At 40.0% G+C, this 144,179-nt stretch overlaps 1 protein-coding gene, 1 non-coding gene and 1 pseudogene across 7 annotated transcripts; all 3 read right to left on the reverse strand.

Moving 5' to 3' along the window:
* Positions 1-4,764: 4,764 nt before the first annotated feature.
* On the reverse strand, positions 4,765-115,274 carry DCAF5 (DDB1 and CUL4 associated factor 5). Of its 6 annotated transcripts, none has more exons than XM_069488245.1 (9): positions 114,840-115,274; positions 78,793-78,936; positions 76,636-76,672; positions 75,658-75,794; positions 73,088-73,217; positions 44,058-44,271; positions 27,565-27,631; positions 16,043-16,170; positions 4,765-9,408 (listed from the first exon to the last, which is right to left on the reverse strand). In XM_069488245.1, the coding sequence occupies exons 1-9, from the start codon at positions 115,051-115,053 to the stop codon at positions 7,651-7,653; spliced, it is 2,829 nt and encodes a 942-aa protein (XP_069344346.1). In that variant the 5' UTR covers positions 115,054-115,274; the 3' UTR covers positions 4,765-7,650. The 6 variants fall into 6 exon arrangements, with proteins under 6 accessions (XP_069344346.1, XP_069344339.1, XP_069344357.1 ...); XM_069488238.1 differs by having other exon boundaries at positions 75,658-75,797; positions 114,840-115,217; XM_069488256.1 differs by lacking the exon at positions 114,840-115,274 and adding an exon at positions 114,489-114,674 and having other exon boundaries at positions 75,658-75,797.
* Positions 115,275-119,881: 4,607 nt separating this feature from the next.
* LOC138381099 (U6 spliceosomal RNA) lies at positions 119,882-119,986 on the reverse strand. Its single transcript, XR_011233040.1, has one exon. It is a non-coding gene; the product is annotated as a U6 spliceosomal RNA (small nuclear RNA).
* An 8,632-nt stretch (positions 119,987-128,618) lies between these two features.
* Positions 128,619-136,959, reverse strand: LOC138398537 (large ribosomal subunit protein uL18m pseudogene; annotated as a pseudogene).
* Between the last annotated feature and the right edge of the window lie 7,220 nt (positions 136,960-144,179).

Below are 144,179 nucleotides of genomic sequence, written 5' to 3' on the forward strand. Positions count from 1 at the left end.
ACTCTGGAACCCTGGAGCTTGAGGAAAGGGGAGACCTGGCACTGGGAATTCCAGAAATCGAAGAGGCTGTTGTCTGTCGTGAGGTCAGGTGGTAAGAGCCTGGCCAGAGATCTTCCTGCCTGTCAAGGCTTTGTCCTTGGCCCCGTAGGCACCCAGGGCTGAAGTGGCAGAGTTCTTGATCCGCCACTGGATTGGCACTCACAAGAGCCAACTGCAATCACAACTGCAATCACAACAGAAAGTCTAAGAGACCTGGTTTGACACAAACGAGCTGATCCTCTTGAATGAAGACATGGCTCTGCCTCTCAGGCCTACTGCTCCGACAATTTCAGTTTACCCCATAATTTGACTTCTTTTCCGAGGAGACCCTAGGAGCACCACTTGCCTTTGGCCCTCTGCCTTTTCAGGACTCCCAGGCCTCCTTCTGGCTCCTCCTCTCCCCACTGCACCATCAGAATCAGTCCTGCCAACCCTTTCCTTCCTGCCCAGTGAAATCCAAGAACTCGCCTTTTCCTGAATTCTTCAACTCACGTGTGTTAAGCTGAGGGATGACAAGGTATAACGAGAGCAGGGTATAGCAGGCAGGGGGTCCAGACCGCCACCCCTCAGGATACTTAAGTATACCTGCTGGTCTTAGGGGAGACGTGAGGTTGCCTACTGGACCCAAATCAGGTGAGGAGAGAAAGGCAGTCAGTGGATCCCACGTGGCTGCTGACTCTAGACCCGACTGGCCTCGTGAGTATGTGGAGCACCTGATTCGGCAGGCCCCAGCCTGGGACAACTCCACGGGTCTCTCGATAGGACAAGCCGGGGGAGTTGCAGGATTTGGACACCGCCCGGAGCAGAAGGACAAATTCATCTTTGTGCCAACTCTCACCCCCCCAGTCAGCCAGACCCGGAATGAGGCCATCTGGGCCAGCTGTGCCACCTGTTGGCACTGACCAGCCTTCCCCACTAAGGCGAAACTTGGCAGCTCCTGCCCATAGAATTCCAACCCAGCAGCTGCTTAAGGAACAACGTGCTGGAGTTTGCTTTGAGCAGGATGTTTAAAACTGGGATAAAGATATTGGGATATGAGCTGCAGGCTGCTAGTTTAGGAAAAGGATCTTACCAGGCAAGAAAAGAACAGCAATTTGAGCCAGGCTTCTTAGGTCTGCAACTGGGCAGATTCCACTTAAAACTTGTTTCTTTCTCTTCTGGCTCTTGGGTGCTTACAACTTGAAAGGTCTTCTCCCATTCTTAAGCCCATGCATACCTAAAACCTAATGAATTCAGCTACCCGCCCCATCCCTTTTATCTTTTCTTCCAGTCTCCCAACATGTTTATTGCTTTTCCCTGAAAGTCATCCAAAGGATTTATTTACATCTTCCAGGTGCGGCAACATCAGGACAGCCCTCAGCAACTGGGAGTGGTCAGCGCTGCTAAGGGAGGTGCAGGGAGGAGTCACATGTTAGTCTGAGTGTGGGGCCCTGATTTTCTAGGGGTGAGGGTGGTCCAGGCTCAGCTGACTCTGTTTTTCCTTCTCCAAAGACTCTCCTCTCCTCACCCCACCTCTTTCCAGGCCATTTTCACTCCCTGGGCCTTGAGTTTTCTCTGCCTTTCCTTTCTCCCGTAGCTCTGGCTTCTCTTCTGGCAGATGTGTTTTATTTGAAAAGCTTTTTCCCCAAGTATAATTCCATTGCCTCTTTTCCACCAGCAATTCAAAACCCTCCTCTCACGTTACTCTGCCTGCCCTCTCCAAGTGCCACACTTCTGCTCTGGGATCCCTGTGCCATCCAGATCTGTCCTGAGGGCTTTAGCGGGCGGGAATGAACTCTGACCCTCTTTCCCCTTGGCCTAGTCTTACTTCTCTGTTGATTTTTTTATGGGTTGGCTTCTTCTTGAATCAGATGTTATAGGATATTTCACACATACACTCCAATCCTGCATGGAAAACTCTGGTCAAAACTTTTCTTTGGCACAGACACAGAACATTTCCATGGCTTGCCATTTTCCCGATGCTCTGAGGGCTGCTGGCCCAATGCCAGATGGGAGAATTTTAGCTCTGAAGGCCAGAGAGAAGTTTGCTGTCCCAGCTCCTGAGGTCTGGGTCATCTCCAACATATATATATACCTATACACACATACATATATATATTTAAGACTATAGTTAGATAAAATCTGCCACTACTCACCCCAAGCCTTGCAGACTTGCTGTCACAAGCAAGGGTCTATGAGCCTCTGTCAGCCAGGCTTTTTCTTTTTTTTTAAGCTCCCAGCTCTCAGGAGGAGACTCTAGACAGCTGGCTCCCCAGGTCACAGAGGTATAGTGTAAAGGCCCCAAACTTCACCTTAATCAGCTCCGTTATAATGGGAATAATTTGCTTTTTTCCTATATTTTCAGATTAAGATTTGCTAATATACAGTAAATTCTTTCTCTGAAGAACTTAGACTCCATCCAGAAAAGCTTTCTACGTGGTGTGCACATTGGCATCAACAAGCGATGAGAGCAGAAGAGAATGTGCTAATGATAGCAAACACTTCAGTGCTTTCTATATATTAGTCATTTTTCTAAGCTATATAGTTTATTGTATAATTATGATTAATATTTTTATATATTACATATAGCTTGTGGGATAAGAATGTTAGAAAAAATTGACTTTGAGACATGAAGAGAAAATAAGTAAAAATAAAAAAAATTAAAAAAAAAAAGTGGTATGGGTAGGCCCCAAATATTGTCACTAACCAGTGTAGGAATGAGTCAAGTTGGGAGACCTGTGTGAGCCTCTGAAAGTCTATGTCAATCACCAACAACCACACACTCACCTGTTTGAGGTACATGTTTAAGTACATACGCAGGTGTTCGGGTCATTATACAATTCTTTTTTTCCCATGGTATTTACATATTCTAGCTAAGAGGTCTGAACTCCCAAACCAATCCTGCATGTTTATTGATTTCTATTATAAATTAAGGATTACAACTGATGGTTCCTGACACGATGGTTCCACTTGGGAGTTTTTGACTTTATGATGGTGTTAAATTGATATGCATTCGGTACGAACAGTAATTTGACTTTTGGTCCTTCCCCAGGCTAGCAGCATGCACGAAGATACTCTCTGTCCCAGTCAGCCATGAGATCAACCCACCAATACTCTATAGTGTACCGTGTTGCCAGACGATTTGGGCCAACTGTAGGCTAATATAAGTGTTCTGAGCACATTTACAGTAGGCTGGGCTAGCCATGCTCAGTAGGTGTATTAAATGCTTTTCTGACATATTTTTTAATTTACCATGGGTTTACTGGGATGTAACCTGATACAAGTTGAGGAACATGTGTGCTTGGGGACTTTGGCTAGAGAATCTTGGAGGCCAGTCCCATGCCTTGCTGAATGCTAGTTCTATGGATCCAGGAAGCTACTGAACCCACCTAGCACTTCATTTCTTCCATTGCAGACAGAGTCTTCCTAACTTCCTTCCCCGCAAATGTTTCCCCTCCCAGCTTCCCGAGACCACAAGGACTTCTCTTAGGTCTAAGTCTGGCTCAGCATCTGGGTATCTTAGAGTTTCGTTGTCTTCCCCTAGCTTTAGTAGGGTACTAACAAAGGCAGATAGACGGAGACTCATAAGCTAGCATTCTGTACTTCAGCTGGAATATTCCATGAGCTCATGGCCTCGGGCCCATGAAAGGACTCTTCCCAGCTTTAGTATTTTGAAATACTAGATAGCTCATTTCCTTACAACATGACTGTCTTACAGGACAGTAGATAAGCACGGCAGGACCCACTGCACATTCAAGTAAACCCCATGTGGACTGAATCGAGTCACTCCTGCTGCCCCTGGCCATGTTAGTGCAAGCCCCAGTGAAGTTTGCCTTTGCCTCCAAGCCTCCATTCTGAGAAGCACCTTACCACCTTTGTACTAACAACGAAATGCAATTAGGATGCATTAGATCAAGCTTTCTTTTCACGTATATTCTCTTTTATTCCATGTGACAAGCACCATTCTTTAAAGAAATTCAAAGTTACTTTCAAGTTATTCAAATTCACGTAACTTCATCCCAGTCTGAGTGGTCAAGGACAGATGAGCACACAGACTGGAATACCCCACCTGAGAGAACCACACAGCTTGCCCAGAGTCATTATCCTGCTGCGGTGGTTGAGTGTAGGACACGCTGAGCCTTACTTTACCTTAGTGTTTCAACCCTGGCATGTTGCCTTGCTTAGGTCATTGGGCAAAGACAGACTTCCTTTGGAAGTGTCTGTTTTCCTGACAAGAGTCTTGGTTGGCAAAAAGTTTTCAGTTAACTGTGAGAGGCAGCTTTATGGGCAGGATTTGGAGTTTTGCCTTTTTTTTTTTTTTAACAAAAAAAAGTTTGTAATGCATGCCTGGAATAGGGCAGGAAAAGCAATTTGACATTTGGAACCATTAGAAAATATCCTATCTTTTAGGGCTGTTTGTAATGTCAATTCACTGCATAGTTCCCTCAGTTCCAACTAATAGGTGTTAGTTCTAGGATCTCACTATGCTGGGCCCCTGCAAGCCTGGTAAAGGAGACCAAATAGATACCTCCTCCCACCCTACATTTTGTTGTCCAGATGTGCCCTTTGTCCCAATACATAGAAATGATAATGACCAATGTCATGGATGTGGAGTACAGCTTTTCTTCTAGTTCTCAGCATGGTTCTGAATCAAGTTTCCCACTAGGCAAGAATTAAAACAGAAAAGAAATAAAGGAGGAGTGTCTAAGCAATCAAGTCTTCCCTGGAAGAGAAGAGGAAGGCATAAGAAGTGAATAATAGGTTTATTTGCATATACACAAGAGAAGAGTTAACCGTTGCTGGGTGAGAAGAGGAGGTAAGGCTTCAGCAGAGGAAGGCACCTTGACAGACAAACAAGAGACTCTTGGCTTATTAAATCAAGCACAGTTGCAAACTTCATTTGCTCCAAGCCAACAACTCATTTAACTCATTTACCTGCTGTCCTAGAGAATCATTTACAAAACCAGGTGGAAAACAAAGTAGAGAGAAATGGTTTTAAATATCTGGTCCTGCCACTTAAAACTTTATGTACAGGATGCAGAAAAAAACATAAGAGGCACTCCCAAATAGCTCTTAACCTAATCAGTGCCATCTGTCCAGCTAGTAAAAATATCTATCGTGGAAGAAATTAGGGATTAAATGCGCCTCCAAAGTTGGAGTCTCAGTTCTACAAGAGTTTAGGCAAAGGTACCCTAGGAATCGTTCCCACCAGGTTTCCAGCCCCACGACCACAGACACAAGATCTCTGGAAATGAGGGTGGAGCAAGCACAGAAACAAGCATTTCTCAGCCTGCTCCTGCAGGTCTGATGGGGCCTCTCTCCTGGTGAGCTGAGCCTCACATGCTGGGAAGTCTCTCCCCAAAATGGAAGGCATCCTTACTAAAAATGATCTTTCTTGGCTTCTAAAGTTAACCAGAATGAGCTTTGACTTCTCTTTTGAGTACCCAAATGAGAGTAAGGCTTTTAACATGCAAAGACCAAGTTCTGCATTTGGGAACTGGAACTGCCAAGTAGCTAGTTCCCAAGGGAACTTTACTTCTTTTTCTCCAGGAAGATCCGTGGATTGTCCTTAGAGAAGTCGGAAGAGGCTACCTGCTAATTAGATTAAAGTAAAATATAAAGATTGGGTATGCTGAGAAGGGGAAGAGAAACACACGCTGAGTGATTACATCTTTTTTGTATATAAAGGATTAAAAAATTCCAATTTAATACATTTTGGAAAAGCAAATGTAAAATGACTTGGGCTTATAAAACCAGAATTTACAATTATCTGTGAATAGTCAAAGACAAATCATAGAACCATTTTGATTACAAATCCAAAGCAATTCTAACGTTGGTTACAGGATCACTTTCCCGCTTCCCCACTAAGAGTCCAGTTGTTAAATTGTACACATCCCCACTGCTACTCACACTCCTTCACCTAAACAGTGTTTTCACACCCCAGCCACATCACACACATGTAAAGCTTAGTGAGATGGTATCTCCTTTTGGCTTACCTCAACGATCTTCCTTTTATAAATAACACCCCACCCCCCGCCCCCAGTGCCTGAATTTATCCAAGTCTTCTGCCTCCACAGATGGCCTCCCCTCTGTCCCAGTTCTAGCAGGACAGGCCTCCTCTAAAAGGAACGCTGGGGCAGGGAGGCCACACTAATCTCACATTCCGTCCTCCTGATGCCAATCCCAGCCAGGTCTCAGTTGTCTAGCACCTTTGTGCTCAAGAAAGCTAAATCATTCTTTTCTCTCTTCCTCATTTCTTGCCAGTATTCTGCTTTCTATGACATCTATGCCAACAAGACATCTGGTCATTCCTAGGTCCTCCGGTCTTGCACAATCCTTCATTGATAACCAAGTGACTGTAACCACCACCAACCACAACGCTAAAATGTCTTGAGTCTTTTTCTCCCCCTCAGTCCTTATCTACCTCAATGAAACTGAATCTCTTCTGGGAATCTGGAATCTTAAGCCAGACTCCTCCCCCCACACGCTCTGCCTCCTAACAGACCTACTCAATAAGAATCTGTTAACTTGAGATGCCTACTGCTCTGCAAAGTCTAGTCGGAACACCACAGCCTCTGCCAACTGCAAGTCTGAGAGAAGATGCCAGTCCTACCAGTTCTAGCCAATGGTTTTAGGTTGAGTTAAATGAATATAGTCCCACTTTCTGCTCTTCACTACACTTCTTCGTTAACACACCTGTAACATCCACTTTAGTAGTCTGAGCACAAAGCTCTTGGGAGCTGCCTTTCCCTTTCTCTCGGTATGCCCACACTCCATCACGTGGAGCCAAGGGAGCACCTGCTGGCCATTTGAGTGCCTCTCAGGAACTCGCACCTAACTGGTTAAAGTGTGTTACCCACAACTAGTTATCTTTTATGGCCTCCAATATAGTACATGTTGCAGGACTGCTCAATTTGCTAACAGTGAAATTTATCAGGGATCTATATTCTCTTGAATCTGACCTTAAAGTGCTAACCTTTTATTAGCATCAAAAATGCTCCACTTTTAGTATGTCCACATGAAATTGTTCAATGAAGTGTTACTTAAAGAAAACATGGAACATTTCTTTAAGAAAGGAACCATGTTTTCCTCTCCACCACAGCCAATGGGCTGAAGACTTGTTTCCATTCTCCATTCTTCCAGCATAAATCTACAACTCACTGGCAGCACAATCTGATTTAACAGGCACCCATCTTCAGACCAGAATACCTATGTCATGTAAACAGGGTGAGATGGCAAAAAATACATATTCATAGGTCCTTTCTGATGGAGAAGTGAACAAAGGTCTCAGGAGACAATGAACTCACACGTGCCAGTGCGTGCACACACAAGAACAAGTCAAACATCTCAACAAGGATTCACTTTCACAGAACCTCGCACAGGCACACTCTGCTCAAGTCTCACTTGGGTTTTTTTCCCTTACTTAACACAGCACAAGCCAACGGCCAGCTAGACATTCAGACCCACCGATGAATGTTGGATAGAAGGGAGCAGCATGAGACACAACATTTCAGGCCCTGGTTTTATGTGCCTTTAATACTTGTTTTTCCTTTCCTCTGTGTTCACTAAACAGGATTTTTTTTTTTTTTTGTAAGGCTACTTTTTGTAGCTTTTTGTTTTCCCTTTTATTTATCATGTTTTTAATTTCTTCTCTGAGGAGGAATTCTCTGAATCCGTATCTTCCAATTCAACTCGGTGCCTTTTGAGGCCACTGTGGCCATGAACAGCCCTGCTGCTGTCTGTGGCTGGGGGGTCAGTGGGGTCCTCTCTTGTTCCAGCATTGGGGGTCTCACAGGCCATTCCAGACCCACAACAATCTTTGTGTAGGAGCGTCCCTGTCAGGGACAAGTTATCAGGGTCAGTGTCCGAATTTCCCGGGGAAGAGTAGGCCACCGCCTCCAGCTCTCCAAAGTTCTGCCCATTGTTGTGAGGGTGAGAGGGGCGGGGGTGTAAGCGTCCATTGTTGTGGTTGGCACAGATGGTTTCGAGGTTCCTCTCCTCACTGTCATCAGACTGGGTCCTGGGACAGTTGCCAGACCCACTGCTCAGAGTGGAGCCAGATGCCTTGGGGACAGGAGGAGAAGGTGGCTCCTCAGCCCGACTGCTCAGGGCCTTTCCATTGAGCTTCTTGGTTTCAAAAGGGTGTTCTACAGAGCCACCATTGTTAGTGTCCTGAGAGGTGCCTTCTGGCACCTCTGCCCAAGGGTGGCTACTGTGCTCATGGCCTGGGCCACTGTTGGGATTTCTAGTAGAAGTCCCTTCTTTAAAAGCATCCTTGCTGCAGCCTTCAGGGGGAAAGTCCTGGTTCCTCTGGGCCATTGCTGTATTTAGACAGGCTTCCTTACTGGAAGAAGGGGCTGGGTTGTCTTTGAGGCTGGTTCCCGCTCTCCCTTCCTCTGCCTCCCCTGTCACTAGGGAGGTCTCTCCATCTTTATTATTTGAGTAAGAGATGTAGGAGTAGCGGAGCCACTTGTAAGCTTTATAAATCTTTCGCTCAACTGATTCTATGTCAGAAGTTGGTGATGCCCGGCTTGGCTGAATCTCCAGCGTGGAAGTGCTCCGCTCAGGGGAGGAGGTAGGGGAGGAGGAGAGGTCATCCACTTTGATTTGGGGGTAATCATAGTTGTCTTCTCCAATGTAGGTGTTGGTGGGCTTGACTGGGGCACTGGGCCTTTCTTCTCGGGGTGTCTTCTGTCGGCGCCGCATGGCATTCCGCTGCCGGGTAGAAGCTCGGCGTTCGTTCAGTTCCTCCTCGTCCTCTGAGCTGCTGGAGCTGCTGGAGCTGCTGGATTCGTCTTCAGGACTGGGTGACCGTGGCCGGGGAAAGAGATCTGTGTCCAGTTCGACCTCACAGGCATTCTCTTCAGAGTCGGATTCATTGGAAAGGGCCAGGAGGCGCTTGTCCTGGTAGCGCCGCAGAGCAGACAAACGCTGCTGGCGGGAGGCTGCATCCTCACACGTGGGTGTTGGTGGAGTGGACGCCACTGCGTTTGTGGTGGTGACCCGCAGGGGCCCCAGGTGGAAGGCGTTGTCGGCAGACTCATCGACTGTGGGAGGTGGGGAGCGAGGCAGTGAGGCCGAGGACTCTGAGTCAGTGTAGCCTGAGCGCTCACTGACCCCTGCGTGCAGTTGGAGGATAGTACTCTCACTGAGGTCACTGTCGGAGTCAGAGCTCCAGCCCTCGATCTCTCGGCGTACCAGGGAGTCAAAGAAGGCCATCATCCGGGGGTCTTCCTGGACTGACTGGTTGGCGTAGTCATGTGACAGGCCACTCCCACTGTTCAGCACAAGACTGATGTACTCTTCATGGGTATAGAGGCAGCGGGAATCATCCTCAATCCGACCATCAAGGTCTCCAGTACATCCTGGCTGCTTATATGGGCTCCAGATCTGCACAGAAGTTGAAAAACAAAAGCGGCAAGGGCTAAATGGAAAGTGTTCTATAGCAGAGCTTCCCCAAACCATCCCTGTCATATAGCCTGCACTCGCTAACCAACTTTAAAAACACGTTCTTTATCAAACTGGATCTTGTGTGCTGCACATGAAAACAGACTTTTAGAGTCAGATGTGGGGGAAAGCATGGTCTAGGACACTGTATTAGCCTAGTGTCAAGAGACCTAAGTCCTGTCTCTAGGCCCAGGCTAATCACACATGCTGCCTCCTCCACAATCTCCCTCCTTTTCGATTTTGTCTATGAGTACCCTGGAAATTATAATCATAATCTCGGAGGGTAGAGGATGACTTGAAGATTGGCCAGTGTGTTGAAAACTCTCAGAAGACTGAAGCTGTGCACAGAGAGGTACCATTTTTCCAAAGTGAAAACAAACCCAGCAGTCAGTCCTCTGCGACAGTTAATATTTCAGCCTATAGCTCCACCTCTTCCTAACTGCAACATTTCTATTTTTAACTAATGGGAATTGCTTACTGGAGCTTGATAAGAATAGCCAACTGCCTACACTGCGGTTCCCTCTTGGACATGAGGCATCAGTTACCGAGGAAACTGGGTTCTCTAACCAGAGAGCTGCTGGCTTGCTCTCCAACTCTTCTGTTAACTGCAGGAATAGGTAGGACACACTCCTCAAGGAGAGGTGAATGTAGCCCCATCCATTAACATCCCTCTGCTCCACAGTCAGGGACATGGGCTCATAGCTAAAGGGCAGCAGAACTAGAATTCAAACTCAGGTCTGTCTGATTCAAAGGCTCACTTTTACAGATTGGATAAGTTATGCAAAAATCAAGTTCAAGGTAATTAAGCTGTCACTGCAAATGAGGATGATTAGCTCCACCTGACTGCCAGACTGGTCCACAGTGCAGCAGAGAAGCTCACTTACATCAGCCTGTAGCCATGGCAACTCAGATGAAATTCCAGGCGATTTTCTTGTCTGACAGACTGGTGTCTATCTTTAGATGGCATCCAACCCATAAAACATTGGCCCCTCATTCCCCATCCTCCATCAAGACAAAGGTTTTGTTTCCCCAAAGCTATCTAAGGACAAATTCACCTCCCTGTGGGAATTTTCTTGAGGCTCATTCCTGCCATGCTTTACTTGGAAATTCTTGGGAGGTGGTATCTCTTTGGAAGACCCCCAGTTCAAAAGAGGCTGAAGAAACCTAGATTAGCTTCTCTCTACCAATTCCCAACTCAGATTCAATCGTCCTTCAACTTTGTTCCCACAACTCTTCAGATGTTCTCCCCTGTCCAGCTTTATACTCTCACCCAGGAGAGTTTTAGGGTAGTGGCTCTCAAACTTTGGAGTGCAGAAGAATCACCTGAAGAATAACTACAGTGTTGATTATTGATTCCTGAGTCCTATTCTTAGAGATTCTAATTCAGTAAGTCATGGGTTGGTACCAGGGCTATGCATTTTTTTTTTTTTTTGAGACCCTGGGCTAGAGTGCTGTGGCGTCAGACTAGCTCACAGCAACCTCAAACTCCTAGGCTCAATCAATCCTCCTGCCTCAGCCTCCCAAGTAGCTGGGACTACAGGCATGCGCCACTATGCCCGGCTAATTTTTTCTATGTATTTTTAGTTGTCCAGGTAATTTCTTTCTATTTTTAGTAGAGATGGGGTCTCGCTCTTGCTCGGGCTGGTCTCGAACTCCTGACCTCAAGCAATCCTCCCGCCTTGGCCTCCCAGAGTGCTAGGATTACAGGCGTGAGCCACTGGACCCAGCCAGGACTATGCATTTTTAACAACCACTCAAGGGGTAAGTAGGTGGGTGGACCAACTTTTAAGAAACACTGGACTATAGTTAGCATAAAAGAGGTAGCAGAAAATAAAAGGATTTGTCTGAAGGGATCTTCAAATTCTTTGTGAGACTCAGTGTTTGGGCAACATTTAGACACAGTCTCTAGCACAAGGATCAAGCTATAAATGACTGTCTCAGCAAACAGATGTCTGAGGGCATAAAAGAGTTTGGTGGCTTAGAAAGGAAACTGAGGGGTCCAAAAGGGAAAGCCTTGGGATGTTTTTTGGGTCTTACTCTTAATTCTGAGCCAACTCTCTCACCTCCCAGTTTAAAAATGGCAAAATATTAACCATGTTCCCTAATATGAAAATAAATCTAACAGAATTTATCAAAAGAAGTGCAAAATAATAATGGTAAGATGGTGGCCTAGCTACTCAGCAAGCCAGTTTTTAGGTTCCAACCTATTACTACCCAGCCCCTATGTTTTCACCTCAGGAATGAAAATCATAACATTGAACGTCAGCTTTTGTTTGTGCTCTGGAATGTATTAAGCTGAGGTAGACTGTTCATTCCTGAAGGTTGGAGTAATGGAAGAAAACACAGGATCAGAGGCAGGAGACTTGAGTGTGGGTTCTCACTCAGCTCCTAGCTAGCTGGTGACCTTGGGTGAAGCTCAGCTCCCTCATCTAAACAGCGAATTAGATGGGTCTCATTCCAATCATAAGATTCAGAATGAAACAACCTCCTCCTCCACCAGACTGCCAGTCTTCAGTCTTCAAGGGACTCTTGGCCTAGAGCTGCAGGAGCAGAAAAAACAAGTAGGGGCCCCAACCCCACCACCTCCTGTGGCCCTCAGCAAATGACTTTACCCCCTGCCCTTTTTTTTGGAGACAGAGTCTTGCTCTGTTGCCCCGGCTAGAGTGCAGTGGTGCATTCATAGCTCACTGCAACCAAAAACTCCTGAGCGCAAGTGATCCTCCTGCCTTGGCCTTTGGAGTAGCTGGGACTACAGGCATGTGCCACTACACCCAGCTAATTTTTCTATTTTTTGTAGAGACAGGGTCTCACTCTTGTTCAGGCTAGTCTCGAACTCCTGGCCTCAGGCGATCCTCCTGACTCGGCCTCTCAGAGTACTAGGATTACAGGCATGAGCCACCCACCGTGCCCAGCCAATTTTACCCTTGAACACCTCTGTTTCTCATCAGTGGAAATGAGGATGATGAAATAACATAGCTTATACACAAGCACTAATAAATGTGATGCTATCTCTTTCATTTGGCAATTGAATACCTCCACCAGAATGTTTTAAACATACCCTCAGAGAGACTTTTGAATATCAAAAGTACTGACTGTCCCTATTATCTTTGTCCTTAAAATATCAATTTCAACGATTTTTGAAATTATTCATTTCTTTACACCAAAGGTCAACAGTTTAAAAGTGAAGCAATTAAAAAACAACTTCCTGCTATTGATACATACTAGATGTGGCTAGCCATGCCTCCTCATGGGGCAAAGTTCACAAGAAAAGGAGAAGGGATGAGCAGCTTTCTAAGCTCAGTGAAAAGTTTAGCTCAAGGGGCTGCTGATAAAAAGGATGCAGTTCAATTCTTATTCAAGCACCATCAAAATGGGAAGCAATTAAGTGACAAGTGTTTGAGCTACCCAAGTGACCATGACATGCTTGATGTAGTAGCTCTAAGTCCTATTCTCTCTTTGTACTGTTATACTGAATTTAGAAATTTGTCCATTTACCAAGAAACAGCTACACCAATGAGATCCCAAATTGTTACTGCAGGGCTTGCCACATTCTCTAATCTGGCTTCCAAGACTCTGGGCCTGCCTCCAGCCTACCTTCCCAGCTCTATGTCCCAGTCCTCCCTTGTCTGAACAGGTCCTATACTTTTTCTGCTTCTGAGCAATTCATTCATAAGCACAATGCCTGGCACACAATGGGTGGTGAATAAATATTTGTTGATCCAATGAAATAAATATCTGTTCCCTCTACTTGGAATATTCTTATGTTACTCCTCTCCTTCCTTTTGAAGTCTTTGGTCTTCAAAATCTAGCTCAAATATTAACCTACACTGAGATTATCCCATATAAGAAAAATCTCTTCCTTCTCCCATAGCATCTTGCTTGTTTGTATCTCTTGTGCTCCTATTGCATTTCTCATTATCTTTTTTTCTTGTCTCTCCTACTGGGTCATCAGTTTCTAAGGAGAACTGTGATAACTTTCTTCATCTTTGTGTTCTCCATAGGGCATGGCATATAGTAGATATATCCACATATAGGATGAATAAACAAATACTGGTCCCTGAGAAAAAAATGTCAGGATCTTCCCTATCTTCACCCCTTCAATATTTTAACTACAAAACAAAACCCTTTCTTTTGCTAAGTATGAGCATTCAGGGGGATAGAACACCTGTTATGGCTGAGAAGAGGCTGGTCCTGACAACAGGGACGCTTTCTCCTTCCCAGCTAGAGAGGTGGCAGTAAAGGACAAGGACAGCGAGAAGGGGAAGCAGAAAGAGAGATGGAGAGAGAAAAGCGGGCCTCAGGCTGGATCAGAACATGATGCTCTTTGAGCCATTATAAACGGCAAGGAGGAAAGTGACATTTATTAAAACAGGAATTGTCAGGCACAGGTAATTCACAAGGCACCTGGGTGGCAATCACTGTTAGTGTCCTCACTTTACAGACAGGAGACAGACCAAGAGTCTCGACTCAATGGCCTTTCAGGATGATGTAAGCACAGGCAAGGGCAGTAATTCCAATAGAGAGGTGAGGCCAGCATGACACTCGGTCTCACCTTCCTCCTTCCCACCTCCCCTCCTGCAATGTTTTAACACCATGGCCTTCCCTACCAGACTGTGAATGGGGCAGAATCTGTGAGAAAGCAAAGCTGAGAACTCCAGAGCTATTTGCTTTCTCTCTCACTATGGTCATCTGTGTAGACTTAAGGTTTGAAATGGTTAAATGTGCCCCCTGGTGGGGCAAGGTTCAGGTCTCATGGGAACCTGGGAGCAGTGAGCTCTACAGTTCAGTGTGGATAACCTCACAGAGAAAAAATTTTCTTCTCTTTCTCTTTTGAGAACTTGGCTGGCTTCCAACCTATGACCTTTAGGGTAAGGACTTCAGTTGACTAAACAATAAATGGGGAGACTCAGCACAGAAGCATCCCAGAGTACACGGCCAAACAGGAATTTCTCTTCTAAAGGAGATGCCCAAGCAGAGAGCTCTCTGAGAAAGAGAATGACGTCAACGGGCCTAGAGAAGACACACTGCAGTGCCAACCCATTAGTCACAGGCCAAAGGAGAGGGAAAGCAATGCATGGGACAGGGCCATTGCACTGACTGCCCAGGTGAAGCACTACTGAGATGATCAGATACAGGAGAGTCACTGCCTGCTGCCTTCCCACTAGCATGGCAGATGTGGTGGTACACCTGGAGGAACATAGAACAGGGTTCTATCCTAGCTTTCCACTAATTAGCTGTGTGACCTCTGATAGTTAATTTATAATTTAAATCTCATCATCTGTAAAAAGAAAAAGTGGATAAAAGGGATCCGGAAGTCCTCTCCTAGCCCTATGGGGAAATGTGCACAGCCATAAACGTCAGCCCTGCTACACAGCGCCGGCAAAGCCTACCTAGGACAAATGAAAATATCAACCCACATGCCAATATGCTATTTCTGATAGCTGTCCCCTATCACCAAATACAACTCGATTTAGCTCTGGATAGTTTTTTTTTTTTTTAAATGAAGAAAATGAAAATTACTAAATTATCACAAACCAGTTTTTATTTTTTCTTTGCAAACTCTCTCAGGTTTTCAAAGTCATTTTAAGAAAAAAACTAAAGGCCAAGCACAGTGGCTCATGCTTGTAATCTCAGCACTTTGGGAAGCCAAAGCAGGAGGATCATTTGAAGCCAGGAGTTCAAGACCAGCCTGGGAAACATAGCAAGATCCTGTCTCTACAAAAAATAAAAACATTAGCTGGGTGTGGTGGTGTACACCTGCAGTCTGCTAGGAGGCTGAGGCTGGAAGATCGCTTGAGCCCAAGAGTTGGAGGCTGCAGTGAGCTATGATTGTGCCACTGCACTCCAGCCTGGACAACAGAATGAGACCCCATCTCTAAAAAAAGAAAATTAAACTAAAAAAAAAAAAAAGAAAAAAATTGAGGAATTTTAACTTTTAGTAAGAACATCATCTATCTTTATCCTCAAGAATTCTTCATTTACCCTGAATTCTCATTTCCTCAGATGTGGGAAAAGGGTTACTAGCAACTAAAATATGAGTGATGGGCAGTAGGTCATCCTGTGGAGACAGGCCAGGCTGGGTCCCTTTGTTGCAGCTATAAAAATATTTCCCAAGTACATGCAGTAGTTTTTTGATAAATTCTGAGACAATTTAGCTATGATTCTGGCAATCACTTAGACATATCTGTGTCACATTCGGATAGCAATTAATGCCAAGTGCACACTTGGTAACTGAGGGAGCAGCGGTTCTCCTAACCTCCAGGTGAGGTTTGGAAAGCAGAACTTGTCACAATCAAGATCAAAGGCCACTGGAAATGTAGTAGCATACAGGGTAGTGTCTAGAAGAGGCCCTCTGTTTCAAAGCCCAGTGAGTAGTTGAAAAAATGGTTCTGAAAGGAAAGTTTTAAAACCACTTTTTAATATCAACTTTCTAATATTTTATAATATGTCAAAATCTGAGAATTTCGATAGACCTTTCATATGTTTAGATATGAGTTCCTACATACATTGTTTTAGTTTCTTCTAATTACAAATTGTTATAATTTCTCTAAAAGGACAGAAGAAGAAGGTGCCTCACCTTGATAATCTTTTCTACACCAGAAGAGCAGATCATGTAGGTGTGGGGATTAAATCGGACCTGGTTAACAATAGATCGATGCCCTTTCAGCACCATGAAGGCTCCGTTGACCACCCTACCAATGCCACCTGGGAAGACAGAAAGAAACAAAAATCAAATGATGAAGTGGATGAAAGTAAACAGATTCCAGTAATGGCAGATAAACAGCTCTGAACAGGAGCAGAGATTTTTTTTATTAACCATACCACCAGCAGAATGCTTAATCTTACAGATAAAGTTGCTATGGAAAGAGGGATGATGAAACACCTCTCAGCATATGTGCTCTTACCAAGAGCCTTTATTTAGGCTTTAAGCATTGCCCACACCCACCCACTGCAATTCCATTGTCAATGAAACCAAAGCCACTTAAAACATTTCTCAAGTTTTTGATAACCAAGACAGAATCCAAGTGTTGCCCTGGAAAAGGCCAATCATGCGCTAAATGAGACTGAACTGCTTGGGAATAGCTGGGCAGCTGAGCCAGGAACATGCAAAACCAGAAGCACATAATGACTTAAATATACAAAAAACATCTCTGATCCATTTGCCCTCAATTTCTGTGATAAAAATAGCAAATAAACTAAACAAAACAGAAACCCCCCAAAACAAAAAACAAAACCACTGGGAAAATAATGCAGAGAATCCTTTTTTCCTTTCTGATAGCAGGGAGAACCAAGGATAAAGAAAGGAGATTTCAATCACTTTCATAATAAGCAGAGCCCAAGTATTGAGAATTTGAACTAGAGAGTGTGCCTTAAAGACACCATGTATAGATTAAAGTCAAGTGGTCACTGATAGAAAGCTGTATTTTAAGGACCATTCTGTAGGCTTTCTTCTTCAGTCAATGAGAAAAGTACTAGAGACTGGGAATTTGTAACATAGATAAAGATGTCATCATTTATGAACCTGGGATAAACTCAAAGGTTCAACTTCACTGGTAATAGTATCACATCCATACAAAACACATGCATTCAAGCTCTGAATGAGGTCCCTTCTGAGCAATCATCGACAGCTCAACATACACATGGAAACTTGTGCCCCTGTGCAACTGGCAAAATCCAGACACAAACAAATAAGCATTCATTTATTTAATCAAGGAATGTCTTTTTAGTCCCTACCAGGAGCATAGCACCACTGGGACACAGAGTATCATTAGGCATGGTTTTTGCTCCACATGCCTCCATCTCACTCCCAACTCTACCTTGTTCAAACATTCATTCCAAACATTTCTCAATGTCTCAGTGTCTGGAAGGAAAATGACTAGAACAATGTCCCGCTCCCAGAAATAATCTGGTTCTAGAGGTATCCTCTGATTTTGGCCTCCTGACACAACTCCTCTTTCATCTCATGGAGGAGATCCCTCTTTATTGCCACGTACATGTCTTTTTCAAGACAGCAACAGGTTTCAGAGTGTACTGATCTGCTCCTTGGTGGTGCCAACTTAGCCAGCTCTAGGTGCTTACTCTATTCGGTGGGTGATAGAAATGTCCTTTGCCTAAATTTTCCCCATATTTGACATTAGTAATATTGTCCAGGATGGATAATACATTTAAAACTATTCCTATCTCAGCCCAACATCATCAAGATTGCTAATAAACCACAAAGCAAAAGAGAGGGACTAGGACATAGGACTGACGGGGTTTTAATGTAGAAAAAAGATCAGAAAGGTTAAGCACTGAGGTAGACAGCCATGGTGGGAACCCCTAGGCTGTCTGAGTCCTAGGGTGGGTTGGGAGGAAGGGAAGGTGACCTGGGCCTAGTCAAAATAAAAATAAACTTGAAAGAATTGGGGAAGAGGGATCCATGGGAATCTAAGGAACCTAAAACAGTTCCTTTCATAGAGGACTCTTACCATGCCCAAGCAGTTCCTTTGGGTCTATTTCTTTTCTAGATAAGGCTGATTATGACAAAGTAGCATTCCTACTCATGGGTCTCCTCTGAATTCTACCCCTACCACGACTGGGGTGGGTCACTATCAAAGAAACTTTGTGTTAAATCTAGTACCAGTCTCTTGTTTAATTCCACTACCTACAAAAACAAAAACAAACAAACAAAAAAAACCCCAAAACAATTTAAATGACTTATCCCAAGTCTGGCAAGCCAGGATTTGAACCAGAGTCTGTTTGGCTACAATGCCTAAAACGCTTTTCACCGTATCAGTTGCCTTTTAAGGGATAGAAGGGTTTGAATAGGAATGGAGTCAGAAGCTTATAATTGATTTCTAAATCTTTCTGACAGTTAAAATAGGTTGTTTTTCTTTTGAAGTCCTAAATTAAAAGTGGGAAGGGGGGACACTCTCTCCAATGGTATCCTGAGCATAAGATCTTAGTACCACCATAAGACATTTCATCACACTGCCAACACTGAGTACTCTATGAGAGTAGAGCTGGATCTGTAGTGCTTACTCTAGCAAACCTAGAACCTGGGGTGCAATCTGAAGTACAGCAGGTATGTGATAAATACTTGTTCAATGGCAAGTGTTTGAGAACAGTGCAATTTTAGAATAAGAAACATCTAAGAGGACAGATAAAGGGTTTCATATCTTAGAGAATCAGCTACCACAGAACTAAAATTTATCAACCGAATCAATCTTTCTGACTTGGAATACAATTACAATAGCTTTCAGATCTAAAGAATAATTGAAGGGTATCAACGCCTGAAAGTTCAGACCATGGAAAAACTGTTTCTACTGCTCTTTCATGCAATGTGAGCTCATCTGGTTTTTCTTCTTGGCAGCAATTTGAATACAAGGTTTTTTCCTCCTTTTTTTCCACCCACATTGGTACATAGGAAATATGAAGAAGAGGAGGAAAGTCAATAAACCCAAGAGACTGTTGGTGAAAACAGGTATAGGGAGAATTATTGCTGCCATTTGTTTAAGGTGACCAAAGCTATGTACACAGAAGCATAGCAACGACCAGGACTGGGAGAGGTTCTTTACAGTTTCTTTCCTGGTTTCTAGGTTTCAAATGATTGAATACAGCTGCTACTGTACAGTTTTACATACAATGATTTTTTTTTTAGAATAAATTTTTATTAGTCCTAAAAATTTGTATAAACCAGATAGTTTCTCCTTTATTCTGAAATAGCTAACATCAAGATGCCAATATCAATAAGAACCTGGGGTCTCCTTTTCCTCCATTACCGAGGCAGACCCTGCTGGTCAATAGCAGGATCGAATTGGAAGGAGTTATGCAGGGAATATTTTCTTCCAAGAACTGTATAACCTACATAATCTCTGTTCAGTGTCATTTCTCAGCCTCTGGGAGAGAGCTCAGGTAAGGGTCAACTTCACCCTATGGTTGTTGAGCTGAGTTATGACCTAATCACAAATATTAAGTACCAATGAATAAAATAGCACATACCAGGATAAAGGATCTGACTCGCCCTTGAACTACCATTTGTTTATATAGCTCTATATAAACCAACAGTTATTTCTCTGGGCCATCTGCTCTGGCTAGCTTAGCCAAACGTGTTGGCACTCCTTTGTAGGTTTTGTTCACAAGTTGAGGTCAAAGTTCCCATACATCCATTTTTCTTTGGTTTAGAACAGATGCTAGGGAGACGGAGAAGGCTATAAATCACCTTATCTATGCTAGTGCAAAACCTCAGAAAAGAAAATGAGAACAGGGCATCTCACAGAATTCCAGTATCAGTGACTTACTATGGAGGGACTCCAGGATCCTAGAAAACACCTTGCGCCGAACCCAGATAAAGATCGTTCTAAAATGCCAAGGCCAAATATCCCCTGAGAGAAGATAAGGCGAAGTGTGTAGGTCCTAATTTCCCTCCCCTTCTCTACTCAAGCTCCTCTTTTCACAGGCCAGGATTTAGACCCTTAGGCCTCTAAAGAATCAGAATACTACTCCCATTTTTAGCCAACCTCAGTCACTTCAGTTTTTTCCAATTTCATTCGCTTCACAACATCTTCCAAGAATGGCTATGTTTTTGACTCAAAAGCTAAAAGCAACATAGTCAAGATTTCTTGATGTCTTGGTCTAATAGCAACTTATCAATCATGCTGGGAAGTGGTCCTCAATGGCACTTGAGGCTATCAAACAGGACACTTAAGTATTTGGTACTGAAATCAATCCCAAATACAATCTGGACAAAACACCAGTATTAATTTTCTTGTTAGAGGCCTTAGATTTTTCTTCCTTTCCTAGTAACCCATTATAATCATGTGCCACATGACATTTAAGTCAACAACAAATCACATATACCATGGTGGTCCCATAAGATTATGATACCATATTTTTATCATACCTTTTCTATATTTAGGTATGTTTAGATAAACAAATACTTACCATGTCTTCCAATCACCTACAGTATTTAGGACAGTAACATGCTGTACAGGTTTATATCCTAGGAGCAAGAGACTATACCATATAGCCTAGGCGTGTAGTAGGCTACACCATCTAGGTTTGTGTAAGTACACTCTATGATGTTCACACAATGATGAAATAGCCTAACAATTCATTTCTCAGAACGTATTCCTGTTGTTAAGTGAAGCATGACTATAATTAATGGGTGGAACAAACACCTTGGTAAGAATGGGATGGAGAAATTAAATGTGAAAGCAGTAGTGAGGAACCTGGAATGGGGACCAGAAGACTGGAAGGGGCTGATGGAAGACAAAAAATTAAGACGGCAAGAGATAAAAAATTTGCATTTCTAAGCAATAGAGCACTAGTCTTCATAAAAAGGGAAATAACCTCAATCTTCCAAGATTTAGATGTTGACATATCCAAGATAGTTAGAATTAGGCATATAAAGAACTTGACTAATAATTGCTAAACAGAAATTAGTGAAGAACACTGTTAAGAATTAACAGTATTTAAAAAAACCTCTATACTCAAACAAAAAAGACAGATTATGTTATAGAAAATGCTTTTAGCATTTCATGGAAGAATCTTATTTGGTAGCTCTAAATTGGGATATCAAACAAAATCCTGCCGAACATACTGATAAGGCAAGACTGTGAACAAATACATAAAGAGGTGGTATTACTTTGTAGGTGGAAAAGTTGAAAAATCAGGTAACAATGGTTATTCAAATGATACTAAGGATATCAAATCTCTATAATTACCTAAGCCTTCCCTAAGCAGTAAGACTTGGGCTTGGGAAAATTCAGCATGTGATATTCACCAAAGAATCCAATGGTTAATTCAGTCTTCATCCCAACTCATCTTATTTGACCTATCACCAAGAGTCAACAATTGGTCATTCCTTCCTTCTTGATCTCCTTCCCCTCGCCCTTTTTTTTTTTTTAGAGATGGGGTCTTGCTATGTTGCCTAGGCTGGAGTGCAGTAGTTGTTCATAGCTGCAATTATAGCACACCACAGCCTCAAACTCTTGGGCTCAAGCAACCCTCCTGCCTCAGCCTCCCAAGTAACTGGGATTACAGGCATGCACCACCACACCCACCTCCCTCTCCTTGACTTCTTCTGAATGTTGGAATGCTTAGGGCTCAGTCCTTGATCCCTTTCTACACTCCTCGCTTGATGACTTCATCTGTCTTATGGTTTTAAATATTAATAATACTATCTATATGCTATCAAAACTTAAATTTTATTTCTACTCTAGACCTTTCTCTTGAACTCCAGACCTCCAAACTATTTATTCAACATCTCTACCTAGATGTTTAAGAGATATTTCAAACTACCTGCAAACTGCACCCCCCACCATCTTTCAGGAAATCGTGATGGTTTTACCTTCAAAATGTATCTGGAATCTGACCACTACTACCTGTTCAAGCCAGCATCACCTGTATTATGTGAGACTTCTACTAGTTCTCCCCATTTCTATCCTTGGCAGCCCCACTCCTACCATCTATCCTCAAATCAGCAGCCAGAGTGAGCATCTTAAAGTAAGTCAGGTCAAGTCACTACTCCACTCAAAATTCTTTAATGGCTCCCCATTGACTCAATAAAAGCTTACCTCTGACTTCATCCCCTATTATTCGCCCCCTCCCTCCCTCTGCCCTAACACATTGGCTTCCCTGCTGTTTATCAAACACACCAGGTCTTACTTCAGGACCTTTGTGCTGGCTGTCCCTGAAATGCTCTTCCCCCAGATTTCCGCATGGCTATCTCCCTCATCACTTTGCAATTTTTGCTCTAATGTGACCTTCTCAACGAGGCCTATACTGAATATCTATCTAAAATTGCATTCTTCTGACCGCCCCCTCCATACCACTTCCTATCTTCCTTACTGTGCTCTACTTTTCCATAGCACTTCTAACCTTTTAAACATAATATATAGTATGTCTACTGTTCATTGCTTCCTCTGCTAGAATGTCAGCTCCACGATGGCAGGGCTCCTTTGTCTCTACTGTGTATCCCAAGTCTCTAGAACTATGCCGAGCACATAGTAGGTTTTAATAAATATTTGATGAACTAATGAAAAGAAGTGAGAGTATTAGACTGTGGAAAACAAACATGAATAAATTTAAAAATCCCCATTTGTGGGCTGCATTACCCAAGTATTTCTTTTTCTCCATCTTTCTGCAGCCAATTTCAGATTTTCTTTTACAGCATTTTTACTGTAGTAGGAGCAGAGAAATAAAGGGGCTGAAATCCTACCTATCCAAGGGTCCTTTGCAATGTTAATTGCATGAAAACTTTACCAATCTCCCCAAATCTCTCCAAGCACCCTTTTCTTCTTTTTTTTAGAGACAGAGTCTCTAAAGAGGGCTGTTTTGCCCTGGCTAGAGTGCTGTGGCGTCAGCCTAGCTCACAGCAACCTCAAACTCCTGGGCTCAAGCGATCCTCCTGCCTCAGCCTCCCGAGTAGCTGGGACTACAGGCACGTGCCACCGTGCCCGGCTAATTTTTTTTTTTATATATATTTTTAGTTGTCCAGATAATTTCTTTCTATTTTTTAGTAGAGATGAGGTCTCGCTCTTGCTCAGGCTGGCCAAGCACCTTTTAATTATCTTTTTAATGGGCCTTGAAACCCACTTTTAAATCGAGCGTGTGTGTATTGCATGCTCATCCCTTTTCTCATTGCTGTTATATTAGAAGCTGTCTGAAGGCAAAAAAGTTGTTTGTCTTTTAATGGCCCATAAAGCTTTGTATCATATAAATATCTTATCTAAGGATACTCAGTAAGTGAGTAAATTGAAGTAAAACCCCTCATCATTTTCCCTGGAACAGACTTGAAGGAGAAGACTAAAGCTATTATCTACTAAAATGAGGTTTGGAAAGTAGCTGTTGAGACAATTAATCTATTTCATTTCTGACTCCACTGGTAGAATTAAGAGTTTGCTGCTTTGCAAGGGACCACTCTACTTCTTTAGCTGGTACATCTAAGCTGTGAAACCTCTTTAGATGTACCAGGAAAAAAGGCCTGGGTGAACAGTTACAGGGTCTTTAAGTTTCAAACCATAAACAGAAGTACTATCAAGGATACTGGCAATACAGAGAGAGCAGTGATTGCCTGCTGGGGACCATGTAACCACTTAAGAGATGAGAAAAGCCAGATGGGGACAGCCAGTGCTGTCAGTAAAGCTCAAACAGCTCCACAGGCATCTATGCTTAGTTGCACAAAAAAGTCAATTATACTGAGTTCTTCTTTCATCATATGTACTTCACATGTGTTTGTAACCAACTACTGTAATCAATTAAAAACAGCTGTTTTTCCAATTACATGGGAATTATAACTCACTGAGACTGAATACATGTCTAGAAAAGGAAGAGAGACAGAGCATACACACATATGCAGGCCCATAAAAATGCATTTACAGCTGTTTCCAGCCTACCTCATCAGCCTACTGCCAGTGGGGGTGGCTGCAGTGACTTGGCAGTGAAAATGCATGTCTTTCCGTTCCATTCAAGGAAAAACCTGTCATATAAGAGAACCCTCCTAAACTACTGAAGAGTCAAGAGCAGTCTTCATGCAAGAACTCAGCCATTTAGGAGGGTACCAAAGGAGGACAATGTCTTGATTTCTGAGTTTTTAAAAGGAGAGTTTAAAAAGAGAGAAAGCTTTCTGAGTGAGAAATAAAAATAATTGAATAGATACTAAGTACTCTCACAATAACCCTAAGAAGTTAGATATTATCGTTGTTGACGTTATTATCCTTATTTTACAGATGAAGAAACAGAAGTTTGGTAGGATTATGAAATTTTTCCAAAGCCCCAATTTTAAGATGAATGGATCAGGAATTTAAAATCAGGCCTACCAACTCTATTACATTGTGCTTCTTTCCATAAACAGTAAGGTCTTACAGGGACCTCAGGGAAAGCATACCTCAGGGAAAGCAACTCTATCTGTGAGAACCCTAAGGCCTTTTCTAACAAGAACTAGGGGAAAGGGAAGGGCAGGGCAATATAAATATTTTCAAGAGGCACCTATCTCCCTGACACCTTGCCAAATCCATTACTTCCATATCTAAATTGCTAGGGAGAAAATGCTTTGGAAATTATGAATCTACACTGATCTTACTATATATAGCAATTACAATGTCTTACATTTGAATGCACATAGTTTTCAGAAAGCTTCCAAGATTATTAAATCACCACACAATATAAGTCAGGCGTAGGGGCATTTTACAGAGGAAACTGAGGCTCAGACAACTACTGTTATATGACCTAGTTAGAATCACTCATATAGTTAGTGGCAGTTAAATTCAAGTTAGAGGACTTGAATCTAGGTATGATTTTAAGCCTAATATTCCTTTCAATGTACCACACTAGCTGTATATGTAACTGCTGGTTTATTTATCTTCAGAATTACCACATAACAACAGATGCCCTTCCTACCTATTTTAGAGGTGTAAACAATTCTGATGGGCTTTTTCTTTGCCACCACAAAATTCCCAATTATATTTTTTCCTCTTATTTTTAAAGGGATTTTTAGAAATGAGTTATTATTTGAAATCAACTAAAAAATTGGACCTGATCTTGCCTGGTAGCATGTTTTATGGTGGGTACAGGTCTTACATCTTGAAATGATATCCTCAGCCCACTAGGAAGTCCCACGCGAATTACTTAGCCTATTCATTAAGTTAGTTGTTTATATAGTAAATAAATTTCATATCTCTGTAGTTTGTACAGAAAAAAAAAAGACTTATTGACAGTCTTTCTGAACAAGAAAGCAGGGAAGAATAAGATGCCCTTGTCTTTGGCGCACACTCAGGACTGTTGGCTATTTCTCTCAGCATTTGGCATGCACTGTGAAACACACAGCAGACATTCGATAAATGCTGATTACTTCTCATCTAGAGTCAAGTTCTGATTATGCCATTAAGATACACAACAGAAAGCCAGCTTCCCCTTATTAGCCTGCCTTAGTATCATATTCAACAGCTATGGGGAGGGGGAGGGGGAAGGGAAGAAGAGAGGGAGAAGAGGAGGAGGAGGAGGACAGAGAGAGAGAGAGGAGAGAGAGGGAGAGTGAGAGGGGGAGACGGAGGGAGAGAGAGAGAAAGGGGGGGAGAGAGGGAGAGAGAGAGACCCATAATTGTTTAAGTCAAAGAGGCAGTAGGTTGGATTAAGACTCTCCCTGGCAGAATTTTCCTCACCTAAGCATTAAAAGTTAGAATCCAAAGGATGCATCTAGCCCTCAGATGTTTTGTTTGGCTTGCTGAATATTTTTACAACTATGAATTAATTGCCAACATTTAAAAATAGAGATATTACATATAAAAATAAGAGGTACCAAGTATCCCTGAAGCCAAGTTGAAGAGTAGGACTGTGATATCAGGCTGTGATATTTTGTTATTGCAGCTTTAGCATACTAGGTGGCCTACACCTAAGTCACTACCGAAAGCAGCAGGGAGAGAAAAAAACCTACAGTACTATTGCAAATTCTTTTGCAGTCTCTCTATTCAAATGTGAAAAAGATTCCAGAGAATAGTCCCAGGAAGGAGAGGGGTATTAACCACTTTCTATTTTAAACAATGACTTAATAATTAAAAGCTTTTCAAGATCAGGTAAAAGATACAATTAAACCCAAAGATTATTTCTCAGCTAATCAATCTAGGATTTATTGGGACCGGTGACCTCATCCAGACCTACTTTTAGTGCTAGAATATTACTTTTTTTTGTTGTTCAGGTAGACTGCTGCTGTCTCATCTGGTTGTGCTTCAAAGGTAAGCTGCTTCACTCATCTTTCCAAATTCTAGAAAGGGAAAAGCTCTTTTGTAACTTGTCTAGTAGAACCAGACCACAGCAAGTGGATAGTTACATCAAAAGTGGGCCTCAACAGGTTTTGAAAGGCAGATGTTTGGTAACAGTATTGTTAATTCAGCAATATGCAAAGGCAAAAACTTCCCTAAACTCTGAGCACTACTGTAGACATGTTTTGTGTAATGCAGTTGGCATAGTTCTCTATTATTTTCTTAATGGCCATTTTCCAGCTTGATGCCATGTATCACCTAGAACAGATGGCTGTATTAAGTTGTTTTTGAACATTAAAAATAAACATTTTTCTACCAGCAGGTACACTGAGTATGTGAGGACACCACTATCAAGAATGAAGGAAGAATAGCAGTCCATAGTGTGTATTAAAAAAAAAAAGAATGAAGAAGAATGACCCAGGCTGTTTGAAAGCTCAGATGGCTTAGATACAATTTATGGAAAGATGCAGGCTTTTCTCAGAATACATTTAAAGCAAATGGAGAAATATTTCTTCCTAATTTTTTTAATGTCTGGGGTCAGCAAAACCCCAGGGAATATACCTATCCATCAACAGAGAAAGCCTCCGTTTAGTTAACATGACCAGGGAGGCCCAAGGAAAGGAAGAGCCCTTCCAACTCTTTGTAGGGTAATAAGCAGGAATATGGAGACGGATAATAAAGGAAAAGCATGTAAAAGTAAGACAAAAATATTTCAGGTGTGAGACACAGGGAGGAAATAAAGGACATACAGAAGATCTATGAAGTCTGTAAAAAGGTTCTTAGGAGGAAAAAAAAAAAAATCTAAGCATCATTTATGTCAGGTGAAGCTATGTCTGAGGGATATAGTTAAATCTGTCTTCTAATTTTTCTTCTAAAATTTCTCCGCACACAGTGGCTCAAGCTTGTAAGTATAGCTATTTGGGAGGCTGAGGTGGGAGGATCACTTAAGGCCAGGAGTTTAAGACCAGACTAAACAACACAGCAAGACTCTTGTTTCTAAAAAAATGTTAAAAACATTAGCTGGGTGTGGTGGCACATGCCTGTAGTCTCAGCTACTCGGGAGGCTGAGGCCAGGAGCTTGAGGCTACAGTTAGCCATGATTGGCCCACTGTACTCCAGCCTGGATGACAGAGCAAGCCTCTGTCTCTTAAAACAAAACAAAACAAAAAAACCCACACTCAAAAAAGGATAAAAAATTAAAAAAATAAAATAAAATTTCCTTTGGCCACTTTCATGATAAACTGATTATGTTGAAAGAGAAATATCCTCTATTGCTACAGATCTGTTGTCTCAGTGCACAGCGTGCCAAAGGTCAAGAGAGCCAACAACAGCAGTGGGTTCGTACTAGGGACACACTCACCTGCTTCTGGGTCTGCAGGAATTCTCCACATGTACAGGTTGAAGTCATCAGAGCCCGAAAGGATATACTGTTAGAACAAAAAATACATATCACATATTACATAATGTAATATAGAATAATAAACATACACTGATTTATAATAGATCTATATCTATTTATATACATTTTTTAAAAAAATTAACAAGATAAATGGGCATATATTTATAAGGCACCATACAGCAAACATCCCCTTAAAATACTTGCAAATCAAAAGACTTGCTAGCTTAAACTCAGCAACAAAAAAACAAATGACCCAATTCAAAAAGGGGCAAAGGCCTTGAACAGACATTTCTCCAAAGATACACAAATGGCCAATAAATACAGGAAAAGATGCTCAATATCACTAATAATTAGGGAAATACAAATCAAAACCACAATGAAATACTATTTCACACCCATTAGGATGGCAATTACCAAAAAAAAAAAGAGACAAGAATTGGCAAGGATGTGGAGAAAGTGGAACCTTTGTACACTGCTGGAAGGAATATATGATGCCGCAGCTACTGTGGAAGATAGTATAGCAATTCCTCAAAACATTAAAAATAGAACTACCTTATGATCCAGCCATTCCAATCCTAGATAAATATCCAAGAACTGAAAGCAGGGACTCTAACAGAAACCTGTACACCCATATTCATTAGCAGCATTATACACAATAACCAAAAGGTGAAAACAACCCAGGTGTCCATCAACAGATGAATGGATAAACAAAATGTGGTAAACATACAACGGAATATTATTCAGCCTTTAAAAGGAAGAAAATTCTGACACATGCTACAACATGGATAAACCCTGACAACATTATAGTAAGTGAAATAAGGTAGACACAAAAAGACAAACATTATATGACTACTTATATGAGATACTTAGAGTACTGAAAATCACAGAAAGTAGAATGGTGGTTTCCAGGGGTTAGGGTAAGGAGGAGTAGAGTTAGTGTTTAGTGGGTACACAGTTTTAGTTTGGGATGATGAAAAAGTTCTGGAGATAGATGGTAGTGATAGTTGCACAACAATGTGAATGTGCTTAATGCCCCTAACTGTATTTTTTAAAAAATGGTTGTAATAATAAATTTCATGTTATATATATTTCACCACCACTAAAAAAAATGTTAATGCAGCAAATAAAAACTAAAACCTTCCCAGAGATCTTTTATGCAAGGCCAAGCATCCTGAACTTCCCTGCTATCAGCTGGTATCTTTGAGCAGGAAGCGATTGCCAACACATCCACAAGTTAATTCCAGGGGCATAAGAAATCCCCTTTTATGAGGCAGCTTTAAACTGCTTAATCTCAAAAAGATAGAACCCTATGCCAGATCTATCTTAATTTAGACTTATAAAAGCATTGTCTAACACTGTCTAACAGCAACAAGTGAGCAATCTGAGAGCTCATTTATTTCCAAAGATTAACATAAGTGTCTTACTTTAAGTTGAGGTCAGCATTACTTCCTGTCCTTTGGCCTCATCTGCTTGTTTCCCTTTAAAACAAAAATAGCCTACAGCTTTCTAAAGAAAACTTTGCCCCTAAAATTGACACTGAATGATTCCAAATAAGTATAAGTCATACAACCTCATATCTAATGTAAATACTTGACTAAATACTTTGCAAGCATTTAAGCATCAATTTACTAACCTATAAAAAAACTTGTAGGAACATGAGAAAACAGACAATGGTAGGTTTTTTGTTTTTAGCTTTTTTATTTTTTTACAGACAGGATCTTGCTTTGTCACCCAGAGGCTGGAGTGCAGTGGTATGATCACAGCTCACTGCAACCTCTAACTCCTGGGCTCAAGTGATCCTCCTGCCTTGGCTTCCCTAAGTGCTGGAATGAGCCACCACACCTAGTGGCAGGTAGGTTTAAATATAAGGAAAATGCTATCCATAGTGGATAAAGCAGTGAGTTCAGTTTCCTCATCTGCAAAATGAGAGAACTGGACTGGTTGTTCTCTGAGGTTCATTTAATTCTAAGATTCTACGATTATTCTGTGAAGAAATAGTGGAATTATGATCAGACCTGAAAGTCCCTATGGTGCCAGCCCAAGTGACTTAACAAGTCACTACACAAATATGCTCAAGAATCACAGAGCATGGTGGCTCTTGCCTATAATCCCAGCTACTTGGGAGGATCAGGTGGGAGGATTGCTTGAGCCCAGGAGCTCTGAGACCAGCCTGGGCAACATAGTGAGATCCTGTCTCATTAAAAAAACAAAAACAAGTATGTTCTCAATGCTGTGTGGAAACTATTCTAACAACAAAAAGCCCTACAAAAAGCCAAATACACTCAAGAAAAGGAAACTCAAAAGAGTAATCTTGGTAAACGTCAATCAATAAGTTTCCTTAACAACAACCGAAAGCATGATTTTAAAAATGGGCAAAGGACTCGAATAGACATTTCTTCAAAGAATATACTATAGCCATATACTAATGACTTATAATAAGCACATAAAAAGATGTTTAACATCGCTAATAATTAGTGAAATGCAAATCAAAACAACAGTGAGATACTACCTTACTTACACCCATTAGGATGGCTACTATCTGCCTCCCCACCCACCCCCAAAACCAAAAAATTGTTCCTCAAAAAATTAAAAATAGAATTATCATATAATCCAGCAATTCTACTTCTGGGTATATATCCAAAAGGACTAAAAACAGGATTAGAGATATTTGTAACCTATGTTCATAGCAGCACTCACTATTCACAATGGCCAAGAGGTAGAAGCAACTCAAATGTTCACAGACAATCTTACCAAGGAAAGAAATTCTAACATATACCATCTATAACATGGAAGAACCTTTAGGACATCATGCTAAGTGAAATAAGCCAGTCACAAAAAGGCAAGCACTATATGATTTTACTTGTATGAGGTTTGCAGAGTAGTCAAATTCACAGAAACAGAAAGTAGAATGGTGCTTGCCAGGACCTAGGGGGTGGGGAAAATGGGGGGTTATTTTTTTAATGGGTACAGAGTTTCAATTTTGCCAGATGAAAAAGTTCTAGAGATTAGTTGCACAATAATGAGAATATACTTAACATTACTGAGCTATATACTTAGAAATGGTTAAGATGGTAAAATTTTTTTTTAAGAGAGAGGGTCTCACTATGTTACCCAGGCTGGTTTCAAACTCCTGGGCTCAAGTCAACCTGCTGCCTCAGCCTCCTGAATAGCTGGGACTACAGGTGCACACCACTCACCCAGCTAAGAGGGTAAATTTTATGTTATGTGGGGTTTTTTTTTTTTTATTACAATAAAGAAAAATTTAAAAAAATAAAAAATAGCAAATGTTGGTGAGGATATGGAGAAATTAAGAACCCTTTTCAACTATTGGTAGGAATGCAAAATGGTACAGCCACTAAGGAAAACATTATGGCAGTTCCTCAAAAATAAAAAATGGATTTACCATATGATCTAGCAATTCTACTTTTAGATATAGGTATATATCCAAAAGAACTGAAAGTAGGGCCTCGAAGAGGTAGTTGTACACCCATATTCACAGCAGCATTATTCACTATAGCCAAGAGGTGGAAACAACCAAAATGTTCATTGACAGATGAATGGATAAAGAAAATGTGGTATATACATATAATGGAATATTATTCAGCCTTAAAAAGGAAGAAAATTCTGACACATGCTGCAACATGGATGAACCCTGAGGACATTAGGCTAAGTAAAATAAGCTAGTCACGAAAAGACAAATACTGTATGATTCCACTTATATGAGGTACCTAGACCTGCAGCCTCAAGGCCACATGTGGCTTCCAGATCCCCAAGTATGGCCCCCTCAACTGTATCCAAACATCACAGAACAAATCCTTTTAATAAAGGGATTTGTTCTGTAAAATTTGGATTGAGTTAAAAGGCCACATTCAAGGATCCAGAAGGCCATATGTGCCCCAAGGCCACAGGTTCCCCACCCCTGGATGAAAAAGTTCTGGAGGTAGATGGTGGCAATGGTTATACAACAATGTGAATGTTTGTACTTAACATTACTAAACGGTATACTTTTTTAAAAAGTTTCCTTAAAAAAGGAAGGAAAAAAAAGATGAATCCTCACTGCCCTGACTTGAGGATCCATCCAATAACTCCTTGCAGTTTATGGCACTATCTGGTTGAAGTTATGAGTTGGAATTCAGGATCTCAAGAGTTTTCCTTTCATGGCCTGTTTCTCAAAACAACCTACTAGTTAGGAGAAAAGACTTATTCATTAAAAACTAACTGAGAACTTATATGCCAAGTAGTCTGGTGTTTACGAAGATATGTAAGGTTAATACCTGAGTTCCTAAGGTGCCTAAATCAAGTAGAAAATATAAAAGATGTAGATATGCAACTACCATTCTATGAAGTAGAAATTGCGAGGTGCTATTATGAGAAATAAGATACCTGGAAATTCACAGACAGGAGTCAAGATAAGAAAGATTTGAGCACTGAGCCAGTCTCAGGGAAAAATGTGGTTTAAAAGGAGAAACGATAGAAAGAGCAAAGAAAGCAATGGCACCCATGTAGTCTACTGCTTTAACAGAAGCAGGAAGCATGGTGTAACTCACTCCTTGACATCCTGCTCACATCCCTCAGGCCTTACTGTCTTGTATACTTTGCCTGCTCTCCAACTGCCAGGATCCATATTTCTCTGCCTGAGAGCTTTCTACAAAGCCTAGGAGTCTGCAGGGCTATGGGGAATGAACCCCTACAGGAGCAGTCCTCAACCAATGACTGAAGGGGTTTGTGTATCAATATCCCAGTTTCGTTGTTCCTAAAGTAACTCTGACATGTGTGTTCTATACTCTTTCCCCCTCAGGATCAAACTCCAATTGCCCACAGTTGTAGTTGATTCACTTAATCACCCTTCCTTTCCCCGTCTCACTTCTCTACTCCTCTGCTATTGCTTACTGTATTTCCAAATAAACTACTTTCACCTGAAACCTGAACCCAAATTAAGACAAAAGGGGGGTTATAGACAGAACACAAAAGAACCCCCCATTAATTATATATATGATATGTAATTTATTTATGGCTTACCAACTCATCATTTCATGCTTTATATTTAAAAGAGCCTATAAACTTCATATAGAATTCCTGCTACCCTGCCCCCCTCCACTTCCACAAACTAAACAAACAAAAAATAAATACTAAAAAAGAGCGAGCCCAGGCTAGGCTCATCAGAAGTTTTACTATTTCATTGTGAAGGATCAGTGCTTTCCTATGTGTTCAGCTATTCACCAGGGCAAAGCCACAAAAAAGTGGCTAAAAGGGGACTCCTAGATAGAATGCTGACTCAGAAGACAGCCTTAGAAGGAAGAAAACTCTCCCACAGTGTTCAGGCATGTTGGATTTAATATGACAGCTCCTAAAATACGTAGAAAATGTGTAGAATGCACAGGCTTCCTCTCAGGGATAAGGGCAGCTCGTAACTTCTCTTCCTTTTGGAATTGCTTTCCGCCCACCACAAGGGAACGGCTCAGGATGATTTTCAAGGAGGGTGCCTTGACCCACTGATGTCAAGTCAGACCGTGTAAGTATTCACACATACTGGAATCACAAAACTGCGCCGAGGAATTCATTATGGCATTTCATGGTTGTCTGCTGGATGCCTTCCAGCATTAAAAGTTGGCTGCCTGGGATACTGCTGACTGTGGGAGACAGAAATAAAAATGAGTTCATTCCTTTATCATTAAACAAATATTTATAGAATGTCTACATGTGTTGGGCACTGTTCCAGAGAAGGGAATACAGAGTTGATCAAAAGAGACCCCAACCCTGTCCTCATGAAACTTATATTCTGCTGGGTGGGAGAGGAAAAAATTATATACATATATTATGTGGGTAGAGAGTAGGCAGAGGAAAGAAGTTAAACAAAAAATATAATGTGTCCAGTGATGGTAAGCACTATAGAGAAAAATTAAACAGCAGGTTAGGGCATACAGGGAGTGCTAGGGGTGGGGGGTGCTAGTTTCCGTTTTACATAGGGTGGTCACAGAAGGCCTCTCTGATAAAAGGGCATTTTGAAAAGAGCCATGAAGGAAATGAGGGAGCAAGTTATGTAAATATCTGGGAGAAGGGTATTACAAGACAGGGAACTGCCTTCTGGCTATTTAAAAATATGAGGTACCCAGTAAGCTCTTTCGTCTGTCCTTGTTCCTTTTTTTTTAAGCTATGCAGAAATAAAGATTATTTCAAGTAAGCTGAGTACCGAGATACATTTAACATCATCAGAACAGGTGGAAAGATTCCTTTTTTCTAAAGCTGTTTTGGAAGGGTCATTGCCTCTTGGACTCAGGCTGGTTGGAGCCTCTGAATCAAGTCTTGCTAATGCTTAGTGCTTAAGAGGACCAACGGGGCACTGCAAGTCTCAGTGAGCCATCTCACAAATATTTATTGTGGGATAAGAGGAAAAATGAGCAAGAAAACAAAGACCAAATAGTGCCAATGGTAACTGCTACCAAAGAAACCCAAAATATACAATTATATTAAAATTTAAGAAACAATAATTATTTAAATTAACCTGAAATTGAACTTCACCTCAAGCGGTGAAACTGGAGACATAGGTCTCTCTCTCCCCTGTCCTTTTTATCTTGATATCTAATTTCAAACAGTATCTGATCATTCTCACCCAGAGAATCTGGTATTTTGGGTCTGAAGCTGACCCAGGGTAAACGGCTTCTGGCCTAGGTAACAAAAGGTTTGGCAGCAGATAGCTCTATATAAGTGGGCAAGCTATAGAAACATAATAGAAAAAATGGTTACCCAAAATTCCTATGTTTAACATTTTTATTCCCTTTTGTGATGTATGACTTCACAACCAACATTCACATTTAAAACACTACAGTGAAAGAACCTAAAGATTACTATTTAGTTTTAGAAAAGCAAAAACTAAATAAGGTAGTATTAAGTTTGTGGCCAAGTGGGGATATGAATATGAAGAATTCATTACCTTCTCTAAGTTCCTTTTTTCTTTTTTTTACCTCATTCCAAATGGTGAGGGGTAAACCACAAATTAAAAACTCACTTCATATGAGTCTTTTACCTTGTATCCTAACTGAGAAGAACCAGGCAGGGCTCCAAAGAAGGAGAAAGAATGATTTAGATGCTCCATTATCTAGGCAATAAAGTCTCATTTCACAAAATGCCCTGAGTTGAGAGGGAAGTAGGAGACCTATAGTGTATGTCAGATCATAGAGTAGAAAACATGCTTAATTTCAGTTTGGTTTTGTGGGTAAGATGGGTGATACTGATGCAAAAATGAACATAAGTTGTTGTGTGTATATACATTATCCATAATCCTTCCCAGCTGGCCACAAATGTAAAAGGTTGGCCATACTCTGACACACCTCACTGTTCATTCATTCTGCGGTCCAAGAGGGTAATCTGTTCACTGATTTGAATGCAGCCTACACATTCTAAGTAGAGTTAACCTGAGGCCAGTGCACGGTGGGATTTTATCTAATCCACTGTTAATGTAGAGATATTAAGCATGGAGGTATTAACTTGCTCAAGCACAGGGAAAGATCAACAACTCCTTACCAATAGATTTCCAGAAAGAACCACCACCACCAACATAGAAAAAAAAGATTACTGCATTGGCATATGTCACTGTTTTATTTGCCCAAATGTTCTCTGTCAATCCATTAACCTTTACAGAAGACAGCACTTCAAGTAATATTTCCTGCTCTCTGGTACTGTTGTAATGTCCAGCACTTCCTTCAAGAACTCCTACCTCTTTCTTCACCTCTTAAATTACACATGTTCTCTAAGAAGATCTTTTTCTCTTTGCAAGGATGTTTTGCTAGCTAAATACTCAGAGAGGCCCATGCCTTTAAATATACAGAGTCTCCCAAGTCACAAGAAATTTTTAGTGACTTGAAGGTTCAAAGAAGGATCTAAACATGGCCTGTCATAGCAAAACTGCTTACTAAATAGAAGCTTCCTGGGGGGGAAAAAATCAAATTTATTAGTATCCTTAAGCAAAGAACTATTTGTCCCTCCCTAACTCCATTATTTAAAACTTAATGGTTAAACAAACCAAAGAAAGGACTAATTTGGATTTGGGTAACTTCCTACCATTATATTCTAAGGCCTCACTGGATTTAGAAATATGGATATAAACAAAAATGGCACCCCCCCCCCAAAAAATCAAAGTTAAAAAGAAGAAAAAGTTCTAGAAGGCAGAGGAGACAAGCCATCCAACTGATAAACTTCAAGAATAACCCAGAACATGTCTTATCAGGTCCACTGCTAACAGAAAAATCTCTCACTGCTTGATGGATGAGATAGAAAGATAAATACACTCATGGATGTGTGTGTGTGTGCGCGTGTGCAGTATGCGTGCTCACACAGCATTTGATATTCCCGAACATCTGCTGATGAAGAAGGAAACATATCAATCAGTTACTATTCACTGAGTACTGATCAACTTACATAGTTCTCTCCAAAGGCTCCTTTCCTAGTAATTGATTAATTATTCTCTAGTAAATGGCATGTCTGTCTAATTAAATGTATTGACTAGGATAGAAAAACCAGATGGCTCTCTAGCCTGGATCAGTAACAGCAGAGAGACTGCTATTTAACATTTAAATCAAACACTGCTCTTATTTCCCTCTGACCTTTTGTCAGAAGAGGAAAAATGTGAACTTTGTAAAATGCCCTCTAGAAGACTATTTCCAGAAAAAAGTTTGCTAATTGGTATATAATACACCTTTGATCATATCATTTAAACCCAGTGCTTGCCACAAATACCGTCCAAAGCAATCAGAGCACATTTTCTTTGGAAATGGGCAAAGCCATAGATTTATTTTATTTGTAATAGGAGAAATTCCACTGCTCCCAAGAAAAGTATACAAATATGTATACCCATAAGATCAACACTATTTTTGCATGTGAAGCTACATTATTTTTGCTTCTCTGGACCATTTGCCATTTCAGCTCCATTAGGCTTCTGGAATCCTTTAGTTTATTAAAATAACCAACCTTTATAGGTTCCAAGTAGGAAAAATTCTATTAATAAAGGAATATTCCATAAAGACAGCCAATAATAGTCAAATAATCAGTAGGAAAGAAAAATTTTAAAATGCTCAAAATCACCAACAGCTGCTCATAACAAAATAGCCAGCATTACTTAAAGATGAGTCTTTATTCGAAAAACTCTTTTTGGAAACTTGGCCAAGACAAAGGGGCATCAACCAAATGGCCTTGAGCACTAAGTTTCCCCTTTGTGGGCGTTGGTTTTTATACACGGGGACTGGGAAGTAAGAAGATGGCATCACTCACTTCAGTCCATATATGAGTGTTGACACTCTTCAAACGAAGGTCTCTAAGTATTCTGAGAAAAAGCCATTATTTTCTTTTTTTCTCCAAAGCTTGAAGACACCCCCAAAAATAAAATCTACTGAAAGTAAAATCTCTAAGGAAGATGGGGCAGGTAGACCAGGAAAAATTATACTCTGTTCCCTTTCATTAATATCTACCAGGGATTTCCTAGTGGGGACCAGACTCAGCCAGGAGCTATACATTAAAGGAAAAATGCCATGTTGTGTCACCAAATCACATCAATTCTACCTGTTCCTAAGAAGAAATCCAAGACACCTTGTGTTTCTTTTCAGCTGAACAATTATAAACTGACCATATCTAGCAGGCCTACACACAACTCAAAACCTTTTAAACTTCTAAATTCTAAAGCTATATCCAGGATTGATATTACCTGAGCCTCTTAGGTTTCAGGAGTTCCATAAACCCTTTATTATTAATATTATATGCAAAACTATGTGGATACATGCATTTTTCTGACTGCTCACAGCTTTTAGAAGACTTTCATAGAAGTTCAAGATTTAAAAAGAGTTATAAATGGCTCATTTAATAAAGTAATCTTCACTCTACCTTCTCTTTATAAAATAAAAAGTCTCAAAAAAAAAAAAGTTTCCTAAAATATTCACTCCCTACAATACTTATAAGGAATTCCTCTGACACAACATTCTGTATTCTGTCTTCCTCATCAGCCCAAGGAAAACCATATCACAGCTCAATCTCTATAACACAAGTGGCAGCATGCCTATGAGCAAGAGGGGACAATCAGGAGCAAGACACAGCCTAGTTCCGGTTCTGCTAATGATCAGATCTACCATCTCAAACTACTCTGGGCCTCAGTTTCCCATGAGGATGAAACCTGTCCAACAACACCCAAAGGTTGCAGGGAGGATTTAAAGTTAATAGTGGATATGAAAGTACCTTAGAAGTTAAAGGGCTAAAAATATATAAGATATAAAAGAAAGGCGTGGAGATAAAAAAAAAAAAAAATAGTAGCCTAGAGTCACAAAACTAATCAAAGGGTGGAACCCAAGAGTTGAATTTCCCCCTATTAAAAGTGTATCTGTATCTCAGATAAGAGATAACACATGGCATGCCAGGCCCCCTAAGTGGCTTAATCAGAGGTAGACGGAATTATTTAAAAAAAAAAAAAAAAAAAAAGAGCAAAGTTATAACTTTATAGGGTGCTTCTCTGGCCTGGAGAGTATTTACTGGTGCATTCCTGCACCTCTGCTATACCCATATAATATCAACACAGGGAGGTTGAGTGGTGATGTAATGTCTGAGGCCAGGCCATGTATTCAAGGCCATTTTGTTGGATTCACAGGGTACAAGTCAGTTCTTTTCTGACTTGAATGGGACAGGATGATTTCATGATCATGATTTTTTGGGGCCTTGCTATCTATCAAGTTCAAAGACAGACCTGTATAAGAGATCTCAGTGCTCAGATGCACCAGTGTTTAGCCCTTTTAAGAAAACTTTATTATACTTTTTCCTTTCTTCCCCATCCCACTTTCAGCAAGATAGAGACTCTCACGGTAGGCATTAGATGAGACTAAAGCAAGAAAAGATTTTTAAATGACCAAACTGTCCATTTTCAGGTACACATGCCTGCTAGCCTAAAAGACTTACTTCCCAGAAGCCTGAGCCACTCTGCTGGACTCTTAATCTAGGACAAGAACCATTTAAGGAATCATGAAAGAAAAGGAATAAAAGCCAAGTGCTGTCTTACAAGTAGGTGCCAGAAAAGCTAGCAGGTGGAACATGGGCATTCTTTATTAACCCTGTTAAAAGACTGGCTCTCCGAGAGTGTAGAGGGGAGTGTGAAGCTTAGAAGACAGAATGTACCCAGTCAGGCTTCAGGGAGAAAACAAACAAAACAAAAATCCATGTAGGAAGCAAAAGCAAAAAGAACTACCCTTGGGTTCAGGCAGCCTCCAGAGGAAGGAACGCTGTTTTACTGTGTTTCCTCACTACATTGCAAGACTAGAAGGTGCATTGGTTACAAAAAAAAAAAGTTATAGCAGTGAGCTCTGACACCACTGCACTCTAGCTTGGGCAACAAAGTGAGACATTGTCTCAAAAAAAAAAAAAAAAAAAAAAAGTTAAAGCCTTTAGTTAGGACCAATTGTTTCTGTTGATAACCAGCAACCTGATGTCACTTCTGTCACCTAATCTGATGCTAGAAATTATTAAATTGAATAATTAAAACATACGAGAAATAGGACAGGCACGGTGGCTCACACCTGTAATCCTAATACTCTGGGAGGCCAAGGCGAGAGGATCACTTGAGCTCAGGAGTTTGAGACCAGCCTGAGAAAGAGCAAGACCCCATCTCTACCAAAAATAGAAAAAATTAGCCGGCCTCGGTGGTGGGCACCTGTAGTCCCAGCTACTCAGGAGGCTGAGGCAGAAGGATCGTTTGAGTTTGAGCCCAGGAGTTTGAGGTTGCAGTGAGCTGTGATGATGCCACTGAACTCTACCCAGGGCGACAGTGAGACTGTCAAAAAAAAAAAAAAAAAAAAAATATATATATATATATATATATATATAAAATATATATATACTAGAAATAAACAAACTATGTATTTGTAGCCAAAAGTGGGGAAGACAGATTGTATATAGGACTTTGAGTGAAAATCTTAAAGAGGGTACCATCTGGCAATGTCATGTGAATGTGTCTACCACAGCATCTGGCCCACAGTAAATGCTCAGTAAATATCTGCTTTCTTATTTTAAAAGATAGAAGGAGAAAAGACATGAAGTTAGGAAGAGTTTAGTAGGAACTAGGAAAAAGGAACTTGTCTCCACTCACCCATGAACTAGTGACAGACTGTGGAAGTACACATGAGGAAAAACAACCTGCTGAGTGAAGCACATAGGTTTCAAACTGGTGGCTCCAGAGCAGAGTAGGTATGGTGCACAGATTTGTTTTAGTCATATAATAAAGTATGAATTTGTTGCCATATTTAAAAATCAGGAGATTGCACATAAAAATCTTTATTTCTATTTTCTCTTGAAAAAACATTAGAGGCCCTGGCAACATGGAGGCCAACATGGCAACAACGGCTGAAGCTGAGTACACACTGTCCCATTCACATGGGATGTGGGCTGGGCTCTCCCGTTGGCCACAGTTCCCACCACTCCCAGCCCAATTCATCCATTTTTGCTGCCTGCTTTGCTCCTGTTGGCATCAAGTTGTGACCATTTGTATAGTGAAAAGGGGTCTCTACTGAAAGTCCAAAAATCTGGGTTCTAGTCCTGGCTCAGCTACAAATTTATATATGTTGTGACTTGTATACCTAACCTCTCTGACTCTTAGTTCTCTCATCTGTAAAAGGAAGGATTTGTACAAAATTATCTCTAATAGCTCCATAATTAGAATTTGTCTACAATGGTGGCAATGAGCATGGAGGAGACAAAAAATAGACTCAGTGTATTTCATACTTCATTCCCTGAGTCTAATTTCTTGAAATGTTAATTTCATTTTGACGTTAATGAATTACCTAGTGAACCCAAGATAGACTAAAAAGTACAGGCTCTCTAGACCAGCAGTCTCGGTCCCCAACTTTTTTGGCACCAGGGATTAGTTTCACGGAAGATTATTTTTCTATGGACTAAGTGTGGTTTTGGATGATTCAGGAGCATTACATTTATTGTGCATTTTATTTCTATTATTATTGCACCGTTAACCTCTCTGCTAATGATAATCTGTATTTGCAGCCACTCCCCAGCACTAGCATCACTGCCTCAGCTCCACCTCAGATCATCAGGCATTAGATTCTCACAAGAGCGCACGATCTAGATCCCTCGCATGCACAGTTTACAGTAAGGTTCGAGCTCTTACGAGAATCTAATGCAGCCACTGACCTGTCAGGAGGCAGAGCTCAGGTGGTGATGCGAGTGATGGGGAGCAGTTGTAAGTACAGATGCAGCTTCACTCACTCTCCTTCCTTGCCATTGACCTCCTGCTGTGTGGCCCAGTTCCTAACAGGCCACAGACTGGTACCAGTCTGCAGCCTGGGGGTCAGGGACCATAGCTCTGGACAATATCTGGGTCTACTTGTACAGAATGACTGATCTCATTGTAATTAAAAGCTATATTATCATCTCAGATAGATAGGATCACTCACTACTTGTCCGTGTTCATTCCTATTATGGAAATTTTCAGATTCTTCTTTGGGATGGCTACCCAGCCTATGACTAAATGAAGAGTTCCAGAGCACACAGCCTCAGGCTGTAGGCATTCTCAGAGTATACAGGAATGAGATCAAATATAAAGACCAATATAAGGAAAGGGAAGGTTTTGGAATTTGAAAGCAGCAAAAAAAGATCCTGTCTGGATTAGTCAGAGGATATATACATGTCAGTCCTGTTGATCATACTATAACCATCACAGCTGCTGCTTTAGCCCTGAGTGTGGAAAATGTGAGCCCATAAATCACCGTTGAGAGACATGCTCTAGGACTGGGACAGTAAGTTTGGCCTCTTGTGTAACACTTTAAAAACTATAAGCTCAGTAAATTAGTTTCACTATAAATCCATTATTTAATTCATCCTCCAAAGGCCCCTGGAATTGAGCAGGAAAAATGATACTTATCAATCCCAATTTACAGTTAGAAAAGCCTTAGGCCCAGAAAGTTAAATACCACACAGTGACCAAAGTACTCAAGATTCACTTCAGCAAATGTTTATCATGTTCTCATTGTGTGCCAGGATTTATAGACACGACAATGATGAACTAGCTACATTTCTTAGTCCCTAAGGAATGAACCAAAAAAACCGAAACGTAAACCTCTGTGCTTCCTAGTCCCTAAGTTACATACCTCTGATAATCTACATGGGGAATATGCACAGATTTCTAAGATTTTAACTCTACTAACTGATCCAAAGTTAGATTCAATGACTTTACATCCTCCTTCATCCAAGAGAAACTACTTACCCCAACCAAAAAGCAGTCTAGTCTGAGAGAATATAATTTTATTTATAAACTCTTCCCATAGGACAAAAGTCACAAATATAAATGAGTCAATCTAAATAGAGAAAATCAAAAGCCATTCAATATTTTTATCATTATATATAAACTGAAAGGCAAAAACAACTATATCTTCAATGTACACAGCCAGGACTATCACAAAATGTCTTCTTGTGGCTCTACCTATGGCAACACCTGCCCCAATGCATCTGAGCAAACTTGGTAGTTATAATTTAGATCAGAGGTTCTCAGCCAGGGCAATTTCCTCCCAGGGGATAAGTGGCAATGTCTGGAGACATTTTTGGTTGTCTGGAGGACAACTTAGGAAGATATTACTGGCATCTAGTGGGGAGAGGCCAGGGATACTATTAACTAGCCTACAACACAGAGGATAGCCCCACACACCAAAGAACTATCTAGCCAAAATGTCAATGGTGCTAAAGTTGAGAAACCATGGTCTAGGTTCTTTATATTTTGGCTACAGGCCTTTGTTCTGGGTCTTTTAAGGACTCCATGCAGACAGGTTTTGGCTGCTAAATACAACCCAAAGAAAACATAACATCCATGTTCCTTCACCTTTCCATCAGACGCTGTATTTATGGCAATAAAGCCTAGTAAACTATTACCTTTATTGCATGTTCTTTATTATTCAGTTAAATAAGAATTACAAGTATAAGAGGCTGACAGAAAAGTCAACAAAAGCAAGGAAAAAAGAAGGAAAAGAGGAAGAGAGGGAAGCGGGGGCTTGGTTGTCATTTCCACAGCCAAATCAACCATTTTGCAGATAGACAATTATCTGTTCTATTGTGAATCTGATCATTTCTAGAAACTGCTTTTTCCTACCCAAGAAACAAATTGTTCCAGCAAGACAGGCAAATAAAAATTAAGTCATTCAGGCACTGTGGCATCTCCAAGGAGAAATTGCCTATATAACTGAGGCCACCTAGTGGTCTCCAGTGTGGATCTCAGCTAAGTAGGCCCCAAGACTCCAACTTGAGTATAAACTCTGAATCTGGATATATAGTCTCTATTTATAAAACGGGAAATCCCTAGCTCAGGAAACTTAAAATATTCTCATCTATCTACACGCCACTCAGTTCAACAAACATTTATTCTGTTCCTACTACATATGCCTACTCCTTCAACTACAATATTAGGGAGCCTCTATCAACCTCAGTCTAGGAAGAAAAATTCTAGCTTCTGCCTTCAAAAAGTAGGGTCTTGGGAGGTTCTCAAAGAATTGTTTCTTTTATGCCAAAAATAACTCTAAAGAGGTGGCCTACACAGCATGTGAGAATTATATGTCAAAATGTGACATAGTTGATAGGCCCAAAGGTGAGAACACTAGGTATTGCCAAGAGACTAAGGTTTCTCTTTTTTCTAATCTATGTATGAATAGCAATAAGATTTGTGCTTAAGAAGAAAAAAAATTGCATTTGTTTATTTGATCAATCTTTCTTTTTATTTGTCTTTACTCAGCTCGATTACCCAGACTAGTCCAACTGGTCACTGACACCCACTTTAGAACTTCTATGGCCAAGACAGACAGGCATAAGAATGCCAAGTATGTTCTTAAACTGCCAGCTTTACGTCAACATCAGTATCTCCATTCCCAGTGAGACTGAAAAAAGGCTGGAAACTCACAGCTTGGGTTTTCCATTCCCAGTTGTGATGCTGGCAGCAAAAAGAAAAAGAGTCAGCATCTGGCTCCCTCTCAAACAAAGCTGCTCAGCCCATTTCATCCAAGAAAAAGATGCCATCCCAAGAGGCTAGTCAAGATACATGGCCCTTGGATGGTACTTAGGGTGTTTCATTATCATTGTGTTTTATTGATTTTTAAAAAAGTCTTTCTCTCTGGCAGGCTAATTTTCCATAGACTCCCCCCTTTCTTTTGAAATGGCACATTTGTAGAATCTTAAAATCTGTTAACAAACTTGGCAGAGTTAGGTTGCTCAGAACCATATTGTGGCCAGCCTAGGTTTACTGTATGTGCTTCGTATGTACCCAATGGCAGCTTTGGTGAAGAAACTCACTATTGAGCCAGAATGTCCCCAGACACTGTTTCCTCTTAATTGTTTCTACCTGAATAATTGATGCCAAAGAGAAATAAAGATGAGTACCAAAGCAACAATCAGAGAGGAAAAGCATGAGTGTGGGGATGTAGGAGGCAGAGCGCACGTACCTGGTCACGATCTCCTGCGAAGCAGCAGCTTTTCATGGTGCATGAGTTGAAGTAACCCTGATTGTCAAACTGAAACACAGGCAGGCGGGAGTGGATGTCATAGAGGACAGGGGGCAAGCGACGCCTCAGGGCCAGAAGCTGGGTCCCATTGCTGTTGAATCGCACACTCATGGCACTTTGTAGGGATAAGTTTCCACCATAGCGCAGGAGAGAACTGGAAGACAGAAAGCAAAAGGATCAGGCATGGGGCAGGCTACACAAGAGTCTGAAAAACACACGGAATTTATTTCTTCACATGTGCTCAGGACTTCCTGTCAGCCTTGTATATCTGAATTTCAGCAAAAGGGTATTTGTACACAGTGGCTAGAAGATAATGAGGGTAGGAATAGCTCCTTGGTTACTTTAAAGCAAGTTACTTAAATTGTCAGTCCCTCTTTTCAATTTCCAAAATGTAAATTACCAGTAAATTCACAAGAAAAGTATAACAAAAATATCTTGAAAGAAGAGACATATTAAAAAGAGATACTCATCAAGACCCTGGGAGGTAAGAACTGTCCATCCCAACTGGCTAATTATGGATGATATTTAAGTAATATATTTATCCTCTATATTAGAGATTTAAGAACCATCAGCAAGAATAATACTTTGTTGTTTATTCTGGATATTTTTTAAATAGTAATAATTTTATTACTTAAGCATAACAAACATTTATTTTTTTTTATTTTATTTTTTTTTTTTGAGACAGAGTCTCACTCTGTTGCCCAGGCTAGAGTGAGTGCCGTGGCATCAGCCTAGCTCACAGCAACCTCAAACTCCTGAGCTCGAGCGATCCTCCTGTCTCAGCCTCCCGAGTAGCTGGGACTACAGGCATGCACCACCATGCCCAGCTAATTTTTTCTATATATATTTTTAGCTGTCCATATAATTTCTTTCTATTTTTAGTAGAGATGGGGTCTCGCTCTTGCTCAGGCTGGTCTCGAACTCCTGAGCTCAAACGATCCGCCCACCTCGGCCTCCCAGAGTGCTAGGATTACAGGCGTGAGCCACCGCGCCCGGCCACAAACATTTATTTTTAAATCTTTTTTTCTTTTCTTTTTGAGACAAGGTCTCTCTCTGTTGCCCAGGCTAGAGTGCAGTAGCATCACCATAGCTCACTGCAATCTCAAACTCCTGGGCTCAAGTGATTGCTCTTGCCTCAGTCTTCTGAGTAGCTGGGACTACTGGTGCATACCACCACACCTGGCTAATTTTTAATTTTTTTGTAGATATGGGGTCTTGCTATGTTGCTCAGGCTGGTCTCCATCTCCTTTGCCTCACCTCCCGAAGTGCTAGGATTACAGATACAAGCCACTGTGCCAAGCCCTATTTTAAAATTTTAATTTGTTCACAAAGAATTTTTATATTCTATAGGGTATGACCAGAGGGTAAATATTGAAGAAATATTTAAAGTTTAAATGCAGAAAGTAGTACAACAATCAGAAAAGAATGAGGACTTGTTTCCCTTTACAATTCCCAAAAAGTTTATATTTAACTTTAAAATATACTTTTGTTAATACATATAATTTCATTTATCTAGCCTCACTAGAGAATGGTATATTCTGGTTCACCTAATAGTCTTCTGTGGTTTCCTAATGTTCACAACATTTTTTAAAAAGTCACATAGTATGGTTCTAAATAATTTCTTTTGATGACTCAAAAGATACTTCAATATTATAGTGAATCAGGATGGTCATAAACATTAATAATTATACAGTACTAATTTATTAATAAAAGGCTATGTGTGTATTTTATCTTTCAGATAGTCAGGATCCTTGATTACCTGGACACTTTTTTATAGAGGGATGACGGCTCACCGCCCATGTTATAACCAAGTTCTCCTTTGTATTTTGGGTTCAATTCTTGGAGCACTGAACTATTTATTGGTTGGAAAGTGAAGTTAAGTATGTGTAAGGGATACTGTAAAAATGAGAACTCCTGACTCGCGGACATTTTTCCATGAAAAGATAGTGACCCTAGTAGCTTTAGAGAAAAAAGTTTATAAATTCTAGAGAATCACAGAGCTAGAAAGGGCCTCAAGACACCTAAATTAGAGCCTAGCAGACTATTTGAAATATTTTTAAGGAAGAAGTTTTAATAGCATTTTACCAAGTGAAAACTTAAAAGAGCTATATGCTACCAGAAAAGTTTTAATATGGAATGAAGATAATGCATTTTCTTTTTTCTTTTTGGCAAGAGAGTGATGAAACAGACAAGAAAGGAGATATCCTATGGGGAAAGAGGCCCTGAAACCACAGTGCAGGGGCAGCTGCCAACCTAGCCTGGTCATAAAAACAGCCTGTACCAACCCCAGCCACAGTCAGTCCTGTGTCCCCCAAAGCAGTCTTCTCACCAAATGGAAGAATGCTCTGGTACTGTAGATATGTGTGCAAACAATGCTTGGGCAAAACAGCCTTTAATCCTCTTATGATTGGAATGAAAGGAAAGAGGGAAGAGACTTAGAAAACCATCCCCAGAACTCCAGAAATCGAGAAGAAGCCCAGTATCCCTGCAGGCACCAAGTAATAATCCCTGCAGAGAAATGTTCTTGTAATGGTCCTAAACATAGGCCACACTCACTTGCATACTGAGAATGAATGACAGGGCTGTTAGAGCCTAGGCATTTCCTTTAGAGGATCCCTTGGCTGCCACAGGCATGTGGTATTATCTAAACACCAAGCTCAAAAACAATGAGAGGCTTTCAATCCAAGATCAGCATGGAGTGTGCAAATAAACCAGCATCTGTAAAATGACTAGAAGTGGGGAGTTGGAAACAAGACTCAACAGAAGGAAACTTGGCCAGCCCCACCAGCCATAGCAGCAGGGGTTTGCATCAGCTGAAACATCCCTAAAACACCCTTTCCATCAGTTAATAGGAACTTCTGCCTATTCTAGTCAGGCCTGTGGAGGAGTCTGCCAAGGACAAGCATGTGGGCCCATCCCATCCAAGCTCCTGACCCACCATTTGCAATCTGGCTACACTATAGGGGTCTGGTTGTGGGCAGAAAACTCTGACCTCTCACACAAAGAGGGTGCATGGGACTCTTGCTCCTAGATTATCTAGTTTAGGAATGCTATTTAAAAAGCAGCAGCTAACAACACTGAATACTTCATGTTTTGGTACAAAATTCAATTCCTTCCAGAGGGATGGAAGGACACCTAAAACCCAGAAAATGAGTTACATTAACTATAATTTCTCAGCAGGGGCTCTGTAGCTGGCCACTTCTAGTGAGAACGACAAGGATGATCTAGTTTGCCAGTGAGAGAAGGCTTAGAAGCAGTTTGCCCTCACAGTCAAGATATAAAGATAATGTCCAAGATTCTGTAGTTCCCCATCAACTGATGAGTGGATTAAGAAAGTGTGGAATATATATCCCATGGAGTACTACTCAGTGACAAAAAAGAATGAAATACATGGCTTTTGCTGCAACTTGGTTGGAACTGGAGGCCATTATCCTAAGTGAGATAACTCAGGAACAGAAAAATAAATGTCACATGGTCTTACTTATAAGTGGGAGCTAAACTATGGCTTCACAAAGACACACAGAGTAGTATAATGGACATTGGAGACTCAAAAGAGGGGAGGGTGGGAGGAATTGAGGGAAGAAAAATTACCTATGGGGTATAATATACCCTATTTGGGTGATGGGTAGACCAAAAGCCCAGACTCCAATGCTATATAATACATACATGTAATGGAATTCAACTTGTACCCCCGAAATCTATTAAAAGAAAAATTAAAGAAAATAAAATAAAGAAGGATCCTTCAACTAATACAGCAATAAAGTTTAAAATTTACCCCCCCCCAGCCAAAAAGATTCTGTAGTTTACAGTTCCAAGTGTAATATGTATGAGAAATCATCTAGGACTTTTAAAAAATGTATATTCTCGGGATCCCCCATGTTTGATATTCTAATTCAATGTAGGAAGTGGGCCCAGGTATCCGAATTTAACAAGCAACTCCAATTAATTGTAAAGCAGGTGACTTTCAAACTATACTTTGAGAAACATGATTCCATGTTGGAATTTTAGGGAGAGAAAAAAAGGTGGAGAGTAGAGAGATTACCCGAGGTTCAATGTAAAGCTAACCACACAATATGGCACTTTTTACAACCCTATGTCTGTTAGCAGAAGGGTCTATTAGCCCTATGTCTGTTAGCAGAAGGGTCTCCAATGCCTTTTAAGTTCAGAATTCCACTCTACCAACAGTGCCTGAAATGTTATTTTCCTGTTTTCAACACATTCCCTTAAAGAGAACAGATTTCTCACTTCTTCTTGGAGAACTGAGGGTGCCTATACAGAACAAGAATGTCTCAGTCTTGACTTACTTTCTGGACATTTATCTTGATAAGGAAAATGCCACTGTCTCCATTCCTGCAGAAAAATGGCTACCATTACACACCCAAATGAGATGAGCAGTATCTTCAAAGAACTAGCAAAACAAGTTCAGATACAAATATCCCTATAAAAGGAATACATCTATTCCCAACCTATCTTCATCCAAGGATTTGCTGTAAAATGCAACAAGAATAGGGCAGGAGGTAATCCAAGGGTCAGCATGCTAAAGACCTAGGATGAAAAAAGCAAGAACACCTCAGAACACCAGGAAAACATTCTTCCCTATTGTGGTCTCCTGTGGGGTTGTTTTGGTTTTGTTTTTTTAGGTACAGAAAAAAAAAAAAAAAAAAAAAAACCCCAGAAAACAAAAACAAAAACCCCTCAATTGGACTTCTTTATTGCTCTGGAGAGGTAAAAAGAACATTTTTAAAAGTATTTGGCCAGGTCTAAAACCTTGAAACAGAAGAGAAACAGGCCAAGGCTGTTTCGTGGGAAAGTGAGTGGGACTATCTGTCCAGCACAATACAGGGAATTGAAAAAGCTTCCAAGATCAGACTCCACGAACATAGATTAACATAAATTCATGATTAAGTAATTCATCTGATGCTACTTGATGGTGCAACAAAATTTTTCAAGCCCACTGCATGAATTTCCTTATAGTTTCTATGTGTAAGTTCTATAAGACCTTTGAAATACTTGGAGTCAAGGCACTGCCATTCTAACTCACAGACCTCAAGAGAGGCAAAACCGAGGTCCTTTAGATGAGAGCAAATCTCTTCCCACCCCAGTTTCTGCTTTAAGACAGAATGACCTATAAGGAATATGGGACATTTTGTACTTCCTCTAATACAACTCATAGAATGCAACAAATCCTACAAGATACTAGAACTAGGTAAAAAGTGAGCAAGTTCACAGAGTCACAGTACATACTGGTCCCACTGAAGCATGTTCAAGGTCCCAATAATCCCTTAACCATTTGTATTACATGAGTTGGAAGGGGGCTGAAGAACCTGGGCTTTCTCTTCTGTTTTTCTAATATACTCCTCAATCCCGAGACTGAAATTTTTCTAGAGGGAATCAGAACTGTTAGAGATCCAGCTCAAGAAAGACACACTGTGATCTGTGAATGAACAAATTTATTTTCCCCAGAACATGATTGACTGCCAAGCTTCTCTGGCTTGAAATACAAACATGGCCGGGTGTGGTGGCTCACGCCTATAATCCTAATCTAGCAGTTTGGGAGGCTGAGGCGGGAGTATCACTTGAGGCCAGGAGTCAAAACCAGCCTAGATAATAGCGAGACCCTGTCTCAACAAAAAAATAAGAAAAATTAGCTAGGTGTGGTGGTGCATGCCTGTAGTCCCAGCTACTTGGGAGGCTGAGGCAGAAAGATCACTTGAGCCCAGGAGTTGGAGGTTGCAGTGAACTATGATCGCACCACTGCACTTTAGCCTGTAACGGAGCAAGACCCTGTCTCAAAAAAAAAAAAAAAAAAGAAAAGAAAAGAAAAGAAAAGAAAAGAAAAACACAGACATGAGTTCAGTATGCTTTCTGAATATCTAGAAATTTAAGTTTGACTAAAGTTGGCAGAAAGGCTTGACTAAATTTCTTTTTTTTTTTTTTTTTTTTTTTTGAGACAGAGTGTCACTCTGTTGCCCGGGCTAGAGTGAGTGCCATGGCGTCAGCCTAGCTCACAGCAACCTCAAACTCCTGGGCTCAAGCGATCCTCCTGTCTCAGCCTCCCGAGTAGCTGGGACTACAGGCATGCACCACCATGCCCGGCTAATTTTTTCTATATATATTTTTAGCTGTCCATATAATTTCTTTCTATTTTTAGTAGAGATGGGGTCTCGCTCTTGCTCAGGCTGGTCTCGAACTCCTGAGCTCAAACGATCCGCCCACCTCGGCCTCCCAGAGAGCTAGGATTACAGGCGTGAGCCACCACGCCCGGCCTTGACTAAATTTCTGATAAAGAGATCTTTATGTAATCGAATGGTTTATCCAGCCCTTCCATGAAGTAAACACGGATGGTAGGCATTGCAGTATTTCTAATCATCATCTTCCAGAATAGGAACATGTCCAGAGTGGAAGCGTTCTAGAGCCTAAGTTTTTGCCTTTGGCCCAGAGTTCCCAAAAGCCACACAGAACCAACCAAGATCTCAAAGTGACTTAAGAAGCAGTGCCATAATGGATTTGTTTTAGGACACTTCTGACCTTCCCACAGAATTAGGGACTCAACATTTAGTCAGATGAGTTCATCAGATGGCCTGGCTTATTTAAAACCTGCCTCTACCCCAAGCTTGGTGAAATAGAAGTTTCACAAGCGATGATTTAATCTTCATCTTATGTCGCATCAGCCCTGACCTCACAGTGTATAAAACTGGGAAGGGAGAGTTCAAGGAACAGTGGTTGACAGGAAGAAGGAAACAGTAAGTGGAAGGAGGGAGCTTGAGATAGCAGTTGCCACAGCAACAGTAGCAGCACAGAAGGAGTGGGTGGGAAAGTATGCAGGTAAATAGGCAGTCCTTGATGGCAGGGAGAAGAAAGTGGGGTGGGCGCACTGAGTGCTACATGACAAGGCCACAAAGTTAGAGGAATGTTAAAGAGGAAAGAAGAAAAGTCTGGAAAAAATCCTAAGCAGAAGAAGGGCTGAAAACAAAAATCACGATTTAGTACTTTCTAAAAAGAACTCTTATGCAAACAGTTGAAAACAAGAGAAGAGAAGAAGGTCAAGGAAAAAGCTCTTTCTTCAAATTGCGGACTGATGAGACATGATTACAGGAAGACGGCTTGTTTCATACAGGAGCCACTTGCTGAGAATGCATCCAAAAACCAAAGTCACCTTAAATGGCAATAATATGAACGTCTTAGAACAAGGGCTTTCAAACTTTTTTATAGTAACTCTTCGTAACCCTTCAGTGGCTCCCTATTTCAACTAGAGTAAAACCCAAATTCCTTACAATGCCAACAAAGCCCTAAATAAGCCCTTCATCCTTTATGTCTCTGACCCCACCTCCTAGCACTCCCTTCTTCCCTTACTCTATCTAATTCAACCACATAGTGCCTCTTTATTGTTCCTAGAAATGCCAGGCATGCTTCCCCTGCATGACAGTCAAACAAAAATTTTCAAAGGACTCTGAATGTTTTAGTGTCCCTCACCATCCTTCTCAATGAGGGCAAATAATATTCCTCCTTTGATATGTTTCTAGATACTAAACAGGCCTTCCTTGGTTAGCGCTAGACAGTCACCAGGCTAGGTCTGAAACTACATTCAGTTTGATTTCCTTCTGCAGATCTGCCATCCCACTTCCAAAGGATCCATAAATAAATGGCCAAGTTATGTTATCAGAACAGAAAACAGATTCAAAACACGAAGTATTTTGTGCAGAATCCAGAAACATTAGTGATGTTCCTGGAAAGTCTCCTATATATGGGTAAATTTATGAATAAATGACACCAACATTATTACTCAGAGTGTACTAAGGCTGTATCTAAAATATGTGACTCACAACAGATAAAAGGTCAAACCTGTGATCACAAAATAAAAAGTTTATACTATCAAGAATTCACTGAAGGAGTTATATCAAGATAGATATCCTTGAAGAAGCAACAAGTTCTTCATTAAATTAATTTCCAAAATGTTTTCATGTGGCCAGGCATGGTGGCTCATGCCTGTAATCCTAGTACTCTGGCAGGCCAAGGCAGGAAAATCATTTGAGCTCAGGAGTTTGAGACTAGCCTGAGCAAGAGTGAGACTCCAAAAAATAGAAAAATTAGCCCAGGTGTGGTTGCACCCCTATAGTCCCAGCTACTCAGGAGGCTGAGGCAGGAGGATCACTTGAGTCCAAGAGTCTGAGGTTGCAGTAAGCTATGATGATGCCACTGCACTCTAGCCAGGACAACAGAGTGAGACTCTGTCTCTAAAAAAAAAGTTTTCATGTACATCAAATCATCTACTCCTTACACTAATCCTATAAAATAGTCAGTGGGGGTGGACATCAACCTTATTTCACACTGGAGGAGACCAATTCTATGATTATATGACTTGACCTTTACCACATAACAAAGCAGCAGAAATAGGATAAGCAAGTTTTTTTCCTGCTTCTTAATTCAACATGGTTCACAGAATACACTGTGGAAGTGAATCATTCCACCTAGCAGATAACAGCATCAGACTGCAATGCACCAAGGCCAGAAGGATTTGTCTAAGTCATTCACTTTCCACCTTTCCCTGTAATTCAGCAACTCATTTTTTCAAGCATACATTCATTTAAACATTTATTGAATACCTGACTATCTCAGGTACTGTGCCAGGCACATGGATTCAAAGATGAAATGAGATGAATAAGATGCTTTCAACAACTAACAGGAACAGGAAATCCAACAGTTTCCTTCTATAACATAAACAGTGTTGTATTAAGGGGAAGATGTGCCATGAGAGGACCCAGGAAGAATAACTGCCTTCTACCAGGGAGACAAGACTGGAAGCAGTCACAAAAGACTTCCTGGAAGAAAAACCTAAGTTTACTCTTAACAGAGAGGGTCAAAGAGTTAAGTTCTTAACTGGCAAAAGAAACAAGATAAATTTAGATATGTTAATACAGTCATGTGTCACTTAACGACAGGGACACATTCTAAGATATGCATTCTTAGACAACCTCATCATTGTGCAAACATCATAGAGAGTACTTACATAAACTGAAATGGTACAGCCTACTGCACACCTAGGCTCTATGGTATAACCTAGGCTACAAACCCCTAGACCATGTTACTATCTCTTATTGTACTCAATACTATAGGCAACCGTAACACAATGGTTAGCATTTGTATCTAAACATATCTAAATAAAGAAAAGGTACAGTAAAAATATTGTATAAAAGTTTTTTTAAAAAATGGTACACCTATATAGGGCAGTCACATGAATGGAGCCTGCAGCACTGGAAATTGCTCTGGGTGAGTCAGTGAGTGAGTGGTAAGTGAATGTGAAGGCCTAGAACATTACCGTATCCTACCGTAGACTCTATAAACACTGTATACTTAGGCTACACTAACTTTATTTTTAAATATTTTTCTTATTGAAGAGGGATACAAACAAATGAAAAGACATCCCATACTCATGGATCAAAAGAATTAATATTGCTACAACGAACATACTATACAAAGCAATCTCTATCAAATTACCTATGACATTCTTCACAGAAATAGAAAAAAAAAAATCCTAAGATTTGTATGGGATCACAAAAGACCCAGAATGACCAAAGCAATCCTGAGCAAAAAGATCAAAGCTGAAGGCATCATACTACCTACAAGACTTCAAAATATACAACAAAGTTGTGAAACAGCATGGTACTGGCATAAAAACAGACACACAGACCAGTGGAACAGAATAGAGAACCCAGAAACTAATCCACGTATCTACAGCTAACTGATTTTTAACAAAGGTGCCAAGAACACTCATCAGGGAATGGACAGTCTCTTCAATAAATGGTGCTGGGGATATTCATATGTAGAAGAATGAAACTAGATCCCCACCTCTCACCCTATACAAAAACCCATTCAAAATGGATCAAAGACCTATATGTAAGACCCAAATTAAGTTTTATAATTTGGAAACTGGAAAAAAACCATGGGGGAAATGCTTCAGGACATTGATCTAGGAAAAAATTTTATGGATAAGACCTCAAAAGTATAGGCAACAAAAGCAAAATTGAACAAATGGGATTATATCAAACTAAAAAGCTTTTGCATGCCAAGGAAACAATCAACAGAATGAAAAGACAACCTACAGAATGGGAGAAAATATTTACGAACTATTTATCCAAAGGGAGATTAATATCCAGAATATTCAAGGAACTCAAACGTTTCAACAGAAAAAAAATCTGATTTAAAAATGGGCAAATGATCTCAACAGACATGTCTTCTTAAAAGAAGACATATATATGGTCAATAAATATATGAAAAAATGCTCAACATCACTAATTATCAGAAAAATGCAAATCAAAACCACAATGAAGTATCATCTCACCCCAATTAGAACAGCTATTATCAAAAAAAACAAAAAATAACAAATGCTAGTGAGGATGTGGAGAAAAGGGAACTCTTACACATTGCTGGTGGGAATGTAAACTAGTATGGCCACTCTGAATAACAGTGTGGCAGTCCCTCAAAAACCATAAATAGAACTACCATATGATCCAACAATTCCACTACTGAGTGCTTATTCAAAGGAAAGAAAATCAGTATATCAAAGAAACATCTGCACTCCCCTATTTACTGCAGCATTATTCATAACAGCCAAGATATGGAATCAACGTAGATGTCCAACAACAAAAGAATGGATAAGGCACATGTGAAATATATACACAATGGAGTACTATTCAGCCATAAAAAAGAATGAAATCCTGTCATTTGCAACAACATAGATAGAACTGGAGGACATTATGCTAATCGAAATAAGTCAGGAACAGAGAGTTAAACACCACATACTCTCTCATACGTGGACGCTAAAAAACGTCGATCTCACAGAAGTAAAAAGTAGAAGAGAGAAAACTAGAGGCTGGGAAGGGTAGGAGGAAGGGAGGGATAGGGACAGATTTGTTAAAGGATACAAAATTAAAGCTAGGTAGAAAGAATAAGTTCTAGTGTTCCATACCACTGTGGGATGACTATAGTTAACAACAATAATATATCACATAGTTTCAACTAACTAAAGGTGTCTATTGAATGTTCCCAACACAAAGAAATGATAAATGTTTGAGATGATGGATATGCTAATTATCCTGATCTGATACATTATATTTCAAAACATCACTATGTACCCCACAAACATGTACAATTATGTGTCAATTAAAAATTAAAGTAAAAGTATAAAAGTATATAAAACTATTTTTCTTTCTGTAATAATAAAATACCTTAGTTTACTATAACGTTTTTACTTTACAAACTTTTTCTTATTTTTTTGAGACAGAGTCTCGCTCTGTTGCCCAGGCTAGAGTGCCATGGCATCATCATAGCTCATAGTAAACCTAAACTCCTGGGTTCAAGCAATCCTCTCCTGCCTCAGCCCCTCAAGTTGTTGGGATTACAGGTACGTGCCACCACACCCAGCTAATTTTTTCTGTTTTTAGTAGAGACAGGGTCTTGCTCCTGTGAGATTACAAGCATGAGCCACTGAGCCTAGCCTATAAACTTTTAGACTCTTGTAATGGCACTTAATAACACAAACACACTGTACAGCTGTACAAAAATATTTGTTTATATCCTTATTCTATTTTTCTATTAATTTTTTTTTTTTTTTTTTACATTTTAAACATTTTTGTTAGAAGTGAAGACATAGACACACACATTAGCTAAGACCCACACAAGGCCAGGATCATCAATATCACTGTCTTCTACCTCCACATCTTGTCCCACTGGAAGGTCTTCAGGAGCAATAACGCACATAGAGCTGTCATCTCCTATGATCATAATGTCTCCTTCTGTAATACCTCCTAAAAGACCTATCTGACACTGTTTTAGAGTTAATTTTTTTTATAAGTAGGAATACACTCTAAAATAGTGAGAAAAAGAGATTTTTTTTTTTTTTGTTAAATTCTCCATCATCCTTATAGTACAGAAGCTTTCTGGATGACATTTTACTGACCACGTAATAAATGCCTCTTATGTGCCAGACATTGTACACGGTGCTAAGAAACAAAAACTAGTGCCTTTAGATTAGCATAGAGTTGCCAGATAGAATGTAGGACTCCCTATTAAATTTAAATTTCAGATAAACAAATAATTTATTGTATAAGTATGTCCCAAATATTTTACAGGATATATTCTTATTTGCCAAAACTGGCAACCCTAGACTAGGGGAACTGAGGATTTTATTCCTGCACTACAGAACCAATACTTGAACATCTGGACACTATGAGCTGAGCTCTGGCCCTGCCTATCTTGTACTGGTGCCTTCTCCTCATCCTTCTTCTATGCTGGCCTATTTTTCCTAAAGTTTATCTCTTCCTCTTTTTTGGAATGACACCTTTCTTTGATGAAATGTATTTTCAAATAATTTCTAAAAGTAATGATGTGTGTAAGGTAAAACATTCTGAGTTCTTACATGGTTGACAGTACTTTATTTTGCCGTCATGTTTGACTGATCCTTAATCTGAGTATAGAATTCTGGATTAAATATTATTTTCCCTCAGAACTTCGAAAACATTGCTCCATTGTCTTCTAGCATCCAGTATTGCTAATTAGAAATCAAAGGTCAGGCTGATTCTCATTCTTTTGTAGATGGTCTGTTTTGCTTTTGATTTTGTTTTCTGAAAGCATTTATGAACTTCCCTTCATTCTTGAGTATATTAGTTTGCTAGGGCTGCCATAACAAAATATTATAGGCCAGGTGGTTTAAACAATAGAAATTTATTTTCTTACAATTCTGGATGCCAGACATACAAAATAAGGGTGTCAGCAGATTTACAATTTCTTCTGAGGCCTCTTTCCTTGGCTTAGAGATGGCTACTTTCTCACTGTGTTCTCACATGGTTATTGCTCTGTCTGTCTGTGTCCTGATTTTCTCTTCTTTTAAGAACACCAGGCCGGGTGCGGTGGCTCACGCCTGTAATCCTAGCACTCTGGGAGGCCAAGGCGGGAGGATCGCTCGAGGTCAGGAGTTCAAGACCAGCCTAAGCAAGAGCAAGACCCCGTCTCTACTAAAAATAGAAAGAAATTATCTGGCCAACTAAAATATATATATAGAAAAAATTAGCCGGGCATGGTGGCGCATGCCTGTAGTCCCAGCTACTTGGGAGGCTGAGGCAGTAGGATCGCTTGAGCCCAGGAGTTTGAGGTTGCTGTGAGCTAGGCTGACGCCACGGCACTCTAGCCTGGGCAACAGAGTGAGACTATGTCTCAAAAAAAAAAAAAAAAAAAAAAAAAAAACAACACCAGTTGGATTGGATTATGGCCCACCCTACTGACCCTGTTTTAACTTAATTACCTCTTTTTAAAAAATAATTTTTATTTCGAAATATTAAGGGGCACAGTGTTCTTGTTACATGGATGAATTGTATAATGCTGAAGTCAGGGCCTTTAGTGTGCCTGTCAACAAAATAGTGCATATTGTACCTGATAGATAAGTTTTTATCTCTCATTCCCCTCCCACCCTCCCCCAACAAAGTTGTTAATTTTCATTATCAAGTATTATATACTATACATAATTGTATATGCTAGACTTTTACACAACTGGCAGTACAGTAGGTTTGTTTATACCAGCATCACTACAAATCTGTCAGTAATACATTATGCTACACCATTATGACAGCTATAGCATCACTAGGTGATAGGAATTTTTCAGCTCCAATGATGCAATCCACCATTGACTGAAACAACATTATGCAGCATATGAATAAATACATGAATAAATTCCCAACACATACCAATGAGCAAAAAGTCAAGTTGTAGGATGATTATATGGTAGAATATAATTTGTGTGAGAAACATACATGCATATAGAAGCAGCACTACACATTTTCTATAGATATATGTACAACCAAATAAAAACCAAGAAAAACTTCTGGAAGCATATAATAAACTCACAATATTCACTACCCTCAGGGGAAAAGGCAAAGGAGCAGGACTAGAAGAGGTAGTCAGAGGGAACTTCTAGCCTTATTGACAGTTTTAAAAGGAGAATGTATTATGTATTATGAATTACTTGAATTATGAATGTATTATGAATTACTTGTATTTTTTAACTTTTTACTTTGAAATAATTATCAAATAGATTCAGAGGAATATGCAAGAAATGCACAAGAAGGTCCTATGCACCCTTCACCCAGCCTCTCCCAATCTTATCATCTTGCATAACTATATCACAATATCAAAACCAGGAAAATCACATGGGTACAATCCAGAGAACTTATTTATAATCAGTTATGCATACACTCATTTGTGTGTATGTATATAGCTCTATGTGATGGTATCACGTGTGTAGCTTCATGTAACCACCGCCACAATTAAGATATTCATCTGTACCATCATCTTAAGACTGACTCCCCTCATCCTGAATTCCTGGCAACCACTAATCTGTTCATCTCTGTAATTGTATTATTTCATGAATACTACGTAAAATGGAATCACATAGCACGTATTCATTTGAGATTAGTTTTTTTCACTCACCAAAATATCCTCAAAGTTTATCCAAGTTGTTACATGTTTCAATAGTTCATTCCTTTTTACCACTGAGTAATATTCTATGATATGAAATGTACCACAACCACCCACTGAAGGACATATGGGTAGTTTCCAGCTTTTGTCTACCATGAATAAAGCTACTATGAATATTCACAGACAAGTTTCTGTGTGAAAATAAATTTTCATCTATCTTGGATAAATGCCCAAGAGCGCAATTGCTGGGTTATATGGTAAGTTCATCTTTAATTTATAAAGGAAATACCAAACTATTTTCTAAAGTGGCTATACCATTATAGGTTACCACCAGCAATATAAGAGTGATCAAGTTTCTCCACTTCTTTACCAGCATTACTTATGTTTTAAAAAGCTAAACTAAGAAGTCTGTCAAAGTACTTTAAAACAAAAGGAGAGATAACTAGGCATTTTTAGCTTCCTTATGGATGTACAAACACCATTTATGAAATATTTTTGCACCAATTAAAAAAAAAAATCAAAGCACAATTTGTTTAAGCCCCTCGATCTAATATCAATTTATGGGAAAAATTGGAGTTAGAGGACATGCTAAGTATAAGAATGCAATCAGTGTGAGCTAGAAAATAAGAAATTCCTAAGACAAATAATCCAGTTTCTTCAACAAATAAATTACGAAAAAAAAGTAAGAGGCAAGAGTACCTATAGACTAAAGGAGACTTATCACCTAGTTAGAACAATTAGGCAAGAGAAAGAAATAAAGGGCATACACGTTGGAAAGGAGGAGGTCAAAATATCTAAATTTGGTGAGGATATGAACTTATACCCAGAAAACCCTAAGGACTCCTCCCCAAAGGATTCCTAGATTTGATAAATAAATTCAACAAAGTCTCAGGTTATAAAGTCAAGGTACAAAAATCAATAGCATTTCTATCCACCAACAACCACCAAGCTGAGAACCAAATCAAGAACTCAATCCCATTCACAATATCTGCAAAAAATAGATAAGTAAATACTTTGGAATAAATTTAGGAGGAGGAAGGAGCCTGAGCTGAGGAAGAGACACCCGCACTGCCAACTTGGCCGCTTATGGCTGCAGTGGCACCTGTGGCCAGGGCTCTCCCATTCACATGCTGCCAGAAAGATGGTTTCACTCTCTTACCCTCTGCAAAATCCTCCTTAGCATGGTTTAAACACCACCAGGTGCTGCCTTAGTGACTCTCTGGACCCTACGCAGGGCCATGTACTACTCAGGGGTGGACCAGCGTGAGGGACTGGGTGGGAATGGATGGGAGAAGAAAAAAAATATTTAACCGAGGATGTGAAAGATCTCTACAAGGAGAGCTACAAGTCACTGATGAAAGAAATCACAGATGACAAAAACAAATGAAAAAACATCCCATGCTCATGGATTGAAAGAATCAATATTATTAAAATGACCATACTGCCCAAAGCAATCTACAGATTCAATGTAATTCCTATCAAAATACCAATATCATCTTTCATAGAATTAGAGAAAACAATTCTAAAATTCATATGGAACCAAAACAGAGCCCAAATAGCCAAAGCAATCCTAAGCAAAACGAACAAAACTGAAGGCATCATATTACTTGACTTCAAATTATACTACAAGGCTACAGTAATCAAAACAGCATGGTTCTGGCACAAAAGTGACACACAAATCAATGAAACAGAATATAGAACCCAGAAATAAAACCATATACCTACAACCAACTGATCTTTGACAAAGCAGACAAAAACATATACTGGGGAAAGGACATTCTATTCAATAAATGGTGCTGAGAAAATTGGACAGCCGTATGCAAAAGAATGAAACTGGATCCCTATCTCTCACCATATACAAAGATTAATTCAAGATGGATTAAAGACTTAAATATAAGACCTGAAACAATAAAAATTCTCAAAGAAAACCTTGGAAAAACTCTTCTGGACAGTGGCCTACATAAAGAATTTACAGCTAAGACCACAAAAGCAAATCAACAAAAACAAAAATAGACAAATGGGACTTAATTAAACTAAAAAGCTTCTGCACAGCAAAAGAAATAATTAAAATAGTAAACAGTCTAACATACAGAATGGGAGAAAATATTTGCAAACAACATGTTCAACAAAGGACTAATATCCAAAATCTACAAGGAAATCAACTAAGCAAGAAAAAAACAACCAACCCCATTAAAAAGTAGGCAAATGACATGAGCATTTTTCAAAAGAAGATACACAAATGGCCAAGAAACATATGAAAAAATGTTCAATGCCACTAATCATTAGAGAAATGCAAATTTAAACCACAATGAGCTATCATCTTACTTCAATTGGAATAGACATGATTAAAAAGTCAAAAAACAATAGATGCTGGTGCCAATGAAGTGAAAATGAAACATTTATACATCGTTGGTGGGAATGTAAATTAGTACAACCCCTATGAAGATCAGTATGGAGATTTCTCAAAGAACTAAAAGCAGATCTACCATCCAATCCTGCAATCCTGCTACTAGGTATCTACCCAGAGGAAAAGAAACCACTATATCAAAAAGACACTTGTACTCCTATGTTTATCACAGCACAATTCACAACTGCAAAGATATGGCATCCACCTAAGGGCCCATCAACCAGTAAGTGGGAAAGAAAATGTGGTACATATATACCATGGAGTATATATATACACTCAGCATATACTCAGCAATAAGAAGAAATGAAACAATGTCTTTTGCAGCATCTTGGATAGAACTGGAGGCCATTATCCTAAGTGAAGTATCCTAAGTGAAGTGAACAGAAAAAAGCCACATGTTCTCACTTACAAGTGGGAGCTAAACTATAGCTACATTAGCACAGACAGAGTGTTATAATGGACGCTGGAGACTCAAACAGGCGAAGGGTGAGCAGGATGAAAAATTACCTGTGGGGTATAACACACACTATTCAGGTGATGGGTACACTAAAAGCCTAGACTTTACCATACATAATATATACATGTAACAGAATTCAACTTGTAGCTCCTAAATATATTAAATTTTTTAAAGGAAAAAAAATAACAGAAAGCTGAGACTGAAAAAAAAAATTAAGATAAATTTTATGTATATTTTCCAAAAAAAAAAAAAGAAGAAGAAGAAGAAGAAGCAGCAGCAGCAGCCATATCAACCAATTGCTTTGTATAAACCTTATTTGAATCCTGATTCATAAAAACCAATTATAACAACTAAATATGAGATGATATTAAGGAATTAATTTTTAGGTGGGATAACATTACAGTTATGTTTTTTAAAAGGATTATCTTTTTTATGGAAAGCAATTTGGCAGTTCTTTAAAAAGTTATATATAGGAGTATCATATGACCCAGCAATTCCATTTCTACATGTATATACCCAAAAGAAATGAAAACAGGTACCCAAACAAATACTTGTTCACAAATGGTAATGGCAGCATTATTCACAATAGTCAAAAGCTGGAACAACCAAAATAACCAGGTAAACAAAATGTGTACATCCACACAATTAGACTAGTAGTCAGCCATAAAAGGAATGATGTACTGATACATGCTACAACATGGATGCATCTCAAAAACATGATGCTAAGTAAAAGAAGCCAGACAAAGGATCTCATATTATGAGAAATACCCACAATAGGTAAATTCTATTTTTACTATTCTACTTTATGTATTTGAAAATTCTTTTACAATAAAATTTTTAAAAAGGGGCTGGGCGTGGTGACTCATGCCTGTAATCCCAGCACTTTGGCAGACCAAGGCAGGAGGATCGCTTGAGGCCAGGAGTTTGAGACCAGCCTGAGCAACATAGTGAGATCCTGTCTCCACAAAAAATATTTAGAAAACTTAGCCAGGCGTGGTGGCATGCACCTGCAGTCCCAGCTACTTCAGAGGCTGAGACAGGAAGATCACTTGAGCCCAGGAGTTTGAGGTTGCAATGAGCTATGATGACACCACTGCACTCTGGCCAGGGCAACAAAATGGGACCCTGTCTCAAAACTAAACAAAACAACAACAAAAAAGAAAAAAGTCAACATTTGATTTTTAAAATCAGAAAGTTCATTTGATTTAGGGTTTTGATATCATCTCCTCCTAAATAAATGGACTTGGGAGTATTAAAGGAAAGATATGGAATGGTATACGCTTCCAGAACTCCCATCCATTCACCAGACATTCTCCAGATGCTCTGGTCTGACGCTAGGTCTCTTGCTATAAAAGGCACATTTGTGTTTGGTGAGAAGGAATGGACATAGGGAAGCTCTGGCCTAAAGCCCAAAGACCCTGGGTCTGAGAACTCCAGCAAATTCAACACAGATCTCTGAATAACCACAGCGTCCTTCTTGCAAGATAAACAAAGTTGCTAAACCACCTGGAATGTTTGTTTAAAAATGGCAGGTCCCACCCGAGACCAACAATTCAATCTCTGGGTATGGGCTCTAGGAAAGAGCACTTTAACAAGCTCCCCTGGTGATCCTGATGCTCCTTAAAATTTGAGAATCACTGGGTAAGGGTACCAGGGGTCTGGCATCCTCCAGTGGACAAAAAATGATTCTACAGCTCCCCCGTGTGGCACGAAAGTTAGAAAGCAACTTCACCAGAATACCGGGCTCTCTCTCACATAACTAATCGACAGAGGCATTCAAAGCCCAGCAAGTACCCTTACAACCTCTCTAAGGATTTATTCCTTAGATATAACATTTTGATCCATGCCATTATACTCAGAGATTAATAGGTCCATAAACATCATACAAAGTTAGCTTTGAAAATATTTTGAAAAGGTTAGCTTTGACTATTTTGTGTTAACACTGTGCCATTTTTACTAAGTTTCCACAATATTCCAAGCACTATGCTAGGCACCAGAAATTAAAGATGAATAAAACATGACCTGCCCTTAAAATTCACAGAAAAACACAAATACTAACATAGTTCAGGACAAGCGCTTCCTTTAAGTGAACCAATTCCTGAGTACTGGGAAGGAAATCAAAGTCATAATACTGGTCTAGCTGGAGATGAGACATAATTACATTAAAAAATAACTAATGGTCAGGTACAGTGGCTCATGGCTGTAATCCCAGCACTTTAGGAGACCAAGGCAGGAGGATCAAATTGAGGCCAGGAGTTCAAGACCAATCTGGGCAACACAGTGAAACTTCATCTCTACAAAAAATTTTAAAAATTAGCGAAGTGTGGTGGTGTGTGCCTGTAGCCCTAGCTACTCAGGAGGCTGAGCCAAGAGAATCACTTGAGCCCAGGAGTTGGAGGCTGCAGTGAGCTATGATTGTACCACTATACTCCAGTCTGGGTGACAGAGCAAGGCTCTGTATAAATAAATAAAAGATAACTAATGATGCCAAAAGCAGCAACTGAGACATGCAACATGAAAGATACAGACCATAAGAACTTTATGGAGATCCTAAATATAGAGATCGCTTCCTCTATAACTTAGGGAAAGTGTCATTCATTCAACACATATTCTGTGCCAAAATGGTGCTAGGTGCTGGGGACACAGTGAGTAAAAGAATCCTTAAGACTATGTAACAGGGGCCACAGTGCCTCATGCCTGTAATCCTACCACTTTGGGAGGCAAGGCAGGAATATTGCTTGAGGCCAGGAGTTTGAGACCAGCCTGGGTAACATCACAAAACCCTGTCTCTATAAAAAACTTTTCAAAAAATTAGCCAGGCATGGTGGTGCACACTTGTAGCTCCAGCTACTCAGGAGGCTGAGGCAAGAGGACCACTTGAGCCCAGGAGTTTGAAGTTGCAGTGAGCTATGACCACACTGCACTATAGCCTGGGCAACAGAATGAGATCCTGTCTCAAAACAAAAAACAAACAAACAAACACACACCTATATAACAGGGAGATTCAGAAAAGTTTTCTCTGATAGGTTACCATTTAATCTTGGTAACTAGGTCTTGAAGAGGTAGGTAAAAAAAAAAAAAAAAATCAGGAGGCCAGGCAGGTGTAGTAGCTCACACCTATAATCCCAGCACTTTGGAGGCTAAGGTGGGAAAATCGCTTAAGCCCAGGAGTTCAAGACTAGCCTAGGTGACATAATAAAACCCTGTCTCTATTTATATTTTTTAAAAAAGAAAGAAAAATCATGAAAAAAAAGGAGAAATTCTCCTCTATGTGCATGTGTTCTCATGCGGGGAAGCAGTGCAAGGGGAGAAGTGAGACTGACATAAGAGAAAGGGCAGACTGCTTGCCCAAGGAGTTTTGATTTTATCCAGTAAAGTAGATCATAAATTCATTCCAAAAAAACTATTTTCTTAGAGCATCTCACACTATAGGTTCTGGCAAAGTGGATGTGAACAAAGATAACAAGAAGCCACTAAAGCTCCTGGGTAGGAAAATGGCAAAAGTGATGTTTAAGGATATGTGCTATGTGCCAGAAGCAAGAAGCAAGTGAAGGAACCAGTGCAGTCGGTATCTTACGGACAGAGGGAAATGGGTCTGAAATGGGGCAGAGGCTGTAAGAACTAAAAAGAGTGGCCAGGCACTAACACAGAGCAAGGCTGCTTATGAGGAGGGAAGGAGAGACAGAAAAGGTCAAACAGGACTCTGAGATTTTAACCAGTATGATTACAAAAGGGGTGAAAATATTAATAAAAAACAAAGAATTTAGGAATCCTGTGCTAGGAAGAAAACAAGCGTTTTATTAAGGGTTTCAGAGGATGGAACACTTGCATGTGTATTATGTATGTACGCATGGTAAAGATGGGTGAGTGGGAGAAGACAGAAAGGAAGGAATAGCTAAACACAAGGCACGTCCCCTGGCTAGAGCTAATCTTGTGACAAACAAACCCCAATGATCCCAACCTTTTCTGTTGCATTTTCTGTAATACCATCTAAATTGCTAGGTGCTTCTGACTCTCTGTCTCTTTGAGCCAGCTCCCTAAAGAGCCGGTGATGTTCCTACAACCACTGGAATCATAGGGAAGAGGATAAATATCCACTTGAAAACAACTGTGGCCTTGGATTCTTTTTTAAAGATACAACATGATACAGTAAAGTACACTAATTCAAAGTGTATAACTCAATAAATTTTTACCTAAGTACACACACACAAAACTACCACCCAGATCAAGATACATAACCCCAGAAGTTTCCCTTATGCCTTCTTGAGTCCATACTCTACCCAGAGGTAACCACTATTCTGACTTCTATAACCTACCTGTTCTTAAACATCATGCTAATGGAATCACACAGTGTAGACTCTTTTCTATCTGGCTTCTTTCATTCAACGTTATGATCGTTAGATTCATCCACGTCCATGTGCATATCTGTAGTTTGTTCTTTATTTATGCCTGTGTAATATTCTATTGTATGGTTATTCCACAGTATATTTATCATTTTCTCTTCATGGACATTTCGGTTGTTTCTAGCTTTTGGCTATTATGAATAAAGTAGCTAAGAATGTTCTTGTACAAGTCTTTGGTAGAAATACGTACTCATTTCTCTTAAATATACCTGAGAGTGAGATTGCTGGGTCACTGAGTCATATGTTTATCTTTAGTAGATACTGAAAAATAGATTTCCCTCATGGTTATATCAACTTATGCTCACCTAAAATATGAGAGTTTCTGTTGGTCCACACTCTTGTCAACAGTTGGTACTATCAGGCTTTTTAATTTTAACCATTCTATGTATATAGTGATAACTCACTGTGGTTTTAATTTGCACTTTCCTCAGGAATAATGAAGTTCAGTACCTTTCAAATGCTTATTAGCTATTTGGATATCTTTTTATGGAGCATTTAAGAATTTTATGGGCCGGGCGTGGTGGCTCACGCCTGTAATCCTAGCACTCTGGGAGGCCGAGGTGGGCGGATCGTTTGAGCTCAGGAGTTCGAGACCAGCCTGAGCAAGAGCGAGACCCCGTCTCTACTAAAAATAGAAAGAAATTATATGGACAGCTAAAAATATATATAGAAAAAAATTAGCCGGGCATGGTGGCGCATGCCTGTAGTCCCAGCTACTCGGGAGGCTGAGACAGGAGGATCGCTTGAGCTCAGGAGTTTGAGGTTGCTGTGAGCTAGGCTGACGCCACGGCACTCACTCTAGCCTGGGCAACAGAGTGAGACTCTGTCTCAAAAAAAAAAAAAAAAGAATTTTATGAATGCCATTAAAATTAAGAACTTTTATTCATCAAAGATACCATTAAGTAAGTGAAAAGATGAGCGAAAGACAAGTGATAGTCTAGAAAAATTATTCCTAATACATATATTGAACAAGAATTCATATCTAGAATTTATAAAGAACTGCAAATCAGTAAGTAAAAGATAAAAAATTCAATTTTTAAAATGAGCAGGAATGTTGAACCCCTGGGCTCTGTTTTCCAATAATATCATGAGCAACCCTCAAATGCAATACGGCAGAGATTTTCTGGTTTGTTCAGAAGGCAAGGCGTTTCATTCAATTTGGTTTCTATGGAAGTAGGATTGGCACAGGCCCCAAAGAACAGACATTTAACCTAGAGGTCCTCAAAGCCAGATGAGGTCCTAAGGGCAATTTCCTTTGATAGTAGGAATTTGTATTTATTGTCCATTTTCAGATGTGTCCTTTATACACACATAAAAGCACCATCTTATAAAGTAAATCTTTATAGGGATTCCTGGCATATCCCAGTTTTATTTCTGAGTGGGAAAGAACAACTCTTTATTATCCTTGTCAAAGCAAGATGCTGTTACCTGTCACAGAACTAACAATTCCTGACAGGAACCAAAGAGATTAGACAGGAGAGAGGTGGTGAGTAAGTAGACAGCTAAAACAGGCAAGGAAAAAGGTGAGACAAGCAGAGTGAAAGCAGGGGAAACTTTGCTTTTCCTGAATTCTCTAGACATTAGATCTCAGTTCCGAAACTATTCAGAGGCCACTGTAATAGTCCAAGCAAGACATAACTAGGACATTGACAATGACGAAGGAGGATGGTTATAAAAAGACCTCAGCAGAAATAATCTAAACAAAATAAATAAAACCTTGTCCAAACATGCAATACTTGTATATGTGACGTTTTCTCTCTTATCCAGTCTCTTATGTTCAAGTTTCTCCTCCCTAAGGCCCACTTATCACCACTAAAATCCCTAAAGCAGACCTTTCCAATTCCAATGTCTACAGGGCTAGGCAAGTAATATAAATGAAAGATTATACCTAGATTAAGACATCAAGAAGTGGTGAGACCCTTAACACACCATAAAATTTGAAAGGGGAACCTATCACTCAGTTTTGGCTGACTGTTGCCATATGAGAACAAACATTCAACACTATCAGATCTTTTTATGTTTTCAAGAGATGTTAGAAATCGCAATTTTCTTTGCAATTTTCCAAACTCTAGCATATCATATACACCAAACAAAATATCTGTGGGTTGAATTTGACCTACAGGCAGATAGTTTACCACCTCTGTTCTAAAATTTTGTAGCAAAATAAATAGCATATGCAGATTTCCAGGGTTACAGAAGGCAAGAAACTTAGAAAGCTAGCACGTAGACAGGGGCTGTGCCATGATACAGTGAAAAAGGGTTTCAATTTTAGGGACAGAAAGTCTAAAGAATTCAGACTTCAGAGTTTGAGAGGTTTGTATTAGAAAAATTTGAGAGGAGTTCTGAAAAATTTCTATTGCAAGGAGGCATAGATGAAAGAAAACTAGAATGTGCAGGGACCCAATTTGGTTTAGAAAAAGGGGGGAAGGGAAGGATGACATATATGTACACATACACACACACACACACACACACACACACAAGTTATTTCACCTTTATGGACCTTGATTTCCTTATCAAAATAAGAATACCAGAACCTACCTGATAGGGTTGTCATACGGATTAAATAAGGCAATTATTCATATAATGGTTATCATGATGTACTGAGAGGTGAATTAACTTGCTCAATATCACAGAGCTATTAAGGTGTACTGCCCAGCTAGGTGTGGCTCATGCCTGTAATCCCAGCACTTTGGGAGGCCAAGGCAGGAGGATCACTTGAGGCCAGGTGTCTGAGAACAGCCTGGGGAACATAGCAAAACCCTGTCTTTACAATAAAATTAAAAAAAAAAAAATAGATTAAAGTTTATTTCAATGTTCGCCTCAGAACAACAACAAAAAAAGGTGTATTGCCTGGACTTAAACACAGGAAGTATAAGCCTACACTCTAAACCATCAAGTTCTTCCACTTCCCCTTACCTTGCTGGGCTAGTTTTTTAATCCGTACAAGGAAGTCAGCTCGGATTATAACTAAAGACTTTTGTAGAGTTGACATTTTATTCTGCCAGCCAGCCCTCTAATCAGCTTATTTCAGGGCAGCAGTGGGACAAAAGTGACTGCTCACACACTTACAGGCTACCAAGTAGAGAGGTATAGCACAGGCATAGGGTAGGCTAGAGAAACCATTCAAGCACTAAATAACCCACAGGTTAAACCAGGAAGGGAAAGGTGTTCAGTGTGATGCCCCCTCATTGCTACAAGGAGATTATGTTTCTAAGGAGGCTAGTAGCCTTTCTGAGTAGGCCCTGAATTCACCCACCTGCCCATGTTATTGCAAGCTGGAAGTCATTTAAAAGTCTGCTAAAGAACCACAATAGGCTCTAAACCTATAATCTTCAGAACACTGAGCAATTCTTATCCTTTTGGGGTCAAGGGTCTCTATGATAGCCCAGTAAAAGCTCCCTCTCGTACCTAGAAAAAAATGCTCCATGTGTGCTTGCTCATACACACAAGCACACACAATTTTACCTGCAATTACAAGGGGTTCACAAATCCCCTAAAATCTCTCCCTAGACTTTAAGTATCCCTGAAATAGATCTATCCTATTGCAGGCTTGTCCTCCCAAGGGATTCAGATTTGCCCCAAGATCTGGGTTGGGGCTTCTAGGCAGCTGTGCTCATGAGACAAATTACCTATTGCAATTCAGCATAATTAATCCTACATGAAAAAGAAAAAGGGCCCTCTCTCCCTTCCCCACACCAATTTGGACCATGGGAATTCAAACAGAAAAGATCTGTAATTTAATCCCCAAATTCCAGTGGACGTGAAGTTAAGAAGTATTCCAAGGATAGTTCATGCCTCTTTTCTGCCCATAAAACCTCACAGAACCTTAAAAGAGTTTAAATAAATGTAAAAACATCCTAATCCTCATGGCAATGTGTTCCTTCTTTTATTCCAAGAAAGAAATCAGTCAAGATTGCCAATTAGCTTTATTATTAATAGATGATTTTCTCCCATATGGGCTTTGAAAACTACAGGTTACCAAAGAAATAATATAACCTGACCCATAATTGAAGAATAAATCAAAACAAGATGTCATTTTTCCCTCTAAGACTAGCAACAGTTTAAGTGTTGGTGAGGTTCTAGAGAAACATGCAGTCTCATACGCAGCTGGTAGATTTGTAAGTCAACACAGCCTTTGGTGGTGGGGGTACAATTCAATAATTTTTATCAAAAATTTAAAAACACATACCCTTTGATGTAGCAATTCACTACAGATATTTCTGCAAAAGTAGGCCAAGATAGATGTGCAATCAGGTTTAAGGCAACATTGTTTCTAATGATGAAAAACTGGAAACAAGAAGTCCTGGTTGTTTGGTACATCATATAAATGGAATACCATACAGTTGTTAAAAGAATGAGCTAGATCTCTAAGTGTTGATAGGAAACGAGCTCCAAGATTTTTTTTTTGAGACAGTCTCACTCTGTCGCCCGGGCTATAGTGCCATGGCATCAGCCTAGCTCACAGCAACCTCAAACTCCTTGGCTCAAGTGATCTTCTTGCCTCAGCCCCCTGAATAGCTGGGACTACAGGCACACACCATCACGCCCAGCTAATTTTTTGTATTTTTAGTAAAGACGGGGTCTCTCTCTTGTTCACGTTGGTCTGGAACTCCCCCCAGAGTGCTAGGATTACAGGCAAGAGCCATTGCACCTGGCCCAAGATATTATTAACTGAAAAAAGAAGACGGCCAGGCGTGGTAGCTCATGCCTGTAATCCTAGCACTTTGGGAGGCTCAGGCAGGAGGACTGCTCAAGACCAAGAGTCTGAAACCAGCCTGAGCAACATAGCGAGACCCCTGTCTCTACAAAATATTTTTTTAAAAAATTAGCTGGGTGTGGTGACACACACCTGTAGTCCCAGCTATTCGGAAGGCTAAAGCAGGAGGATCATTTGAGCCTAAGAGTCTGAGGCTGCAGTGAGCAATAATGACATCACTGCATTCTAGCCCAGGCAACAACAGCGTGAGACTTTGTCTCAGTAAATAAATAAATAAATAAATAAACAACAGCGAGTATTACTGCATGCTTCCTTTTGTCTAAATTTTTAAAAGGATGCATATACATGTTGCTATACACATTAAATTATGTTCAGGAAAGATACATGAGAAACTGTTCACTGTAGTTACCTTTGGAGAGAGTGACTATAGACTAGGAAAGAGAAGAACTGTACTAATGTAGAAACATTTTAAAAACATACAAGTAACAGAGTTAAACTGGAGATGGATTTTTTCCTTTTGTTTTCATTATACTTTTCTGCATAAAAACCCTAAATCTAATAAATGCTACCAGCAAAACAACAATAATCATTACTTAGAATTTTTAAAAGAAAACACTATGTTTATTAGTGAGGAGACAAGTGGAAAGGGGAGCAGGGCCCATACAATACACAGCAAGAAACTGGTAGAAGAGACTGGGAGAGAACTGGGAGGAAAATTAAAACACTTATACTTTCTTCTTATCTCAAGACACTGCTGACATCACAAATTACTCAAGCTTTCCACTGGAGATGAATAGCTCAGTGCCCCACTCCAGTTGCCAGGTAGTAGGTTAGGAGAAGGCTGGCCCAGTTAGTCTAAATCTTGCCTTCTATAATATGAATGAGGCAGAACAGTTATTCCTAAAAGAGCCTGAGGTGGCAGAGAACACCACAGCTGAACACAGGAGACCGTCTTCCTGGCAGACAGCAAGCCTCCTTGAGCACACAGGGTAAAGGCACATTAGGGGTCCTGCCACTGCACACATTCCAACAGCCTGGAAAAGCAAGAGCCAGGTGTGTATGCAATAGAGAGGGCAGGATAAATCTCAGGGAGCCCTGCTCAACACCAAGGACACTCCTCTAAGCTACACAGATCTGCTGCAATAGTCCTAACCCCCTCCTACTGCCCTATGGAAAGAATCACCTAGGACTAAATATCATCAACGAACATAATCCTCTGTAGTTTACTGCTCCTTTCATCTGAGGCCCATGAAATAAATTACAACCTTGCTTACTTTCCATGATATTCTTTTGCAATATAGCTTTAAGAAGTGGGAAATTACTACCATGTAGAATTTCCAAAGGAGCTGGCTGGCAGTACATGTAAATTTTTTTTTTTTTTTTTTTTTGAGACACAGTCTCGCTCTGTTGCCCGGGCTACAGTGCCATGGCATCAGCCTAGCTCACAGCAACCTCAAACTCCTGGGCTCAAGCAATCCTCCTGCCTCAGCCTCCCGAGTAGCTGGGACTACAGGCATGCGCCATCATGTCCGGCTAATTTTTCCTATATATATTTTTAGTTGTCCAGCTAATTTCTTTCTATATTTTTTTTAGTAGAGATGGGGGTCTCGCTCTTGCTCAGGCTGGTCTCGAACTCCTGAGCTCAAACAATCCTCCCGCCTCGGCCTCCCAGAGTGCTAGGATTACAGGCATGAGCCACCAAGCCTGGCCTAAATTTTTTATAAAGCAAGGCCAGTTTTATGTACAGGTGCCATAAAAGGTTGTTCCTATCTCATGGGATTTAGGGAACATAAAAGAGCCTCCTAGTTGCCCCCATCTCCACATCTTTAGTGATGCCTGAAACTCTCCCATTAGTGATTTGTACCATTAGTTCAGGACTGTCCTAAGTGTACTCTTGTAATAAGGCAAACAGAAGGAGAAGAAATACATAAAGGTCCCTAATACCGTGGTGCACTGGCTCTGAATCTTTTGTTCTTATGGTCGGTCACTGGACCTTTTGAGAAACTGGGAAAAGCAAACTTCCTTCTCAGAAAAATACACTTAAATGAATATACAATATGTAATTTCCATATAATTTTGGGAGTTCACAGTTCTCCTGAAGCCCATTTAAGAACTCCCTCCAGCCTAGGGTTAAGAACCCCTGGCTCAGCAGCAATGAGTTCTGCAAATCTCTTTCCCCTCAGCAAGAGTTCCTGCATATCTGGGGAACACGGGGCCTAAAGAGAGAACGCAATACTAAAGGGAAGCTCTCACTACTTCATACAATTGCCCAGAATTGACTCTGTGTAGAATTCAGATTCCCATTTATGATTCATCCTCAGCAAAAAGTGTGGATTTCTCACACTGTCTACTCCTTGGGAACAGGATCTCATGGCTTCAGAAATATCAGTACATGTTAGGAAATGCTCAACTGAGATAACTGCCAAACAGGTCCTCACAACACTTGCTGGCTGATCACATTACCTGAGAAATGAGGCGGTGGAAAGTTCTAACACCTTATGAATAAAGGGGGCTCACCTCTGAGGTTTTCGAATATCCCAGAGTCCCACTCCTTCCTTTGAATTGGCTGTGGCCAATAACCTGGGCTCCACGGGGTTAAACATGACACTATGAAAGGCTGATGGATAGTTTGCCAGGCAGAAGGGCTCTGTGAAAAGAGAAATTATGATCAGTTCATTCCAGGCACCTTTGTGCCAGGGGCAGGGAGATAGGGAGAGGTGTGGATGTGAGTAGGAGCACACTCTTTAATGACCACGCCAATGGCCTGGAACCCAGTGTAGTACATCATTCCACCAGTCACCTGTACTCACAAAGTCCCCATGAGTCCCATACACAGCAACTAAACACATTTAACCACATGTTAAGCTGTAATACTCAGAAATATATATAGCATCTATTTAAATCCTGTGACAAAATGAAAATGGTTACTAAAAATGTTTGACAGTAAATAAAACTGAATTCCACATGAGCTGAAAAAATTCACAACCAATTCCTGGTATCACTGCTATACCTTTAATCCAAATTATTAGTTTTAGAAGTTAAAAGTTTTTAAACTGCACACAGATTTAATGAAGACAAAGGAAAACAATGAAAAAATTAAGGCAAAACAATAATGTAGTTTTCCTTTCTGGTTCACAATGTTCCCTAAATTGAAGATAAAGTGGCTTCAGTCTAGAATTTTATGATTTTACTTCCAATATTAGAATAGTTTTTTTAAAAAAGAAAGAAAGGTGCCTAATACTTGAACTTCTCTTGCACCCAACCAGCTCCTAATCAACTTCACCTAGAAACTCTGCATCCCTTTGCATAAATTAGCAGGCTCCAGGTGAGGAAGAAATCACTTAGTTGCCTAGGAGGACAAACTCCCATGGAACGTGTTAGAGTAATACACAGAAAGCACTTCTCAGCCTATGACTTCCGTATGCAGTACTGCACAGGCCTCTGGGCAAGTGAAGCCCTCAGCTACCTCAAGCATCAGGCAGTTCTGACAAAGGTGAATGTCACCTACCAAGCACATAGGACTCACCTACAGCTGCTGCTTGCTGCTACCTTACCTGCCTGACCCTAAGAACAAGCTTTTCTTTTTTTTTTTTTTTTTGAGACAGAGTCTCACTCTGTTGCCCGGGCTAGAGTGAGTGCCGTGGCGTCAGCCTAGCTCACAGCAACCTCAAACTCCTGGGCTCAAGCGATCCTCCTGCCTCAGCCTCCCAAGTAGCTGGGACTACAGGCATGCACCACTATGCCCGGCTAATTTTTTCTATATATATTTTTAGCTGTCCATATAATTTCTTTCTATTTTTAGTAGAGATGGGGTCTCGCTCTTGCTCAGGCTGGTCTCAAACTCCTGAGCTCAAACGATCCGCCCACCTCGGCCTCCCAGAGTGCTAGGATTACAGGCGTGAGCCACCGCGCCCGGCCAAGAACAAGCTTTTCTTATAGCCTGAAACTCAAAAATGAGCACAGCCCAATACATTAAATGCTTGGAATAGAGAAAAACAAAAAGACCCAGATTCTGTGAGACAAAGCAGTCAGGATAATAACTGCATATACACAGGTGTGAACATTACAAAAGTGCACTAAAGGCTGGGGTGGGTGTGACAGTGGCACTGAGGGTGATGCTGGAGGAAGGGATCTTTCGAAGACAGGCAGAGTTACAGACAGAAATCTCTCTGCAAGAAATGAGCTGAAGAGATAGATGCATTTCCTGAAGAACTTTGGAGAAAGTCAACAAAACAAGTTCTTCATTTTACATGTCAGAGACTCAAAGGGCACATCTGGAAGAGGCACTCACACACTCCCCTTTATTTTAATTTTTTAGAGACAGGGTCTCACTCTGTTACCCAGGCTTGAGGGCAGCAGTAGGATCATAGCTCGCTGCAGCCTTGAACTTCTCCTGATCTCAAGTGACCCTTCTGCCTCAGCCTCCCAAAGAGCTGGAACTACAGGTGTAGTTCCATCACGCCTGGCTAATTTTCTTAAAATTATTTTTGCAGAGACAGAGTCTTGCTATGTTGCCCAGGCTAGTCTCAAACTCCTGGCCTAAAGTGATCCTGCTGCCTTGGCCTCCCAAAGTGCTATGATTACAAGCATGAACCACCATGCCTGGCTGACAATTTCCTTTATTGCCATAATTTTAAGATCCTATACATAGGTAAGGTGAAGCTCTGTGGTTCTTTCAACAAAGTAACAAGCTAGGATGCAAGAAAGTGCATAGCACCCCCCATTCTCTCTAAACAAACAAGAATATGTGCATGTCAGCAGCACACACGGAGCTGGCCCTTGGTGGCTACCCTTCACAGTGAGGCACCATACCTTCTGTTCCTTGAGGCCATTAAACACCAAGGTATAAGAGTTTTTGGAGATTTACAGGTGGGTAAAGAAAGCTTGGCAAAGGTGCCTCACTTCTGACTACTTAGGCATAGGATAAGACCTCCAAAGACATGCATCTTATGCCATATGAGAGTTTTACATTTCCTCTCCCTTAATGTCACTTGTACCTAGATACTCGGGTCATAAATTGGATGTGCCATGAACTTGTCATCAACCTGTTCAACACAATCCAACAGCTTTTTGCACAGTGACCCTACCTCCATGGGGAGACTCCCGGATGTCCCAAATAAGAACCCGGCCATCATCTGAGGAACTGGCAAATATGTTGTCATTCACTGGGCTTACCGACAAGCCATATACTGCATCTTCATGAGCAAACACGTCCAAGGTCTCACTGCTGAGAGACAGAGAGCAAGAAAGAGGCACACACATACACACACAGTGCAGAGTCCCAACCCTCCAGTCCCCACGGTACAGTCTCTTTCATTTCTAGGAGAAGTCTAAACCCAAAGGATATTGTATTTCCTAAAAGGTAGGTATTCAATTTTCAGGTTAAAAAAAAAGAGGTACTATTAAAGAGAGTTTTTACAGATGTCATGATAATTTTTGTACTAAATAAGTATATTTAAAAGTGACTCAATAGCTGAGTTTTGCGTTTTTGTTTGTTACAGAATGCATCTGCTTGTACGCAAATTTGGGAGTGGTGCTTGATTTCCAAAAAGCAAGAGAAAGCTTTAAAGCAGTCAAATCTGATGTCAGCAGGGGTGAAAGTGGGATCTCCTAGCAATCTGGCATGGTGACTCGGATGCCAGACTGCCTCAGTTCAGCTCCTAGCACCACTTGACCTAACATCTCTGCATCTCCATTTCAAAAGATTGTGAGGGTTAAATGAATTAATACACATAGAGTACCTAGAATGATGCCTGGCAAATAGTAAGAACTCAATAAGTATTAGCTATTGTTACTATCATTAAATATTATACTCCCTTTTCTTCCAACCTCTCCTTTTAAATTTTCACCTAAAACCTATACTTTCATATCAACTTTGCAAATCCCTTTTTCTTTAATAAATCAAAACTTTATTTCAAAACTTTTACAGGAACATTTTTAGAAAAGGATAGCTGGTTTCATGCTATTTTCCTCAAAAAACAAAAACTATTTTGGTCTAAAGAGATATTTGCTTCTCTTAATACGAAAAAGAGTCAATCACCTTCACACGTCAACAATCTATTTACCTTTCAACATCATGGAGGATAACTTGCTCATCATTTCCTGTAAAGAAAAAATCAGACATTTGATAATTCCTGCAAGGTGGTCCCTATCCACATTACAATTTAGTATTTAAGTTTTCAGGGAAAAAATATGAACAAAGTCAATGTTAATACAAATTGGGAATGTTAACTAGAAAAAAAGTTTATGAAAATAATTTAAGAAGGATAGGACATTCTTACAGAGAATTTTAAAAACCTAACAGCAATGAGGTATAACATAATAACATGTTATCCAGTGTATTATCCAGTATAAAATGTATTATCTAGTAGATGACGTAAAACACTTTGGCCATTAAGGAAAAGAGTAAATGATCATTGGCAAATCAATTCACTCATCCAGGCTAGCTTTTTCCCCCTCCTCAGCAAAACACTCATTAACTGTGAAATCTGGAATAAAATCTCTAACATTTCAATGCCTCAGGATTTTACTTGTAAAATAGGGATAATAATTGTACCTACTTTGTAGGGTTACTGTGAGGATAACAGTATGTCTATAAAAGCATTCAGAATAGGGCTGAGTGCTTAATAAGCCCCCAATAAATGTTTGCTATTATTCCTATCCTCATCTTACACAGCATTAAAATTTGAGGACTGTGTGATTCTAAACAATGAGAAAGTTTCTATCTTGCATTTTTCCTTATTCTACCAAGGTATCTAGAAATACTGTATTCATGATCTGTGTAGTCCTACCTTCAAGTGGTTTATATAGCCAAAAAATAAAAATCTAAATATGAAAAGACAAAAAGTAAAAAATGGCTCAATCTATGCTGAAATGCATAACCAACAGTCTCATAAATAGAAAGCAAAAGTAGCAGAAAAGGTGTGGCCCAGAACACCTTAAATAAAGCCCTGGCTGTAAATTCTACTGTAAGCGCAAACCAGTGAAATCAATAAACCTATACTAATGCCTCTAGCTATCAGGCACAGTCCTAGATGCTGAGTATATGAGAATAACAACATTCTGCCCAGGCACAAACAACTAACAGCAACAAGAGGGGTTGTCTTGTTGTAGCAATATGGTCTAGCTATGGGGCAATTATTTCCTTCATGAGTGGGATGCAAGTACATGGAAGATGGAGACAGACGAAGAGAAACTCAAATAATTCAAAACTCTTACCAATGAAAGACACAGACGAATTGGTGTGGACTGGACAATCAAAGAGAAAGAACAGCATGAGCAAAAAGCAGAGAGCAAAATAGTATAGTGCAGTGCAAACCTTAAGATGGCAAGTAGTTTAATGGGCTAGCAGGGGAGGGAAATGAGGCCACACAGATAAATTAGGGTTTAGACTTTATTCTGTGAGCACTATAAGGCGAAAGGTTCACATGGTCAAACCTTTATGTTTAAAAAGAAAACTTGTATAAGCAATAAATTCAAAGGAGGGGTAAGAGACTGGTAGCAGAAATCATAGGAGGCCATTGCAACAATCCAGGCCAAAGATGAGGATCTGAAGCAGAGCAGTGGGTACAGAAAGAGAACAGAAACTAAAGGATGAATATGAGAGGCTTTCAAGACAGATCTGACAGGACCTGATGTCTGACTAGATGTGTAAATGAAAGAAAGGCACGTTTGAGGATGACTTCAAGATCATTATTAGAATGAACCATGTGAAATTACAATTTTTATAAGTTGAAAAAGATTAAATGTCAGTATTTCTTAAAGTTACACCTAATAGTTTATATAACTGGAAGAATGTTAGTAATACCTGAGAAAGGAAATCCAGCAGAAAAAGAGGAAATTTGGGGGCAGGGAAGGACTAATAATGTTAGTTTCTTATCTGTTGCATTTAAATTGCTTTTGGAACACAAGTAGATATCCAGTGGGGAAATGTGCAGCTCAAAAAAGAGGTTAGGGCTAGAAATTTGGTGGTCAGAAAGGGGTGTGGTGGATGGAAGCCATTACCAAGGGAGGGAGGGAGGGAGGAAGGAAGGAGAGAAAAAAACAGACAGACACTACCCAAATACACAGTGCTGCTATAATGCAGAGAAGTCAAGCTATGGGAAATTAGGAATTTCACAACTCAATGAGATACAGGAAGAAAAATAAGAAGTTATTTTAGCACTTCTTTCTCTAAAATCCCAACCACAGTGAATTTCCCAAGGTGGTATCTCCCTTCTCACCTCCAGAGAACACTTTGGTGTTCCCACTGTTGAAAGCCAGGCAAAAAATGTTGGAATGGTGCTCTCCTTTCAGCTGTATGGGCTTGACCCTGGAGTGGATGGCTTGTTCCATGTGCCATAGCAGAACTCGGCGGTCATCTCCTCCTTAAGAAGGGAGTAAGAATCTAGGGTTAAAACAGCTAATGTTGCAAGGCTGACACTTGGTTTTTCCAGCCTCAAATCCCATCCTTTCCAAAACTGCACCTCCCCAACTCGGTAAGACTCCAATGGGGCACATAAAGCCAAGATTCTACCCCCATCAGTAGGCACATGACCTCTAGGCCATTCACTCTCTCCCAGGAATTGAATCTTCAGCAATTCAATAAAGAAATTGAAAGGGATAAGCACTGACATTGAGATCTCTAAAACCACCCTGCTCCTGTCTTTCCACAGCCCAGTTGTTTAATATTTCTCCATATGCTACCTAGAATCCTTTAGCTAAAGTCCTTTTTTTAGTTTAACAGACCCTGAGTTGATTTCTATTGTTTGTAACCAAAGAACGCTAAGGTAATATTTTTAGAGTAATAGTTTTCAAAACAATCTCCTTGATGTGATCTCATTAACTACGAGACACTGTACAAATGACAACACTAAGGAATCACCTGACTTTTACAGTAGGAGGTCTAGACAGAATCGGCTCTCATGAAGCTCAGCCCAGCTCTTACCTCTGCAAAACTCTCAATAGTCTGAATTAAATGAGCAATATTACACTGCATCAGTCAGATCCTAGAGAATGAGAATATATATATTCTACATATTCTTTATATTTGCAAGATTCGTTAAAAATATCTGGAAGGATGAACAGACTTAACAATGGTTATTATTTCTAGGAAATAGGATTAAAAGAGAAAAGAGAGGACAAATTGAGTTTTTACTTTTACTTTTTATAACAAACGTATATTTTCATAATAAAAATATAAGTTATAACAGCAGCAAACCATACCAAGCTTTGTACCTCTGTCTCCCCTCCTCCATTCAACTAAAAATACAATAGCCAAAAATTACAGAACATCCAGACAAGGGCACACACACTATGAAGCCATTAAATTGGTAAATCTATAAGAGCTAATGCAGAAAGATGTCCAAAGGTCTTCATTAAGGGGAAAAATGAGGTATAAAACAGTATGTATACCAACATCCACTTGTATAAAACAAATTTTTAAAAAGCTCCATGACAGCAGGAACCTTGTCAGTTTCATTCACTGTGAAATACCCAGCATCTAAATGAGTGCTCCAAAGAGAAGCATTGAATGAATATGCTTACACTTGCATATCTATGCTTGTATTTGCACAGGCCATATCTAGATGGCTATAAAGGAGTTGTTTAGTGCCCATTGTAACTGTTAGGCTGGGTTTGGGAGACTTTTCTGTGAGTGAGTGATAAAATATACATACATGAAACTTACCATTTTAACCACTTTAAGTGTACAATTCAGTGGCATTAAGTGCATATACAATGTTGTACAACCATCACCACTATCCATCTCCAGAATTTTTCATCAACCCAAAATGAAACTCTATACACAATAAATAATAACTCCTCTTAGCCCCTAGTAACCACTATTATACCTTCTGCCTCTATGAATTTATCTACTCTAGATGTCTCATATAAGTGAAATCATACACTATTTCTCCTTCTGGGTCTGGCTTATTCACTTAGCATATTGTCTTTAAGGTTCATCCATGTTGTAGCATGTATCAGAATTTCATTCCTTTTTAAGGCTGAATAGTATTCAGCTGTATATATTCTCTTGTATGCATATTTTGTTTATCCATTCATCCACTGATGGACATTTGGGTTGTTTCTATCTTCTGGCTATAGTTACGAATGTTGCTATGAACATGGGCATACAAATATCTGTTTGAGTCTCTGCTTTCAATTATTTTAGGTATACACACTATTGGTAAACTTTTATATTTTAATGTTTACTTTATACATTTCTGTACTGTTTAACTTTTGCCATAAATATATCTTTTGTAATAAAAATTAACAGAAAATACAGTAGCCAAATCATACTTACTCTCCCTCCCCTAGAAAGAAGTTATCTTTGCTCCTTGAGTTCCTTTGTTTCTTAACTTCCTTCTTCCTTCCATTGTCGGTCAAAAAAAGTTCTATGTCTTCCTCCAAAGTGTTTCATTGTCCACTAGACTGATCCCTTAAGTGCAGCCCACAGTGTTCTGTGTTTCTGATTTGCCTATTCCAACTATGAGTTCTCTGGCCTGGGATGGTAACTAATTCTATGTCTCTTACAAATTGACCACTTTGTAAAACATCAAGTTAAGGTCATGTAAATAATGGTTTGGGGTTTTATTTTATTTTAACGAAAATACAAATGTTTTTTCACCCTACTAATAGATTTAGACAGGCCATGGGCACTTTAGTTCTCCATAGTTCACTCCTGTTGTTTCCCCTAACACTGAAGCCATGAGTCAGGGACTTATCACTGCTTACCGTACTGTGTTTTTTATATTAAAGAAATATTTCTCCACACCTATGTCTCTAGCAAAAGTAGAAAATTAAAAGATACACCCACATGTTTATTCTACTTGCTCATGTTTCTAACCCAATCTCCCTGTGCCTCAAATATAAAATGGAGATCATACTAGTTCTACCCTCATTGGTTTTATAGATTATAAAGCCAAGTACAAGAGAATAAATTTGCCAAGATCACACAGTGAGTGGTTGAGCTAAGATTCAAAAGCAAGCAGTTAAGACTTCATAACCCCCACTCTTAAGTACTACTCTATACTGCCTGCCTTATAGAACAAAAAATGAACCATAACAAAGCAAATTCATCTGATGAACGGATCCTCTGCCTTATTATCATAAACTCAAAAATATCTAGGTAAGAATAAAATAAGGGAGCACAGGAGTAAAAACAGAAGCAGACGTAACTGGAGTACACTCAGGGACCAGGACAGGGGAGATAAGAAGGATTCTAGCAATGCACAAAACTGGTAATTTTTGGATGTTTGGTTTGGATGTTTGGCCCCTCTAAACCTCAGGTAGAAATTTGATTCCCAGTGTTGAATGCTGCAAATGTAGGGTCTGGTGGGAGGTGTCTGGGTCTTGAGGGAGATCCCTCATGAATGACTTGGTGCCCGCCCAGTGATAATGAGTTCTCACTTTATTAGCTCCAGACCTTGGCACCACTTCCTCCCTCTCTTTGTTCCTTCTCTCACCATGTGACATGCCTACTCCTCTTAGCCTTCTACTTTGATTGGAAGTTCCCTGAAGCCCTCACCAGAAGCGGACACTGGCACCAAGCTTCTTATACAGTCTACAAAACTGTGAGCCGAATAAACCTGTTTTCTTTATAAATTAGCCAGCCTCAGGCATTCCTTTATAGCAGCCCCAAATGGACTAACACATGGCCTAATACCTAGAAGATGCAAAGAATTCCTATAAACAATTTTTAAAACTCCAATAGGAAAAGACAACTCACAGAAGAGGAAACCCAAATAGTGAACAGGCACTATAAAGCTGCAGTCCCCAACCCCCGGTCCATGGCCAGGCACCGGTCTGGAGCAGTACCAGTCCATGGCCTATTAGGCATCACTGCCTGAGCTCGCCCCCCACCCCTGTACCCCAATCCATGGAAAAATTGTCTTCCATGAAACTTAGGAAGCCAGCTGCACAGGAGGTGAGCAGAAAGAAGCTTCATCGGTATTTACAGCTGTTCCCCATCACAACCTGAGAGCCTGAGCTCCACCTCCCCCAACCCCTTCTGTGGAAAAATTGTCTTCCATGAAACCAGTCCCTGGTGCCAAAAAGGTTGGGGACCGCTGCAAAGGATCTCAAACTCTATAGTAATCAGGGAGATGCAAATTATAATTTAGACACATTCTCACAAAGTGGCATAGGGAAATATATAAGAATGTTTGCTGTATCATTGTTCATAATATCAAAAAAAACTGTAGTCGACATAAATATCAATTCAGGAATGGATAAATTTTATACATTTACAAATACAAGTGAAATCTAAACATGATGGAACACCATACAGCAGTTAAAATGAACTACAGACAAGTGTACCAACATGAATAAATCTTGAAAACCTAACAATGGTAATAAAATCAAGTTTCAAAAAGATAACACTTAAGCATGTATTTTTAAATATACAAAAACACTACATATTATTTATGGATAAACACACATACAGTAGAAGAGCCCTTTAACTGTATCTGTAAAGTTTTTTTTCTTCAAAAAAAAATAGATAAGTGATTATCATAGCAAGGTTGCAGGATATATGGTTAATAAACAAAAGTCATTCACTTTCCTATATACCAATAATGAACAAGTGGAGTTTGAAATGAGAAACATATTACCATTTATATTGGCACCCTAAAAATGAAATATTTAGGTATAAATCTAACAAAATATGTACAAGATCTATATAACAAAACCCACAAAACTCTGATGAACAAAATCAAAGAAGAACTAAACAAATGCAGAGATATGCTCATGGACAGGAAGACTCAATATTTTTAGTTCTTCCTGACTTGATCTATAAATTCAATGCAATCCAGTAAAATCCCCAGCAAGTTATTTTGTGCATATCAACAAACTCATTCTAAAGTTTATATGAAGAGGCAAAAAACCCCAGAACAGCCAACACAATTTTGAAGGAGAAGAACAAAGTTGGAGGACTGACACTTCAAGACTTACAAGCTACAGCAATCAAGACAGTGTGGTACTGGTAAAAGAATAGACAAACAGATCAGTGGAACAGAATACAGAAGCCAGAAATAAACCCACATAAATATACTCAACTGATCTTTGACAAAGAAGCAAAGGCAAAACAATCAAGCCAAGGTAGTCTTTTCAACAAATGGTTTTAAAACAACTTGACAGCCACATGCAAAAAAATGAATCTAGACAGAGACCTTACACCCTTCATAAAAATTAACTCAAAATGGATCAGAGATCTACATGTAAAAGGCAAAACTATAAAACTCCTAGAAGATAGCACAGGAGAAAACCTCGATGACCTTGGGTATGGCAATGACTTTTTAGATATACCGCCAAAGGCACAATCCATGAAAAAAACAATTGGTAAGCTGGATTTCATTAAAATTAAAAACTTCTGCTCTGCAAAAGTCAATGTCAAGAGAATGAGAAGACAAGCCACAAAGCAGGAGCAAACATTTGCAAAAGACACATCTGATAAAGGACTGCTATCCAAAATATACAAAGGGCCAGGCACAGTGGCCTATAATCCTGGCACTTTGGGAGGCTAAGGCAGGAAGATGCTTAAGGCCAGGAGTTCAAGACCAGTCTGGGCTGTCACGTAGTGAGGCCTCGTCACTACCAAAAAAAAAAAAAAAAAAAACTTTTCCAGGCATGGTGGTGCACACCTGTAGTCCTAGCTACTCAGGAGGCTGAAGCAGGAGATCACTTGAGCCAAGGGAGACTGGGAGACAGAGTGAGGCCCTGTCTAAAAATATATATACACACAAATACATACATGCATACACACACAAAGAACTTCTAAAACTTGAAAATAAGAAAACGAATAATCTATCAGGGTGCAGTAGCTCATGCCTATGATCCCAGCACTCTGGGAGGCTGAGGCAGTAGACCTGCCTGAACAAGAGTGAGACCTTGTCTCTACAAAAAATAGAAAAATTAGCAGGGCATGGTGGAGCATGCCTATAGTCCCAGCTACTCAGGAGGCTGGGGCAGGAGAATCACTTGAGCCTAGGAGTTTGAAGTTGCAGTGAGCTATGACAATGCCACCACACTCTAGCCCCGGCAACAGAGCGAGACCTTGTCTAAGAAACAAAAGAAAGAAAAGAATGAAAGGGCAGGAAGGGAAGGAAGGGAGGAAGGAAAGAAGGAAGGAAGGAAGGAAGCCAGCCCAATTAAAAAATGGGTCAAGGACCTTAGGAAATATCTCACTAAAGAAGATAAGCAGATGGCAAATAAGAATATGAAAAGAAGCTCCACATTATACCATCATCAGGAAATTGCAAACTAAAACAACAATGAGATACCTCTACACATCTACCAAAGTGGTCAAAATTGAGAACACTGACAATATCAAATGCTGGTGAAGATATGGAGCAACAAGCAATCTCAATTACTGCTGGGGGGGTTGCAAAATGATACAACTTTAGAAGACAAGTTTGGCAGTTTCTTACAAAAATAAACATAATCTTACCATACAATTCAGCAATCAGGCTCCTTGGTATTTACTGAAAGAAGCTGAAAACTTACGTCTACACAAAGACCTGCACACAGATGTTTATTGCAGCTTTATTAATAATTGCCAAAACTTGGAAGCAATCAAAATGTCCTTCGGTAGATAAATGGATAAACTTTGGTATATCCAATGAAATATTATTCAGTGCTAAAAAGAAATGAGCTATCAAGCCATGAAGGAACCTTAAATGCATATTACCAAGTGAAAAAAGCTAATCTCAAAAGGCTGCATACCGTGTGATTCCAACTATATGACACTCTGGAAAAGATAAAATCATGGAGCCAGTAAAAAGATCAGTTGTTGCCAGGGGTTGGAAGACAGGTTGAATATATGGAGCAGAGGGGATTTTTAGGGCAGTGAAAATCCTCTGTATGATATTATGATGAAGACATGTTATTATACATTTGTCCAAACCCATAGAATATATAATACAACACCAAAACTGAACCTTAATGTAAATTTATAGACTCTCGGTGATTATGGTGTGTCAGTATAGGTTCATCAATTGTAATAAATACACCACTCTGGTGGAAGATTTTTTTTTTTTTTTTTTTTTTTTGAGACAGGGTCTGATTCTAGGCTGGAGTGCAGTGGCGTAATTGTAGCTCACTGTAGCCTCAAACTTCTGGGCTCAAGCAATCCTCCTGCCTCTGCCTTCCAAGTAGCTGAGACTAGAAGCATATGCCACTAAACCTAGATAGTTTTTCTCATTTTTTGTAGAGATGCGGTCTCGCAATGTTGCCCAGGCTGTTCTCAAACTCCTGGCCTCAAGCAATCCTCCGTCTTGGACTCCCAAAGTGCTAGGATTACAGGTGTGAGACACTGCACCCGTCCGGTGGAAGATGCTGACAATGGGAGAAGCTATGCATGTGTGAGGGTAAAGCGCATATGGAAAAGCTCTGTTATCTTTCTCTTAATTTTGCTGTGAACCTAAAAAAATAAAGTCTTAAAAACAAAACAAAAAATAATAGATTGAAAATAAATTTAACAAATTGTCAACTTTTGTCAAATTCAATTGGTATCTCTCTTCTTTATGTTTAAGTATTTAATCATATTAAGGAAGTATTATTATATCTCTTAGGTGTGATGATGGCATTGTGGTTATGTTTAAAAAAAAAAAAAAAAAAGTCTTTACCAGTTAGGGATGCATACCAAGGTAGGTGAAATGGTATATGTTTGGAATTTTCTTTAAAATGTTCCAGAAAAAAAAAAGTAGGAGGATAGGTGATTAATAAAATGTGGACAATTGTTACAGATGGTGTTACATGGCCTGTTAGGGGACCAGGCCGAAGAGCTCTGCCACACACAACACACACACACATACACACACAGCCATCCATGGAAAAATTGTCTTCCATGAAACTTGGGGAAGCGGGGTACACAGCAGGAAGTGAGCAGCTGGTGAGGGAGCATATTTACAGCTAAGTATTTATAGCCGCTTCCCATCACTCCCATCACTGCCTGAGCTCCACCACTCCCCCCACTCTCCCCCGTCCATGGAAAATTTGTCTTACATGAAACCGGTCCCTGGTACCAAAAAGGTTGGGGACCGCTGCATACTATACTTTCGTGTATGTTTGAACATTTCCATTTCCGCAGTAAATTATTTGGGTTTATTTTTAGTTTTCATGATAGGAAAAAAAGTAAACAATACTATGCAGGATGGGCTGGAATGCTTACGGCAAAGAAATATAAAAACTGAGAGCATCTCTGTATTTATTCACTAAGACCTATGCCAGGCAGTACATTTCTCTTGAATTGAAGCAGTTTAAGGGAAAAAAGTTCAATTAAAAGCAGAATATTTATACCTTTGCACTTAAGTCATAACCATTCTCAACCTAAGGTCTTCCCTCATTATCCAGACAGCATTATCTTTAATGTTCATTCTAGACATTTATAGGATGATTTAATTTTGCCAAGCACTCAGTAATTCAAAATGCATGGCTATTTCTTAAGTGTCGTGGGATCATTTAAAATGACATGTCCTTAGTAACTAACATGATAATGACAGCCCAAGTCCATAGGAGACTAGAATTATTGAGGCAGAAATTATCACTGCAGAAGGGTCTGCCTCCTTACTTTGCCCTCAAGGTTAATGTCAGAAGATGTAAGGTGCACATACCCCTGCCACCCCAATTTCCTTAGGCAATATATCAAGAGTCCTGTGCAAATACAGCACTTTTCAACCATGTGTTGACAAAAACCTCAATTGGTACAAATTGAGGCACAATCTGAAATTGCTGGGCTGCTTTTAAGCCAGCAGAGGGAGCTGAACAGCTGTGCGCCCAAGCCTCTGACCCCACAAAGCAAGGGAGGGCTGATGAAACCAGAACAGTGAAGTCAGAACATGAAAGCAGCTCTAGAGTTCTGTCTCTGAATCACCTAGCCAATTCAAAAAGATTGAGATAGTTCCACACACACAGGCTGTCGACCTGCAAATAATCCACGGGAAGAATGTTTAAGATCATTTAAGCCGGCTCCATGGACCTGGCAGTTGGATCTTATGAAGTCAGCCTCAAGAAAGACAGGAAGCCCAGCCCCACCCTCTCTAGAGCACTTGAGGTGGAGCACAAGGACTTCTCAGGAAGGCTAGGCCTTTCTGCTTGGTGCCACTGCCAGGCAAAGAACAAGCAGAGACCACGCCTTCTAAGCCTGGCTCCCTCACAAACAACTGCTTAGCTCTTCAACTCATCTGAGAACCCCAAAAGAACACAACTACATACTGATTCTGGGTTTTGGAGTTGGTTTAATTTTTGCACTAAAATCACTAATTCATTAAAAAACATATATGATCACATTGTGGCAGCAGCTCTGTAGTTACAGAAAACTTTTATATTTAAGGAGTACCCTTTCCCAAAGGGTCCTTAGCTATAAGCAGAAACTATGCAAGCCCTTATGCCATAATATAACAAAAGTAATTATTTTAACACTCTTCTTATTTTATTGACCAGAAAAGTTAAGGCAAGAATTTGCCTTGAGTTTCCTCAAAAAGCCAGCCAAGCACAGGACAAGACTGAGAGAACACTCAAATTCTGGATGAAATGTTCCTGGAACATATCATTGCTTGAAGAGCAAAAGACTGATAATAATTGAAATGTCCATCCATAAAAGTCTGGTTAAAATTATTGCTCAGTAAAATAATCCAGACACAAAAGGACAAACATTATATGATTCCACTTATACAAAGTACCTAAGTAGTCAATTTACAGACAGAAAGTAAAATGGTAGTTGCCAAGGACTAGGGGCAAGGAATGGGGAGTTATGGTTTAATGGGTACAGAATTTCAGTTTTGTAAGATGGAAAAGTACTGGAGAAGGATGGTAGTGATAGCTGCACAACAATGTGAATGTACTTGATACTCCTGCCCAGTAAGTACACTTAAAAACGGTTAAAATGTTAAATTTTATGTTATATATATTTAGCCACAATAAAAAATGCAATGTATTATACAGCCAAAATAAATAAATAAAGTATGAGGCAGCTCATGGAACAATTTGTAAGATATAAAATATACATATATGAGTATATATATACAGATATACACATATATAAAAGATATAGCACAATGGGATTAGATCCAGGGTGTTTGGGTTTTGTCTTTGGAAGGCAGCAAAGGTGGTACTATAAAAGAATATAGGAAGTATGAGCTCTGAAATAAAAGTACATGGATTCAAATCCTGGTTTCACCATCCGTGTGTCCTTGGGTGAGTTCTTCTATTCCTCTAGTCTTTTTTTTTTTTTTTTTTTTTGAGACAGAGTCTCGCTTTGTTGCCTGGGCTACAGTGAGTGCTGTGGTGTCAGCCTAGCTCACAGCAACCTCAAACTCCTGGGCTTAAGCGATCCTCCTGCCTCAGCCTCCCGAGTAGCTGGGACTACAGGCATGTGCCACCATGCCCGACTAATTTTTTTTCTATATATATTTTAGTTGGCCAGATAATTTCTTTCCATTTTTAGTAGAGATGAGGTCTCGCTCTTGCTCAGGCTGGTCTTGAACTCCTGACCTTGAGCAATCCACCTGTCTCGGCCTCCCAGAGTGCTAGGATTACAGGCGTGAGCACACCCAGCCTCTAGTCTTAATTTCATAGTTGTAAAATGAACAAAATACCAACTATCTTCCAGGGCTGTTGTATTAAGTGAAGTAATATACAGGTCGTCAAAAAGTTCATGGAAATGCACATTATGAAAAAAACTACGCATGGATTTCAATTGTGGGGGGGTACCAAAATAAACTCAAATTAACTTCTTATAACACGTCTGAACAGGATCTAGTTTGAGGCACAAAGGAGGATAAGACAACAGCTTGAAAAAGGCCCCTATCAGAGCAACATGAATTCTGCTAAAATTGAAGCAAAAACAAACATCAAGTTTATCGGTGAAACTTGGGTGGAAGAACAGTGAAATCACTGATGCTTTACAAAAAGTTTAGGGGGACAATGCCCCCAAAGAAATCAGCAGTTTACAAAAGATAACTCATTTTAAGAAGGAACAAGACAATGTTCAAGATGAAGATTGGGCTGTTCTCCTCCACAGGGAGAACTAGTCTAGACTCGACTCTCTCTGTGGACCAGATTTAAAAAAAGACGACGAAGAAGAAGGCTGCAGACCATCCACATCATTTTGTGAGGAAAAAATCTTGTTCGTGCCCTAATTGAAGAGGACAAACAATTAATTGCACAAATAATATCCAACACCATAGACAGCTCAATTGATTCAGTTTACACAATTCTGACTGAAAAATTAAAGTTGAGCAAATTTTCTACTCTATGGGTGCCAAAACCATTGCACCCAGATCAGCTACTGACAAGAGCAGAGCTTTCAAGCAAAATTTTAAATAAGTGGGATCCAGATCCTGAGGTATTTTTTTGAACAATTATAACAAGAGATGAAACATGGCTTTACCAGTACAATCCAGAAGACACAGCACAATCAAAGCAATGGCTACCAAGAGGTGGAAGTGGTCCCATCCAAGCAAAAGCAGAGCAGTCAAGAGCAAAGGTCATGGCAACAATTTTTTTGGATTGCTCAAGGCATTTTGCTGTTGATTTTCTGGAGAGCCAAAGAATAATAATATCTACTTATTATGAGACTGTTTTGAGAAAGTTAGACAAAGCTTTAGCAGAAAAATGCCTAGGAAACCTTCACCAGAGAGTCCTCCACCAGGACAATGTTCCTGCTCATTCCTCTCATTAAACAAGGGCAACTTTGCAAGAGTTTCTACGGGAAATAATTAGACATTCACCTTACAGTCCTGATGTGGCTTCTTCTGGCTTCCTTTTGTTTACTAATTAAAAAAAATCTTTATAGGGTACATATTTTTCTTCAGTAAATATGTAAACAAAGACTACATTGATTGCATGGGTTAAATTTCCGTGGCCCAGGTCGGGCACAGTGGCTCATGCCCGTAATCCTAGAACTGGGGGAGGCTGAGACAGGAGGACTGCTTTAGGTCAGGAGTTCCAGACCAGCCTGAGTAAGAGCGAGACCCAATCTCTACTAAAAATAGAAAAAATGAGCCAGGCATGGTGGTGTGTGCCTATAGTCTACTTGGGAGGCTGAGGCAGGAGGACCTCTTGAACCCAGGAGTTTCAGGGTGCTGTGAGCTAGGCTGATGCCACAGCATTCTAGCCTGGGCAACAGAGTGAGACTCTGTCTCAAAAAATAAATAAACAAATTAATTAATTAATCAATTTCCAAGGCCCTCAGTTCTTTAGGGATGGACTAAGTGGCCGGCATCATTGCTTACAAAAGCATCTTGAACATGATGGAGATTACATTGAAAAGTAAAGTTTATATTTTTTTATTTTTATCTTTTAATTCTATTTTCTCACAAACTCTGAAGTCCCCACACATGTAAAAGCACTTAGTCCAGTACGATATATATTAGGTACATACATCCCTCAAAACACTCCAGTTTCCCTGAAGTATCATGCATGAATTTGTCCTAATCTTTCAAACTCTTGTTGTAGGTAGCATAAGAGTACAAATAGTATGATACATTTTAATTAAATAAAAATGTTCACAAATCTATACATAGAAGGACAGAGGCAAATTGGTTAGCAGAAGTCCCCTTTTGGGGATAGCAATTTTATTTAACACCCTTTTATATTATATTGTTAAAGTTTTTTCTTTCTCAGCCAACATCATACTGAACAGGGAAAAATTGAAAGCATTCCCGCTTAGAACTGAACCAGACAAGGTTGCCCTCTATCACAACTTCTATTCAATATAGTGCTGGAAGTCCTAGCCAGAGCAATCAGACAAGAGAAGGAAATCAAGGGCATCCAAATGGCAGCGAAAGAGGTTAAACTATTGCCCTTTGCTGATGATACGATCTTATACCTAGAAAACCCCAAATATTCTGCCATGAGACTACTGGAATTGATAAACAAATTCAGCAAAGTCTCAGGTTACAAAACAATGTACACAAATCAGTAGCATTCATATATGCCATCAACAGTCAAACTGAAAACCAAATCAAAGACTCAATATCCTTCATGATAGCAACAAAGAAAATAAAATACCTAGGAATATATTTAGCTAAGGAAATGAAAGACCTCTACAGGGAGAACTGCAAAACACTGAGGAAGGAAATAGCAGAGGACATAAACAGATGGAAAACCATACCATGCTCATGGATCGGCAGAATCAATGTTGTTAAAATGTCTATACTAAACAGATTCAACGCAATCCCCATTAAAATACTAACATCATTTTTTGCAGATCTAAAAAAAAAAAAAATTCTATGCTTCATATGGAACCAGAGAAGACCCTGTATAGCAAAAGCAACCTTAAGCAAAAAGAACAAATTGGGAAGCATCAATTTATCAGACTTCAAGCTATACTACATGGCTATAGTAACCAAAATGGCATGGCATTGGCACAAGAACAGAGACACAGACCAATGGAACAGAACTGAGAACCCAGACATAAAACCATCCTCATATAGCCATCTGATCTTTGACAAAGCAGGCAAAAACATAACACTGGGGAAAAGAATCCTTATTCAATAAATGGTGCAGGGAAAATTGGATGGCCACATGTAAAAGACTGAAACAGGATAAGCACCTTTCACCTCGCACAAAAATCAACTCACAATGCATAACAGACTTAAACCTAAGGCATGAAACTATAAGAATTCTAGAAGAAAATGTTGGAAAAACTATTACAGAAATTGGCTTAGGGAAAGAATTTATGAGGACCCCAAAGGCAATCACAGCAACAACAAAAATAAATAAATGGGACCTGATCAAATTAAAAAGCCTCTGCACAGCCAAGGAAACTATCATGAGAGCAAACAGACAAGCTACAGAAGGGGAGAAAATACTCACATGTTACACATCCAATAAAGGGCTGATAACCAGAATCTATATAGAACTCAGGAAGATCGGCAAGAAAAATCAAACAACCCCATTAAAAAGTGAGCAAAGGACATGAACAGAAACTTTTCAAAAGAAGACAGACTAATGGCCAACAAACATATGAAAAAATGCTCAACATCTCTAATCATCAGAGAAATGCAAATCAAAACCACAATGAGATATCACTTAACTCCAGTGAGAAAAGTCCCAAAACAACAAATGTTGGCGTGGATGCAGAGAGATAGGAACACTCATACACTGCTAATGGGACTGCAAATTAGTACAATCTCTGTGGAAAATAATATGGAGACACCTCAAAGAGCTAAAAGTAGAACTACCATTTGATCCAGCAATCCCATTACTGGGCATCTACACAAAGGAAAAAAATACATTCTATAAAAAAAGACATCTGCACTAGAAAGTTTATAGCAGCACAATTCACAATTGCAAAGATGTGGAAACAACCCAAGTGCCCGTCAACACATGAGTAGATTAATAAAATGTGATATATGCATACCAGGGAGTACTACTCAGCCACAAAGAACAATGGAGATCTAGTACCTCTTGTATTATTCCTGGATGGAGCTGGAGCCTGTTCTACTAACTGAAGTATCACAAGAATGGGAAAACAAGCACCATATATACTTGCCATCAAATTGGCATAACTGATCAACATTTATGTGCACATATGGTAGGAACATTTCATCAGGTGTCAGGCAAGTAGGAGAGAGAGGAGGGGATAGGTAAATTCACACCTAATGCATGTTGTGTACACTGTCTGGGGGATGGACATGCTTGTAGCTCTGACTCTGGCAGGGCAAAGACAATACATGTAACCTAAACATTTGTACCCCCATAATATTCAGAAATTTAAAAAATATATATAAAAATATACTTTTTTAAAACGTTTTTCTTCCAGCCTGAGCAAGAGCGAGACCCCATCTCTACTAAAAATAGAAAGAAATTATATGGACAGCTAAAAAATATATATAGAAAAAATTAGCCAGGCATGGTGGTGCATGCCTGTAGTCCCAGCTACTCGGGAGGCTGAGACAGGAGGATCGCTTGAGCTCAGGAGTTTGAGGTTGCTGTGAGCTAGGCTGACGCCACGGCACTCACTCTAGCCTGGGCAACAGAGTGAGACTCTGTCTCCAAAAAAAAAAAAAAAAAAGTTTTTCTTTTTTTTATAAACTGTGAAGACTAAAGGAAAATCATTCAGCCTGGTTTTCTTCTCAGCCTATTTATTCCTCTTTTCAGTTGAAAGGCCAACATCTTGCTTAACAGGGAAAGTTCAGAAGCATTTCTGTGAAGAAATGTATTCTGTGAAGCCAACCCTTCTTTTGTATCAACCATACCTCTCCTAAGCTCCAAGAAGCAGCAGCGTGTCTGTGTGCCACATAGTCCAGTTACACCAGTGAATAAAAAATAAGTCTGTTTTATTATTTTTCCAAAGTTCAAAATAATTGATATTAGTACAGAAATTCAGTCACACATACATCTCATTTTAACCTCGCTTGTGAGGTAAGGATTGCATAGACCTTTTTTCTAGATAAGGATCAGAGAGGGCCAGGCATGGTGGCTCACACCTGTAATCCTAGCACTCTGGGAGGCCAAAGTGGGAGGATCGCTTGAGGTCAGGAGTTCGAGACCAGCCTGAGCAAGAACAAGACCCTGTCTCTACTAAAAATAGAAAAAATAATCCAGGTAACTAAAAACAGAAACAAATAAAAAAATTAAGCCAGGCGTGGTGGTGCACACCTGTAGTGCCAGCTACTCAGGAGGCTGAGGCAGGAGGATCCCTTGGGCCTAAGATTTGAGGTTTCTGTGAGTTAAGCTGATGCCAGGGCACTCTAGCCTGGGCCACAGAGCAAGACTCTGTCAAAAAAAAAAAAAAAAAAAAAAAAAAAAAGGATCAGAGAGGCAAAATGACTTGCTAATAATTCAAGGACCTGGGCCTAGATCCTCAAACCAAGTTGTATCTACTCTACCAACATGCAGAGTAGATACAACTACTGGCCAGAAGACCAGCTAGAATTCCAAATGAGGATATTCTGCAGCTTTATACAAGGAAGAATAGCATTCCTCAGGCTTTTTATAAAAATGATTTTAGCCATTTTTAAGTACAGGGTTTTGTGGCACTGACTACATTTACATTTTCACACTGTTGTACAACTATCACCACCATCCATCTCCAGAACTTTTTCATCTTTCTAAACTTAAATTCTACACCCATTAAATAATATCTCCCCATACTCCTGACAACCACCATTCTTTCTCTAAAAACACCATTTCTGCCTCTTTGTATTTGACTACTCCAGGTAACTTCTGTAAGTAGAATCATACAATATTTGTCTTTTTGTGATTAGCTTATTCACTTAGCACAATGTCTTCAAGATTCATCCATGTTGTAGTATGTGTCAGATTTCATTTCTTTTTAAGGCTGAACAATATTCCATTGTATATACGGACTACATTTTGTTTATCCAACCATCCATTGATGGATACTGGGTTGCTTCTACCTTCTGACTACTAAGAATAATGCACTATGAACATGGGTGCACAAATATCTGTTCAAGTTCCCTACTTTCAATTCTTTTGAGTATATACCCAGAAATGAAATTACTGGATTATATGGTAATTTTGTTTAACCCGTTGAGGAACTGCACTAGTGTTTTCCACAGTGGCTCTACCATTTTACATTCTCACCAGCAATGCACAAAGGTTTCAATTTCTCCACATTCTTGCCAATATTTATTATTTTCCATGTGTGTGTGTCCCAAAAGTGGCCATACATAGGGAAAATGGGAAATTGTAGCTAAATGTACCTTTATGTACAAAATATTTATTACAAAACTTTTCCTTTGTATGAAGACTTTTGGGACACCCTGTATATAAAATAATCATCCTAATATCCTAATGGAGGTAAAATGTTTGCTGGCCTTTTTGACCTTCAAGTAATAGCCTAAAATGACTCTCAAGTCCTTGTTGAATAACTCAGAGCACAGCATTCTACGAGCAGTTTGAGTTATTTTTCTTTAAGTTACTTTACTTTACACTCACCTACCCTGAAATTCAGTTACCACTTTGCTGCTTACTCATTCCACCCATACAAAGTTTCCTGCAGTTTATCCCCATTGGTTTGGCATTTCCCTGCCTTGAACTAGCATCATATACAAATTTGGGAGATTTTATATTCATTCTCTCCACAAATCACTTACAAAAACATTAAGAGCACTAATCTCTGTATTTACCCAAGCCTGCCATTTCTGCAATTAGACCTATTTCAGAGGTGGATGTAATGTGGGGCAGCATGGCACAGCACTCAAATCACAAGCTTAGGATACCTGAACACAGGTTTGACTCTCAATGCTGCTACCACTTACTGGCCGTGTGCCTTTAGACAGGTCACCTAACCTCTCTAAATTATAGTCCTCCCATCCATAAAATTGAGAAAATAACTCTACCTATTTCATAGCATTATTGTTAGGATTAATGAGATAGATCTGTGTAAATGACTTGGTTCACTGCCTGATATTAATACATATTAAGAGCTAGGTAAATATTAGCTAATTATTATGCTACTTGAACTCAACAATAGCTAACATCACTTATTGTTTACCCTGGGCCAGGGACTATCCTAAGGGTTTTCTATGTGGTAGCTCTTCTAATCCTTTTAACAACCCCATAAAGTAAGTATTGTTGTTATCTTTATCATTCAGATGAAGTTACAGAAAAGCTATATAACTTGAAGGTACCCAGCTACTAAGAGTCACTGTTGGCCGGGAGCAGTAGTTCACACCTGTAATCCTAGCACTCTGGGAGGCCGAGGCGGGCGGATTGTTTGAACTCAGGAGTTCGAGACCAGCCTGAGCAAGAGCGAGACCCCATCTCTACTTAAAAAAAATAGAAAGAAATTAGCCAAACAACTAAAATATATACAAAAAATTAGCTGGGCATGGTGGCACATGCCTTAGTCCCAGCTATTCGGGAGGCTGAGGCAGAAGGATCAGTTGAGCCCAGGAGTTTGAGGTTGCTGTGAGCTAGGCTGACGCCATGGCACTCTAGCCCGGGGAACAGAGTGAGACTCTGTCTCAAGAAAAAAAAAGAGTCACTGTTGGGATCTGAATCCAGGTAATCTAGCTCCAGAGACTGTGCTGCTTACCATGATGCAATCCAGTCTCTCAAATATAACAGGGGCTAGGCAGAGAAGTAAATGAGTGAAACCAGCTAGATTAAATGGCATACTGAAGAACACATACCTCTTTTTAAAAGACAAGCCACTACTCAGCTCTAACCAGTTGCTGCCATAGAGAAATACAGGGTGAAGATTACCACATTTTTAAAATTTTTTCAACAAAGTCCAGCAGACTGATTTTTGCAGGCTGAATGCAGGCTCAGTGCAGGCTGCATTTGGCTTATGGATATTAAGTTAAGGTCGGGTGATTTGCCCAAGGTCACAAAACTGATGTGCAACAGCACTTCCTAAATCAGGGTTGTGGGGGTGGGAATCAAAAGGCAAGAGCAGGCAGGTCTGGACAAGGAGAGGTGGTGTCATACTGATTTTGCTCTTCACTACATAAGTATCTGTAGGAGGGGTAACATCTATAGGCATCTCCTGACACCCATTTACCTAGTATCCTTTTGCTGAAAGCTGAGTTCACTTATCTATATACTATCTCATTTTTCCATATCTTCCAATTAGGTAAGTAGGGCAGAAACATTATCCCCATTTCAAAGATATCAAAAGTAAAGCCCTGGCTTGCCTTGGCTCCTAGCTTGGAGTATTTCACATTAAATAGGAAGAAGTATTAAAGCAGCAACACTCTAACTAGACAGCTAAAGATCCATAAAATAAAATGGTTTCTCTAAAATCAGATGACTAATAGCAGTGGAGTTTAACAATACTGGGATTTTTAAATACTAACCCTAGACAATGTCTTTAATTCCTGAGCAGAAACAGGGAAAGAAATTCACAAATATTCAAATATCCCTTTCTCCTTACACCAGAATCACAGAATAGAGTCAGAAGGCACCTAAGAGATCTTCTCTGATATCCCCATTTTTCCAGTGAGAAAACTGAGGCACAAAGAGGTTGAACTCACCTGTCCAAGAGCACACCACCAGTTAGAGGCAGAGTGGGATTCAAATCCAAGATGTCTGATTCCAAAGCCCCTGCTCTCCTAAAGTGTGGTAAACATAGGCCACTGGATGATTTTAGACAGTAGAGAAATAATTTTAATAATTATGTATTTTAAGGTGTATTAGAAAAAAACAACTAGCACATAAAACCCATGACTTCACAGACATTATCCTAATATAAAGTTTTCTTTCAAACATTGTTTTAAGGGGAGTCAACTTAGAAAAAATGTTAATAGCACGGATGATACCCCTTAAATACGACAGAAGTCAAAAAAGGTGGGGCTCAAACCTCTGAAATTTGGAGAATAGGTTACCAGGCACATTTACTACCTCCTTAAGAGAGGGCCTCTAAATCTGAGGCTGAGATCTGATATACACCCAAATGCAAACAAGGTAACTAGGGAATAATCTCAGAAGGCATTAGGAGAATGTGACTACTTTTAACAAAGTAAGTTGCAACCTCATCAGTTGCACCGTAATCAGCCTAAAGAAGACTACAAAATGGCCAAAACTTAAGATAAAAATATTCAGCCTCACTAGTAATCAAAGCCAGTTATATGAGAACTTAAGTCATAATATACTTTTTAAATAATACCATTTTTCACATACTGATTGAATTGGGAAAAATAAAATAATGCCCAGCAATAGTTATGATACAGTCTCATAATGCAAGCGTAAATAAGTTGTTTCAACTATCTTGGAGGACCGTTTGGTAATATATATCAAATGTACCTTAAAAATATCAAAAAATTCATACCCATTGACCCAGAATTCAATTTCTAAAGATTTTATTCTAAGGGAAAATTTTTTTTAATAAATGTTTAGCTATAAGGACTGACAGAAAAGCAAAAATATTAATAAATAGAAGGAATGAGACAGTACTGGTTAAATTCTGAGGTAGACACTTCACAGGATGCATGCCATAATATCATTCTTTAGAACAGTTGTTCTCAAAGTGTGTTCCATGGACCCCAGAAGGTCTGCAAAGTCAAAACTATTTTCAAAATAAAGCAATGTTATTTGTCTTTTCCACTGTGTTGACTTTTTAACTGATGATGCAAAAGCAATGGTGGATAAAACCACTGGTGCCTTAGTGCTAATTAAGGCAATGACAGCAAATTGTACCAGTCATCAGTATATTCTTAACTTGCCACTCACTTGCAGTAGGACACAAATGCTACTTTCACTTAGGAATATCCTTGAAGTGGTAAAAATAATTTTATCAAGTTTCAACCAGAGAATATATCTTTTTTTTTTTTTTTTTGAGACAGAGTCTCACTCTGTTGCCCAGGCTAGAGTGCCATGGCGTCAGCCTAGCTCACAGCAACCTCAAACTCCTAGGCTCAAGCAATCCTACTGCCTTAGCCTCCCAAGTAGCTAGGACTACAGGCATGCGCCACCATGCTCGGCTAAGTTTTTCTACGTATTTTTAGTTATCCGGTTAATTTCTTTCTATTTTTAGTAGAGATGGGGTCTTGCTCTTGCTCAGGCTGGTCTCGAACTCCTGACCTCGAGAGATCCTCCCACCTCAGCCTCCCAGAGTGCTAGGATTACAGGCGTGACCCACCGCGCCCGGCCTCAGAGTACACATCTTAATACTCTGATCGGAAGAACACATAAAGAACTTCTACTGTGTACACTGAAGAAAGATAATTATTTTGTCAAAAAATATACGTGTGATAGTTTGCATTGTGAACTGAACTAGCTGCTTTTTTCATGGAATACCATTTTTACTCGAAATGACTGACAAACTATGGTTATTGAGACTTGCGTATTTGGCCATATTTTCTCAAAAATGAATAAGATGAGTCTGTCACTTCAAGGAAAATAAGTGGCATTATTTGTTGCTTTCAAGTGAAAATAAAAATTTTGGAAAATTTGTATTTGCCATGGTGAATTTAAAGACTTCTCTGATGAGACTGGTGGTAAAATTAACACGTGAATTTCAAAAATACGTTATATAATGAAACATGTAAAGATTTAGGCTGGGCGCAGTGGCTCACGCCTGTAATCCTAGCACTCTGGGAGGCCAAGGTGAGAGGATCGCTCGAGGTCAGGAGTTTGAGACCAGCCTGAGCAAGAGCGAGACCCTGTCTCTACTAAAAAATAGAAAGAAATTATCTGGACAACCAAAAAATATATAGAAAAAATTAGCCGGGCATGGTGGCGCATGCCTGTAGTCCCAGCTACTCGGAAAGCTGAGGCAGAAGGATTGCTTAAGCCCAAGGCTTTGAGGTTGCTGTGAGCTAGGCTGACGCCACGGCACTCTAGCCCGGGCAACAGAGCAAGACTCTGTCTCAAAAAAAGAAAGGATTCAGAAAACCTGCAAAATTCAGTGAATCTATATTTTCCAAATGATCAATGTATGATGTTGTAAAACAATGCATGGGTGGAAAGATCCACTCCAAGTTTAAGACAGATTAATGGATTTTAATGTACAAACTATGACAAGTTCTTTGATCTGGTTTTGGATTCTACATTGCAACTAATCTGTAAGAAACTTCTACTTTTTGATTTTTGATATAGTATCAGAGTAATATACGCAGTTACACAGTTATCTGAGGCATTAAAATATTCTTCCCTTTTGTAAATATAGATATTCATAAAGCTTAATTTCTTTACATACTTTAGCTAACCCAATATTTCACAACAAATTAAATGTAAATGCCTTCTATTATGACAGCCATCAAAGAGATTTGGAAAAATATAACAATAGCATTCTTCTCACTGTTTTCCTATTTTGGAAAATATAGTATTTTTAATATTTTTTCATTTAATAAAAAATTTAATATTTTCTCATTAAAATGTTATGTTAATATTAAGTTTACATTGCTGTTTTGAAATAAATGAATTTTTAAATTTTCTCAGTTTTTTAAGTTCTAATACAATAAAAATGATAGATATGACCAATATGAACTGAAGTTCTTTAAGCTCTTCAATGATTTTTAAGAATATAAAGAGGTTGAGACCAGAAAGTTTGAGAATTGTTGATTGAGGACAGTGGTTTTCAACTCAGTTGATATTCCCCCCCAGATGAATTTGACAATATCTGGAGACATTTTTAGTCGTCACAACTGGAAAGATGCTAGTGGCGTATAGTGATTAGAGGCCAGGGATGTTGCTAAACATCCTATCATGCACAGGACAGCACAATAATAATCCAGCCCAAAATTTCAATATTGTTGAGGTTGAGAAATCCTGCTTTAGAAGAAAATGCTATGACATATGAAAAAAATTAATATTAAGTAAAGTTATAAAATAACAGATAGTCTAATTCCAACTTTATTTTTGAAATATGTATACTAAATATGTACCAAAAAAGGCTAAAATATCTTCCGAATGTTAACAATGGTCATCCTGAGTAGATGGAACTACTTCTTTTCTTTAAATACCTCTCTATTTTCCAAATTTCCTATAATTAATACATATGTATGAATTCATAAAATTATGAATGGCTGAGAGGCCTATGTTATAAGTGCCATATTCTGATGACTTGTATGATTCAACAGGCAATTCTCAATAGTGAAGTATGGAATTAGTGACATGTCAAAGAATAAAAGCTCCACAAATAGAGCTAGGGGGACAGTACAAGCAGGTTCTCAGGGCCTCAACAACAGTAAGGATCTATAGGAAAGTTATTAAGATAGTGGATGTCGCATTGTAAGGTACTCCCAGACCATAGGCTGTCTTCATCTTCAGTCTTACCTCTTCTGCCATAGAGAACTAACCTGGACAATATTCTCTCCTGAATATATCACAGATACTCTTCATCTATTCTGAGCAGTTTCTGATTTTTTAATTTTTGTACACAAGAACATTGCCTACTTGATTTTGGCAAAATTCCTTGTATAAGCAAAATTAACAACACAATAAAGCTTTCTTTTCTCTTCCTGGGTAATTCTAAAAGATTGACTCAATACAGGCCCCCATAGTCCTCCTGGGAAGGCACCCTACACCCACCCACCCACCTACCAGCAGGTATAAACAGAGATGTTAACTCTGAGACTAAATCAAGGGCTAGCAGCCAAACACCCGAATTCCAGTTATTTCTTGCCAGGAAGAGAACCCCCCATCCACAGTTTTACTTTCCACAGTTTCAGTTGTCCGCAGTCAATCAAGGCCCAAAAATATTATTTTGAGAGAGAGAGAGAGCACACTCATTCATGTAACTTTTATTACAGTATACTGTTATAACTGTCCTACTTTATTATTAGTTATTGTTATTAATCTCTTACTGTGCCTAATTTATAAATTAAACTTTATCATAGGTATGTATGTATAGGAAAAAACATAATATACATAGGAGTCAGTACTACTCAGGTGTGGGGACTAGATGTCAGGTTTGTGTTCCCTGGTTCTGGTTCCCAGAACCAAAGAATGGTTACTGGTACCAAGTCAAAGGAGCAAATGAGCAGACTAAGTAGATGCAAGCAAGCAAAGCACCTAAGTTTATTAAAGTGTACTACATTCCAGAGAAGGAATGGGTCAACCCCCCAAAATAGAGAAGACCCTGAGTTTACAAGATTTCTCCCCTTTATGCTGATTACCTAATTCTATGCTAAGCGGAGGGTGGAATATTCATAATTTTTCTTGGAAAAAGGTGGAGAATTACAGGAATGGCGAATCCTCCCCTTTTCTATCCTTGTATGGCAATTTCTGGGGGTTGCCATCGTACTTGTAAACTGTCATGGCATGAGTGGGTGTGATTTTTACTATGTTAATGAGGGTAGGTCACTTGAGGATACTGTCACCTTACTTGTATACATGCTTTAAGGACTCTCTTTTGTGGCCATGGTCATATCTCCACTTTGTAGCCTTTTTACCTCTTTCTGGTTGCTCAGCCCTTGGGGACCTCTTGACACATAATCTGTTCCTTCTTGAAAACCCCTTTTCTGGTCAATTTGTTCCTCCTAGTAGACAAAGCATCTCCTAACATCATCTATATCTCGATGAAAATCCCTAGACAAAACATCTGTTTCCCCTCCTCCTTATCCCTACCTAACATTCTCTCCACAGTTGCAGGCATCCATGGGGGTACTGGAACGTCTCCCTCATGGATGGGGGAAATACTGTATATCTAAGGCAAAGCATATACTTCAGCCATCTATGGCAGCAAATAATGAGGTATCTGTACTAAGCCATCAGACATGGTCAAGCAGCTATAGAAAAGAAACATAACAATCCTCAAAGGTTCCAATTAGTCACTTAGTCCAAGTAGTAACACAAAAGATACAAGAATGTAAACACAAGACTTGAATCAAAATTTAGAATGGGGAAAGTTGTATAATAAAATTTTGACAGACATCTGGATTTGCAAAAAATTCCTCCTCCTGAGCAATCTTCTTGGAAGGCAACAAAGACTTTCCAAAGAAAGGAAGTATAGCTCAGTAGGCTAAGAATTAAAACTGAAGACTCAGAATGACTGTCTGCCTCCACCCTGGAAAATCTTTACTTACTCATCTACAAAACTGTAAAACAATGGGGCACCACCAATTTAATCAAAACCTTGTTCAGGGACAATGAAACTGCATATAGAATGTACTGGCAGTGTTACCCACTCACAGAGTTTAACACTTTACTCGAGCAAGTCTTTTATACATGCAGAACCTCATGACCTTCCCTAGTGAGGGAATAGGTCAGAAGACTCAGAATTTTTTTTTTTTTTTTTGAGATAGGGTCTCACTCTGTTGCCTGGGCTGGAGTGCAGTGACATCATCATATTATAGATTACTGCAATCTCAAACTCTCCGGGGCTCAATCAATCCTCCTGCCTCAGCCTTGTGAATAGCTAGGACTACAGGCGTGTGCCACCACACCCAGCTACAGAAGACTCAGATTTTAATCCTGATTGTACTACCTTCTAGCTATGACCTACTGAGCAAATCATTTGACCTCTTTACGCCTTTGTTTCCTTGTATGTAAAATTAAAGACTTCACTGAGACGATCATTAGTCCTTTCTAGCAACAAAATTCTGTGATTCTATGGAAACAGAACATCAGAAGCATAAGATCACAAGTAAGAATGGTGAAATTAATACTCTAACCAGACCACTTAAATTTCTTTAATGATGACATTTCACAACATGAAAGACATTCTATGGTCAATTGGCCATATACCAGAAAAACTAATTCCTGAAAACCCATTTCAAGGTCAATCTATACACTAAAGGGCCAACTTTTACTCCAAATATACTCTGGTGCTGCATAGAAACTCCACAAAAGTAAACCTATAATATGGTTTTAATATCAATATCATATCCACTTTTGGTTTAAAAGTCCTCAGAAAAAGATCTCAGCTCAGTGGAGAATCGTTCCTTAAAATCAACTCTGCAAAGAGGAACAAGCCACAAGACTTCTAAAAATATATATACAAGTAAACAGTAGAACAAGAACTGTAAGAAAATTTGTATAGAAAGGAAGGGGTAACACTAGCCTTTGGACCTAGCATTTTCCTAATGGTTTTAGCCTCCCCCCCACCTTTCTAATGAAAAGATGATGGGACAAATGATGACTAACCCAAACACTCTTCCTCTCAGGCTCTATCTGGTACCTTGAAAGTGGCAGCTGAAAGACCTGAGGTAGGGAGGATGGAGGCTTTTCCACCAGAGGCATTCAATCATTCAATGGTTAATGTGAGGGGTTAGCAGACTGGCGCTTTAGATTTACTTGAATACCAGGACAGCTCGGATGAGTGTTAAGTAGATGACCATATAATTTATCATCTAAACTTGGACCTTTTTAAGAATGAAAGGAGCATTAATAATTACACCCGGGCCATGGGGGAATTTAGGGCAGTCCCAAGTAAACCAGCATATATGGCCAGCTTCATTATAAAGGAGCGTAGCAGGCAGCAAGCAAGGCAGGCAGGGAACCTAGAGTTACCTTATCAACCTTATACAGTAATCTTACCTCACCTTATCAACCAGCAGGAGCCCCAGCAGAGGCAGAAAAAAGGTGGGAATCAGCCCTTCTGCCAACATTTTCTCTGCTACCTCGATCTAGTATAAACCTGTCCATTTCCTCAGATGCCATTTTCTCATTGACTCCTATATATCCCATCCCTCAAGAATATAACTTCATTTTAAAATTAACCCTGATGGGAAAATAGTACTAGAGTACAAGGACCTGACCTCCTACAAATATCAACTCTGTAACCTGAGTGGTACACGATAGAACCTCTGTTATTCAACATTGCAAGGAGCAAAGAGTGAGCAAGGTGGCAATAAAAGTGTGAACATGAAGGCATGGGAGGAGCAGACAACTAAAATGACAAACTACTACTATCAAGTCTTGCCCTAAATCTCTAAGAAAACCAATCTGAAGAGCAAATTGAGTCTAAGATCATAACCTACAGGGCAACCCTCCTTGTTCACCCAATCAATGAATGAAAAGCCTTCTTTTGCACAGAAGCAGAGTGAAGTTGCTGGTGACAGAAGTAAATTTTACTTACGAGGACACTATGCTTCAAAATTCATTAAGGATTAAATAAGCTTATAATCTGGTCTAGGAGTCACACTTCCCTTTATGATGCTGTGTCTGTGGAAGAGTGCTTCCAAATGTCTTACCAGTGCTCTCTGGGCAAATAAGCCCATGTTACATCTTTATACCTTCTTCCAAAAAACACTTTATTCTGAAGCACAAGTATTCATCTGTGCCCCAGGCATAGATATTTTCTCCACATGTATAACTATATGAGGAAAGATACCTATATCTGTTGGCTGAAATTCAGCCAAATATAATCAATTAGCATGCTCTCTACAGTTATCAACCTCAAATTACAAGCTCAGTAAATACATATGTATTGTTTGTACTTTTAGTAGGGCTATTGGATACTTGGTAACCAGAGTATACCTACTCCTAATTAGACTAAAGTAAGGAGTTCAACCCAGTTGGATTTAGTCACATGGTTTATGTAAGCAAATATGAAACATACAAAGGGTAAAAAAGGAGACTTTAGATGACAACAAAGACCAAAATTCAGGTGAGGTGATTTCTAGCACCAAGAGAGATCTGCTTGAGTAGTGAGTACTGTGGCAGTGACCAGACCAGCTTATTAGCTCCAAGACCACTGCTCCATCTCCTTAATCCCACCTGCCTTCCTCTATTTGCAGTTAGCAAAGTATCAGAGGGACAGCATCATGAGATGAGAATGAAGAGAAAAAATCAGATTCTTTAAAAATGTATATAACATTGTAAAAAGTTCAGAGCAGTTAGTAATGTGTCTTAGAATATATGCAGACCCAGCCTGGAAATCTAGCTCTACCACAAAACATGGGAGCTTTCACAAGTTACCTAACTTCTCTAAGCCTCAGTTTCCTCATACATAATAAATGGATAATAGTACTATACCCAAGCCAGGCATATGGCTCACATCTGTAATTCTAGCACTTTTGGAGGCCCAAACAAAAGGGTCGCTTAAGGCCAGGAATTCAAGACCACCTTGAGCAACATAGTGAGACTTTGTCTCTACAAAAAATTAGCCAGACATGGTGGCACACCTGTAGTTTCAGCTATGCAGGAGGCTGAGGCAGGAGGATCACCTGAGCCCAGGAGTTTGAGATTGCAGTATATGATGACGCCACTGCACTCTAGCCCAGGCAAGAGAGCAAGACCGTGTCTTTAAAAAAAAAAAAAAAAAAAAAAAGACTAGTACTATCCCTAACTTAGAAAAGATTCTTTTAAGCAGTACATATGCCTGGAACATGAAATGCCCCCAAATAATATTTGATAAATGAATGACATCAAATATTAGCTATTTTTTTCATTAAACATTTATTTTTATAGACAGCAATATCTTAGTTGAACATTGGGTATGGCATCCCTACTTAATTTGGTAGACAATGGGGAATGCCATAATTTTTTGGGAGATTGGCAGGGAATGTAAGACAATGAGAGCTAAGTTTTAGGAAGCTTATAATGGCAGTGGCAACCAAGTATTAAAACTGAAAAGAACAAAAATGTGGAAAGCAGTTATTGGAACCAAATTTTCTACAAGGACCAAAGTAATAGATTATGGTAATAAAAATCTTTTTTCATCCCTATAATTATACTTTATTTAACCACAAAAAATGAATTCTAATATCTATTTGTCTACTAATGCCTTGCCTGTTTCTCTGCATTATAGAAACTTCAGCACTAGTTTATCAATGTCTTTTCTTGATTCTAGCACTTAGTTATGACAATTAATGAAAAAAATCCTCAAATCTCCTTGCCTTTCTACACTATAGGTAACACTGGCTATTTTCCAAGTGCCAAATAAGACATATATAGTGCTTAGCAGAAGGCCTGGCACAGGTTACATGCTAAATAAATGTTCAATAATAATTCTTATAGTCATTAAGATTAAAGAGGCACACATAGTGGGTATTCAATATTTTAATAATAAACATACTTAAGTAGAACATGTCAACCTTATTTGCAGCAAACACAGATACAATTTATCATCTAAGAGGATCAATTAGAGCTGTACTTGTGCTCCAGAAATTGCTAACATTCAGCTTTCAATTATTTAGAACAGATCCAGAAAAGGTGGTCTGCCCTACAAAAAGAAAAGGGAAAAAGAAATAGCACCTGCCTGGGAGCAATGAGCCCTACCTTAGTCCTGACTGCCCAAAACTAACAAGGCAGCTCAAGGCAAGTCACATTCGTAGATCTCAGCTCCCTTTTCTGTAAAATGAAGGTGCTTCTATTTCTCTGATTCCATAAGGAAAAAAGGAAGACATTAAAAGGGTTACCTAATGTAGTATTTTCCCAAGCTTCAGTCAATTCTGATCACCTTTTGATTTCTGCCATATCCATGTAACAACTTTACCAGTATTTTTCTTTAAATTGGCTTTTAAAAATTTAGTCTCACCTTAAGTAATAAATCCATTAAAAATCTTTTATTCGTGTTAGTTAATTTTTCTAATGTGTATAAAAATAAATATTTTAACTATCAAAATTTAAATATTCAAAGATCACATAAATTCAGCTTACAATCCAAATTTTGGCAAATAGTAACCTAATCTTTGTAACTTAAAATCAAAATATTTAATGGACAAAGAACTGAACAGAAAAGAAATGGAATTTCATATTCTCACAATAATCCAAGAGTTAATCCAAGCAAATTAACATTAGTGTTCATTATAATATATATTTTTAAATATGTGGGACAACAAAAATTGAAAACAGAATTGATTCCTTCTTAACCTACATAATCTTCATCTGAATTAGGATTTTATTTCCTTTAATTTTAAAAGACTTTAATACCACCGTTGACTACCTAAATTCAAACTAAAATAACAAGAAAAGCAGTTACTTTCTTGTCTTAAAACCATCAAAAAGAAAAAAGATCAAAATTCAATGCCACATTTATTAGCAATGGAAGCGCTTTTATGAACATGCTCTCTTTGTCTCACTCAACGCATGAGAAAATAAAGGCACTGAATTCTGGCTTTTTTGGTCACCCAAGCTAAAGTACAGTGGCGCAATCATAGCTCACTGCAGCCTTAAACTCCTGTGCACCCACTTCTTAACTTAGAATTCAGATAGCATTATCTATTTGTGTGTCAAGTTTTACTGGTCAAAAAGTTTCCCAGATCTAAATGACTCCAATTGTACTTTACAACCAAATCCATCAATATCAGTGAATGAGCACATGCTTATACCTGGGCTGACACCTTCAATGTGGTGGCCAGGATACATAATGAGGGATACCGCTCTCCTTAGAAACTCTTAGCAATCAAAAATGCATTGGCATAAAGCAAATTAACAATGATCCTTTAAACAATACTGAACACAAAGACAATTTTTTGATGTGTTAATAAAGTCTAAGAAGTCTAATGATGATCAAGAGCTAAACCTCACAGGTTATTTTAAAGCAGAAGTGACAAACTGAGGCATAATTCTAAATTTTCCACCCTTTGATAGATATCAATTAGCTGACTGAAGAACAAGTGGGACAAATAATGCTTATCTATAAATATCTGTATTACTTTACCCTTATGTCATGATCCCTATAATTTATCATAGCAAAGTTCCCCAAGGCCATCTCTATGGGCCTTCTTTCTTTCCCACCAAATTTCATAAGCAAGAGTACTTTTGCTATATTAAGTATGGCAAAGCAGAGAAAAACCAAGTATCTTTGAAGTATCATAAGGCAGAGAGGAGAAATTAAAAAGGATCATGCACTGTTACAAATGAGAATTACACTCCTAAAATGCCAGCTTCTCGAGAGCATAATTTATATTTGCTTCATCATCCTTGTTCTTCTCATAGCTCCTGTCTTTATAAATAGTATCCAATCAAAAACTATGTGTTGAACTAATAAACAGACCAAAGAATAAAATTTAATACTTTCCTAGCAACAGATTACCAGCAAACAGAAAAGGTGAGAAGAAAATTCAAGGATTGACTCCCCAATTACCTTGTCAAAATGTATATACTATGAAAGCTTTTCAAAGTCAGAAATCTGCCCCACCACTGGCCATATTTCTCCTAATAACTAACAAGGACCAGGAAATTCATTCTAATTAAATACATGAGTCGTTTTAATAAAGTCAACCCTTATTTAACTGACTAAAGCCAAATGCCTTACCTGTAGATAATGTCACTTTAGACTAATTTATTTACAAAAAACTGATTCTATAAAACGTGATATAACTAGTGACTGGGCAACAAGGAATGACCATTAATTAATAGGTTCAAATTAAGCATATAGTTATAATCATCACTATTATTTGATGTTTAAAAATACTCTTTAATGATGATTCTGGTTAAGCTTACTCACAAAGCATTTTTAACAGTTCACCTCATGGAGATCTTTCTCAATTTTTCATCTGTACTATGCCATGTGCAGTAAATATTAGATGTTGAAGGTGTCAATCTCCTAAAAGCTGTTTATGACATTCAAGCAAAACAACAACAGTTGCAGCAGTAGCAACCAGAGCAACATTGTGAGTTAGGCCCTTATGCTAAGAATGTTCCAAATGTTATTTTATTCAATCCTCACCACAACCCTCTGAGGTATTATTATCTTTATTACATGGATGAGGAAACAGACACGGAGACGATAAGTGACTTACCAAAGGTAACCCAGTTAGCAAGTAGTTGAGCTGGTATTCATCCCAAGCAGTCTGACTTAAAGGTTCATACTCCTAAGTCTCTCTATAGACTATAGATCTTTAAAATGAATAGTAAGGTCAGAAACTTATGTGAACTAGAAATAGGCTAAATAGTTATCCCCATTTATAAACATGATGACCAAGCAACTAAATGCCTCTCCCCATGCCCAACTCCTACATAATTAACACTTTGGAACATCATAGTTGCTAAAGCTATTTGAAAAGCCTCTGAAGGTATTTTTCCTACATTTAGTCATAAGCACAAAAAAGAGATCATAATCTCTCACTGTAACTCAAAACTTCATACTTATGGGGTATTAATCTGCTAGCTTTACAGGTTCCAATATCTTGAACCTCAATTCAAGGGCAATAATATTATAGCAACTCCCTTCCTCAAAGAACTGAATCTTTATTTTTGTGTACTGCTAAGATTGTTTGCACATGCCCTTTACAAGATATAAAATGGTAAAGTTACAATCCAAGTCAGATACAAACAGAGCTACATTCTGATTATTCTTCCAATCAGATCCCAAAAAGATGTTCATCTTCTTCCCAAAGAAAAAAGACTTTAAGGAAACATATAAAGGACCCCTTCTAGGGAAAAGGAAAAGCATAAGGGGAAGCAGTGAAGGCAATTTGCAACCAAAGACCTAAAAGGCAAACCCAGGATATCCCCTAAATATGTGTAGTACTATATAACCTCCTTGATGTTGTTAGGATCTCTTGTAACACTTCAGCATACAACGTTGTTCCCCATCCGACGAAGGACTGACACACAAAAATATTCTAGGAGACTGTAATCATCAAGCATAAGTCAGTCTTTATAAAAAGTAATGTTCATTCAAAACCATGTAGTTTATAAAGCACTTTCACATATAATAATATTTCATTGCCCATTCACTACCAGTGAGGGCAGTTTATTATCTCTATTTTACAGATGAGTGAAGGGATTTACCTGAATTCATACAATATGTGATTGGTAAAGCCTCCATCTCAAATCACTTGCCATCAAATCCCAGGTGCTTTCCACACCACATTGTGCCTCCTCATTTCACACCAAAAAAATCACAGCACTAACCCGTCTGCCCAATTTCCACACATCTATTACCAACACTGTAAGAACAAATGTCAGCTATTAATGACATCATGTGTTATAAGTACAAAAGGGAAAGAAAACAAATAGCATTTTCTCTGACAGGCCTGGCACTCTGTTCAGCACCCAACCTATACTTTGCCCAACGTTGCTCTCACTGTAGGCCTTCAGGTAGGTGCTGGCATTCCCATTTATACCTCAGAAAACAGACTCACGGAGAGGCTTAGTAATTTGACTAAGGTTGGCCGGGCGCGGTGGCTCACGCCTGTAATCCTAGCACTCTGGGAGGCCGAGGCGGGTGGATTGCTCAAGGTCAGGAGTTCGAGACCAGCCTGAGCGAGACCCCGTCTCTACTAAAAATAGAAAGACATTATATGGACACCTAAAAATCTATATAGAAAAAATTAGCCGGGCATAGTGGCGCATGCCTGTAGTCCCAGCTACTCGGGAGGCTGAGGCAGTAGGATCGCTTAAGCCCAGGAGTTTGAGGTTGCTGTGAGCTAAGCTGACGCCACGGCACTCACTCTAGCCTGGGCAACAAAGTGAGACTCTGTCTCAACAAAAAAAAAAAAAAAAAAAAAAAAAAAAAATTTGACTAAGGTCATACATTAAACAAATGACATAGCAGTGATTTTAACCATGTATCTACTATACCACACTGCCTTACATGGTACCATAGTGATGTCTTTTTTAGTTAACAACAAAGAAAAATAAAGTACTATCTAGGTTAGAATACTGTGCGATGTTTTAAAGTGTCAAACAACCATTCCTCTACCTGTTGCTGTCATAATCTCACTTCCAAGCACAGCACCTTTTCTCCCTCCTTTATTTTCTCTGGTTTACTCTTAGTAACTGCTGGCCTCACTGTGCCCTGGAAAAAGGGCGAGTTGTTGGATGAGAAAAGTGATGTATGGCCAGGAGCCTGGCTCATGCCTGTAATCCCAGCACTTTGGGAAGCTGAGGTGGGAGGATCACTCGAGGCCAGGAATTCAAGACCAGCCTGGATAATATGGCCAGACCCTGTCTCTACAAAATTTTTAAAAAAAATTTAGCTGGGCATGGTAGTGTGAGCCTATTGTCCTAGCTACTTTGGAAGCTGAAGTAGGAGGATTGCTTGAGCCCAGGAGTTCAAGGCTGCAGTGAGCTATGATCACACAAATACACTCCAGCTTAGGGTGACTGAGCAAGACTATCTCAAAAACAGAAAAGTAAAGTAACGTATCCTTAACTAACAGCATTTTATACAATCACAGTAATCACATAAATACTATTTTTGCCCTGGTTCTAAGTTAATTCTATCAAATAGTTTATGTCAGATAAAAGAAATGTGAGCCTGCCCAAACAATTAGGAAATGAAAACAATGAATAATCTATCATTTTAATCACCGCTGGGGTTTTATCCAATCCAGACAAGACACAAGAAGAAAATGCATAAAAATAATCTCATTACCATCCCAGAGTTTGGCCTCCCACCACATTACAACATTGGGGATAGATAGCATTATCATCAAAATACTGTGTATCCCCCTTCAGGTATTAACTGCTAATGAGGGACAAAGATAGAAAAGAAAAAATGTAAACATGACACTTCAAATAGTTTTAAACTTGGGAAAATTATTGAAGGACTTCCCAGAACAAAATTTAATTAGCTTTAACAAGTTAAGGTGTACTATGACTCCCAAAGGGGGCTCCCTTATCTGAAGCAAACAGGAGGAACTTTCTATTAACACAAGCTATACTCATAATAGAAGGTAAATATCTAAAACGTTTTTAACTATAACTCTATGTTCAGGGAACAAATAGGAAACGCTACTCTAAGCCAAACTGGAGGGGCCAGTGGAAAAGCCTGCTGGGAGGACTAAGAACAGAGACAGGAGTAGATAAAAAGGAAACAGGAAGAACTGAGCTAGAAGGAGCGTGGGGGAGGGAGGAGGAGCAAGGGGCAATGAAGGCTGGAACCCAGGAAGTACTGATGGAGATGAGCAACACAGGCCTAGAAAAGTAGAGAAATAAATACCTAGAACCAGAAGGTCTACCAGCGCCTGCCCTACGTTAAAGACCCTCCTCTTCTATAGGCTAAAATTAAGCCAAAGGAAATGAACTGGGTAAGACTACAGAAAATGGCGTTCATTTAAGATACAGGGGAAGGTCCTGCCAAGGATAGGGGAGTAATAACTGGTAGAGAATGGAGGGAACTTTTTAGTGCTTTTTAAAATGTAACCTTATACAGATGAATTGTACAGTATGTGAATTATCTCAATAAATTTGTTATTTTTTTTAAAGTGTGTTAAGGTGGGCAATGACTACTTATAATCAACATGATTAGCTCAGTTGTCTTATAAAAGGGTGCCCTCAAATACCTTCACTCAAAAGGGAAAGTTTTCTTGTGTTTGGGAACATTTCTGTTGGAATACATCTTATGAATACAGAAGCAGCAGTAGGAGGGAAACTGGGAGTTCAGTCTTTCTCCACTTTTGTCCTTGGAATTTATTTGATAAAATTTCATACGGTGGTGTGGGGGAAGGAAGCTTTTGTTTGGGGTCTACCTTGAAGTGGAGTATCAGATTTCTTCGGGGGATGATCTAGGGCCAAAATCTACCTAGTCGAAGAGAAAACGATCTGGGGTGGAAGAATCAAGTAAGTTCTGTAGAAACTCCAGAAGGTTTCTCATGCAATGATCACAGAAGACTCATCTCTGCTATCCCCAAATTGGACCGTAAGCCCCATGTCACTTCCGACTGTTACGAAGACGGATGCTTTGCCATGATCCCAGAAGTTTCTGGCGAGTGGCCCACTGACAAAATTAGAAAGCCATTTGGGGACCGACCTGGGTGAAGCTAAGCGCCACGTCCAGCCCGGGGCTCCCCCTTCATCCCTCCCAATGCAGGAAAAGGGACAGAGCAGGGCACAAGGCTAGCGGGAACGCCCAATCACCCGCCTTCGCCCTCCTTCCCTGAGCCGGGTTTCAGGGAGCCGCCCCCTGGCCCCCGCGTATGCTCATTCCCACCCGCCCTTGCCCTGGGCCTGCGACCCCAGGAAGGAGGGGGACGGCGGCGGCGAGCGCCCCCAACGGCAGCAGGCCCACCTCCCCCGGGGCAGCTGTCGCCGCGGCCCGCCGGGCCGGGGCCTCCCCGGGAGCAATAGGCTATCGATTCAGCTGCCTGTCGCTAGGAGCCCCGGGAGAGCGAGGCCTACACCGCCCGGTCGGAGCCCCGGCCTCGATTTCGCCACTTTCCCCAAACCGGAGGGAGAGTCCGGGGGCAACCAGGCCGATCTGGACGGAGGGGAGAGAAGCAGAGACCACTTGCAGCGGCAGCCGCGGGGAAAAGGGGTGCGGGCGCCGGGCTCCCGCCAACAAGTCTCCCGGGGTTCGACCACCTGCCCCCTGCCTCGCAAGTTGCGCATTCAAGTTCAGGCTGGTGCCCTTTAGCCTCCAGAGCTCTCGCCACTCTCGAAACCATAATAAAAACAAGACGCGTAAGAGGCCACCACAGTACTAAAGGAGATGGAGCTGGGCCCCTAAGAACACCGGGGTGGGGGTGGGGGCGGCCAACAGCGACCGCCCGCCAGTAACCTCCCCTCCGCTGACCCCACCAGCCCTCGGGTCGCAGCCCCCAGCCCCTCGGCGTCCGGGTCTGTCACCGCTCGACTCCCAGCCCCAAGACCCCCTCTTGACACCGGGGACAGGGGCTCGAGCTCCCCTTGTCTCCGGCGCGCCTCGGCCTCCTCCCCCTCCAAATCCTAAAAATGCCCCCCGCACCTTTTAAAGTACGCGGAGGAAGAGTTTGCCGTCAAACTTTGTCAAGCGATAACGTCGCCCCCCTCCCCGGCCCACACTTCCAGGGCAGTCATCAGGAGAGATCACTTTGCACTTGGGATAAAGCGAATTAAGGAGCTGTCAACCATTTTAGGTCTTTTTTATAGAAGACATCCTCTCCTTCCCCTCCCCCTGCAATGGTTTTAATTTGACACCAAACCTTCCCACCGCAGAAGGGGGGTTGAGAAGGGAGGGGGTGGGAACGGAGGGCAGGAGGAGGGTGGCGAGGGAAAGCGAAAGGGGGAGGTTGGAAGGGGGCCGGGAGGCGCGGGGAGGGGAAGGGGGTTGATTTACCTGAGACCAGCCACTGGCCTCCATTGTTGGAGAATTCAATGGCATTGACACAGCCGAAGTGGCCGAGGAGGTCCTTCTTGTAGAGGTTTCTGCAGCCCCGCAGGCGTCTCCTCTGAAAGTCCTGAGTGAGCAGGGGGTCCCCATGCAAGCCCCGCTGGGACAAGAAGCCCACCACTGACCTCATGCTGCCCCCCAGGCCAGCTCTCCTCTTCATGCTGGAACCGCCGCCGCCGCCGCTCGCGCCGCCGCCCCTCCCTCGGCCTCACGCGCGGCCGCCGCTCTCCCCCCACCCAGCCCTCCCCCCGCGCTGCGATCCGGATGGTTCTTTAACCAGCCATGGCAGGCAGAGCGAGGTGTGCAGACACTCGGTGGCGTTCGCGGCTTCCTGACGGTCCCCTCCCTCTCCTTCCCCCCTAAGCTCCGCCCTCTCCTTCTCCGCCTCCTCCAGCAGCTGATCCTCAGCTGCGGCCGAGCTTCCGCGATGCGCGGCCCTTCCGCCGGCCGCGGGGGCCCTGAGAACGCGGGCGTCGGTCTGCCCCTCCCCCGCCACGGGCTGCTGGCCGGAAGAACACGGGCGGCTGGCCTGGGGACCACGGGCGCCGGCTGCGCCTTCTCCGCTGCAGCTGCTTCCCGCACGGGGGCCAGGGTCGCGCTGGGCGGAGACCCCACTGCACCCCCAGGGCGGCACTCCTTGAAGTTGAACGCGCACAACAGTCAGAGCGTCCGCGGGGCTAGCGGGTCTCCTGCCGCCTGGATGCCAGGCGCCCGGACTAGTTCGGGGAAAACGGGGCCAGAGGTGGGGGGAGGACTGCGGGCAGAGGTTCCGATCCTCCTCCCTCAGTTTGCCTCATCCTCGGGCTGCCCTAGCCCTGTTGATGGGGTTGGGGGCTGGAGGGTGGGGGCAGAACAGGGAGTTAGGTAGGAGTGGAGACTTGCAGGAAGGTGGCCTGGGAATTTTGTTAGTGCACCCGCCCCTACCCACCATAAATTTTTAACACTACCCCTCCCCCCCAATTCAATTCTCCAATTCTCTCCTTTTCGTCCAGTCCTTCAGTAAAAAAGGCTAAATTGTTCAGTCTGGTAGACAATAGAGTGGTATATGGGAAAAGAGAGGAGAAAGGGATTAAGAAGTAAGCAGAAAATTGCCAAAACCGAGTTGAGGAAGTCCGGAGAGGCAGAAGGTACTTATGTCCTTTAGTTCCAGATAGATTTGCAAGATACAAGAAGCATTATTCGAAAATAGCGATACATGTTATTTAATTGGGTGCGGTGAGCTCTGAAGTTTGTAAGGCTGTTAACCAGCGGCTGTGTTCCAGGCCAGAAGTAGCTGCACTTCAGAAGGATGGGAGTCACCGTGTTGACCTCAGTGGGTGTTAAGTGCTTTGGAATTCTACCAGATACAGTTAAAAGTCCTCTTTTCAATGTATTGTAGTACTTTTTCTAGAAGCTATCCACTATCATTAAGTGGTAATAAGCTACTGAAATAGGCAGGTGTCAGTTTTGCCCTTTCAATTTAGCAGGAATTACATCCTCTGGGCCAGAGATGGCATAGGGGCCGTTGAGTACAACCACCATTGAAAACATGGGCTGAAAACATGGAGGAGGTTCACCAGCCAAGCAAAATTATCTACTACTTTTTATGCAATGACAATGATAAATAAGATTAATCACACTAATAGCAAATATGCAAGTGTTTAATATAATAGTCTACTATATTATAACAAACATTACTAAACAGACATTTACCAAATTCCAGAAATTAGGGTTTTAATGAAATATTGTTCCCCTAATAGGAAAATGCATAGTGCTTTCTTTTAAAAGATTTTATTCTGAGGATATTTATAATAATCCATAATGTTTATTCATTATAATTGCCACATACAGATCAATAGTAATGTACCAGCTTGATTAAAGATTTATACCACTAACATCCTTCCTTCATAACAATATCATAATGTGTAATTCATCATTTATTTTTGTGATTCTATGATGGTCTCCCCTACTCCACTGTAAGCTCTCTGAGAGCAGGGACCATGCCTCTTCTGTTCAAGGATGGATGTCCAGAGCCAGCACTTGTGTGCACTTAGTGGCCACTTTAATATTTGCTGTATACATGAATGAACTTAGAGAGTGGGGAGGATTTTGAAAGGGAAGATAATGATTTTTGTTTTTTGAGTGTGTGAGTTTGAGGTCTTGGTGCTTCATTCTAGTGAAGTCCATTCATTGCAAGGCCAGTTTCCCATCTCACTATTCCTTTAACTGGCATGTTCAATTCACACATTCAAAACTGGGCCTTCTGGCTCCTTCCAATTAATAGGCCATCATTTATACCTACCTTAATTTGCCTGGGGTTGAGGAGATAAGCACAGTAATAATGTTTGAAGTGGCCTTTACTGTGGCAATATGTAAGACACACCCTCCTCTCCCCTCTTAGGCACTTACCCCTTCTCCACAACTTCAAATGTGATTCTCTTTTCCCCAATCCTTGGAAAAACTGTCCCATTTACCTCAGCCTGAAAATAGACCAGTGTCTGGTCACATGCCAGCCCAATTCTAGGACTTTGCTGTAAACTTCCTTAACTGTTCAGTGACCAACAAGGGCAGAAATGTAGGACCACCTAGTCTGTTTCTATCCTACTTCTGGTCTGAGCAGCTTTTTGTAAGGAGAGTGAATAAAATCTCTCCCTATTCTCATAATTAGGGTTGTCAGATAAAATATAGGACATCCAATTGAGTATAAATTTCAGAGAAACAATGAATAATGTTTTAGTATAGCTCATGGAATATTTGGGATATACTTACACTAAAATAATTATTGTTTATTTGAAATTCAAATTGAATTGGACATCCTGAATTTTTATTTGCTCAATCTGGCAACCCTACCTATAATATAACCAACTTCAGAAGATCACGCTCCATGGTATCTGTTTGCTTTTATTAAGAATTTAAGCCGTGCGCGGTGGCTCACACCTATAATCCAATCCTAACACTCTGGGAGGCCAAGGTGGGAAGATCGCTTGAGGTCAGGAGTTTGAGAGCAGCCTGAGCAAGAGCGAGAACCCCGTCTCTACTTAAAAAAAGAAAAAAAATTAGAATTTAACATAGTCCTTTGTGTCATTTATTGCAAACTAGTAATATTGTACATAACTATATAACAAAAACATTTAGCCAACCTCAATGACCATATATGAGTTTTGCTTTTTTCATAAAGGTATTTAAAGTGAAAAAGCCAGTGTACTTAGCTTTAAAGTACCAGATGAAATTACTCCTGAGTAATAGTGCCACTGCAGAGAATGTGTAGACAAAAAGGGAGAGGAGTGAAAAATTCATATTTTTCTTACCTAGACCCAAAAACTTATGTGTATTAACATTCATACTCAGGAAGCCTTGAAACACTGTTTTGGAAATTCATTCTGGAAAAACTAAGATATCGAAATTGCCTAACACAAGAACCCTTACTTAATTGCTTCACCATGGATTAAATACTGGTCAAATGTAGAGCTCCCAGAAATTCATTTACTCTTTGTCTTCTATTTTGTTTGGCTCCAGTGTCACTGAAGAAAGAGTAAGGAACCTTTAATACCTGACTAAATGCTAAGGAAATGCTCAAACATTAGAAACTGTGTGGGTTTTTTCTAACTAATAAAATACTAAGCCCCTTCTCAAACTTCGACTAAATTTTAGTACATTAAGTGCTACATATGAATACTAATATGCTCAGAAATTTTTCCCTTAAAAATATTTTCAACTTTAAAATAAACTGTTACAGCCAGGTGTGGTGGCTTACACCAGTAATCCTAGCACTCTGGGAGGCCGAGGCCGGAGGAGCGCTTGAGGTCAGGAGTCTGAGACTAGCCTGAGCAACAGTGAGACATAATCTCTATTTTTATAAAAAATAAATAAAATAAAATAAACTGCTACTCATAGAAAAGAGATATTAATTCAGGCAAAGATCAATGCCTCAAATATACATATAAGTTAACTGTAAATTTAAATTTTAAAGGATAAGTTATTTATTGGTCATCTCAGATAGCAGTCAATTACAATGTTGGGGAAAAAAGAAACATTTATTCAAATACAAATTCCTCCCAACAATATCTATAAGACATATGCCCTTTCATTTTTTAATAACAATTTTTCTTTATAAAATTGAGGTATAACTGACATACCATAAGATTCACCCTTTTAAAGTGTACAATTCAGTGGATTTTAGTATATTCACAAAGTGGTACAACTATCATCACTATCTAATTCCAGAACATTTCACCACCCACCAAAAAACTCCATACACATTAGCAGTAACTCTCCATTCCTCCCTGACAACTACTAATGTAACTGCTGTCTCTATGGATTTACCTATTCTGCATATTTCACATGAGTGGAATCATACAATAGGTGGCTTTTGTCTGGCTTCTTTCACTTGGCATAATGTTTTCAAGATTGACCCATATTGTAGTATGTATCAGTACTCCATTATTTTTTTAGACCAAATATACATATTTGGATATTGTACATTGTTTAGTCATTCATTAGTTGATGGGCATTTGGGCTGCTTTCACTTCTTGGCTGTTATGAATATTACCACTATTAACATTTATGTACAAGTTTTTGTGTGGACAAATGTTTTTATTTCTTTTGGGTATAAACCTAGTAGGGCAATTGCTGAGTTATATGGTAACTTTATGTTTAACTTTGTGAGGAAGTGCCAAACTTTTTCATACCAGCTGACCATTTTACATGCCCACAGGCAATGTATGAGGGCTCTTATTTTTCCACATCTTTGCCAGTGTTTTTTTTTTTTATTATCACCATACTAATAGTTGAAGTGATTTGCAATTCCCTGATGGCTATTGATGTTGAGCACATTTTCATGTACTTATTGGCCATTTACATATCTTTTTTGGAAAACTGTCTATTCAGATCCTTTGCCCATTTTTTAATTGAGAGTTTGTCTTTTTTTTTGCTGAGTTAGTAAGAGTTCTTTACATAGTCTAGATACAAGTCCCTTATCAGACATAGGCTTTGCAAATATTTTTTCCCATTCTTTGGGTTGTCTTTTCACTTTTTTTTTTTTTTTTTTTTTTGCAGGGGCCATGCTAATCTCTGTATCATTCCAATTTTAGTATATGTGCCACCAAAGCAAGAACTCACTTTCTTGATTGTTTTCTTTGAAGCACAAAATTTTTTAATTTTGATAAGCTCCAGTTATCTATTCTTTTCTTTTGTCACTTGTGCTTTTCATGTCATATCTTAGAAACCACTGCCTAATACAAGGTCACAAATATTTACTCTACATTTCTTCTAAGAGTTTTATAGTTTTAGCTCTTACAGTTATGTGTATGATCCATTTTGAGTTAATTTTTGTATTATGGTGTGAAGTAGGGGTCCAACTTCATTCTTTTGCATGTGGATATCCAGTCATCCCAGCACCATTTGTTTAAAGGATGATTCTTTCTTCTATTGAATTGCTAGTATATAGACATACAGTAGATTTTTATATATTGACTTTGTACCCTGCAGACTTGCTTAACCCACTTATTAGCTTAATAGTTTTTTTATGGCTTCCTTAAATTTTCTAGATACAAGATCATGTCATCTGTTAACAGAAATAGTTTTAGGCCGGTCACGGTGGCTCACGCCTGTAATCCTAGCACTCTGGGAGGCCGAGACGGGTGGATCGCTCAAGGTCAGGAGTTCGAGACCAGCCTGAGCAAGAGTGAGACCCCGTCTCTACGAAAAATAGAAAGAAATTATCTGGCCAACTAAAATATATATAGAAAAAAATTAGCCGGGCATGGTGGCACATGCCTGTAGTCCCAGCTACTCGGGAGGCTGAGGCAGTAGGATCGCTTAAGCCCAGAAGTTTGAGGTTGCTGTGAGCTAGGCTGACTGCCACGGCACTCACTCTAGCCCGGGCAACAAAGCAAGACTCTGTCTCAAAAAAAAAAAAAAAAAGAAATAGTTTTACTTCTTTTTTAATCTGGGTGCCTTCTATCTCTTTTTTTTTTTTTCCTAATTGCCTTGACTAGAACCTCTACTACAATGTTGGATAGAATTTAGTAAGAGCAGATATCTTGCCTTATTTCTGATATTAGGGGGAAGGCTTTAGTCTTTTAGTTACCATTAAATATTACGTTAGCTATGAGTCTTATGCAGATACTGTTTATTAGGTTGCAGAAGTTTTCTTCTATTCCTAGCTATAGAATACTTTTATCATGAAAACGTGTTGAATTTTGTCAATTAAGATGATCATATGATTTTTGCCCTTTATTCTATTAGTATGGTATATTACATTGATTGATTTTCATATATTAAACCAACTTTTCATTCCTGAGATAAGCCCTACTTGGTCACGGTGTATAATCCTTTTTGTATGTTGCTGGATTCACTTTGCTAGTATTTTGTTGAGGATTTTTGTAACTATATTCATAAGGAATTTTGACCTATAGTTTTTGTTTCTTATGATTTCTTTGTCTGGTTTTGGTATAAGGGTAATAATACTGGCCTCATAGAATGAGCTAGGAAGTACACCCTTCTCTATTTTTTTACAAGAGTTTGTGAAGGATTAATGTTAATTCTTTTTATTTATTTATTTATTTTATTTATTTTTTTTTGAGACAGAGTCTCACTTTGTTGCCCAGGCTAGAGTGAGTGCTGTGGCGTCAGCCTAGCTCACAGCAACCTCAAACTCCTGAGCTCAAGGGATCCTCCTGTCTCAGTCTCCCGAGTAGTTGGGACTACAGGCATGCACCACCATGCCCGGCTAATTTTTTCTATATATATTTTTAGCTGTCCATATAATTTCTTTCTATTTTTAGTAGAGATGGGGTCTCGCTCTTGCTCAGGCTGGTCTCGAACTCCTGAGCTCAAACGATCCGCCCACCTCGGCCTCCCAGAGTGCTAGGATTACAGGCGTGAGCCACCGCGCCCGGCCATGTTAATTCTTTTTTATTTTTTTTTTTATTAGTACTCACTACTATACAAATGAGGATGTTAATTATTTTTTTAAAGGTTTGGTATAATTCACAAGGGAAGTCATCTGGCCTGGGCTTGACTTTGTGTGAAAGATTTCGATTGTTGATTCAGTCTCTTTACTTGTTATAGTTCTGTTCAGACTTTTTATTTCTTCTTGATTCAGTTTTGGTAGTTGGTGTATTTCTAGGAATTTGTCTGTTTCATTCATCTACTTTGTTGGCATGTTCATAGTGTTCCCTTATTATCCTTTTTATTTCTGCAAAGTTAGTAGTGATGTCACCTCTTTCATTCCTAATTTTAGGAATTTGAGTCATGTCTCTTTTTTTTTCCTGGTCAGTCTAGTTAGAGGTTTGTCAATTTTGTTGATATTTTGAAAGAACCCACTTTTGGGTTTGTTGATTATATTGTTTTTTCTTCTTTATTTCATTTATTTTTGCTCTAATCTTTACTATTTCCTTCCTTCAGTTTGCTTTGGGTTTAGTCTCCTTAATTACTGAAATTGTAAGGTTATCTTTTTTTTTTTTTTTTTTTTTTTTTTAGAGACAGGGTCTCTCACTTGTCACCCAGGCTGGGGTGCAGTGGCATGATCACAGCTCAGTGCAGCTTCAAACTCCTGGGCTCGAGCAATCTTCCCACCTCAGCCTCTCAAGTGGCTAGGACTATGGGGAAATGCCACCATGCCTGGCTAATTTTTTAGCAGAAACAAGTCTCACTATGTTGCCCAGACTGTTCTTGAACTCCTGGCCTCAAGCAGTCCTCACACCTCAGCTTCTCAAAATGCTGGGATAACAGGAACAAGCCACCACTCCTAGTCCTTCCTTCTTAAAATAGGTGTTTACAGTCATTAATTTCTTTCAAACTTCATTTGAACTGCATCTCAAAAGTTTTTGTATATTATGTGTTTGTTTTCACTCATCTCAAAGTATTTTCCAATTTCCCATGTGATTTTTTTCCTTGACTCATTGGTTATTTAAGAGTTTATTAAGGCTGGGCACCGTGGCTCATGCCTGTAATCCTAGCACTTTTGGAGGCCAAGTCCAAGGAGGATACCTTGAGGCCCAGAGTTCAAGAATAGCCTGGGTAACATAGTGAGACCCCGTCTCTACAAAAAATTTAAAACATAGCCAGTGCAGTAGCCTGTGCCTATTGTCCCAGCTACTCAACTTGGGAGGCTAAGGCAGGAGAATCACTTGAGCCCAGGAGTTGGAGCTATGATCATGCCACTGCACTCCAGCCTGGGCAACAGAGTGAGACCCTGTCTCAAAACAAAAAAAAAAAAAAAAAAAAGTGTATTACTTTCCATATATTTGTGAATTTCTCAAATTTTCTCTGTCGATTTCTAATTTGTTTTTTAAAGTAGGCATTTTTCACAAGTTTTGAATTGAGTTTCAATTGTTGGATTCAGTTATTAAAGTCAGAAAATTGTTACTAGGATTTTCTAATCATATTCCAACTTACTTCCCAGACTTTTCATTCAAGTTTGTCATGCATATTTCTTCATGACAAATGAAGAAATCTACTTGAAAATAATCTTTATGGAGTGAAAGTAGACAGAAATTCTCAGTGGTCAGGATTATTCATTTGATATTTATTTAATGATATTTACCTATACTATTCTATGCCAACCATCTGGGTTTTGTATATTTGAAGTTTTCTTGACAAAATGATCATAAGCCAGCTGTTTTTATTTATTTATTTAGAGATGGAGTCTCGCTATGTTGCCCAGGGTGGAATGCAGTGGTTATTCAATTCACAGGCATGATCATGTAGCACTACAACCTCGAACTCCTGGGCTCAAATGATCCTCCTACCTCAGTCTCCTGAGTACCTGGGACTACAGGTGCATGCCACTGTACCCAGCTGTTTTTATTTATTTCTAATTTTTGGATTCTGTGTGAATAACCCCTGGAGTGGCACAAGGAATTGTTAAAAAGTTATTGTTTATTACATTGGTTATGTTGTCATTTAGCCAAGATTTTTTTTTCCCAGAGTTGGTCCCAGGAATATATAATATTTATGGAGCATCTTCAGCATGCTAAACAGCATTAACAAAATAAAACTGGGCAATACTCCTACCCAAAGCAAAATATAACCAAAGAGAAGCAAAAAGAAATCTATGGTACTGTGGTAAATTTGTATAGAAATAATTTATATTGTCTTTATGGGTTCAGTGATAATCAAGGACAGGCTTCTAGAAGATGAACTGAACACACTGTGTATTTATAAATATTCTCCCTCCCTTCTGAATATACTACATGAAGTCACAATATAAATAGAATCAGCATACTTGCCTATAGATACTCCTTAAGTTGGAGCTGATGGTATATCTGGCTCTCTATGAGCTTGCTAGAAGGTCATCATTATTCAGATCACAAAATGATAACGCCCAGGTGCTGTGGTTTCAGTGTTTGTCTCTTCCAAAACTCATGTTGAAATTTTAATCTTTTTCTCCTTTTTTTCTTTTTGTCTTTTCACTGGCTTGGGATCATGTTGAAACTTAATACCTAATGTAGCAGTATTGATAGATGGGGCCTTAAGAATTGATTGGGTCATGAATGGTTTAGTCCATTCATGGATTAATGGATTAATAGGTTATCACAGGAATGGGACTGGTGGCTTTGTAAGAGAGCTGAGTGTGGTGGTATGCACCTGTAGTCCCAACTACTTAGGAGGCTGAGGCAGGAGGATCACTTGAGCACCAGAGTTCAAGACCAGCCTGGGCAATATAGCAAGACCTTGTCTCTAAAATAAGTAAATAAATAAGAAAGGCGAGTATTAAAAAAGGAAGAAGAAAAAGAAGAGAGACCTGAGCTAACACACTCATCACCCTCACCATGTGATGCCCTATGCGACCTCAGGACTCTTCAGAGTCCCCATCAGCAAGAAGGCTATCACCAGATGCGCCTCCTCAACCTTGGACTTCCCAGCTTCAGGTATTTTGTTAATATCTGGAAGAAACAAATTTTGTTTCTTTATAAATTACCCAGCTTCAGGTATTCTGTTATAAGCAATAGAAAACAGACTAAGACACCAGGGGTTCTCAGCAATCACCTAGTCAAATCCCTTCATTATGCATGGTCTGTTTTGATCACCATTGACTCTCCAGCCTCAAGCAGAGTTCCTGGCACATACCATGTGGCTCTAGTTGCTGTGGCTATAGGCTCTAGTTGTTGGGCTGATGAATCTTCCTGAAACATCCTGCTTAAGATTCCTTCTTTTCTCTGTTGTATCGGTCCAGACTCCTTTACTTGCCTATCAAGTCCCTATATGATTTGTCTCCACCATATCTGTAATTTGATTTCCCATTACTCCCTCATCATACACCTACGAAGACGGCTGGTGGCCCATTCTTCCCTCTGTAACTCTATGCTCACACTACTTTCTTTCTCAGCTTGGAATGTACCTTCTTTTCATCAATCCAAGTCCTATGTATCCTTTGAGTCCACCTCTTCCATGAACCCCTTCTCCAACAAATCTAGGCCACATTAGTTTTCCTTTCCCAAGGCTCTTGTCATGCTGACAGTTAGCATCACAGTTTATCATTTAAATGTTTAACATTTCTATATCCTTGTGTAATTTTTTAAAGTGTTTTACATACTTTTTTTTCTTTTTGGCTTTATAAAAATGCTGTGAGGTTAGGCGTTCTAATGTAATTAACAGTGTTCTCTGTCTACTCTTCACATTCAGCATAGAACCCTTCTATGATCAAATGTATCTAGGTTTTTCCCTATACACCAAGCAGCTATATGGCAGACACCAACTGGGTGTCCTGTAATTCAGTTTTGACACTATCTACCTGGAGATAGCGTCAGATCTCACAGGTAGAGGGCCTGGTCCCATAAGACTGCCCCCCACTTCAGATGCCAACTGCAACTCCCAGGTTGTGACCTGTGCTTCTGACTGGCTATAAATCAGGGTTCCCACTACCCTTCCCCTTCCTACCCTGCCACCCCCATCCTTGAGTTTGATAATTTGCTAGGACAGGGAAACATTTCACTTACATTTCCTGCTTTTTTATAAAGGCTACTGTAAAGGATACAGATGACCAGCCAGATGAAGAGATGCACAGGGCAAGGAATGCAGAGGGAGAGTTTCCATGCACTTTCTGAGCACACCATCCCCAACACCTCCACGTGTCCAGCAACCTGGAAGCTCATTAAATTTGTTGTTTAAGGCCGGGCGCGGTGGCTCACGCCTGTAATCCTAGCACTCTGGGAGGCCGAGACGGGTGGATCGCTCGAGGTCAGGAGTTCGAGACCAGCCTGAGCAAGAGTGAGACCCCGTCTCTACTAAAAATAGAAAGAAATTATCTGGCCAATTAAAATATATATATACAAAAAAAAAAAATTATCCGGGCATGGTGGCGCACGCCTGTAGTCCCAGCTACTCGGGAGGCTGAGGCAGTAGGATCGCTTAAGTCCAGGAGTTTGAGGTTGCTGTGAGCTAGGCTGATGCCACGGCACTCACTCTAGCCCGGGCAACAAAGCAAGACTCTGTCTCAAAAAAAAGAAAAAAAAAAAAAAAAAAAAAAAAAATTTGTTGTTTAAGAGTTGTTATAAGCTGGGCGAGGTGGCTCACGCATGTAATCCTAGCACCTGGGAGATTGAGGCAGGAGGATTGCTTGAGGTCAGGAGTTCCAGAGCAGCCTGAGCAAGAGCGAGACCCCCGTCTCTACTAAAAATAGAAAAAATTAGCTGGGCATGGTGGCACATGCCTGTAGTCCCAGCTACTTGAGAGGCTGAGGCAGGAGGATTACTTGAACCCAGGATTTTGAGGTTGCTGTGAGCTAGGCTAACGACATGGCACTCACTCTAGCCCAGGCAACAGAGTGAGACTCTGTCTCAAAAAAAAAGGGGGTTTTACAGAACTTAATCTCCAGCCTACCCTCTACTTCCTGGAAGTGATTGGGTGGGACTGAAAGTTAAAAGCCTCTAATCACTTTATCTTTTGGTGACTGCCCCCTCTTTGAGGCCTCATTAGCATAAAATTTGGTGTAATCAAAAGAAACTCATTACGAGTTAACAATTGACACCTATCACTCAAGAATTTCCAAGGGTTTTAGGCACTTTGTGACCAGAGCCCAGAACAAAGAGGGAATATATTTTAAATTATACCACAGACATTATCATTCATTCAACAAAATGTTTATTGAACACCTACTATGTGCAACTGCACCAGGTAGACACAAGAGATATAATAGCAAAAAAGGAAACCCTAACCAATGTTGATGGTGTTTACAGACAGTGACAAACTTTAATCAAATAATCACACAAGTAAATATAAGATTACAATAATACTAAACATTGCTAATATTTACGGAGCACTTATGTGGCTGGCACTATTCCATGTCCCTTACAGATATTAAATTTTAAGAAACTATGGAGAAACTCTATGAAAAAAGTATTTTTATCCCATTTTGCAGATGAGGCAGGAAAATAACTGTTGTGGTACATAAAAGTAGATGATGTCTCAGTTTCCACAAATATGAAATGAGGGTTTTGTAAATAAATGAATTCTTATTGGTAGAGTCCTTAGATCAACGCCTGACTCATAGGTCCTAGTGTTAGCTTTTATTGTAATAATGATGACAGTGAGAGATTACAGTGGGAGAATCCTGTCAGAGACATTAAGGAGAGCTGTGACCCGAAGGCAGATCAGGTGTGAATAGGGCAAAGTGGGTGGTTGAGTGGGGTTGCTCCAAGCAAAGTTAACAGCACAAAGAGGGATCTAAAAGAAGGTCACTGGGGCAGAAGCACATGGGATGGGGAACATAATATCAGATGATGATGCAGTTAGACAGCTGCTAAATTCTGCAGGGGGCTAGCCATGTTAAGAATTTTAGTCTTTACCCATGAGTCACTGAAGGGTTTTTATTTTTATTTATTTATTTTTGAAGAGTCCATAATACGCCTTTATTTTGCAACTTATAAACAACTTTTAATTTGTCTTTCAAAGTTAATTATAACTGGTGACTGCTTTTCTTAGATACTGCTCTCATTGTTAGGTAGATAGTGAGGGATTCCAGGTCTCCTAGGGATGAAAGTAGGTGTTGTTGCCCCCATCTTGGTCCAGCCCAACCCTAATTCTCCATACCTGGGGGAGGAGGAAATATCCTATGAATCTGCCAATCAGAACTTGGAGTTCCAGCTGCAAAAGAATGCAGAGGACTCTCTAGCCTGCGGGCCAAGTCACATGGGTACCATAAAGTCCAGAAAGTCACCTAGAACCCACATGTGTAGTTAAGGCTCTGGTCATGTGACTCCCAACTGTCTAATCAAAGTGGTTTCATAGTGACCTTTGAACCACAAGGGAGATCCCTATCCGGACACTATAAAATAGGACCCAGACCACAGCCAAGCTCTCCCTCTTTCTCCCTTTGCCCTTCTTTTTGCCTGCTCTGCTGAGACAATGGATTTGGTCATCATCCATGGCATATGTATCATGCTCTATAAACCTATATCTTGCTCTTGCCCTATAATCCTATCTTTCACTCCTCAATAAACCTAATTTTCGTGCTTGCCTAACTTTGGCGTGTCTGGTCATTCTTCGACCATGGGCATGCCAAGAACCAATGATCTCAGACTAAAACCTAACATCATGTCTAAGAGAGGGGAAGAATTTAGCCCCTGATTTGAAACACACACACATACAAGGGGAAGTGGTATGACCTTAACTACAAATAATATTCCACTGTGATATTACTGCTATAAACTTCCAAGCTGTTTGTTCTTCCAGATGCTCTTTTGGTGGCTGTAGCAGCTGATAGTTCCATCACATTCAAAACAATTAATGCTTCTATCTTATTTATTCATAGATTCTCTGAGGTTCCTGTAGAACCACACCACCTTCTGTCATGGCACTTTGTAGTCATTTCATTGATTCTGAGGCTGCCTCCCAAGGGGTTGGTTGGTAGACCATGAAGTTGATTCCTGCCTCTAAGCATCTCCCTGCCAGCACTCATCCTATACTTTCACAAGCTACCACATTTCTGGTACTGTAAAGGTGCTTTTTAATAGCCCATTCATGAGTGGATGCTGAAACCACAACCTGTCCATTTTAATGCTCAACAAGCACTTCTATATGATGCTGAGCCCTTATAACTAGCAACCTGTGCCAGAACTCACCGGAGGGCCACACTGTCCCCCAACCCCACTCTTCCCTGGCTACAGATAAGAGCTCCAGATTCCAGGGGTTCCAGCTGGTGAACTCTGGGGCAACAGCTTCATTCTCCTGAGGGTCCACTTCAGGTTTCACTGTCAGCTTGGAACTGGCTGAGAGGGCTGTGAACCTACACTGGGCATGCACAACTTCAGGTTACCGTGTTTGGGTCCTCAGGCCGTAGGGCTTAAGACTGATCACTGTCAGATATACACACCCCAACTGAACACCGGGAAGGAAAGAAATGGAGCAGAGCAAGATTCACAGTTTTGTCCTCAAGAGGAAGTGGTTGTCTTCCTTGAACCAAAAACTTTCCCATAAAGCCCACAGGAAAAACTGGCCCAGCCCACCCAGGTTCAGGCCCCCCAATTTATACTCGTGAGCCCTGGAACAAAGCCAACTGACTTGAGTCATGCACCCTGGATGAGCATTTAAGGAGGACAAGGAAGAGAGAATAAAGCTAAAATGGGAGACTCATTCATAAATCCAGCTCAGGCCCGGCCCCTCCCACTACACCCCCACAACTCTAAGCTGCACCCTTCCAACCACCTTTTCTAGAAGGTGCTCACTGAAGGTTTTTAACAGGGTTTACCTATGAGTCACTGAAGGGTTTTTAACAGGGTTTTAAAGGGCGTTATAGGATCAGATATGCGTTTTATAAGATGATTTTGGCCACTAGGAGAAGAAAGGGTTGGAGGGGACTGAGTAAATTTGAGTAGATGATTAGGAAGCTTTTGCCATAGTACAGGGCAGAGAAAAATGGCAGCTTGGATAAGGCTAGTGACCGTGGGGTTGGAGAGTAGAAACATTTAAAATTTAAAAATAAAATTTGTTGATGGATTAGAGAGGGTGGAGAATGAGGTCCAAGACATCAGGGAAATGCCTAGGTTTCTGACCAGTATAACCATTCACTGAGATGGGACTCCTGGAAAAGGACCAGTTTTGAGGAGGAAAAATCATAAGTTCAGTTATATACATATTGAGGTACCCCTGAGACTTCCAAGAAGAGTTGACAGATGGCATGAGCTCAGATGCACGACTGAGGCTACAGTCATTGATATGGAAGTGGTTGGTGAAGTCTTAGGCATGGATGAAACTATTCAGGGAGTATGAGATGGGAAGGAAGGAGGGCCTAGGACTGAGCTGAAGGGATGCTAAGGCTTGATGCTTGGGCAGAGGAGGATAGAGGAGTCAGAAGGATTGGCTAGAAGTATAAGAAAAAACTTAGGAGAGCATGGTGTCACAGAAGCTTGGACAAACAAGCATTTCAAGGAGGAGGCAATGGTCAATTGTTGCTGAAAAATTAATAAGATGACTGAAAAATATTGGATTTGCTAACACCCAAATCTCACCACTGAGAAAGCAGTGACCTCAATCAGAGCTCCTTCAGGGTTACAATAGAACAGAACCCCAGAGGGAAACTGGCTACACAGTGAGTGGAAGGAAAGGAAATAGAACAGGACACAGGATCCAGGAAGGGTTTTGTTTTGTTTAATAGACAAAAGTGGTACTATTTAAAAACCATGGAGGCCAGGCAAGGTGGCCCTAACACTCTGGGAGGCCGAGTGGGAGCATTGCTTGAGCTCAGGAGTTCAAGTTCAAGACCAGCCTGAGCAGGAGCAAGACCCCGTCTCTACTAAAAATAGAAAAAATTAGCCAGGAGTGGTGGCACGCATCTATAGTACCAGCTACTTGGGAGGCTGAAGCAGGAGGATTGCTTGAGCCCAGGAGTTTGAGGTTGCAGTGAGCTGTGATGACAAGACTGTACTCTAGCCAGGGTGACTGAGTGAGATTCCATCTCATAACAACAACAACAACAACAACAGTAAACACTGAGAAGGACCCCATTCAGAGGGAAAAGTTGAAAAAATATAGATAAAACTAAACTATACAGTTGGTCCATGTGTACCACATACATGGATTCAACCAACATGGATCAAAAATATTTGAAAAAATGAAAGGACTGTTGCATTTGTACTGAACATGTACAGACTTTTTTCTTATCATTGTCTAAAGAATACAATATAACAACTATTTACATTGCACTTGTGTTAGGTATTAGTAATCTAGAAATGGTTTAAAGTATTTGGTAAGATGTGTGTAGGTTAAATGCAAATACAACACCATCTTATATAAGGGGCTTGAGCAGCCATGGATGTTGGTATTCAAGAGGGATCCTGGAACCAATCTCCCATGGATACTGAGATATGACTGTAGTCTACAGGATAGAGTTCTGAGAAGTCAGGGTAGACAGGATCCAAAGCACAGGAAGAGAATTTGGCTCCAGTTAGGAGGAAAAATAGTTTCTCCATTAAAACAGGAGGGAAGGGCTGGGCGCGGTGGCTCATGCCTGTAATCCTAGCACTCTGGGAGGTCAAGGTGGATGGATCGTTTGAGCTCAGGAGTTCAAGACCTGCCTGAGCAAGAGTGAGACCCCATCTCTACTAAAAATAGAAAGAAACTAGCTGAACAACTAAAAATATATAGAAAAATTAGCTGGGCATGGTGGCGCATGCCTGTAGTCCCAGCTACTCAGGAGGCTGAGGCAGGAGGATTGCTTGAGCCCAGGAGTTTGAGGTTGCTGTGAGCGAGGCTGACACCACGGCACTCTAGCCTGGGCAACAGAGTGAGACTCTGTCTAAGAAAAAAAAAAAAAAAAAAAAAACCAACAAAAAACAAAACAGGAGGGAAGACAGGATGGTGCAGGTAAAGGTAAGGTAGTAAGAACACGGGAACTGCCAAGTGACAGTTTCTATTTTTTCTGTAAAGAAGAAGGGCAAGGTCAAAGGTCATTTACTGAGAGTGGGGTACAGAGGTGAGAACCAGAGTCAATGAGAGAGGGAAGGTTTGCATAAACAGTAAAAACTAGGGGAGTGAGATGGCCAAGCTTGGGTGACGTTGAGAGCTCAGGTGGAGTTTCCCTCCAACCAATCTGCCCTATTGTATGGCGTTTTACAACCAGGGTCATAGAGAAAAGCAGATAATTAGGTTCATTAGAGTTTGGAGGGTTTCCAGGTGGATGAAGAGAAAAAAAATCGAAGAACAATGGAGTTTAGAGTCTTGGCAAAAGAGTGAAATTATAGACCTTGGAATCTAAGCTAGATCAGGAGTGAAGATAAGACAAGAATTGAAAGAGCTCATGAAGGTCAATGAATGAGCGTCCCAATGAGGTGAAAGAAAGTCGTTGTAGGAGTAGTTAACAGGTGTAGGAGGGAAAAAATGTTAATATCTTTTCTTCGCCCATCCTGGGTTCATGGCTGAGGACCCACAACAAAAGACAAATTAACAAGAGAAAAGCACACATATGGAAATGAAGACCCACAGAAGCAGTTAAATTTGTGTATTTTTATGCTAAGTTTGAGGAACAGTAGATAGTCATGGAGAAATGTAATTGGAAAGAGGGAGATATCATCTAATGGTAATAAACTGGGTGAGAGGACTTAGCAAGGCCTGTTCAGATTCTTCTTTATGTCCCTGTGTCTTTGGAGATAAGGATGCTCTTTTCCATTGGGTATAGAGAGGGCACCTCTCGAATGAGGGTCTTAGGGGAAGGTCAGAAAAATCCTTTCTAAGTGTTATGACCTACCTACCTCAGAAGAGGAGGAGGAGGAGTGGGAATGACCTTCCTGCTTCTGCCATTTTCTCAAATTCCTTCAGCTTAAAATATTCAATATGCCAAGATGCCATATTTGGGGATAGTGTGTCCTGAACCCTATCACAGGCAAGTTGGGAGGAGAGGAGTTTGTGGTCAAAGAAGATGCTTGAATTAGAGATTCTGGAAGTGGCATAGTTACAGATGATGACAAGGTCCAAAGGGTGATGAAAGGTGTGGGCTGCGCAGGTGGAGTTAATGAGAAGGATGTTGAGAAGATCAGGGAAATGAGCCACCAGAGCGCTAGTGGATGGATCATCCTTTTAATTGTTGCAGTCACCCTGCATAATGGCAGGGCTTCTGGTAGCGAGGAACAATAGGCCACAGTCTTTGCTTGACTGAGCATGGAGTTACAGGTGAGAGAATAACAGTCTGGAAACAGGAGTGGGAAGCAAAAGAATAACAATTCCACCTCTATTGAAGTTTATTCTCTAAATTTTTTTTTTTTTTTCTCCCAGAGTCTCCCTCTGTTGCCCTGCGTAGAGTGCAGTGGCATCATCATAGCTCACTGCAACCTCAAACTCCTGGGCTCAAGCAATCCTGCTGCCCCTGCCTCTCAAGTAGCTGGCACTACAGGCATGCACCAACACACCTGGCTAATTTTTTCTATTTTAGTAGAGACGGGTCTCACTCTTTCTCAGGCTGATCTCCAAATCCTGAGCTCAAGCTATCCTACCACCTCGGCCTCCCAGAATGCTAGGATTACAGGCGTGAGCCACCATGCCTGGCCCCCTTTTATGTATTTAAAAATATACACATTTGTATTTGTATATAAAAAATTTTATTATCTGTACAAAAACCTCTTTTTCTCTCCTACTTTTTGTTTTTTGAGAAGGGGTCTCACTCTGTTGCCTAGGGTAGTGTGCAGTGGTATAATCATAGCTCACTGCAACTTCAAATTTCTGGGCTCAAGCGATCCTCCTGCCGCAGCCTCCGGAGTAGGCTCAGCTAATTTTTCTATTTTTTGTAGAGGTGGGGGTTTCACTATGTTTCCAGGCTGGTCTGGATCTCCTTGCCTCAAGTGATCCTCCCGCCATCGAGGCCTCCCAAAGCCCTAGGATTACAGGCATGAGCCATTGTGCCCAGCCGCTCCTGCTAACTTTTTAAAAGAGCAACTTGATTGACTATGCTTTATTTTTGAAATAGTAGTTTAGCACACTATGATGTTATTTCAAAGTTTTGTTTCTATGATCCATTTAGTTCATTAATTGGTTTTAATGGAAATAAACCTGACAAAAAATATAAAGGATTTAAATGGAAGAATAGGGCTTACTCAATAATGAAATTAATTTTTCGCTCCCATCTACCAACTTTGTGAAGGTTTGTTTTTCTTTTCTTTTTTTTTTTTGGTTTTTTTTTTTTTTGAGACAGAGTCTCACTCTGTTGCCCAGGCTAAAGTGAGTGCCGTGGCGTCAGCCTAGCTCACAGCAACCTCAAACTCCTGGGCTCAAGCGATCCTCCTGTCTCAGCCTCCCGAGTAGCTGGGACTACAGGCATGCACCACCATGCCCGGCTAATTTTTTCTATATATATTTTTAGCTGTCCATATAATTTCTTTCTATTTTTTTAGAGGTGGGGTCTCGCTCTTGCTCAGGCTGGTCTCGAACTCCTGAGCTCAAACGATCCGCCCACCTCGGCCTCCCAGAGAGCTAGGATTACAGGCGTGAGCCACCGCGCCCGGCCTCTTTTCTTTTTTTTTTTTTTCCGGAAAGAGTTCACTCTGTTGCCTGGGCTAGAGTGCCCTGGCATCAGCCTAGCTAGCAGCAACTTCAAACTCCTGGGCTCAAGTGATCCTCCTGCCTCAGCCTCCTGAGTAGCTGGGACTACAGGCATGTGCCAGCATGCCCGGCTAATTTTTTCTATTTTTAGTTGTCCAGCTAATTTCTTTCTATTTTTATTAGAGATGGGGTCTTGCTATTGCTCAGGCTGGTCTTGAATTCCTGACCTCAAGCGATCCTCCCACCTTGGTTGGCATCCCAGAGTGCTAGGATTGTAGATGTGAACCACCACTCCCGCCCGGCCTTTGTGATGGTTTTTTTTTTTTTTTTTTTTTTTTTTTGAGACAGAGTCTCTCTCTATTGCCCAGGCTAGAGTGAGTGCCGTGGCGTCAGCCTAGCTCACAGCAACCTCAAACTCCTGAGCTCAAGGGATCCTCCTGTCTCAGCCTCCCGAGTAGCTGGGACTACAGGCATGCACCACCATGCCCAGCTAATTTTTTCTATATATAATTTTAGCTGTCCATATAATTTCTTTCTATTTTTAGTAGAGATGGGGTCTCGCACTTGCTCAGGCTGGTCTCGAACTCCTGAGCTCAAACGATCTGCCCACCTCGGCCTCCCAGAGTGCTAGGATTACAGGCGTGAGCCACCGTGCCCGGCCTTGTGATGGTTTTTTATTGAAATTCAGCTAGTTAATTTTTATCTTTCATGTTGTCAATCAGCTGCATTTGCAATTAATCAGAAGACATTAAATTTTTATGTTTTTAACAAATGTATGTAATATTTAAAATCCACTGAATCTCTGTCTTTTTTTTTTTTTTGGAAGATTCTTAAACACAGTAGAAACTGTTTCCAATGTTTTATATGTGCAAATATGAGCATTTTAATAAGTTACAGGCTGGGCGCGGTGGCTCACGCCTGTAATCCTAGCACTCTGGGAGGCCGAGGCGGGTGGATCGCTCGAGGTCAGGAGTTCGAGACCAGCCTGAGCAAGAGTGAGACCCCCGTCTCTACTAAAAATAGAAAGAAATTATATGGACAACTAAAATATATATATACAAAAAATTAGCCGGGCATGGTGGCACATGTCTGTAGTCCCAGCCACTCGGGAGGCTGAGGCAGTAGGATCGCTTAAGCCCAGGAGTTTGAGGTTGCTGTGAGCTAGGCTGACGCCACGGCACTCACTCTAGCCCGGACAACAGAGTGAGACTCTGTCTCAAAAAAAAAAAAAAAATAAGTTACATACATATACATTTTTGGCAAAAAAAATAAATTGCACCAAAATAGAAAGACTTCTAAATATCATTTTTCAAAATATTCTTTTGCAATACCTTTCCAAAAAGCAGTTGTTTTCTCACTTGTCAAAATATCAACCCTACCTTGAAGGAATGAGGTTTTAAAATATCATTTCTTAGCATTTGTAAAATAGCATACTACTGATAGCCACCTTATAATCATTGAAAAAGTTAGCAAATTTCAAATGTTTATCTTTTTGTAAAAGAAAAGTGCAAGTTATTTATAGATTCTGACAACTATTTTAATACTCTGACAAGAAATGCCTAGCATGCCTCTGAGCGAAACCAAATATCTTCATAATCACCATCTCAGCACAGACTACTGTATTATAAAGATTCTGCTATGTAAAAGTCTTATTTCTACAAAATTAATGTACTGATGTCATACCTTAAGCACAAAAAATATAATATGAGGAAGCACTGCTATCATTCCATCTGTGCTGTGTAACTCCTATGTCTCTCTCAAGACATCAAAATGATTCATAACCAGCTGGCATCCAGACCAAACAAGGATGCCAGCATCTATCTGTACATTAAATATTAGCAAAGCTGAATTTCTTTTGGATTTAAAAATATAAATAGAAATCTAACATTTTCTTCCAGCACCCTAATGGATCATCATGCACACTTTGGATGTCCCCATCCCCTCCACTGTGGGACCACGGTGTTAGAGGCTGGGGTAGCTGGAGACCATTTGCACTTCATTGTGGAGGAATGTAAGGCCTAGATAGGATCAGTAAATTGATGTCAGAAAGGCCTGAGATGCTTACATATTAAAACTTTCTGGTTTTTTTTTTTTTTTTTTTTTTGAGACAGAGTCTCACTCTGTTGCCGAGTAGAGTGCCGTGGCGTCAGCCTAGCCCACAGCAACCTCAAACTCCTGGGCTCAAGTGATCCTCCTGCCTCGGCCTCCCAGAGTGCTAGGATTATAGGCGTGACCCACCACACCCGGCCTAAAACTTTCTGAATACCACTTTATTCCTGTTGCTCATTATGATCATTGGGCCCACATTGTGTTTTTAATTTTGTGAATAAAATAAAATTTTAATTTTAAAATATATTTAGATTAACAGAAAACTTGTGAAAATAGTATAGAGAGTTCCTATATACCCCACACCTCTATTATTAATATCTTATCTTAGTATGGTACATTTGTCACAATTCATGAACCAATTTTAATTAATACATTATTGTTACCTAAAGTCCATACTTTATTCAGATCGTCTTACCTTTTACATAATGTCCTTTTTCTGTTCCAGGATCTCTTCAAGGATATCACATTATACTTGGTCATCCTGTCTCCTCAGGTTCCTCTTGGCCATGACGGTTTCTCAGACTTTCCTTGGTTCTAATGACTTTGATGGTTTTAAAGAGTACTGGTCAATTATTTTGTAGAATGTCACTCAATTGGGATTTGATTGATGTTTATCCCCTGATTAAACTGGGGTTAGCGCTCTCTGGGAGGAAAGCCATAGAGGTAAAATGTCATTCTCATCAAATTATATCAAGGGTACATACTATCAGCATTACTTATCGCCTTGCTCTCTAAGGTAGTGTTTGTCAGGTTTTTACACTGTAAAGTTACTCTTTCCCCCTTCTTTCCAAACTATACTTTGAAAAGGAATCTACACATTGTTTCTTGATCCACATCGTCTTTGGCTTCTTCTACCCCAGGATCCCATCATCTCCATCAAAATCAGGGAACCCGTCTCAACTGCAACATTTCTCTTCATGATATCCATCTACAGAAAACAGCCACCAGAGGTAGAAAACCTGTCCAGTAGGGAGTAGGAGGAGCTAGTTTGCAGTGTGTGAAAAGATCAACCCCTGCTGGCGTTGATAAATTTAGTTTCAGAAGCCTGGAGTCTAATATAGTACAATTCAAAGTGTGGTCTCTTGATTGGCCAGTCTGAAATTTAAAAAAAATTTTTTTTGGTAAAATATACATGACATAAAATTTTCCATTTTAACTATTTTTAAGTGTACCATTCTGTGGCATTAAGAACTTTCACATTGTCATACAACCATCACTACTATCTCCAGAATTTTTTCATCATCCTAAACTGAAACTCGATACCCATTAAACATTAATTCTCCATTCCCTCCATAATCCAGGCCCTGTTAAACACCATCTTATTTTTACTCTCTGTGAATTTGACCATTCTAGGTACTTCATATAAGTAGAATCTTACAATATTTGTCCTCTTGTGTCTGGCTTATTCCATTTAGCATATATCTTCAAGGTTTATCCATGTTGTAGCAGGTGTCAGAATGGCATTCTTTTTTAAGGCTGAATAATATCTCATTGTATGTATATACCACATTTTGTGAAACTTGTTTTTGTCAGTCCTCAACAAGATTGTCTTTGGCTTGTGTCAGAATGTAAAGCAACTAACTATATCACTGAGCACCATGTTTAGTTTCCTCAAAGGCAGGACTATAGACACATGCCACCATAGCTGGCTTATTTTTTGTAGAGATGGGGGCTAATTTTTTTCTTATTTTTTCAGAGATGGGGGTGTCGCTATGTTTCCCACACTGGTCTCGAACTCTTAGCCTCAGGTGACCCTCCTGCCTCAGCCTCCTGAGTCGCTGGGATTACAGGTGCAAGCCACTGCACCTGACTTCTTCCTCAACATTTTTGTAGGAAGATTTTCTCAATTAAGGAAGCAAAGGATGATTTAAGTTCTGGAGCAAGGTCTTTATCTCAGTTCATCCTAGCACTACCCCAGCAGCACTGGTCTGGTAGGTATTTAGAGATAAAGCTTTGGACTGAAGATTTGGAAGTCATCACTCTGGACTAGGATGCAATCTTTTTCCATGATGTAATTGATAGCTTCCTTCTAGGAAGAAATTAGAATTTCTGATAAAATGCCTACACAAATTTCTGATAAACTAATACAATTAAAATTTCTAAGAAACCATTCATCCACCCACCCATCTTTCAGTTGAGCACAGTGAATGACTTTTAGCAAATATTATATTCTTTTTTGTATCTAATCCAACAATGGCTTTCTAAACAATCTCTTTTCCTCTAAAATATCCCTACCAGGCCAGGCACGGTGGCTCATGCCTGTAACCCTAGCACTCTGGGAGGCCAAGGTGGGAGGATAGATAGTTTGAGCTCAAGAGTTCAAGACCAGCCTGAGCAAGAACAAGACCCTGTGGCCACTAAAAATAGAAAAAAATTAACCAGGCGTGGTGGCGCATGCCTGTAGTCCCAGCTACTCTGGAGGCTGAGGCAGGAGGATTATTTGAGCCCAGGAGTTTGAGGCTGCTGTGAGCTATGCTGATGCCACAGCACTTGCCTGGGCAACAGAGTGAAATTCTGTCTTACCAAAAAAAAAAAAAAAAAAAAATCCCTACCAAAAGTGAATATTTGAATTGAACTTGTTAATTTTTTTTTTTAAAAAGAGGTAAAATCATGACTCTCATGCAGATATAAAATAAATACAGGCCAAAGATTATATTTAACTCACTAATTAATGAAGGAACTGGGAAAAATGTCAGCTCAAAATCAGCTCAAAGGAAAATCCAAAGACCTGACAAATACATAAACCCATCAGAGATGCTGAAATCAATTTTCTTAATAGATGCAAAGCTGGCTTATTCCAGTGAGGAAGGAAAGTCAATAGAAACTTCACAGAACAGAATTTATTTGCATGTCTAAAGACAATAATTATCGTACTCTCAGTTTTCTACAAGTTAGCTTTTATCTCTTTAGAGTTGTTAAATAGCTCAAAGACAATGAAAGGCATATACCTCATAGAATCTGACAAACTGGGAGGGTTGCTTAAAACAATGTGCTTTTCCATTTCCCAATAATCTTTTCATCCATTTAAGTCTTTCACACTTTGCCCTATAGGCCTTCTCCCTTGCTACAAGATGGTAATGACATTCTGATATAGGCTTATAAAAAATGATCTGAAAAACTTTCTTTAAAACTTGGCTTCTAACATTGGCTGCTGATTTAGGGGAGTCAGGCCAGAGTCTTGAAAGTAAGTGATTTTCACTGAATCCTTATGTTTTTAGTATGGCACCCCTATACTTAATTAGACAAGGTATCCTCTATACCCTTTCCAGGGAATCAAACCTGAGTCTTCTGCTGGGGCCAGGAGGGGCAGTCACTTGGGATGGGGAATAAGTCTAGTGGTCTAAAGCTTCTGAAATAGACTTTGAACCAACCGTCCTGATTTTAGTCCCAACTTTACCCCTTCTTGAGGTAACTGGTGCTGCCAATCCTTGAGCCTCTGGTGGTTGTCTGGGACAAACTAAGCTTGCTCTTGGTCATCCCCTTCAATAGGTGTCAAGTCTGCTAAGTCAATTCCTATTGTCCAGCATTCCAGCTTCCAAAATGTTAGTGATTTGATCTCTTCTGTTCTCTGAGAGGCTGATTATATAAACAGACAGTAGTCAGACCATATATGACAATAGGACTCTGATCCATAATAATCCCTGCAATCAGCCAGCATGGTCAGGATTTGGTCAATGAGTCAGTTGCCCTAAATGTTGTTCCCACTTCCAACACAGGACCAACCAGAGAAAGCCAAACCAATTACACAAGCCTGGCTTCTAGTTAACAAACCTGAAGCTTTCCTATGACAATGACCTGCAATCTCAGCATGTATGAAGACTTCCCTTTTTTGTACCACATTATAAAGTGTTTCCAGTCCCTTCAAGTCTCTGCCAATCAGTATGATGGCTATCTCCTTGCTATGGCAAGCTCTGAATAAATTGCCTCTGTTCTCCCTTGGGTGGTCTTCATCTTTTTCTATAACTTTTTGATTTTGAAGTTTTATGTTAAAATGCTTTTTTACTCATTGTTTTAGAGGGATTTTAGGAGGAAGTGGAGTTGTATGTGGTTCAATCCATCATCTTTAACTAGAACTCTAGAGCTTCCTGTGCTCTTTCCTCAGTGACCCAGATGTCAGCTGTCCACCCCTTGCCCTCCACCTGTAGCAGGGCCCAGAAATAACCTTTGTCTTTTCCTCCTGCAAACCTGGATGAAGAATTCTACATCTATTCAAATTCTTCCAAAGAATCTACTGGAACAAACGCATTAGAGAATGACAGAGACTTTACTGAATTTTACCTATGGAAGACAGAAGATGAGGTTACATCCCACACATCCCACAGCGAAGAATTTAAACACCTCTACAAACAACTTAAACACTTCTTTCGCCCCCAAAGTCTTTCCTATGTAGATATCTTCTTTTTCCCAAGGAGTTTCGAGTCTTGCTGACTTCTCTAACTCTGATTGACCCACTGTGCCTTCTAATTCCTTTACCCTACAAAGCAACTCAGCTCAGCCCCTTATCCTGCCCCAAATACACCTCTCACTGTAGAACAAAAAAAATATGGATGCACTACCTTGGAATCAATGATTAAATGAATAAAGCATGTTTAGATACATAAAACAGTTCACAGAATGACTTTTTTTTTTGAGACAGAGTCTCACTCTGTTACCCTGAGTAGAGTGCCATAGCGTCAGCCTAGCTCACAGCAACCTCCAACTCCTGGGCTCAAGTGATCCTCCTGCCTTGGCCTCCCGAGTAGCTGGGACTACAGGGGTGTGCCATGACGCCTGGCTAATTTTTCTATTTTTAGTGGAGACAGGGTCTCGTTCTTGCTCAAGCTGGTCTCAAGCGATCCTCCTGCCTCAGCCTCCCAGAATGTGAGGATTACAGGTGTAAGCCACCGTGCCCAGCCAAAATGACCTTTAAAAAAAAATTATTAACTATTTCTGGAACAGTTTTAGGTTTACAGAAAATTTGAACAGAAAGTACAGAGTTCCCATATAACCTCCCTCTACCACAGTTTCCCCTATTATTGACATCTTGCATTGGTATTGTACACTTGTTACAAAATGATATTGATACATTAACTAAAGTTTATAGTTTATATTATAGAGTTCCCTCTTTATGTTGCATAGTTCTATAGGTTTTGACAAATGCATAATGTCATGTATCTACCATTACAGTATCATACAGAACAGTTTCACTGAGCTAAAAATCCTGTATTCCAGCTACTCATCCCTTACTTCCTCCCCTGGAACCCCTGGCAACCACAGATCTTTTTACTATCCCTATAGCTTTGCCATTTCCAGAATGTCACATAGTCGGAAGCATAAATATAGCATGTAGCCTTTTCACACTGGCTTCTTTCACTTAGTGATGTGCATTTAAGTTTCCTCCATGTCTTTCTGTGGCTTGATAGCTTATTTCTTTTTTGTTCTGAATATTCCACTGTATGGATGCACTACAGTTTGGTTATTCATTTGCCTATTGAAAGACATCTTGGTTGTTTCCAACTTATAAATAAAGCTGCTACAAACATTCATGCACAAGTTTTTGTGTGGTCGTCAGTTTTCAATTCATTTGGGTAAATGCCTAGGAGTGTGATCGCTGGATTGTGTGCTGAGACTATTGTGACCTTTGCAAGAAACTGCCAAACTGTCTTCAGAAGTGGCTGTACCATTCTGCATTCCCACCAGCAATGAATAAGAGTTCCTATTGCTCTACATCCTCTGCAGCATTTGGTGTTGTGTTTTGGATTTTAGCCATTCTAATAGGTGTATACTGGTATCTCATTTTAAATTTGCATTTCCCTAATAACATGATGTTGAACATCTTTTCATGTGCTTATTTGTATTTCAACTGTATATTTGCTTTGGTTGAGGTGTCTATTCAGATCTTTTGCCCACTTTTTAACTGATTTTCTTATTGTTGAATTTTAAGAGTTTTTGTATATTTTGGATACCAATCCTTTATCTGATGTTTTGTAAAATTTTTTTTACAAGCTCTTGTCAGACCATGTTTTGTAACAATTTTCTACCAGTATGTGGCATGTCTTGCCATTCTCTTGTCTAATCAATTTTTTTGGCATAAAGTTGTTCATCATATTTTCTAGTTTCTTAAATACTGTTGTATTTTATGTCCCCCTTTTCAGTCCTAATATCATCTCATTTTTTTTTTTTTCTTTTTAGAGATGAGATCGCTCTATTGCCCAGGCTGGAGTGCAGTGGCACATGCAGTGGCATGATCATAGCTCACTGCAACCTTGAAATCCTAGGCTCAAGTGATCCTCATACCTCAGCTCCCAAGTAGCTAGGACTACAGGCATGCACTACCACAGCCAGCTTATTTTTTGTAGAGATTGGGTCTCACTATGTTGTCCCAGCTATTGAACTCCTGGCCTCAAGCAATCCTCCCACCTTGGCCTTCCAAAGTGCTGGGATTACAAGCATGAGCCACCATATCTGCCTCCCTGATGTTATTTGTTTGATGCTATTTCTCTTCTATCTGGATCACTTTTATAGAACTTTCCTTTCCTTAACAATCTTTTCAAAGATGTAACCTTAGTTTTGTTTTCCATCTCTGTTGCATCTTTTTCTGTTTTATTAATTTATTTTCCAATCTTTGTTATTTTCTTTCTTCTACAATTTTGGATTTATTCTTTTGTTTTTTCTAATATATTAAGCAGATCATTTATACAATTAATTTTTAAGCAAGGCACAGTAGCTCAGGAGTTTGAGGTTACTGTGATAGGCTGATGCCAGGGCACTCTAGCCTGGGCAACAGAGCAAGACTGTCTCAAAAAAAAAAAAAAAAAAGAAATAGAACATTATTAGTACTTCATGAGCCTCCTTATATTCACTTCCAGCTATTACTCCCCCACGATCAATCACTACATACATTAATTTCTAACAGCATGAACATGTGGGTTGTTTCCAGTTTTGGGCTACTACAAAGAGTGGGTATGAGGTTTTTTCTGTGTATGTCCTTTTGGTGGACATATGTAGACATTTCAGTTGTGTATATACCTAGGAGTCAAATTGTTGGGACAAAGGCTTTTCATATATTCAGCTTTAGTTGATACTGCCAACAAGTTTTAAAAAGTGATTGTATCAATTTATGTTCCCTTCAGGAGTATGTATGAGTTGAGGCTGCTCCACAATCTTGCTAATACTTGATATTTTCTGTCTTTTTCATTTTAGCTATTCTGGTGGGTATATGTTATCTCATTGTGGTTTTAATATGCATTTCCTCTTTATCATGTATCAGGTTTCAAGAAAAAGCAGATAATAAAAATTCACGGGGCCAATCCTCTATATTAGTTGGAAATTTCCCCATGGGTACTTATCTACTCAGAATCTTTTCCCCTGTATTGGAGGTAATATAATAATAGTGGATGAGAGCACCAAGCTTTGCAATCAGACATACCTAGGTTTGATTCCCAGCTCCAATGCTTACTTGCTGAATTACCTCAAGAAAGTTATTTAACCTTTCTCTATTTTATGTAAAATGGCACTAATAATAGCATTACCTCATGGCATTATTATGAGGATTAAATGAGATAAAAGAAGTAAAACATTTTTCAAAGTTCCTAACACACAGTGAGCACATAGTCCACAAATGGTTATTATTATGCTTTACATTGGTTATGTATGCACACCTCATTTCCCCTTCTGTTTTACACATTCCATGAGAAAGGAACAGCACATAGCACACATTAGCTTCTAACAAAGACAGAGTGAATGAAC

This window comes from Eulemur rufifrons, chromosome 2 (genome assembly GCF_041146395.1).
Source record: "Eulemur rufifrons isolate Redbay chromosome 2, OSU_ERuf_1, whole genome shotgun sequence".
NCBI classification, from domain to species: domain Eukaryota; kingdom Metazoa; phylum Chordata; class Mammalia; order Primates; family Lemuridae; genus Eulemur; species Eulemur rufifrons.

Bases quoted from the DNA above. Each gene is read 5' to 3' on its own strand.
- DCAF5 (XM_069488238.1), bottom strand. From the start codon at position 115,053: ATGAAGAGGAGAGCTGGCCTGGGGGGCAGCATGAGGTCAGTGGTGGGC. The intron at 76,673-78,792 runs GTGAGAAGGGAG...TTTTCTTTACAG, and splicing joins CACCAAAGTGTTCTCTGGAG to GAAATGATGAGCAAGTTATC. The intron at 16,171-27,564 runs GTGAGTGTGTCC...CTGTCTTCCCAG, and splicing joins TCCTGCAGACCCAGAAGCAG to GTGGCATTGGTAGGGTGGTC.